The sequence below is a fragment of the Nesoenas mayeri genome (assembly GCF_963082525.1).
Source record: "Nesoenas mayeri genome assembly, chromosome: 7".
Taxonomy (NCBI): Eukaryota; Metazoa; Chordata; class Aves; order Columbiformes; family Columbidae; genus Nesoenas; species Nesoenas mayeri.
In genome coordinates, this window is record NC_137551.1 from 25,788,374 (window position 1) to 25,932,552 (window position 144,179).

General features: G+C 42.3%; 1 protein-coding gene across 11 annotated transcripts; it reads right to left on the reverse strand.

Annotated features, from left to right (window-relative positions):
* Positions 1-3,063: 3,063 nt before the first annotated feature.
* BTRC (beta-transducin repeat containing E3 ubiquitin protein ligase) lies at positions 3,064-117,911 on the reverse strand. 11 transcript variants are annotated; one of them, XM_080348189.1, is made up of 17 exons: positions 117,757-117,911; positions 101,239-101,307; positions 90,089-90,196; positions 69,136-69,213; positions 56,590-56,679; positions 27,522-27,753; positions 22,710-22,896; positions 18,216-18,312; positions 17,210-17,347; positions 16,616-16,734; positions 14,002-14,251; positions 13,671-13,721; positions 13,192-13,310; positions 8,875-8,985; positions 8,201-8,279; positions 4,397-4,590; positions 3,064-3,439 (listed from the first exon to the last, which is right to left on the reverse strand). In XM_080348189.1, the coding sequence occupies exons 1-16, from the start codon at positions 117,802-117,804 to the stop codon at positions 4,429-4,431; spliced, it is 1,938 nt and encodes a 645-aa protein (XP_080204315.1). In that variant the 5' UTR covers positions 117,805-117,911; the 3' UTR covers positions 3,064-3,439; positions 4,397-4,428. The 11 variants fall into 11 exon arrangements, with proteins under 11 accessions (XP_080204315.1, XP_080204319.1, XP_080204321.1 ...); XM_080348193.1 differs by lacking the exon at positions 101,239-101,307; XM_080348195.1 differs by lacking the exon at positions 90,089-90,196.
* Positions 117,912-144,179: the final 26,268 nt, after the last annotated feature.

The window sequence follows — 144,179 nt, forward strand, 5'->3', positions numbered from 1 at the left end:
AGTACCTTCCATCCAGTAGTCCAACGAGGAAGAGGAAGGCTAGTGTGAGCTTCCTACTCGTGGGAGGAGTGCTGATCCCTACGCAGCAGAGGTATTTAATTTCATTTCAAAGCGATGTGCAACACTTAAAACCCACAGACGCTTCCAGCCTCTTTTCATCTCCTTTCAGCAGGCACATTCTAATTCTTTGCATTATAAACTCTGCAGTTATTCCAACCTGGCTGAGGGATTATCCATCCAGTTGATGCTGAAAACTCTCTCTCACATGCACTCTTGCACACTCACACACACACACACATCCTAAGGGGGTGGGGAAGTTTGAAATTGCCACTTTTTCTGACACTGGGAGACCTACTTACCAGATTGCTCCTCCCTGGGTGTGCAATAAACACCATCAAATGTCGGGCTGTGACAGTTTCAAGTTCAAGTTAGATCAGTTAACTTCAGTTTCCGTCTTAGTTATCAGGAAATTTGTACAGCTCAGGGAGTGGGATAGGAATCCTCACCCTTCTACTGTTCTGTATGAAGTATCCAGCCACAGCCCCGGCTTGAGGGTAAGAAGCTGTTTTTACCATGTGCTGAAAATGGATTTCAGCTGTTGCTCACAAACTGTACCTTAAACAGCTCTATACAGCAGAGTTCAAACTATGGTACCACTTGAAGACCCAACAGTGCTTAGAAGTTACAGATCAGCAGCACAGAGCAGCAGGGCTATGACAACCAAGGACAATCTGCAATGGTCTTGTCTCTGTGTTTGACCAGCCAGTCTTCTGGTTCTCCCAGATTCTCCCAACTAGCAAAACAAAATGCGTCTTTGTAGATGCTGGCCACAAAGATGCTATTAAAATATTAAGAAGTTCTGCAGCCTTCAGTGGCTGGAGTAACAGATCATAGTTTTGGACAATAACCTAAATGTAAAAGACAGGGGATGATCAAACTGCGGAAAATAACTATTAAATCTGCAGCCAAGGTTATACAAAGGCCTGCTGATGTGCACCCATGCTGCAGACCTTGTGATAACTGAACTTAGAGGAACAGTGTTCAAATAACATCAAGAATAAGACTTAGAACTTCAACTCATCAAAGTCTGGGACGTAAACTTTGATTCTCTCTGCTCCCTTGCCACTTTGGCTTAGGGACTGCAGTATGCCTGATACACAGAGCTGCCTGAAATTCAGAACAGCCTTCTTAGACCTAGAATTGGTGCCAAAATTAGTTGTGGATGAACTTATCATTGTAACTCAGAACTTTTATGACTCTGCAGAGGTAAGCCACACTGTCAGGTGCTACCTGAACAGAGTCAAGCTGTTAACTTGTTTAACTCTTTCACAGTAGTAGTTCAAACAGAAAACAGGAGTGTCACCACACGCTCTGAGATGCTCTTCAGAAATCATGTAGTCTCTAGGCTCAATGGAAATACAGGGAGCTTAGTGCCCAACACTGCTGCCCCCAAGCTTCAGGAACTGCACCAGGTACTCCCCAAGCACCAGCTTTCCCTTCCTCCATAACTCCATTGCCTTCTTGTATGTCTTAGGTGTTATCAAAATGATTTAAGCCCTCTGGACTGCTCTTTGAAGACATTTGGCCCAGCTCCTTGCAAAATTTCATTGGTGGTAAAAGAGCATCCCAAGCAACTAGAATCCATTCAACTACTTCCTCAGCAAAGTGAAGTTGATGAGAACAGCTTAAAAAAATTTCTCATCTGCCAGGTTCCAGTTTAGAGGGTGTAACAAAGCCCGTTTAAAACCCCTCCAGCCCAGAGACAAAGGGCCTTGATTTCCTACTGTGGGACTGGTGAACTCCCCACTAAGGCAATGGGGATTATTCAAGAGCTACAGTGGAAGATTTGGGCCCAAAGCCGGAATGGCCAAGGACTGATTTGCATAATCTTTCCCGATCTAAATGCGTGTCTGCTGCAATTCCTTCCAGCTCTGTAAAAAGAGCTGTTTTCTCCTAGGCCTGTCTAGTTCAGAGACAAGCAGAATGGCTTCTCATGTCTCTTCTGCTTAGGGCTATTTTTATCTACTCAACAATGTTAATTTGCAAAAGCCTCAGCTAGAAAGCAAAGAACCAGCTCAGCTATCAGCGAAGGGACTAATGAGCCTGTGTCCCTAAACTGCAATGCAGCATGCACATAGGTTAGAGCAGCACACCAAAGGTTTTCCCTCCAAAGGCTTTCTCGCAAGGCCAGCCCCAGAAATGCTGCAGAACCAGCCTGGGGCCACTGCTGACCATGCTGCCTGTACTCATGGCCATACTCATTTTACTCTCTGCCATCACCAGGGGACTGTGCCCTGCTACTGTTCATGTGAGCAAAATCTTACCATAATGGCCTGAGTGTTTGTGTATTGTCAACACCCAAGGGTGACTTGATCTTGAGAGTTCCACAAGGTTTTTGGCAGCTCCCTCTTCCAGCACCCAGCTACAGCCTCTTTGAGGGAGAAGGAATGGAAAGAAAAGAGCAATGTCCAGCTTTCTTCCTTACTCTAGCCCCAAAATTTCTTCAATTCACAGAATGATTCATAAGCCTTCAGCAACACACTGTCTTCAGGGAGAACAGCAGGAGGACGATGGTACAGACAAACCCTTTGCTAGTGAAATATTGCCCTGGGCCAACGTTTCACCTGGGATGGGTGTGGACAGGATCTCAGCCCCAGTCCATCATGCTCGGGACTTTGGCAGAAGAGAGTTCAACTTTTCACGGACTAGCATTCCCCAGCCAAGCAGATGTTAAGGGATACTACAATACACATCCAGCTTCTAAAGGGTTAGCAGAGCAGGCAAGAGAGGAAAGAGATGGATTTGGCTCATAACAGTCAAATTTCAAGGGTCCTCTCTCCACAAAAAATAAGTCTGCTGTCAGAACAGCCAAAAGCCGCAGGGAAGTTGGCAGGGGGGCTGGTCTGGCTGTTATAAGTGTTTCTGTTGCTCTTCAGAGCTGAATGCTTTTTCAAAGGCCTAGCAATGGATATTGATTTCAGTCTGAGAGTAGCAGCCTCCTTCCCACCCACCCTCCCACCCACCCTGGAGTGATTTCTCTCAGCAGGATGCACTGTGGCTATAAGTCTTCTGCTTAACAGCAAAGCAACACATTCTGGCAACATCTTAAATATATTCATAGAACATCTGTGACTGGGTTTGGAAGGGAACCAAAGAGGGTAAAGGGAAGAGAAGTGAACAGGAAGAGGGGGATGAGGGAGGAAAGGGACGGGAAGGTTTAAAAATGTTAACTGTTCTTGAAAGATAAAAGTCATCTTCTGATATAGCAGCACTTTAGCAGTCAGCCGCGCTGAGTAGACCCTGTCCGAGATCAACCGCATGCCAACTTTGTTCCAGAAAAATGTCTGAGAGCCTCTCTCTTCAGCAAGTATTGGTTATGTGGATAGTTCTTTTGTCCTGGCATTGGCAGATAATTTAAATACTGCAGCTTAAACGAGTCCTGGGAACAAAAAACAGAACAAACCAAACAAACCCCATTCATACCAAACCTTTTAATGATTTAAAAGAACATCTGATTGACCAGAATGTTTGAGAAAATCAAGATGGCTGATCTAACAGCTCCAGAGCATCACTTCATATTTACCAGTCAAACAGGACACAAGATGTGCACCATGACAGAGCATTTTCATGGGCAAAATGTCACTGTGGACACTAACCCCTGCAGAAGTGTGCCAGCTCTTCTGCCATTTTTCTCAAGCTACTAACAGTAATGGTGCATGTACCCACCAAAGTGGGCAATCATGATATCCCACTTTACAACTAACCCAAATACACAAAACATTATGTCTTCCCCACATTGTGCTGGCCAAAACAAAAGGGCAAGGTGATGACCAAACCAGTCGGGCTTTGACATGAAAAATTTAACACCCATGCTGTGCTATAGAGAACAAGGGCCCTATCAGCAAGTGATTTTGCACACTGATGCATCTCAATTTAATTCACCTGGGCTTGTGCCTCAGTGTCTCCTCTCCTAGCCATACTGTTCTCTTGAATCAGCTTGCTGCAGACTGAGAAGAATGGTCGCCACTTCAGAGGGAGGGAATAAAGCTGACGCTTCTTGGCAAAGCCCTCCTGCCTGGTGACAACTGCCCAGGGTCAGGCCATCTGCATCCCCTTGTTAGGCAGCAGCTGCTCTGCTCGCCCTGCAGAAACCCTTCTTCCTTCTGGGCTGCACTGATAGCTGATTTAATTATTGATGGTGATGGACAGAGGAGGAGGAGTTCTTCAGGGGAACTTATAGACGTGACGCGCCACAAAGCCTAAAATAAAGTCCCTATTCTCAGTTATCAAACCTCTTACAGGACACTGTAATTACTGTCCAACCAAGATGAGAAATATTGATAGACCCAGCTCGTTATTCAAGCAGCATGCTTCCCTCTGAGCCTTCTTTTTTTACCTGTGCGAGTGTGAGGTACAGTGTAGTGTTATTTATCTTGAGATGTAGGTGTATGTTCTGGATGGGGAACGAGTGGATTCTGCTTGGGCAGCTGGGTCATTCAGAAAATCCCAGATGAGGATGGTGTCATCATGTGAGCTGCTGACAATCTGGAACTCGTCAAACTGAAGTCGAAAGACTCTTCCAGAATGCTCCTAAATGCAAGTGGGAGACACAGCACATTACTTCAGAAACCTGCTAGCACCTAGGATGGAGCAGGGATTATGAACTTGGGCTTGGATTCTAGCTTTACGTTCATTTCTCAGTAAAACCCACATGACACATCATATAATGTAAACTAAGAACTCTTGCAGTGAAAGGAGTTTGCTGCATATGAGTTCTTGGCTAAGAGGAAGTTTCTATTACAGCCATCCCCTTACTCTTCCATTCCCCATACACCAACTATGCAGAACAACCCAAGCTCCCTCCACAACACACTTCAGCCTGACAGAAGCACAGAGAAACTCCCAAAATCACAGCATTCCCAGATGCAGTAGGTTACAGGGGGAGAGATGAGAACTTTGCATTCAAGACCTGGCATCATTGCCACCACTAAAGAGGAAAGAGCTTAATACTGGAGAACACCAAGAAGCCTGTCGTAAAGTCCAGTGACACAGTAATAATTCCTCTCAAGAAGCTCTGAAAATATGAAGTAGAAAGCGCATTCTCTATAGTCACTTTGCATTCTGCTCTGAGGTTGAGAGGAAATGGCATGACCATTTGGCAAGAGTTCAGACTGTAATTAACAGGAGGTAATCGCAAGATCTGGGATAGCACAAAGCAAATCCACTATGCTTTCCTTTTGTGTTCCCTATTTTTTCTTGATGCTTGCACTGCTACAAGAGTGAGCAGCGGCCTCCTCCTTGGTCAGAAGGGAATAGAAACCATCCAAGCAGAGCAGCCCTTATCTGTTCTTTTAACACATGCTCCTCTTTAGTGCTCATTTGTTTTAAGAGGCTTAGGGTCAGGGAAAAAAGAGCACACTTTAAAATATTGTAGTACTGAAAATACAGGTTTCTCAAATATTTAGACAAAAGAAAATTGTTAGCTACTAAACAGGAAGCCTCTGTCTTCAGGCACAGGACTACAAAAATATAGCTTGGTTAGAAAAGCACAACAGCTGCTTTAAACTGAAACTCTGCATTTTAAAATTAAAATTAACTGAAAATACACACACACACAAACAAGATTCTATTTTTAAGATAAATTTTTAAAAAGTTTCAGTCTTTGGAACCTTTCTGACCATCCAACCACAAGTCAAATTTGTCTCGAAAATACCTTATGGGTTTCTATCTTCCCACCTATTCCAAAGAAAAATGTTCTTCCAGAGTCTGTGTTGTAGCAGTGAAGAAGTTCTTGCTAAAAATATCACTACAGCAGTCAGATCCACTGAGGAACTGCTCATAAAGACACCAAGAGAGAAAGAGGTACTTCCAAAAACTGTTTCCAAAACCCCCTTTTTGCTCCCAGTCACTACAGGCTAAGTAAGGCTACCCTAGAAGTTCCACACAGCACCTGCCCTTTGCTGTTGCAGCAGCAATAAGCAGAATGTGCACTCTCAGCTGAGGCCACAAGGACCTGGACTCTTAAGCTCATAAGGAAAACTGAACTGTGTGCTTATTCTGTGCCTGGAAAGCTTCTGTCAAATTCATGTGACTGTCGTTCCAGCTAACGGAAGACAAAACTGGAAGGGACCTGGCATGCAGCGAACATTTGTTATCTGTGCACTTTCCTCCTACTGTTTGAAAATTGAACACGAGCAGCAGGAGACTCACACTGTTCATTGTGCAGCCAGGTTTAATTTTGGAGTCCGAGGGAAGAGAAAAAAAACCCAACAAACCATGGGTAAGCACATATAAGGACACCCTGTTGTCATAAACATGAAAAGTCCTAAAAGCATCTCAACAGCTTCCTCTGCCCTGCCCCCTCCAATTTTTGCCCCCTCCATCACTATCAAACAGGGATTTATGAGTATCCATGTGTTGAGATTCCTACAGTGTTTCCTTCCCATCGCTTCTGATTTATAATATAATTAGCTGGGGCACTTTGGCTGTCCACTGCTGGAAAATGCAGAGGAAATCACACCAGTTAAATTAAGTCTACAGGTTCCTAGGCACAAATTTGTCTCAGGCTGGAGCAGGAACACTGCTAATACCAAGCTGAAGTCTTAGACTCTCAGGATATGTGTTCATGAGCACGGAGTTGTTCCATAGTTTGCAACTGGGTGGCCAATGACAAAGGGTTTTTTCTGGATTTTGGCCATGAAGCTATTTGCAGTTCTATTTGGCTAACAAAAAGGTTTTTTAACATAGCACCTGCAGGCATCCAAGGCTCTCACAGACTCTTACTCCGCAGCTTATGGTCCAAATACATGATTGGAAAAGAGCATGGCTTAATGATCTACTGCCTGTTGGCTGAGTCACCGTGACCCTCACAGCCTGTGCTAAATGTGAAGTAAAATACTTTAGTGGAATCTACGGCAACAATAGCAATTCAGGTGGTGGATGCATGTGCAGAAGGTCAGGTGGTGAAGGTAACCACACTTTTAGAGAATCAGACAGCCTCAGTGGGATCTTAGTGTAGAGCACAGACTGCAGTCACATGCCACAGCAGGAAAAGGTCTAACATACACCAACCCAAACACTTAGATAAAAACCATATATTTTTAGTACTTCTTTTTCAATGAGAATTTGGTACTGGATTGAAATTGCCCTTTTTCCCCAGCAACAGTGGAAGTTTGTTAGGGAGAATGTGATGGAAGAATGCTTCTAGGAACTCCATGGCCTTGGCTGTACTGGCATTTTTCTCACAACCTTCCCACATTATTGCAAGTCCAGTGCAGAGCCACTGCTAAGCACAACTATGAGTGTTATTAACACTCACACAATAGCATTTTAACCACACCATCATCGGACCTGCACTAAATACCAATGGATGGAATGAAAGTAGCAGTTGCTGTTTAAGGATGAGGTAATTTCACTGTCTGTTCCAGTCCCTATCTGCTTTTTCCTTAAACACCCAAAAGCCAGGTAAACACAATCCAAGGGGTGCTTTTGTTCTTGTTCCTCAAATTTGGAATGTACTACTTTGCTTTAAGAAATTTCATGTCAAAAATTAAGAAAACTTACTACTACAACATTAGGTACACACAGGCTAAAGTAAACCCATTGGGACATGGATTCCAAGTCTCAAAAATGGATTTAGTTATTAACTTCAAATCACAGAACAAAACTGTTAAAAAGTAAGTGAAAACTCACGGAATCACAGAACAGTTGGGGTTGGAAGGGACCTCTAGAAATCATCTAGTCCAACCCACCTGCTAAAGCAGGTTCACCTAAAATTCACAGGAATGTGTTCAGGTGTGTTTGAATGTCTCCAGAGAAGGAGACTCCACAGCCTCTCTGTGCAGCCTGTTCCAGTGCTCTGTCATCCTCCAAGTAAAGAAGTTTCTGCTCATATTCATATGGAACCTCCTATGTTTCAGTCTGTGCCCGTTGCTCCTCATCCTATTGCTCGGCACCACTGAAAAGAGTCTGGTCCCATCGTCTTGACACCCACCCTTGAACTCCACAGGTTATAACTTTCAATGCCTTACAGTTTGCAACATTAAGATAAAAGTTGAGCACCTAAAAAAGCCAGACCTCTAGAAATGATTTCTAGATCCCACAGGCTGGGGCTAACATGACTGGAGTTTTCATGGCTGAAGATAGCCCCAATCAAGCACACTTTTCTGTCCCCTCCACCACTCCCATCAAAAACTCTTACCACAAGAGTTCGCAAGCAGAGGGTCCCTGCTGGAGCACGGGGGTCCAAAGCAGCCACAAGATCCCATACTTTAATTTTCCTAGTAGTGAAAAAACAGACAAACATCACAGCTTTGTCAAAGAGAAAAGACTGACAGCTCACAGAAAAAAAAATTAACTGTTAGTACAGCTTAGCTAATACACCAGTTCAAGTAAAATTACAGCAATCTTTCTGGAGACCTGTTCTTGCATTTCCCCTTTGTAAAGCTTACAGAGCTTAATGGGAGGAAAAAAATATACTGCTAACAAAGTAAAACACATAAAAAGCAGGTGGTAATAACTAACAGAAACATGTGGGAGTGCAGACGCCTAAGTCTGTAATGGCAAATGGTCCAGAAGACATGGGAAAGATTGTTCTTACCAGTGTTTCACCTATACGAGGTTTCAGGTTGAATCAGTCAGATATTCTTACAAGCTAAAGAACTGGACCACACACATCAAATCACACTGACTTACTTCAAGAAAAGAAAAAAAGTTATACTTTATAGCATCGTCCTGATTTTCTGGCCATGATAAGGTCCACTTGGTATGACAGAAAAATAATTTACTATTTATAAGGAACATACAGCAAAGTGGGATGTGAAAAACTGAGACAGACAGGAAGATGCAAGGAATTGACTGCACTGACAGCCTCACCCATCGTATGCCCCGCTGACTATCCTCTTGTTATCAAAGCGTATGCATCTCACCAACTCTTCGTGGCCTTCCAGTACTCGTAAACATGCCCCACACTCGATGTCCCACAGTCTAGAAGAGAGTACAAAGAAGCACTAAGAAGTTTTGAGTATTTGGTCATTGCAACAAAATACGTGGTCTTTGCTTGCACTTAATGGAAACTTAGAAATAAAGATTATGACGAAATAACAAAGAAGAAACAAACTACCTTAATAATTCCTTTTCCTGCTGTCAAGCAGATGCATGCTTTTCAACATGACCCTGTTACAGTATCACACAGGAAATGAGCCAGAGATCCAAAATTTTTAGTACCAGTTGTCTCTAGTATCTACTGCTCTCGTAACACAGGATACCTCCCAGTTATCTTCACAGTGAGCCTCGTAACTTCATTTTACTGAAGTTGATTTTTCATAAAAGCATCCTGCCTTGATTTTAAGACATTAAGAGAGGGAGACTTACCAATCCCCTTGGCAGCTTGTTCCCATGGTAAGATCACCTTCACAGGGCACATGCCCCATTCTGTACCCCTACGTGCCTACTTCTGATTTGGAGACTACCATCAGACAAATTTAGACATTGATACAGTGGTGAAAGGTATAAGAATTAACAAGTCCTTTTTACTTGTCACGAAAGTATGCTTACTCTATAATCTAGACACCTTATGCATAAGCAAAAATTGGCACTCTATATTTATTATTTGTAATGCATTTTCTTCTTGCTCTCAAATAATTCCTGTGGCTCTCTGTTGTGTCTAATAATCCAACATTTTAAAAAAGTTCTGGCACCAAAACCAGTACACAGGATCCCAGTAGGGGATTCAGCAACACGTTATTCTCTCAGTTATAAGTATCTCAGAGTTTTGGGCTTTGTGAAAGGTTTTTAGCAAGGAGAATAAATTAAAGTAAATTAATTTTACACTTACACACTATCTTGAAAAATATTAAACAAATGCTTGAAACAGTTACGAAGTAAATCTATTTGCTTTCCGTACTTTTGTTAGCTCTTTGACATGACTCCCTATTACGATAGATAAAGAAAGACTGTTTGCCTACAACAACTGAAATTCTTTGACATATATTGTCTAGAGGAGTTCCACCTCCAGCTAAGACATGCTCTGCTCATACAGGAGTCTTTTAATACCAGTATCTTCTGTGGCTCCCTGACACACAGCTGAAAGACAGCAGTCACAAGTGTTTTTAAATGCTCAGTCATTTAGCATTCAGACTGACATGAACTTCACAGCATTGAGAAATATGGGTGGTTTGTGGAATTTCTCTGGTGACATATCTCGAAGCAGCACAGCTGCTGAGGGGTCAGTTCACTTCTTCTTGAGAGACAGACACAGAAGGAGATAAATTGTCCCTACATATTTCACTCTAGAGGTCCCCGAGGGAATAATCCAGACCCAGTGAATGTGTGCCCAAGGTTGGTGGATAATGATTGCAGCTGTCCTGCCATGGTCAAGCTGCTCTCAACTTCGGACAACAGAGGAGTGAACAGAACTCTTTCATCACTGCAGAACTGTGTAAGGATTTGTCTATGCCCATGTTTGAGGCCAACAAGGAGCACAAGGTGATTCTTCGATGCATGAAGTTTATCTGTGAAGATCTGAATAGTTTTCACATGAGTACCAGCACACCAGGCAAGGTCAGAGCAAGCAACTCCATGGCAAAGGTCAGCCAAAGGCACTCTGGCTGGTCAGAGAGCATCAAGTCTCCCAAGGACTGTAAACAGGATGGACAATGCCAGAAATGAACTGGTGCAGAAAGGTCTGAAGAGGAATTTTGTGCCAGGAACTTTCATGCCATGTGTTTCCATTCCTTGCCATCAATCCTGAGATTGTCAGTACCTCTAAGAGGCTGCATCACACAACTCAGGCGTGTATTTTCAGGTCCCACCTTGAGGTTTTACCTGAATCTGATTAGGAGAGATGATAGTGTCCCCAGCCATGTGGGGAATGGGCCTTCATGTACAAAAGGCATAACTGCTATATAAGAGCAGAATCTCCTAGCAGAATCAGCGCCAAGGATACCTCCTAGATTTGATAACCTTCTACTTCTTTAAATAGCCAAAGGGCGAAAAAAAAAACCCCAAAAAACAACCAAACAAAAAAATTCACTCCAAAGTGTACACAGTCAAAACCAGTACCACTCTTCCTTGCTATAGCTTTGGGAGAACTTCTGCAAGTAGAGGGAAGTCTGCAATTATCTCAGCTTTTAATTCACCAGAAGTCCTGGCAGAGCTGGAAGATGCACAGAAAGCAGGCGAGCCTGAATCCCCATCTCCTAGAGAGAACGCTGCTGTCTAAGCAGCCCAGTACCAGATCCCCATACATGCACACACTGGAGGCAAGATACACACATGCATATCAACCACTCATTTAACAATGAACCCCAGGTGATGTTGTCTGATTCTGTTTTCTTGCTCTAAATTATCTTTTTTTTTTTTTTTCCTTTCTTTCTATACCATGCTTGTCTGTGGCAATTATGAACTTTGGGCCTAGAGGCTAAGATACTGAAGTGATTGGATTTAACTCGATGGACCAGTTTCTACCAGATGGAAATCAGCACAATGATAGTGATGCCTATGTAGCTGTGTCCTTTTAAACAGGTGAAATTACTGGCCTAAAACAAAAACCAAATCACTTTTGTATGGGAGACTCTCTACAGAAGAAGGCTATTGATTTCTCAGCTTCAAAGGTCCTTATGTTTGCAGTTGCAAAACTAGAAAACATAGAGTCATCTTTTGGAAAAACGTTTCCCTGCAGCTAAGGAACAATGAACTTCAAATTCTGTGTCAGGAGGCGGTCTCTACTGAAAGGCCAACATGCAACATTTGGCATTTTACAATGAATTAAAATCAAACATATGAAGCAACAAGCCACCACCAAAGATGATTTAGAAACCTGCCCATTCTTTGTCACCCTTCCACTGACTTATGCCCTCTGCTAATGGCTGGGAGAAAATGATGTGTCCAGGTAAGCCTTGTGCCTTGGCCACACAGCTGCCAAAGTTGACTTCCATTAAGATTCACTGCCAGCATTCCTGAAATTCTAGCACAATTTATCTGTCAACAAGGGATTTTGTCAAATGTAAGCATTAAAGTAACTGTATTCCTCTTCACCACTATCACTATCTTGACATTTATTTTTATTAGCATTGCAAGTCATATTTTAGATCCTTCCCTAACTGCTGTAATATTTAACTATTTCTTGCTCTAATTCTGAGTCCACGTTTCACAGTACAATGGCAGAGGTTGTTGTTTTTTTCTGTTTGAAGTGTCGGAGTTCTCACCACGTGGTTCTACTCATACAAAGCTTGTAATACTTTTCCCCTGATTAAGAGACAAAAGTTCCAGCTCTCTTGGTCATGCTCTCAGACAGTCCAATACAAAGGTCTGGCACAATGATCTGGTGATGTCAACCAAGGGACCACCGTTTTCCTACAGAATGCAAAGCAGGTAGAGGCTGTGTGTTGCAAGTAAAGTCCACAGGGAAACAGTGGCATGAATCATTCCTGCTGAGGAGAAATTATTACTGACAGGCAAAATGAAGGGTTTCTGCTTACCCTGTCCAGATTTCAAGTTTTATCAGAAAGCAGACAACTAATTTAATGCAATGACAAAAGGAAGGTTGGTCTTACTCTTGTTTGCATGACAGGGCCATTTCCCTATGTCATGCACATTACTATTCCAGCTTGCTCTGTAGTGGGACATCCCTCTGCCAGCAGCTGCAGGAGGTTGGGAGAAATCCTGGCTCATGAGACCAGAAGGAGTTAAATCTCAGATTGCAACCAGGGCAGCTGGAGAAGTGCAAAAGGCAGCAAACTGAACTTCATGCTCTAAGCCAGCTGTTCCAAACTTAACCAGGTGCCAAGTACCACAAGAAGAGTTTGGCGAGAGCCCAGGAGGATTTCTGCAGAGGATTAAATGCCTCTTACTGCAAATCTGACCCCTTTAACTAGACACATAGGCCAATTAAAATATCACAAGAGGACATCACATAAAGTGGTGCCTGCCAGCTCCTTCATACACCAGAATTGTCAGAGCAATGCAACTTGTTGATTTGTATGGGACTCTTGGGATACAGAGGATGAAAGACAACACAGTAAACCAGGCTTCTAATATCTCTTTCCAGTAGTTCCCAATGTTCTCTAGAAGAAAACATATTTCAAAGATGACAAGAGTACAGAGCACTTCAGTTGCCTAACCCCTGCACATCCTAGGGAATCAGAGACAATATACTTGCACAGAACTCTGCAATGGGAGTGTGTCTCTCACCTGATAGTATTATCTGAAGAGCCGCTCACTACTAGCCTGTCTCTGTACTGCAGACATGCAATGCCTCGTTTGTGGCCATTTAAGGTGCGCACAAATTCGCAGGTACTAGTGTTCCATACCTGTGACAGGAAGGGGAGAGGGAATCACACAGAGACAAAATTACTAAGAAAAGACTAACAAAAGCTGGTATTTGTATGATAAGTGCATCCAGAATGCTCTTAATTGAAGATGCTATCATTAAGACTGGGAAAATTACCCCTCTGATGACTTATGACTATAGTCTGCAACTGTTAGCAGCTTGAGTCACTGGAGATTGAGTACACAGAAGATTTTTGCCACACCATATGAGAATTAGCTTCCAAAATCAGGCTTTAGCACTCCTGGGCTATGATTTAGTCTACACAGGGTCTTGATTTTCCTTATTTTTAATGCTGCAGATTGAGATCATTGTAACACTGAAGCGACTCCCATCCACTCACCTTCACTTTTGACCCCATGCTGCCCTCTGACAACTGTTTGAATGACCGATGCTGAAACAGATTATGGAAGTGGTCAAGTTGAAAAGGAACACAGAAAAAAAAGTTCTTTTTCAACTGCATCTGTACCTGAACCTGATTTGCTGTACAGCTCTATAAACAAGTTGTGCAAGCTCAACAGAGGAGGGATGAGTAGAAATGAGCATCAAGAGAACACTGCTTCTAAAGGATGATCTGTGTAATAACTGCTGGGGACCATCTATCCTGCCTGGTCACCGTTCTTGGTTATTAAATACCCCAGTGCTGCAACTAAAAAGCTCCTGAAACACCTCACCTTTATAGTTCTGTCACCGGATGCTGATACAATGTACTTGTCATCAAAGTCCACCACGTTGACGGCTGCTCGGTGCCCTACAAGCACCCTCCTCAGGGTGATGTCTGTTGGTGAAGCCATGTCCCACACAGCAATGGAGCGGTCTTTGGAACACGTCACCATCATGCCGTTATTGAAGCGTAGGTGCAGTACTGCTTCGCAGTGGTGAATCAGGGTATTCAGCATCTCGCCTGCGTTTACGTCCCACACCCTGCAGTTTCAAATTTCAAACCAGAGAGAAGAGAGTTAAAAAAACCCCATACAGTGAATTTTCTGTAGAGTGAGAGAGGGATAGGGAAAGTAATTGACTCTCCAGCAATATTAGAGAAGCAAACACCACATGTTATATCTACATCCATTAAAGAGTTCATTAAAAGATGTATTATATAAACCTGTTGACTATGCATACATTGAAACAGTCCAGCAGCCAAAAACCCTGCAAAGCAGTTAACGCCACAAAATAACCCAGTCACAAAAACCGTTCTTTAATTAAGGGAATTTAGGGCTGAAGAAAAACAGGAGATCATGGCCTTAAAGACTGATGTTTCCTGGTGTGTCAGTCTACCACACACTCCATTTCCAGTGCATGAGTACTTAATCATGACCTGTGGAGAAGGAAGTTCGATGACAGGTTTAATTTTTGACCTGTAATAATCTCTCAGGATTATCAACTCAAAGGATAATTTAAACAGAAGCAGAAGGCAAGATAATGCTTTCCAAACAAATATAAGTAATTGCCACAAGTTGCACCATGAATTGCATTTACCTTGCAGTGCATCTGGTACACAGCTACATTCCAGGAATGTGCTGAATACCCAAATTAAGACAGAGCATTTATGTCAATTTAATGTTACTGGAACCAACTGTTTCAGCTGAAAGATAATTTAAGATGAAAGTTAGATAAAGGCTTCATGTAGAACTTCTAGGACTTGAAATGAAGATTTTAAGCCTTAAAAATGTTTCTTTTGGGCTATTCTGTTGCCAAACTTCTTCTACCCTACATAAAGAGATTTCTTTTGGTACTATGACACCTGTATCCCAAATACACTAATGTGAGAGCAGAAAATGGCTGTATCATCAGGGACACCAGACATAGCAGAAGTTAAAACTTTCATCAGCCAATAAAGCGAGCAGTAACAAAAGGCAAGATGTGAGAAAGACTTCTAATGTCTTATTTTCTAACTTATGGAGACTGAAGTGCATCAAAATCTGGACTATAAATGAGAAAGAAATGTACATTCCAATTACAAAATGCAAAGAAAAAAAATCCCACAAACTAAAGACCTAACCCATTAGCTTACAAGCAGTTTGCAAGTAGGGTTGGCAAAATGAAAAGGAGCTGGAGAACCACTGACTTCTTTGGACAAGAGTATCCCTGAGATCTCAGAAGCACTAAGAACCCATCTGTACTGTCTATTGGATGAAGCCCCTCTTCCTGAGGAGACCCAAGGATAAAAACGATGCATCCTATATGCCCCTGGGGTCTGCATGAACATTTATAGATACAGTAGGAAACAAAGTATTTCTGGGCAAGCAGTCAGTCTGCAACTTGGCCTGCCTGGCCTGGCATGGAAGGTGACAGTGCTTGTTGCAGAAATCAGCCTCTCCTTCTGCGATCTGTTTAGCACAGTGCAGCTCCCACCACCATCTCCAGGCAGGCAATTTTGTCAAAATTCTGGATTACTACTAATGATAGGACCCCAAAATCTACCAGCACCGGAAGACTGCATGCAACACATGAACTAAATATAATGGTAATGAGCTTAACAGTGCTAGTTTACGTGCAAGCACGGTGATAACCATGAGCAGCTTGCAGCAACAGGAACATCTGCTAATAGCTTCAGAAAAGGCCACTGACACAGCTTTTTGTTGTCTGCAACTTCACTGCATGGGCATTGTTTGTACTTTAACAAGAAGAAAATATATAACAACATCAACTTGCTTCTTCACATCCAAGTTCATATGGCAATTCACTAACTCATATGTGCCTGTCTTTACACTGTAGGTCTTAGATTCTCTGGGATCGTGCAATATGTCTTGTGGACTTCACATCTACACAACATGAACCAAATGTGCTGACTTGAGGTCCCCAGCCTTCTACTGGAGACTGGAAGGGAAGCAAGGTTAGAAAGATTGAATGAAAAGAAACATCATGCTGAAATTTAATTGAAACTCACAGGAGATCTAGTCATACATCTTTTGTTAAAATTAAGTGACAATGGATGACTAAATCTTCAGACTTGCTTTCAAAACTTCAACCAACTTAAAAAGTTATTCTGAGGGAGAATGTAAAACATTTCCAAAGAATGTCAAAACATGCAAAACCTTGGTGAAGTGCCAGATGGCCTTCCTAAGTCATCTTGACCTTGACTGGCCTTTGCTTAGGTTCTCATTTCTCCTTGACAGCCATTTGCATGGACATCTGACAAACAAGGACAATACACTCCTGAACAAATATGCTGAAAAACTTCATGGAACTGACTGAATAGCACACATTTTAAAAAAGATCATTTCAGTGGCTTGCAAGGCTAAGATCTCAGAGGCAAACAGAAAGCTCCAAATCACAAGCACACACCTGACTGTTGAGTCTGAAGATCCAGTAATGATCACCCGTTCATCGTACTGGAGGCACAGGACAGAACCCGTGTGTCCAGTGAGAATTCGCTTGCATTCCAATGTATTCTTGTCCCAGATCTAAGACAGCAAACATTTAAAACCAGACAGCTCAGTAAGGTTTTCATCTTTAAGCACTTACTGGTTTGACTGGTCTGTTTTTTACTATAACACATCATCCACAGTGCTGTTAAAACATCTTTAGTGGCATTTGTAGAATCTTGTACAGGCTCTTTGATGCAATACACTAACATCTTTGATATTACTGCTTTACTATGAACATGGGTTTTACCCTTCTCATCAGGGTACAGGGCACAGTAATTACATAGCCTGTAATTACTGATGGACAAAGACTCTGCTAGTGAAGTCTTGTTTGTAAGAAAACAGAGTCTCTCTTTGCCAGATGAAAGGGGCACACATGCTGTGCAGGTGTGAGGTGGGGGAAGAAGGCTATGTTACTCACAAGAGATTGAATAGCTGTTACTGAAATGAGGACACTATTATTTATGGCATAGACACTGTGTGCCATTAGTATAACATTTTTGAGCATTCTCACCTTAATAGTATTGTCTCGTAGGCCACTTACTATCTTCTGATCATCATATTGTAAACAATAAACCCCTTTGCTTGTCTCGCTTCGGCAGTGGATCCTCTGTAAACTGTGTCTTCCACACCGCCAGTTTGACTCTATTGTCTTGAGAGACAGAAGACAAATGAGAAGTAAAAATAAAGCATGGAATTCTCCCCTTTTTTTGTTTGTTTGAGAGGACAGCAGATACTTTTCTTCATGCTTTTTCCTGCAGTCAGGCCCACACAATGACATAATTGCTTTCTAGAAGAAGCAGTACATGTTATAGAACCAATTAAATGGACAAAAGCCTGCAAAACATATCACGGCTAAACTTGTCAGTGTTACCTAGAATGGTGAAGAAGAAGTGGCCTAAAAGCTTTTTTCTATCTCCAACCTTTAACCCCCTGTGATTCAATGACTAAGCAACTGAAGAGAAAAATCTCAGCTAAGCTCTAGCCAAGGGCTTGGAGAAGCTTGTCACAACAGTGCGTGAGCACCACTTTTGCCATTAGGAAACTACCAGAACACAGCATTTTCCTTACACCAGATACAAAGCAACCACGCTCAGTTGCCTCCTGTTTCCCTGGGTCTTAGAACTGCAGTCTTTAGCGTTCTTTCTCCCTGGCTCAGTTCCCGATATCTCCTCCCTGTAGCATCTTAGTAGGTCTCATCTGCAGTGGGTGGAGCAAACTATTGTGGAACAGAGAAAGTCAAGATGGCACAATGCTGCTGTGACATCTGACGTGCAAGGTGTAGAGATTCCATCTGCAAACAGCTCACTGAAAAATCCAACTCATCTTCTAAGGAAGCGGTGAAGCCTGGGACCTCGTATAACTGTCCCAGATCTACAAACTCCAGGCAAACACAGATACATTTAATGAAGTATTTCATGAGAACGAAATATTCTCAGAATTACAGCATCCTGCATAAATCAGGAAAATGTATGAAGAAACAAACAAAAAACTCACCACATTTGGAAGCTGCTTCTTACCTCTATGTCCTGTATAATTTTGGGGTAAAGTGCTCTGTAGAAGGAGTTGGGTGGCGCAGTCCCATCAGGAGGTTTATTTTTAAATAGGTATTGTCCCCTGGAAGACAAAGAACACTCCCATTGAACACAAATCATGTTTCAGCATTTTGGAGAAAGGTTTTCCTGGCATTTCACAAATGGGTAAGCACTGTTGAAAAGCAAAGATAGATTCATATTCAAACTTAAATTACAGTAAGATGCGGTGGATCCTTGTTTGTTTGCCCTGCAATATGTCTGTGTTGCATTTAGACACTGAAATACTTAGGAAAAATCTGTGCCCAGTCACCCAGGGAAGGGAAATATATTATCTGTTATGGACATGAGCCACGACTCAACAGGAGGTAAGAATGGCTCACCCTCACAATACACATACCCATATTGGAGGTGCCCTTTAAAATAAACTGTACAAAGAAAATGAAAGAAGCCAAGGAACCCTCAAACTCACTATGCATTCGAGAGTAGCTTTTATACGCATTACCAGGAGCAACATCAGTTTTGGTACATGGACATTTTACTGCTACTACTACATTTTGGTAAGCAACACTTTATCTGCAGTGCCTCCCTCATTTCAACACTGATTTGGAATACTCATATCCCAAGCTAGATTTTTGCTACAAAAAAAATTTCTGCAAATGGCAATCACTACCTGCTGTGTAAAAAACTTTAATTCCTCATCCTGAAGTTAAGAAGCCACCAAACACGGTGTGGAAGCTTGTAAACCCCACCATGGGCGTACTAACTGCTGTTCTGCCTGGCAACATGCCTCACAAAACAGAGAGAGGCACAAATGCCTCTGAGTGTAATCCTGGCATCAGAGCACAGAGTTTACACTAGGCCAGCTCTCCACTTCTCCCTCTCTTGCTCCATTATGGCATAATTAATTGTTCAATACTTCATATGCATTTCTTTCTTGTCCTTTCCATACAATATACCTTGAAACTCATTTGAGAGACTTGTACATTAGCTGTCCTAATGTACTTGAACTCAGGAAATCACAACAGTGAACCAAAAATTTTAGATTATAAGGCAGTGGCAAACTATAGGACTGAAAAAACAAAGTAATAAATGCTCAAGAAAATAATTTTCGATAATTCTTTAAATAAAGTACTTCAAGTACAACTTGAGAGAAAGGTGGTTTCCATTTTGAACAGAGCAATCATCTGAGTCTTCAAATACAGTGACCAGCAGGCACTCATACAGGACAAATACATGTGAGGCAGGGACACACGGATGCAGGCTAACTGTAGCTAGATAGTTGCCTATTTACTGCGATCCAGTCTGGAAGACCACACAAGAAAATTAAAATTATTGGCCCAGGCAGACGAAAAATGCTTTGGGGATACACAGAACACTTAGGACACATCCTGGAAGACTTGGGGTAGGTCTACGAAATCTGTATACAAGTCTATGTGCCTGAAAAGCTGACTATTGTTTGCAGCTTTACTAGCTGACCTAATATAAAGTCTTGTTGTTACCTATAAGCCTTGCCTTGCTGCATGTAGAGTTAGTTGTTTACAGTTCAGCTAAAGAATTGCTTGGAATTTCCATGGCATCCCAGTGACTGCCGTGCTGCAGGTCTTATGTGATAAAAGGAAATATTGTTTGCAGGTTTTGATGACCGGCCAATTCAATCAAGTATTCAGATGGATACAGTCATGCCCAGATTTTAGGCTTCTGTTTTACATTTCTCTAAATCTGTGTAACCCTTACTGCTCCCTGACAAGCTGTCAGTGAAGGCTACTATGCTGTGGAACTGGGTGTTCCTGTTGTAAACCAGGAGCTGCAAATGCTGGAATCAGGCAGCCCATGTGCAAAGTGAGGAGCTTTAAGCAAATAACACCAGCCATCTATTGTTCCAAACTCCAGCCAGTCACCTCCTTCTGCCATGCACAGCATTAGCCTTGATTACAACCTATAGAGGTCTATATGGCAGAGATGCAATTACACAGTATATTTCTTGCCTGCCTTTCCCAATCAGCCCAATAGGCCTGCAGTTGTATCTTCTAGAGCTAATCAGAGGGCAATTTGAAAGGACATACCTTGCTCCTGTTGTGTGAAAGCAACCTCAAGGACGCTGTGTAAACCTGAAGAGGTGCTGTAACAGTGTGACTGTGCTTTCAGATGAGAAGCAGGATTTTGCAGCTGTTTTTTAGAAATGTCATGTGTTTGCATGACTAGTAATCAGTACTAATGTTACTTCTAAAACTGGAGGGAGCAACTTGAGAACTGTCAGCTATGATCTCTGCCAAGATGCAGAGAACAGGTAAAGTTCCACAGAACAGGAAAAAGAGAAATGTAGCTCTTACATTTTCAAAAGAAGGGGAGAAGGCATATCCAAATAAATGTTGGACCGATCAACTCAACTTTGACAGCTTGGTGGTTCTAGAGCACAGAGTCAGATGAGCATGTAGAAGATGACAAGGTGACAAACAATAGGCACCGCTGATGAATCCAGAAGATACCGTGTCAAACCAACCTAATTTATTTTCACAAGCTATTTGCATGACTTAGCTACAAAAGTATTATCTTTGAAGAGCTGAAGGATGGACACACAAATGGCTGGAAAGCATAGTTTAGTGATGGTGCGCTGTCAAACACGATAGCAACTGGGATCTTGCATGGAGTCTGTCCTAGCTGTGTCATTACTGAGCATTTTCCTTAATAACAAAGAATGGAATAGGCAATGCATTTATTACCTGGCCAATGATACCAAAGCTGGGAGAAGCTACAAGCACTTTGGAGGACAGGATTAATCTCATAATGCTTGTAACAAAATGGAGAAATACCAAACAAGAAATAGAATCTAATTCAATAAGGACAAGTGCCAAGTTCATGACTTGGTAACATTCTAGGTATGCAATATGAGAAATAACAGCTAAGTAGAACTTTCAAAGAAAGGGCAATTAAAAGTTTTAGAATAGTATTACACCACTGCTAAAAAAAAAGCACATGTTCACTGGAAAGCATAAAATGGAGTGTCCTCCATAATGCATGCAGGGCAATGCTTCCCACCAAACCCTGGTGATGCCTCAGCAGAAGTCAGAGACCCAGCTGATCACACCACCCTCCGAGAATGAAGTAGAGTAATCGGGGAGGGTCTGAACACGGAAAACTGAGAATGTCAAAAGGAAAACATAGGATTATGTTTGGCCAGTGCAGGCAATATGTAGGAAACATCATCACCTTCCAACATGCACAGATTACTGCAAAAAAGAGAATGAGAAACTGTCCTGTGCATCTGTGTAGGCTAAATCTAATCTGCTGAACTGGACCTAGGGAGACATCCTAGATTTTAGGAGTCTCTTTCTAACACTCTGGGGAATCTCCATCAGTGAAGGTTTTTAAGAAAAGTTAGACAAACATCTAAGATGAATTAAGAGAAAACTGTTTCTGCCTTTGGGAAACAGGAGGGACAAAACTCTCAGTGTCCTCTTCAGACTTATTATGACATCAAGAATACAGAGCAAAACCAGAAGTCCTGGAGAGAACAAGGCACTAAAAAGGACGTAGAAGTTACCATTGTCATGCTTGTGTTTATTTTACATTTTTTACAAACATCGCACTATTGGAAGCAGCTCAACATAGTATTTATTTTTAAAGGACATTTCATAATCCTGATTTATTAGCCTTTACTTCCTGAGACAGACAGTATAACAAAATTAACTGTAAAACAGGAGTCTTTGTTTGCAACTCTGTATCTTTTTCTTTTTAATAGCAACCAAAATGCCTGAGCTGTCACTTTTATCTTGTTTATGAAATATTCATACCCAGCTTCCTTTCTGCCAACATCCTAGGGACACCCTTGGAAAAGAAAATTATGTATTAAAGGACGTACCCCTGAGAGGTAAAGTTCTAATGAAATGTTAACAGAGCAGCTTCAAACTTGAGTGAGACCCACATTGTAGTAAGGCTATTCCAGCTGATTATTAACTAATCTATCTGCATTTCTAAAGTCCCCTATTCTCCGTGGTACCTACCCTCAGCTTCCAGCTTGAAAATTAAACAGATATCTAATAGTGAAAATCTGCTGAGGAAAACAAACAGACCTATCAGGAAACAACTAATTCATAGCACATGCTGCCCCACTGCCACCCCTAAAAAAGCTCTTCTCTTCTGAACTGCTGACTAGTTTAGTGTTCCCCTGGGGCGTACACAGCTTCTTAATTTGAACCGAATGACAGCTTGGCGCAAAAATCTCAGTCTGTATATCTCACTTGTCACAGTGGAATAAGAATGTGATCAGATGAGGAAGGTGAGGAAAAAGGCACCACGTTGCTTGGATAGCCAAATGATGCCCTAAACGCCCAACCCTGAATTTTGATTTAAGTAACTGCTGGTTTTGGAACCAAAGTGATGTTTCATGGTGCCAAATAACCCTCTTCAAACATGGTTTGAAACACATGGCACCTGCTGTCCTAAATGGAAGGAAAAGAGGTGAAGATGCAGTTTCCTCACCATCCTCTCCTCTCTGACAACCCCCTCCACAGGGAGTCTGTCCTGACCATTCTCTCGATGAGCTTCTTCCACAGCATGCCGTCCGATGTCACCCGGTACCACTCCTTGCACACCAGCTCAGCAGCACACAATGATTTGGCATCCAGGTATGACAGAATGTTCTCAGCAATGTGATCCAATCCCCGAGCTGGGAGAGGAAAAAAAAAAAAAAGGATTATTTGCTGGGGAGACACTGGAGTTTAAAACAACTCCCCTTGCTAGTACAAAGATACCCTCTCTTTCCAACTCTTCTTCTGCATGCAGAGCTGGACCAAATGCACACAAGAGCATTTGTAGCTAAGTTCAGGAGTGAACAGTGTTCTCCAACTTCCTTTGGATATAACACAACAAGTCATTAAAAATAATAAAGAATCCAAGAAGTCATTCCAATCTATTTCGATGGGTTTTAGCACTAGGGGGATATTCTATGGATGGCATTTCCAACTCAGCGACGCAGCCCCCAAAATCTCTCTATATTAGGACCATTTCTCATCTCACTGCTACAGCTGTTCTCATGTTCCAACGGCTCAAAAGCTGTTTTTGCTAAAGCAGTAGCTTTTAAACGTAATGAAGAAAAAAATATATATTCCCAATGTGTGCCCTGAAGGGTAGTGGTACCTTTAGATATGGGGGAGGGAAAGATATGCAGATGCACAGAGAAGTGGAGAGGGAAGGAAAGGCTGTGTAAGGAGAAAGTGAAGCAGGTTTGCTAGTTTCATTTGTTTTAGTGCGTGGAGAAAAAATATGCACCAAAATGATATGATTTGCAAATATTTTCCAGTGTGAATAAGAGGTCTGGCTTTGTTTCAACATGGCTGGAGTGTAATGTGAAGCAACTGCCTGGTTAGCACCAAGCAGCCTGATGTGATGTCTGCATAGCTGGGAGCCAGGGAAGGTTATGCTACATTTCTTAACTGGATGGATGTATCCAGTAAAAATGTGCCCTCACCCACTCTAATTTAATCATCAGCAAGACTTCAGTAAAATAAGATGCCTTTTAAATGAGATGTCACATAAATACAGCTTCTCTTGCAATGGCTTTTAATGCGCATGTGAGACATAGCATCAAGAGATCATCTCACTTCACTGGTCAAATTTCAGAGGCTTTGTGAAAGTTGTAGTTGAGACCCCATCAACCCTCAGGTATAATGTTCAGACCAACCAAAACGGAAGCGTAGTAGATTGGTATTACATGCATCTTCCCTCCGGTTCACATTTGGGACAGAATTAAATACATCTTTTCTTGCTTTGAAAACAAGAGCCTCAAAGACCAGGCCCTGCTTGTGACAGGGAAAGCAAAAGCAGCAAGTGCATTTTTACAGTCACATGTGCATGCTTCTGCAAACTTGAACTGGGTGCAATCAGCTGATTCTGATTAGAGTTCATGAGACACATAAAGCTCAACCTTTGTTTTCATTAACCAAAAGATCTCAAAATTATCTCCCAATGAACAAGAATGAGAAAACTCAGCGCGCCTCCACTCGCTCCTTTCAAACATCCTACATTTATCATACACTTTGGGTGAAACATTCTGTCCAGTATTTTTATGCCTCCATTCATACAGTAGAAAAAGCACCTGAATGATACCATGCACAACCAGAGAGTGCAAAAAGAGGCCTGACATTTCTTATCTTTATAGATGCAAAATTAGATGTCAACCTGCAAAATAAAAGCATCAGCAGTCTTTATTATGTATTTAATCTGAAAAGATATATACAGCCACTATATAAAATTCTTTAAAAAAAATACGAAAAAAGAGTGCTTGTAGATTTAGACTGACACAACAGCAATTCGTGGAAAGAAAGCTACGATGCTGTAGTGAGGGGAACTGGAATTTGCAGGAATTCCACAATTTGGCAGGGCAGACAGGGACATCATGTCCCCCTGCTTTCCCACCCTGACACCTGCAGCCCTGAGCTCTCTCCCCTGGCTGGAAATGGTATATTTGCTTTCCCAGTCCGTGCTGCTTCTGACATGACCAAAGACATTTACAGACCCACCAGGACATTTATGAATATCTGTCTAGAATACCAGGACATTTATGAATATCTGCCTGTGTAATATCCATACCAGTGAATTTATGTCAGCAGTGTCACAGCAAGAAATTATTTTATAGTGGGAACACTCGGTGGCTTTAGGAAGCAGGGCTACATTGCCTAAACTGGGCACAGCAATCTTCACCCACAAACCTGCCCCTGACCCACCTGCCCTTTCAGCGTCATCAGCTGTTGCACTTTAGATCTCGCTGCAATGAGGCGGTGTAACTGCTTCCGTGACTGTAAGTCACCCTTTGACATTGATTCAAGACCCTTCATAGAGAAGGAATACAAATGTTTCGGCCTCTCCTCCTCAGTTTTATAAGTTGAAGGGCAGAGCTATTTGGCCCGGCTGCAAACTCAATTTTATTATGTTTCTTAGGAACAGCACAACTCGCTGAGACCTACAGCTAGCAAAGCCTCGCTTCCTTAAGAAAGAGGAATCTCTGCTCACAAAAGTTTTTGCTAAACTGATGTGAAACACAATTAGCCCTTCATTTCTCCATATCAAAAAGAATGCTTCAGCTATTTCACACATGAAACCCGTGTAGAAATGACTTTCCTCATAAAAAATGTTAAACAGCTTGGAAATGCTAAGCAGAGACTTTATTTTTCAGAAACAGAACAAAGTTTGTTAAGTACACAGTTAAGCTGTATTTTTCAAACAACCTTAATTCTGTCCAAAGTACTGGGAAAATAATCGGAGCCAATTTTACTCTACATATCAGTAAAGTGCACTCATGACCTAAAACTGCCTTTCATTCTGGTCATTCTTTGGGACAGTGCTAGGAGGACAGAGATAAGATGCCTCATGATTCTGAAGTACCTTTATTGTTTTATTTACTCGAGTGGGAGAACAAAAGAGAGAATGAAGGAGTAAAAATGAAACTAGAATACTGAATACTTGAGAATTTCAAAAAGCTAAAAAATACTTAAAGAGTTTAGGGGGTTTCGACTATGTGACTTAATTTGAAGTTTTAGGTTCACCACTCTTTCCTAGGCAGTCTCTTACCTTCTCCTTTCCCATTCCCATCATTAGAAACCTGCCTATACTCAGGACATCCTGCATAGACTGCAGAGCCTGTGCCTGTCTAATTCCCTGCCATAAATTTTCTCCCTTAGAGCTACATTCACTAGGACATTAGCACTTTGCAAATATGCAAATTGATGCACATACATTATTTAAGCACATAGATCTCACAACTATTCAAAGACTCACATTTTAGTTGCCTGATTCCTATCTGTTCTGCATTCTGAGATAGTAAAATTAGCTGCTTCCTGGATAACAGTGAAAAGTTATGGTACTGCTAGGAAATTGTGAGTGCCTCTGAAAATATTTGTAACATTTGCCCAAAATTTTCAGGAAAAGGCCTGTAGGATGAAACTGAGCAAGTGCAAATGAGATGTGTTGGCTTGCTTTGATGGAGTTTTGTGGAGAAAGACCTGGAAAAATTCTGTATGTAACTATATGTGTACTTCCACTTTGGAAGTGGGGGAAACCAATGCACTTTCAAAATACTCTCTGTTTTTCTGAAACAGAACAGCTCCACAATTTATAATGCTGCTCTAAGTACACAAGATTATTGCCACTGGACTACTAAAAACCAGCATAAAGCAGGTACTTAGCATAACTAAGATTTTTTTTTTAATGCTACAAAACCCATTTGATTACTAGACACAATGAGCTTAAAAATTCAGTGAATCTACATATTTAGCTTCATAGTAGAACTCCTGTGGTATCTTTATGTTTTGTACAATTCACAGTTAAACATGCTTTTCTTCCATTTTTTAAGCCTAGAATTGAAATTTCATGTTGAGAAACCCCTTCTGAAGAATGATCAAATGACTGGAGTGAAAAAATTGTCAAAATTCATCATTTCTCCAAAAGTATTCACAGAACAAGCTTTTGGCAAGAACCTCTTCCCTTCAACTACCTAGTTAGAGACACCACCTGTAACACTTCTTTCTCAGGCTCACCTCAAACTAAGGACCTATACCATGGGAATACTAATCTATATCTATCTATCTGTCTACTGAGGTGCGATCTAATGGTCTGAAATAAAAGAACAAAGAGCCAGGAATTTGTCTGGTTCTGAAACTTTATTGCTCTACATATTTTATCTCACACTGCCCCAGTTTTCCCATCTATAATACAGGGCCAACACAAAACTGCATGTACGCTACTTTACGTGTGCTTTCCGTGAGATACACCTCATGTCACATCTGAGAACAGCTGGGATAATATTCTCAATGGAAAGTATTACAGATTATTAGAACATTTGCATCCTTTGATTGTATCTCCTCCATTCTCTATTAGCAATAAACACATAAAGTGATGACTTCAGGAAGGTATTTTACTAGGAAAGAGAGACAAAAAAATCAAAGAAAAAGAAAAAAAGAAAACATCAGCTGAGCAACCAAAAAGAGCAGTAGTTAATTTTAAAAATTTCTGTTATTCATGCATTGTTGTAGGCATTATGAGTACAACTGCTTGCCTTGTGGCTTTTGATGACTGTCCTTACAACACATATATGAACTATCATTTACTTCTAGCCAAACCATGGTGGTATTAGATCATGCTTTGAGAGATGTTAGCAATACAAAATAAAATATTGCTACATTTCATATGAGTATAGAGCTTTTTATTCAAAGCTACCATTTATTTTGCAAACTGACCCTGAAATAGTTTTCTGAAAGATAAGACGGAGGAACAAGTTCCCTCTGCCTGCAGAATTACCTGGCAGTGCAGTGATGAAGTCCCGCTGTAACATGGGTTTGAGGTATGAGTTTATATGTCCATGCTGGTAGTGACACATCTGGGAGATGAGGTGCTCCACAAATTCCACCTGATCAGACTCAGACCACTGTTCAAAATACTTGATGCAGAGCTCCTTCTCCTTCTCATAGCTTGCAGACAGTTTTCTTTGCTTGGGCACAATCATACTGGAAGTGCCATTGGCAAGTTTTGTCTGTGAAAGGGAAGGAGAGAAACAGCCCAAATCACACACATGAAAGGAAGCTCAGGTGGTTTCATGAGTTTTTCAGAGGAGGAAGAAAACAGCAGGAAGAAAGCACTCTGGTACATAGTCGGCCAAGGCCGTGTATCCCGTTCGGTGCTGTCAGCCGGAGCGCAGCCACCGCGAGCTGTAACCCCAGCAGGACAAGGTGCCAGCTCCAGCCAGAGGTGCACATGGGCGCTCTGGTTCAAGGAAACCTTGAGGGGCAATTTAACATAAACACAATTTTATTTACATCTTGCACACAAGAAAATGCATTTGGATTCCTAATCTACAGTTACTGGTTACTTCAATGCACCAACAGAAAACTGGATTTGTATTCTGGTTTTTGTTTGGTTGGTTTGGTTTGTGTGTGTGGTTATTTTTTCCCCTCTCTAAAGAATGGACTGCTGCTAAAATTCATAGGAAATGCATAAAATGGATGAGAAAAAACCCTGACAGTACTACTTTTGAGTATTAAATTATACCTTGAAAGCAAAGACAGCTAAAATACACCCTGATATTTGGTACATCTTTCAGTGAATAAAAGATTTTCAACTTTCTGAACACTGTTAATATCTTGTCACAAGGACTCAGCTCAAAGAAGAGTTTCAGGGACAAAATAAAACAGACATTTCAATTTACTACTTGATAGCAAGATATATTTTCTGCTTTCTAAACAACTTAACTGGAAGAAAAGTGCACATTTTGCATTGCAAGGATATCCTTTGTCCAAGTAAGATTAACTGTTTGCTGGGAAATTATTTTTTCCCTTACTGGTCAAATAGTTTGTATTAAATGCTGAAAACATGTGGCTTTCTTTCATTGCAATGGTTTAACACTGGACAGCATTATAGTAACAGTCAAATCATTACATCATTTTTATTTACAAAATACATTTACAGGTTCTCTACTGATTATCAAATAATTAAAAACAAATTACAGATACCAAAATATATAAAATACTGAAGTAGGGAGGCCACATTTATGTTCTACGATCATAATTCCAGGCAACAACCTCATCAGGAAACTTGTATTGACTTTAAAGGAAAAAACCTAGTACCTAAATCTCTCTGCAAAGGTATTTAATGATATAAAAGAAATGCACAGATCAACTGATTTTACAGGAAAAGAAAAACCAACAAAAGAACCTTTTTCAGCAAGTGCCAAAACAGCGGGTTATTTAGAGACCACAAAATCTAGTTACCAGAGCTGGGTTTGGAATGCAGGAATTCTTCATTTCTCAGGAGTAAATAATTCCTGTATTTCAATACCACCCCCAGCCCCGAGAGCAATCCTGACTCTGAAGCACCAAAACCCTCATAATTTGCAAATCTACTCAAGTAATCACATTTCATTTTCTGAGAAAATCCATCTAAATACTCTTGTCAGCATTTCCAGAAGAGCTGGACAGACTTTCCTCTGGTAGCAAAAGAGAGTAATTAGCTGTGATCTGAATTAGGGTTTGACTTAAGTTTCTTTGAGGACACAGACCATGGAGGTCACATCAGTGCTTGATACTGGGGCTCAATGTTTTCAATCTTACTTTTATTCCCACTCCTCCCCGTGAATTTCTGTGTTTGTTCAGTAAGATCATACCAGACAAGGGCTATGATTGAGCTCCACTATTTCATCTGGTCATCACATGGATAGCACTGGGTGCAGGCGAGTCATAGACCCAGTTACTGGGTAGAAGGAAAGAAATACTCTCTCGAGCCAACTTTCTATATGGAGGAATCTCTAAGGGGATGGTGGGCATGAAATCATAGGTGTGAAAGGCTGGAGTCCTAGCAAAGTCCACAGTAGACAACAGCCTGGCAAAAAATAGTTACCAATGGACTGCACTGAACATTGGTACTAAGGGATTCTGGTCATTTTTGCTGCAGTTAAGCTGCCAGCAAAATAGACATCCTTGTAAAAATGCTGGATTAAGACAGCAGAGAAATGTTGTATTCTACAAGTTTGATATAATTTCATTTTTCATTTTGTTTCCCGTGCAGCCAATCTCACAACAGGCTGTCTCTACAAAGCATTTCTAAAACTTCTGCCTTTGAATCTGAGAGACTGTGAAGTCTGACTAACGTGCTGAGCTGAAGCTGATGTGTGAAGACCACAAAATGGGCAACTCCTTTCACAGTTGCCACTATGTTCTGGCCCTTCCTTGCCTCCTGAGCACCCTTCTCCCAGCAGCCTTCAGCTCCCCAGTTACCTCTAAAACATCGGTTTTGGGTATCAAACAGAAGCTGCAGTATCTGCAAAAACAAGTAATGGCTTATGTGTGTACAAACAGATGGTTTAGAGGGACAAAACAACCCATTTTGCATGGATCCCAAGTGAATACAGGCCTCTTGGGCAGGAATAATGACTAAATTAAAGAGTCCATTGACCAACACTTGCTCTGGAAGTCAAACTCTCGATTTGCAGAGTGAATCTGCTGAGAAAAGGACCATACTTGTTGTAGTGTTTATGTCCAAATCAGTGGACAGGGGAACACTGTATTTTTTAGGTTCACATGCGTACTTTGGCCACATTCTGACAATGTCAGCTTGAGACCTGGTTTGTGCCCTTGTCTGCTCTGGTTTCCCATCAAAAGGAGCGAGGACAAGCCCTGGGGTGGCCAACGTGTGCCCAGCAGGCCCTGTGGTCTATACAAGCAGGGGACCAGGAGGACAGGGCAGACCATGAACACACCAGTTCTGCAGAGTAGAGATAGATGAATTCACAGTACTCACAAATCACTCAATCGCAATACATGCTCACATGCCTCCCTCACAGCATCTGTAGTTACAGTTTAGAACAAAATTCCAGAATTTCAATTGAAGATTCCCAAAAACCCACTGGGAATTCAGTGGAAAAAAGTCTGTTATTAAAAAAAGCCAACAACAACAACATCAGGCATTTGTATTATGAAAGCCTTGGGGGGTAGGGCATTTAGCACCAGTAGGAGAATCGATTTGCTTCCTGAAAAACCCTGATGACTCAACCATTCTGATCAACTGCCTCAAGTTCATGACAAACCACCTCAGAACAATATCAGCAACTATTCCCAGGCTCACACAGTCATCTACAACCTCTTCCCTTCCCTGGTGCAATAACCAGGCCTCACATGAAAAAGAATGAACTGTCTCATCCACACTTCTAGGGTAAATAACCATCTAAATGCACTGTATGCGGTCAAGTTTTTTATATGCTTCACTTTCAAAAGCGGCAAAGAGGAACAAGCACTAGTAGTCCATCACCTGGGAAGAAATTTAGGTATAAGGGAGCAAACTACTAACTTGGAACAGATGAAGATTTTCTGACTCCCCTTTCACAAGCCCATGTAAGTGAGGGCTGGGAGGTGTCCCAGCTGGCCACAGGCACAACAACTCAACTGCAGAACAGCAGAGGTGTCCTCCTACAACAGTGTGTCTGTGCTTGCCAGCTGTGCCAAGAAACCCAGGGGACTGAGCACCTCAGGTTGGTACTAGCTCAGGGATCTACGTATGATGCTTCATTGCAGCCCATAATTACAAGACCATTTCTCCAAATGGCTACATTTAACACAAAGCACATTTGGATGCCCAGTGAAGTAGAAGAGGACTAATATATGAAAGGACTTTAATCTAAATAATGGCTTGCAACTACAGGAAGGTGCGATATTTCAACACAGATAAATAAGGCCTGGATAAATCTACTGCTCTGCATATAAAACAAAACAGCCATGGTATATCACAGCTGTAACCTATACATGACAACCAAGGTTACTTCTCTTTTGTTAAGTGCAGGAGACCAAAGATCCTCCTAAAGCACTGAAAAAAAAACAAACACAAGCATGGTTCTCTGATTCTAATAAAGGTATAGTGTTTCCCCATCCATATGAGTGGTTACAACTTTTATACGTTTTTAAAAAAACACCATTGCAGAAGACTTTGTTAAGGCAATTTCCACAGGGTGGATGAATTCAGATTATTTGTTTCTTAACATAAAAGACACCTCTCAAAGTCAAAGAAAAAGAAGCTGTCTCCTAGAATATTGAAAATGGCTTAAATAATGCCAGCAAGGTTTGTGACCTTCTGAACCTTCAAGACGTCCTCGTTCTGGAGCTCTGGAAAGACTGAGAACTTAGAACACCACTGTAAATTTATCAGTTTCTTTCTAGACAAAAGGAAAGGACTTCTCTTCAACATTCCAGTACCGACAGGTCATGCTGGGCTTCTCCCCTCCTTCCTGGGCTCCCTGGGACTACAAGCTCTGACACAGACAGATGTCCTCTCCTGCTTAACTGCAACCGCAGCATTTCGCCTCCAACTGCTTGCACCGCCTGTTGTGTTTAAGTCACTGATCTAGACAGAGCCACCTTAACAGGAATTTTGGATAGGTCTTACTGAAGGGGAGGAAAAAAGAGGACATAATGTTTAATTATAAGAAATGATTGAAATAGGCACAGACATACCCCGGGTGCCTCTGCACTGCAGCAAGCTCTAAACTTGTTATCGTTAATGGTTTAAATTTCACTGTGCTAATCATTTCAGGACACAAGCCTTTCTTGATAATCTAATGAATTATTCCAACATCCTTCAGCAAAAAAAATCCTCCATGACAGCACTAATTACAAGACGTTTTCCCAGTGCTTATGTAAAATATGACAGAGCAGCAGCTTAGGGAATTGCAGAAAACTGCTTCTAATTTCCACGGAGGAACTGACAAACACCTCTCTTTCATCTCTCCCAGCTCTCAAGTAAGATTTAACTTTCTCATTTAGTTAATTACCGAGTGAGGATCATCATTTTCCCGGATCGGAGCGGCACAGAGCCTTTATCGTGTTAACTTGTGAACTTGATCGATGGCTGCTGCTAAAACTTAATAACTTCACCCCCTGGCAAATTGTAAGATAAATATAATAGGAGAAACTCTGACAGTAAAAACCTGCCAGAAATGAGCGCTGTGTTTATGTTTCTTTGCAGGCAGCAAAAAAACAACCGACAGCTTATTACTGGGTGCGTGTTACTTATATTTAAAAGACTCCAGGCAGTTAACTTTCTGCGTACTGTTCAAACTTTACTCACAAGATAAAAGGCACTGGGGAAAAAAAACAAGCAATGGGATGACTAAGAAAGGAACCAAGGAGCTGTGTGTCCAGAGGAGGGGTGGGGGGGGCAGACAGGAATTTCACAGTGATTGCAAAGCCACACTTGTCTCTATATCCTGAATATTCTTCAAGATTAACCACATTAAAAATACCCACAACAGTGAATCCAGAGATGAAACTGGTTACAGAAGCAGCACGAATACCAGGAAATTTGAAGCACGTTAGAAGCTGTGTGGGAAAAGCAGCAGGATTAAGAAGTACCAATGTGGCAGCGAGATGATTTGGCTTGATGCCTGCAAACCTGCTCTTAAGCCAGAGAACCACAGCACAGGTGGCTTTTCCAAAGCTACTTCTGTGGCCATGAAACTGCTCGCTAGTGCCCCTGATGAAGTACCACTCAATACCACTCCAATGTAGCAATGTAACAAAAATGGTGAAGCGCAGCTGAGAATGTATGCCAGGCCTGATTGCTAAAGGCAGAGCTCATATTTGAGAATCCTGTTGAAAGAGGGCTGTTTGCATGGCCTAAAGGCAACAACAGCATAATTAAGAGGGTACAGCTTCAATCTCTGTAGTTGGCTTCTTCCTTTTCAGGCTTGTAGTTACCAAACGCTGCAGAACTGATTCCCAGACTGCCAAGGCTAAGCGAGGAGGGAAGAAGTCCTTTGCAGCTTCTTATCAGCAACTTCCTATTAAAGAGCTCCTTTGATTTGAGAATTGGGGGGTACTGAGGGGGTGTCTCACCATAAAGAGCAGGATCTCCTGAGCCATAGCACCTGAAAGACATGAGAAGGGTAGCCAGCTCCTAATTTTTCTCCTTTGCAGGATTAACCTGTTTTTCCAGTGTGTGACTTGACAGCAAAGCTACAATGCTAGGTCATTAAACAACTCACTCCATTTACTTTTATTTTAAAAGCTCAGTTTAGAATCTAGCCATTTCTGTCCGCCTCCATCTCACATAACAGTCTCTGTGAGGTTAACCATGGGTTTAGCACATATATGGACTTACTCGCTCAGTACTGAATTAGTTTCCACGCTGCAAAGCTCACTGAAACATTCTGAAAAACGAACATAACCCAGAACTAGATGATCATCGATCACATCTGAGAGTCAAAAAGAAAGCACCACAAAAGAAACCACAGCATCTTTATTATTGATTTTCAAGAGAAAATTCAAAATACACCCTCACAGTGAAATTAATAGTCCTCTGGATACCCAAGGAATTAGCAACTTGCCTGTCTAGGGCTCTTAGCTGCTTGTTTGCATCTGGTTTCTAATCACGTTGCAGAAAAACATTGATAAAAAAGGATACATCCAGATGAAAGATCACTGGAATTATGCTGGGCACAGCAGCCCAACCTGCTGCACATTCTGAAATCCTGGGGTGGCAATAGTTTTCAGAGGTACCATCTATGTAGCTATGATCTGGTGTCAGCCTGGAGGTCACCTGGCTAAGGGTATTACTGCAGACACAAAAGAGAGAAGCCTGTTCTGGTTTAGGGCCAGAGAAAGCTGCAGACACCAGAGAAGTAACACACTGAGTCTCCCAAGGGACTGGTGAGGCAGGACTGAGCCATGGGCACCTGCACACCAGCTTTACAAAGAGCAGCAGTAATACCATGCTGGAGAAACTGCTCCGCTCCCACACAACTACACAGTAAACAGCAACAGGGAGAGGAGATTAAAAAACTATTCTTTTAAGCTAATACTTAATGTTTCAGACAGACTAATAAAGTTTAATTGTCTGGAATCTTGTAGCTCTTCCTGTAAACTTTCCTTTAATATAAACCCCCAATCTAGATTTTAAGTCTTGGCAAAAACCTCCAAAATAAAATTTCTCTGATGCCAACGGCAGTTGTGAACTGGGAGTCCCTCTTCTCCTCCTCCCTTATCTCCTAGTTGTCTTTGCAAATAAGCACTGATGAGGAATCTGCTTGCATCAGCACAGCACTGGCATATGTTACTTTCCCAAACTATGATCCCTGACCAAATGCATATCTAGACATATGGGGGGGAGGGCAGACACCATCACTCTTAAAGAGCTAGATTTCAAAGTGCACTTTTTATTAGTTGTAAAGTCATCACATGCACATTTCAAAGCAGATCCTCCAACAACAACAAATCACGTACAATGGAAGTCACCAGAGGAAATGCTTTCTTCCCCGGCATGGCTACCACAACCAGAGTTGAACTGCTGGGACCATTACATGTTATTACTGTTAATGGAGGGAAGAATATGCACACTATCAACTGGGAGAACCAGTCTACTAAAGTCATCAGGTAATGGCCAGTAGCAGCAAAAGGCTCATTTATGGCAGGGAAAGGCATCAGCTATGCTCTAAGCAGCAGTTTCATAGTTTTCTGGAACAGTTGTTTCTGTTTTTAAAACACCCAAGCATGATCTACTGCCTGCGTTAAGTTACTTTTTACGGGTGTTATTGTTGATTTTGTTTTTGCTCCAAGTACTCCCTTAACTCGGAGAGAGAAGCAGCCATGAACAGGTAGGTGGACTCCAGTGATTCACAACATGGCTGAACAGTGAAGAACATATCACCAGGAGCAACACACAAGTAGAGGGGGAGAATGACCCAGAAGACCTGTTATCTATGCTCAGTAACACTACTGATTTTCAAAACACTGTGGTTCTGTCTACAGACAGCTTTTATCATCAAGAAACATATGCCCTCCAAGATAGTTTCCCCAGTTATTTTCCATGAGTTTCCTCCTTGAAGATGCATTTTGCTACCAACAACAAAGAGGGCACAAGCGCACCAAACTACCTGGCCAAGGCAAAGCGAGTGATTCAGAACTGGAAGTATGAACATACATGCTTGATATCACGTACCATTTCCCAGCTACAGGAATATTACATATTTCCAGGGGTACTGGAGAGATGCAATGAACAAAAACACAGGAACATTCTGAAGAACCACAAGATTCACGTGTGTGCTTCGCTCCCACTGCAAACAGACTCCTTAGATCTGCTCGAAGAGTTGGCTACACAAGCACTCTCTAACCTATTTCAGTCAAAATAAGCTTGTTAGCAAAGACCTGCTACTTAAACTGTCTAAACTGAAACACCTCATCATAACTGAAAGCAGGTTTGCAGTTTTGCTGACAGATCCTGGAGGGCAGCAACCTGCAGCAGCCAGACGAAGGCTGAGTGGTATTCTTTCCCATCAACACGGCTACATCTAGAAGAGGACATCTCATCAGTTCACATTGACTGATAGCAATACTACTGCTGTTAGCAGTCATCACAGAGGCAGCTGTAAAAGGAAAAGTCCATGAAGTACTCTTGCATAGTGTCAGGTCAAAGCTGGTCAGTGGGGCTGTAGCCAATATCTTGACAGATTTGCCCTGTAGCCTCCCATAACCACTACAGAGAACCCCATAATTCTCACCCACTAATGCCCACTGTCTCCTTGAGATGAGCCGTTCTCCTGACCTTGCAGTCAAATGTTATCTTGCTGGCAAACTCAGGTGATTCCCATTAAAGACAACCAAGATTGCTAGGGGAGCTGGATGTGTTTGGCCTGGAGAAGCCTGGGGGCTATCTACTAGTCTTCCACTACCTCAAGGGAGGTTACAGAGGAAAGTGAACCAGAGTCTTTTCAGAAGTGCCTAACAACAGGAAGAAAGGCAACAGGCACAAGCTGTAGCAAGCAAAACTCTGGACATCGAGAGATTTTCAAAATATGAGTGGACAAGGCCTCAAGCAAAATGAGCTTACTCTGAAGGCAAGCCTTCTCTGAACAGGCAGGTGGACTAGAGGCCTCCAGAGGTTCATCTCAACTTAAAGTTTTCTATGAATTTATATCTTAAGATTGTGTTGGTCCATTGTTTCATTGGCACCTGGCAAGAGATTCAAGACTTGAGGAACAGACTCCAAAAATACAAGCTAAGGACATTCTCTAATGAATTCTGCATCTTCAGAAATTGCATTCAGTTTGGTTAGGCCAAATACCATTGATGAGTGAAAACACATAACAAAAGAAAGGCAAGAAACAGTACCCTCTGCAACAACAAGCAACCAGCTCTGACCACACCAGCGTGTCAGGAAGGTGAACGCCGTGTCACAGCTCACCAGACTTTTCCCCATCACCTGATACTCAAACTGCACAACCCAGAAGCCCAAGTCACAGACTATCACACCAGAGATTCCTCACTGGCTATGCTCAGCTGTCGATAATCTTGCTGAAAACCTCCTCACTCTAAAGGAGGGAGGGAGCCTTCCAGTATTCCACTCCCTATAGAAGACTCAGTGAAATTGTTTGAATGTAACATCTAAGCAATATAAAACGCCCAGCAAACTGAGGCAGAACAGGGTTGCTAGCCTCACTTGGTTCTTCAACATACTGTATTTTCCACATAATGTTCTTTCCCTCAAAGTCATGATTCCACTGCTCCTTTTAATGACATTAATAAACTGTGAAAATAGTATAAATCTACCTGCCTTTCCCCTTCTACAAATAGAGACTAAGTTTTCCTCTTTTCATCCCACTTCTGAGGGTTACTTTCCTGTCATATCAAGAATGTAATCTGTGTGGAACACAACATGTGAGAAATTTCTTCCATTCTCATGCACTGATGCATCTCATTGTAAATTTATCTAAAAACCACCAAGCCTTTCTTTAACTTCTACTATAATAATTGGCTAAACATCTAAGAACCAATTACATGCTGAGTAAAGTACCTTCTCCTTCCAACAGTTTTAGACATATTCTCTTTTAAATATCATTAGGTCTTCTACTGCAAGAATTATCCTCCTTTGTGAAAGGAAGGGAATATTAGACTTTACCATTGCATGCTATGTGTTAAATACCTCTGTGATACCTCTCACTTGTTTCCTGTATTTTCAGTCAGCTCCCAATAGCCTGTATTAAGTCTGGTATTAGTGTATTCTAAAACACACACTTGCATCTTCTCATCTAGGAACAGCAATTTGGGATCATGCTGTGAAAATATATATGCAACCTTGTGATACAAAATAAAATTAAACACTGAGAGAATTCAATGTTTCCTACCACAGACCAAACTACAGATGCACCATCCATAGCCTGTTCCTTTGATCGAGGGGTTAGAGCTCCCTCTAGCACTCTCGAAACAGAAGAGCTGTAGTTGCTAAGCTGTGAGTATCTGGCCTCATCCAAAGTGGTCTTGGGTAGGGTTGTCCATAATTTTTATTTGATTTACTTTTTGATGTCACATGAATAATTAAGAATACATCCACTAGTTTATCTGAAATTCAGGAGAAACAAGTGTCAGGAGAAATTCCCTCTACAAACAATTAAAAACGCAGATTGCTATAATTAACTGATCTCTGCTTTAAAATGTAATTTAGGACCAGCTGAAGGATTATCCCGTCAGCTGTGTGTACAATGTCAAATGTAGCAAGAAATTAAGTGAAAAAGTTGTTGAAATTTTTCAGTTTTCACGGCATTAAAAAGGTCTTGCTACCTCACCCTTCCTTGCAGCTGACAAACATCCCAATGCAGCTGACAGGCCGCCTGCAGTTGCGAATTATGTGTCTATTCCAGCATTAAATATTGAGTAATGCTGCTTAAGTAAAACTCAAAAGGTGTAACCCTGCTGAGTTCTGCGCAATGCTGAAGACAGAGAAGTATCTCATGACAGAAGGAGTGTCAGCCCTTTTTAATCATAGGTTATTACTTATTAATTCTTGATAAACTGAAAGCTGGCAGTACAATGTAAAAAAGAGAAAGGAAAATGTGAGCCAAGTCTTTTCAGTTTTACTCCTAACTCTCCCACTGCCTTCTTCTGCTGCCACAGGCAAGTCACTCCTCTTCATTTCACAAGTCTATCTGTTAAACAGATGTATCCTAACACCTTTCACACAGAGACAAAGCACAGCTTAATGCTGGGAATGTTTTCAGAGACCTCTGCACGAAAGGTACTTGGTGAAGGCAATGTCACCAGGTGACACCTCACCACACTCTACACAAGCACAAACTTCCCCTCAAATGCCAGCAAAACCATTTGTCACTTAAAATCTAAACAAAACACGCGTCAGAAAGGATATGGCTTCGACTTCACCAATTAGAAAAAATGCAGCTGTACTAATCGTCAGCAGCTTTCCAAAGCAAGATCAGAAGTTGAGTGCTTTACAAAAAAAAATTACCTTGAGTTTTCTCAAACTGAGCCACCGCATCCAGGCACCTCTCCTAAAAATCAATACAATCGTGGAAACAAGTACGCACCCCTGAAGTTAAGCACCCTCGGGAGGGTGCGCTTCAGTGAAGTCCCTTCAGTCATCACAGCAATTTCAATATGTAACCACCAGAGGACTTCTGAACATTTCTTGGGTTGAGGAAGTTTGCAGTTTCAATATTAGCATGTGACAGAGACGAAGAAATACAATAGGATGTGTTAGGCTACGTTTCCACTTCTCTGACAAGTCCAGTAAGAAAGACTAGAAGTAACTAGACCCAAGTAGATGACAGAAGCACCTGACAAAAACTTCCCAGCATCGCCCGCTGGTGTCCTACAGTCCCAGTCGACAGCTGTCATTGCCATTCTGGGCCCAAACTCTGTACACAGTCCTGCTGCTGCACCCAAACCCTGACACACAGAGCTTCCCTCCCACAGTACAGATGGCATCCAAGGCCGTTCCTTTCATCCCCTTAAGAGGACTTGGAGAAAAGTGCTGGCAATGACTTCTCTCTCCCCACACCTCTTGCATGTGGCAGGAGAGGATTACAGTCAGACATCTGACCTGTCCAGCGGGAGTGAAAGGACATCTGAAGCGAAAGCAAGACCTCTGCAGCTGCAGCGCTGTTAGAGATGCCAGCAACCCCTCAGTTGTGTGTCTCCTTGGGCTGACACTGCAGTCCACCTGTTCTCCCCTGTATCTCCACAGAGTTGTGGCTTGGAACCAAATCAGAGACAGGTAAGAGAGGCTGTGCTGACTGAACTGCAGTAAGACATGGCATCAGCAGCACGTCCCCACACATGCATGCCCAAGTACTGAAACTTTCCAGATCTCTGATCACTTCAGTGTATTAGAAGCAATATATCTCCCATCTTCATTTAGGAAGCAGTTTGCAGGTAATTTTTGTGCCTTTTTTACTTCCAGACTGTGTAATTTAAGGAGGTCGTTGATGCTATCTTGGGAGATAAAGGGCGGCAGCAGCTAGTGCCAAATGTAGCCCTTTTCATGCAAACATGCTGCCTACTCCAAGTGTTGGCTTTGTTTCTGGGTGCAGTCGGAGACTTTGAATTTTAAGTAGACATTCTGCATATGTAAAACTTGGGAGAAGCAGGTACCTATAGCAGGGGAGGTTAACTGGCACTAATGAATTCAATATTGCCCCTGCTCTGAGCAGAAGACTGGACCTCCTGAGGTCTGTTCCAGACTAAGAAACTCTGTGTTTCTAACCTCATAGTCAAAGCTCATCCACACTTCCCAGGCTCGAGGAGAGAAAAGCGATTTAGATTTTGACTGAAGTCAAATTATAGTTGTCTGATGTTGATGAATTTCATTTGTTGTAAGCAAAATTTGAAATTCTTTTTAAAAGACGCTGTATAGAGAATTATTTTTAAAGGCTTTTTTGGATGCTAGATGAAGATCTGGATGTTAGTAATGCAAGTGACCTCAGAGTTCCTGACATGGAGGCACTTTTGCTGAAGGAGTTATCTTCAAGTCACCACTGACTGGGAAGATCAGGCTGTGACCTGCTGGGCAGTCAGCTGTTCTAATGAGGAACTCTGCTGTCTCCAGGGACAATCATCTTATTGTGTCCATAATTAAAATAAAAGATACATGGCTGATGTTGACATTGTCACTGTCTTCTGCTAGCTTCTGCTTCTATGTGATCAGTTATCTGGGTATAGGTTGCAAAGGGTACCTGCCATTCTTGGGACCATAAAGAACAAAAGCTCAGACAGGGGCCATCTGGAGCCCAGTATGACACCAAATCAATTCTTATGACCAGTAGGATCAAAACTTGTCCTGCCAATCAATGGTGATCTATCTCAAGAGACAGAACGATGGAGGCAAGTGTCTGACCTCCAGAAAGACCATTTAAGTTGAGCCACTCGAGGCCCTACATAAGACGAAGGGTTCTTTAGCTCAATATCAGGAAACTGAACGTAAATGTGTCTCCACCTAAGGACAGGATTTAAAGCCTGTTGATCGGGTCTTTCACATTAGAAGGGGTTCTAAGTGTCAGCATTTGATCCAAAGAAGTTACTATGGTGACATATGGTCAAAAATTAAGGTAAAGACAGTTACGTATTTGGAAGTAAATTGAGGGCAAGACATCAAGTTCTCCAATGATAACTGGTTTCTTCTCTTAAACACTATTCACAGACTCACAGAATCACAAAACGTCAGGGATTGGAAGGGACCTCAAAAGATCATCCAGTCCAATCCCCCTGCCGGACCAGGAACACCCAGATGAGGTTACACAGGAAGGTGTCCAGGTGGGTTTTGAATGTCTCCAGAGAAGGAGACTCCACAACCCCCCTGGGCAGCCTGTTCCAGTGTCTGTCACCCTCACTGAGAAGAAGTTTCCTCTCATATTTAAGTGGAACCTCCTGTGTTCCAGTTTGTACCCATCGCCCCTTTTCTGATCATTGGTTGTCACCAAGAAGAGCCTGGCTCCATCCTTGTGACAGTCATCCTTTACATATTTATAAACATTAACGAGATCACCCCTCAGTCTCCTCCAAGCTGACCCAGCTCCCTCAGCCTTTCTCCTCATACAGATGTTCCACTCCATCATCTTTGCTGCCCTGCGCTGGTCTCTCTCCAGCAGTTCCCTGTCCTTCTGGAACTGGACACAATATTCCAGATGTGGTCTCACTGCAGACCCAACAGTGCAGCTCCCATTTCTCAGCTGATAACTTATCTATGCAATCCATAAATTCACATTTCTCTGACCTCACCTTCATGGAAACTACAAGATACATTTAAGGGACTAGAACTTTTATATATGCATTGATTTCATTAGTACAGCTAAGGATTTATAAACTCTCTAAAGACAAGTTCTATACTGTAATAGTTTATAAATGATTGTTTAGCTATTAAAAACTCAATAGGTAAACTTACAAAATTATGTCTTTAAATAAATGTTCTCCTTGTGTTTTTATATTATTCACAAAAATTTTAACGTACTTACATTTCATAGATCCAATACCATGTTGCATTACTTGAGAAACAAAGTTACCATGTATCACAAGTTGACTCATACTATGTATATGAAAAGAGGACAGTTAAGATCAAATAAAAACTTTGAATCTTCCCAACTTCAAAGTGTTTCACCTATAAAAAGATACTGCTGTAATTTTTAAGCGAGGAAGGATTTCTGGGGAATAGTAATATTGATTATACAGCTAGAAAAACCATACAAAACCTTTAGATATATGAGACTTGCTATTACTTTTTCAAACACACACAAAAATCTTCTAAGTTAAACTGAGTCTGAAAATCATGACCCGGTGTAACGTGGTTTTGTGTTTATTTGGGCTTTTTTGTTTGTACTGTTGGTTTTGTTTGGTTGGGCTTTTTTGTTTGTTTTGGTTTTGCTGGTTGTTTTTGTTTAGTTGGTTTGTTTTGTTGTGTTGTTGATCGGTTGTTTGGTTTTTTTAAGAAGAGAGAGAAATTTTAAAGAAAATGTTGCTCGTGTTCTGTCAACAGCTCGTAAACAGTTTGTTAGCCCTCACAGGGCAAAGAAAGAAATGGATAATTGGAGTGAGTAAAATATAGTTTACCTAGAGGTAGGAAAATTCTAACATATAATACAAATAGGCTTTCCATGTGCTGGACACAGCATATATATTCTAGGAAGTGCACAGCTATAGGGTCTACAGTCCAGCATTGAGCTTGAGGCCATTTCAGGGGAAATGCTCTGGGAACTTTTGCCACTTAAACACAGTCTGGTGTGTGCTTGGTTGCCTGAGCATTAGTTTCTATCAATGTGTTTATTTCGTTTGCAAGAGTTCTTTGAAAGTTACAGGGCAGGGTGAGAGAGAAGGAAGGGTTCTGGGGAAATTTCTTTCTGTATAGGCTCTAATGAGTTAATGATTTTCTTTATTGGATCCAAACTAGGCTGGCTTATCCATACGACTTGCCTTGCAGCAGTTTGTATATGGATTCAGGGTATCTTACTCAAAGATGAAAGCTGCCTCTCCACAGAGGACTCCTGGCTGGGTGAGGATGTCTTTAGGTTGCAGAAGCCACTACAAGCCGTATCCTCCTCAGAGCACACGCATTGTCTGAGAACCTGGCTGTACATCAAAGCCTTTGTGGTGGCCTCAGGCCACCGCTAGCTTTACAGAAGTCAGTATCTAGCTCTGTGGGGTTCCCTTTTACGTCAGTCTTAACGTTCAGAAAGTTACATTCTACAAGGAGTATTTTAGAGAGAGTTTGATAAAGAGGTGATGGTTATAGAACTCATGATGAAAATTGGTGGGAGTCCTGAAAGTGAACACACACATCTGTGAAAAGAAAGACGAACCTGCAGTTAAAGCAGACGACTAGACTGTCAGTAGAGCTAGAGGACAACTTTTACTCCTGGTTCTCCTCAGGTTTTGGTCTGAGCCTGGCTAAGATGCCCCTTTTCTCCTTTGTTACTTTGCAGGGTGTTGGCAGATTTATGTTATTGCTCCCTAAGCCGACAGAGCCTCAGGGAGAAAACACTAAGTAGTAACACAGCTCTGATCCTGAAAGATGGCAGAGAAAAACTTCAGAGTGATCAGGTAAAAAAGGTGAAGCAAAACATCCCAGAGAATGAATTCTCCCCCAGCGTGTTGGGGAGTGAATGTCCCCCAGTCTCAAAGCAGCTCTCAAGAGGCCACAACAGAGAGACCTGCATGTGGGAGTGGGAAGACAGAGGCAGGAAAACTGCAGACAGGAAATGCAGAATATGGACAACTGAATACGAAAAATATGTGAAATGCTTTAAATTAAATTAACAGAAAATAGGATCCAAAAACCAACCAAGAACTTCTAACATCAGTAATACCATCCACTTGCAAAACCCAACCAGAAGCTAGAACAAAAATAACCTCATTAGGTTAAAAATCTTAAGATTAGTTGTATGTTCATTTTAACATGTATGTAAACATTAACAATCCTTAGGCTGCCTATTAATTCACATGTGGCATATTTACACTATTTATGATATTATGCCCCATGCTGGGACCATCCCATTACAGAGTCACGGTAGTGGCTCCATACTTAAGGTGAATTCTGCAGCACGTCACCTCTTCCCCATTGTTCTCTTGCAGTAAGATTACTTTTGGGCAAGAATTTACCATTTGGTTTCAGCCCACGAGGGAATTTCCTTGGGAACTGGCAAACTGATTTAAACAGCTGTGGAATAATTTACTGGGCTTTGTGTTTTACTAAAAAAGAACAAAAGGCTTTGAGAGCTTTTGGTGGTTTATGCAACAACAAGAAGAATGTCTGGTTTGTAAGTGTCCACTATTTCTTAGACTTTCCCCTTGACTCCCATAGGGATCATATTTGGCTGCAAATCTGACTACAACCATTGGCAAGTGCAGCTTTCCCAAGCCGCATGTCTAACACAACCTTTTAGAAAAGCAGACGGACCTGGAGAGAGAGAAGGTGCCAGAGGAATGGAGCCCAAATCAACATCACGTATATATAAACAAAAATGATGCTGAAGTACAAAACATGCTTCAACAGACACCATGTTTCCAGATCCCCAAATGTCTAATAAGGAAATGTTAAACAGCATTATCCCCTTTTACAGATGGAAGAACTGAGATGGAAAAGCAGAATATGACAAAGACAAAAGATGTCAAAAAATCTGGAGCCATAATTCCTAATCTAATATTCCTCCTGTGAAGCCTCATTGCTTACTATAAATACATTATTTCTTCCCTACATGTCAGTTGTAAAAGTAACTTTTGAACTTCTTGACAGAAAAAAAAAGAAGCTGTGACTCCAGCACTGACCCCAAGAAACACGGGGAGGATTAAATTAGGTTTGTGAAACACTCAAACTACAGGGGAAACCCCCAGAAGGAAGTTTGTATTTCCATATTCTGACCAGAGCTTGAAAGGCACACAAGAAATACAGCCCTGGGCACCCAGCAAACAACACAAATAGAATAAAATAAAATATTGAACAGCTGTTTGTTAAATTAATACTGTTCATCCCACACACTAAACTTTATTTCTGCCTCAGGCTGCTGGGAATGGGGAGAATCATACTGAGGCCAAAATAAAATTTTACTTCAAAGGGTTAAATAGTAGGAATGTTACAAAAAATTGAAACCATTTCTTCTAAAGTAAAATATTAGGCAACCTTAACAGGCAGAACTGCAAGCCCCACTAATGATTATATGAGAAATACAACTGGTTTAAATAGTACAAAAGGTCTGTGACTTACCAGGTTAACTTTTTTGCTTACAAGCCATAAACTATGTGGATATCACAACTATTCGTTTTTTCAAAATACCACAGTAAGTAAAGATGGTGAGATCTGCCTAGAACTAAAACCAAACAAAACCTCACCCACACAACCCTTGCTTTCCAGCTCATCTCTTCACCGCTCCCCACCTAAAGGTAAGCGATGCAAAGCTGAGCGAGGGGTGAACTCAGAGCGGGGCCACACGAGCAGCCTGGACATCTGTGGGTGCAGTGCGCTGGTTTTTGGCTGCTCTTACAAACTGGTAAGATTTTACTTGCTTTTCAGTAACAGAAAGCCTGTGTCTTGATGAGAAACATGAAAGTAGCACAGACACCGTTTGCAGAATGACAGAGCCTTCCTCTTCAACCACTACAACTTCTTTGGGACTTATGGAGAAGGAGAAAAGTAATGCCTGAAAAACACTGTGCCGAGAGCAAGGAAGGGAGAACATGAACTGTGTTAATCAGAAGTAGCTGGACTGCCCTGCACTGCAAACACTAATATTTTGTAATATTTCTTATTTTCCTTCCCAGAAATCACCCCCTTGTATCACTCTTTTTTGCACATTATGTTTTTCCTTTACAAAAATACCAGTTTTCCTAAGAATGGCACTGAGATCTAACAGTCATTAATTCCCCTGTCTATTTTTAGAATATACTTGAGAAAACTGCAATTTTATCAAACCTCTAGGAAAAAAAAAAACAAACCACATCAATATTCTTAGCAATTACAGTTGCCAAATCTTTCAAATTCTAATTTGTTGTTGATGTGTGAATAAACTGACAAATATCGGGGAAAAAAAACTATTGACAAAAAAGACAAAAAACACCCCCAAAACAACAAAACACAACAAAAAGGAGCATTAGGAAATCGACACGGTATTTGATCTCTCTTTTTTTGCTGCTGAAGCCACATGGCATGCATAGTATTTTTAACTGAGGAGTCTCATTTCAAATATATGCCGAGGAATCTTATTTCAAACATATACTAAATAAGGAGGGGAGTAATAAAACAGGCAGTCCCTTACTCTAATTTTATCCGTCTCCCTCCTCTTCTTTCCTTGATGCAGTGAAACTTTAAATCCAACACCAAACCCTGTCTCTCTTTTTATTTTTTTTAAACAGTGATCAACATTTTCCTAAATGACCCCCGAAAGGACCTACTTCGAAACTACTCATTAGTAACAGCCACGTTTGCAATATTAACCTGGATGTCGCTGTTTATTAAGATCTTTTAAGGGGTTTAGAATGAAGACACACTGCCGGTGTACAGGGAGCACAGAAGGGGTAATTTAAAACCCATGTTTTTCCTCCCCCTTACCGAAAACATGCCCAGCATTGTGCAGCTGTGCTGCCAGCTTCATCACTCCCTCCATCTCCACTCTTGCTAATTAAAAGGTTGATCACAGAACAATGCTCTTCTCATTAATTTCAGCTTTCTGATTGGGCAGGATTCCCGCTCGCTCCGCCTGATCTTTTCCACACTGCTGAAGTTAATGTGACAGGAGCCCGAAGATGGATTACCCGCTGCCATATTGCCCATCACCTCCAATCAGCAGCTATCTGGGTAAACTGATTGTTCTAATTTGCTCTCATTATTTTTACAATATCAGGAGAAAATAACGCACACAGCTCACTGTCAAAGCCGTGAAAATCAGCCATTAGTTAAACTCAGACACTGAGTGGCTTTATTAGAAGCACTGCAGTTTATTGATGCACCTTCGGTAAACTAAGATAATATCTGCCCTCTCGAAAATACACTCAAAAAAGTGTGTTATGTTGAAAGGAAATATTTATTAGGATATTTTTGGAAATGCTTGCTGTCTCAGCCTGTTATTTTGATGCACTGGCAGACAACGAAGATTAAGAACAATGGAAGCTTGACTTCCACATGAAGAAGGGCAAAATATGCAGCATTATCCGCAAGGCAGCCTGCTTGCATATCTCAGCTACTATTTTACAGTTTAAGTAAAAATCATCTCAGTACGAATATGACACATGAATATGTAAATACACCCCAAAACAGCATGAAATACAATACTACCATAAAGACAAACATAGTATGGGCATAATTGTGTGAGCTGTATATACAAGGTTAACAATTTAGTTTTGGGTTTGGGTGTTCTTGGTTTGTTTTTTTTGCTAATCAAAGGAGCCTGCATAGCCCAGCATCAAAACACAGGGACTGAGAACAGGAGCTCCAAACGATCAGGGAAACTGTTTTGTACATCTGGGAACATTTTTTCCCCCCTATGAAAAAGCATTGTGTTGCCACAACTTGGGAATGAGTCAGAGCAGAAATGTCACTCCACACCAAAGCCTCACAGGATCCCACATTTAAGAAATGAATAAAGTATTGTTAGTGGTACTAAATCAGGCATTTTTACACCGCAGTGGCGGTAAGAACTACATTGAAAATCCTGGACCTCTGACAGTCTCTAAGCTGTATGTAAAGGGACCTACCTTATTTTGCCTGCTGCCTATCTATGTCTTAGCAAAGGGAAATGCTAAATAGAGGGATTAACAGAAATACAATATCTTAAATCTTGCTAAACATAAACTTTAAACTGGTGTCTACGATGCTGTAACTCACCATGTGCCCTAAGAGTGACAGGCAGAGCGCAGCAAACTGATTTTACTTTTAAATAATATCTAAATTGGATTAGCTCTTTGTGTAGATCTGCATGAACCAGAGGGGACATTCATCATTGTGCCAAAAAAGTTAAATTCACTGGGGAACACTCAAAGTGAACGGTTCTAGACCTACGTTTTATCTCTCAGACACATCGTCAAGATGCCGTGCCAACATGCATGAAGCCAGCTAGGACCTGCACGAAAGACAATGGGAGAGTAACAGGATACCAGAAAAGGTTTAATTTTTCCCTCTGTAGATTATGAACTGCTTGGGACAGGATCTGTGGCTTCTCTGTCTCGGAAGCACAGAGCATCCCTTTCAGTACTTGAGCTTCTTTTTAAATATTTAAACAGCTTAAATATAAGGAAGGGTACCCTCCTCCCTCCCCCTCCAAAACAGATGTCATTCTAGTTCCTCCTCCTCCTCCGCTGTAATTTAAACCGCTACAATTTTCATTGCTGCTTTTGAAAATTTTTAAATCCTCACCATCTAGAGCCTTGCACTTGGGGGTTGATTTTTTCTCGCTCCTAGAAAAGCCACCTCCCAGCTTTGTTTGGTATCTCTTTTGACCCTTGCTAATGGTTTTCTCTTGGAGGGGCGTGCCATGCTTTTCTCCTTAAAATTCCTGCACTGAAAGACTGCACCACACCACACTCCACAAAACGTGCTGATGGCACAAATTACAAGCCCCCAGCCGAACACTCCAGCCCCCACCATTCGGGCAGATTTATGTGGGCTCTTGCCGACGTTATTACAAGTCAGAGTTTATTGGGAAATTGTTACATTATGCGGAGTGTCTAACAAATTGCTTATGCTGCTATAATTGGATTACAACAGCCGCTTGCTCCCACCGGTAAGATTAGGCAAGTAGGACTCCTGCCGATCTCTGAGCGTTAGCAGTAATTTTATTTGCCTTGCCTCTCTCTTTCCTAACAACATGCCTCTTTCCCTGCCAGCTGTCTGCTGAAAAGGCACAGGCTTGTTCCTTGGCCCTAACAATGCAATTACAGCCCTGCAGATCGCACTGTTTGTGCATTAAGTACAGAGCCAAAACGAGGCGAATTGATCGTTTGACTTTTGGAGGAGCCATGTGATCTCTGCGTGCGGGTGATCCGGCACGCATGGCTGGGCAGTGCTGCAGCACACGCCGCAGGATGAACCCGCTCCGCGCGATTTCCCCTCCCCTGGCCGCTCCAAAGAGCAAAGGCGTTGGGGTCCACCCTGCACTAACCCCCATCGGTCTACAAAAACAGGCTCATTTTTAGCAGCTCTCTTGCTAGGCTAAACTCAGAACTCGCTCTGCCTTCTCAAATGTGACACTTGCCCAGGCCCACGGCTTCCCTGCAGTGGGCTAACCTATGAAACTACTAATCCAGCACTTCATCACACAAGCTTTAGCGCAAGAACTGGACATATTTTTCAAGCAACTTTTTCAGTTCTTGCATTTGAAAAATACCGAAGACGTATCTAGTTAACGTCACAATGATGGTATTTGTATTCTCTACCATCAGAGGGTGCTGCCAGTGCAGATGACTACTTAAGAAGCAATGCTTCTCTTGGTGCTTGCAATCGTTTGCCACTGAAGCCATCGATGATTTGGATTCCAAACTGTTTCACATTTCCAGCACAAAAGATCCCAAAGTACTTTTTAAAGCACAAGTTCAGTTTGTTTGATAACTCTTACCCTGGTGAACACTCCTTATAGGCTTAATGTGACAGGACCTGAATGAAGACCCCAAGACTGTAATTCTCTATGCAGAGTATCAATCACCAAACCAGCAAACACCCAGAGTGGAACGACAGCGTGTGACACTACACACAATACAGTGCAGGGGAATTTTAATTAAGGATGCCAGATCAAGTTCTAAATTTTAAAAGATTTCTCTTTCAACTTCACTGCCTGTATATTCAGAGAATCCCAGGAGGATTCAGTTTAAAAGGGACCTCAGGAGTTCTCCAGCCCAACCACAAGGCAGGCTGAGGTCAGACCAGGAAGCTCTGGGCTACATCTCAACTGGCCTTGAAAAGCTCTCAGGACAGAGGCTGCAGAGCCTCCATAAGCAATCTGTTCCAGTTGACTGTTGTCACCATGAAAAAGTTTTTCCTTATAACCAGTCAAACCTGAGAAGGAATTTCTAAGATTTGTGTGGGAGCCTTTCCAATATTTATTTCACAGGTAATGCAATTTGCTTTGAGATTTCCAATCCAGGGTTCCAAAAATTAAAAACTTCTCCATTGAATTGACCGAACTTTTGGAAATGATTCTTCATACCAAGATTCTGCATATCACCTGCCTGACCACCCTTACTGCAGAGCTTGGAGAACTGATCTCCAGAATACACTCAGAGACCCTCAGCTATAAATCAATTAATGAATTAACTATTCATATTTCTTCAAAGTCTCTTTTGTATAAAAAAGAGAGTGTAATTATTTCTTAATTCCTGGCTTCATTGACACAAAAAGTCATTTTTGGTGGTTAGAGAGGCAGAAATGACAAGCACTCCAATGTCTTTGCATAACTGAAGACTAAAGAAGCCTGTTTACATGTAGTTTAACACTCAAAAGAAACTCTGAACAGCTGAAATGCCTTATAAATAGCTCAGACCCAGAGGAAGTGCAAACGTCTGCATTGTGAATTGTAGATCTTAATTACAGACAATGGCTGGTACAGCAAGTAGCACAGAAAAAAAAGTGAAACAGTTGCACTGTTCATGGTTGGCAATAATTCTTCAGGAAAATATTTACTATCAATCAGTTATGAGAAAAGGGACTCTGCGCTCATAAAACAGCACGTTGCTTCTCATACCAGGACCATTTTGCTTCAGCATAATCTGAATTTAAACAGCTTGTTTCCTGCGGATATAATTTTGGAAATAAATAAAACAAGTCTATCAAAATCTGGAGAATGTGCATGGTGTGGTGGGGGGGAGCAGGAATATCACATTTCTTTCTCAGTCATTTGCCAATAGGTTATCAGACCGAGGGGAAGCTAAGGCATAAAGATTGTCTTGACCTAAAAAAATAGATATAAGAAATGAGAAACTCACAATTAAGATCAAAGTAGAGATATTACTAAGGAATGAAGATCGTCATTAGGTCAAACCTTATAGAGAAATGCCTGATGCTATGTTTTTGCTTATGCTGTCTAAATACTGAAAAATCAGAGTTTCAAAGCATCTTTTGAACATTAAGCAATTCCAGCAATGTCCCTGCAATACCTGCCATTTCACAAAACCTTCCTTTTACAGAAGTAACACCTACAACAAAAGGATAAAATTACATGCTCAAATCTCTATTAACCAGTGGCTGAGGCAGCGTTCATCCAGTTTGCAACAGCCCCCAAAACTGTTGTCCCAGAGACAGGTACATCCAAACCACAGAAGGGGACACTGCCAGCAAGGGGTTTGGAACTGGAAGCATGTCCCTTGACAGCCCCTCTGCACCATTACATAGAAGCTTAATACTAAAAATTAAGGTATGAAGGAATATACTTTCTCATTAAAATAGTGGAAGGAGTATCAGGAAACTGAATGTAACTAGTCAATTAATATTTGTTTATGATTAAATTGCTCTAATTTCAATCTCAAGGACTGGAAGGGCTTCAAAGGCACAGGAAAACTACACATTATCTGAAGATATACTGACGTAGTGGTATCTCACAGCAGAACTCTGAGTTGATTATGTTGTTCAGGCAAAGTAAATGCAGGGACACTCTCAGGAAAGAGGAGACATCAATCTGTGACATAAAGGGACTTGAGAGTACAAGAGGGACACTCTTCGGATCCATTTGTCCTACTGCCAACTGAAACATTCAGCCTGGAATCCTAAGTGTTTGCTTATTAAAGAGTACTTGTGGTTTCTCCTTTGAATTCATATAAAAATCCTGAACTCAATGTTATTATTGTGCAGACTATTTTTATTCTAAAAATTCAGAAGTAGCAATACAGAACGAAGTGACAAAGGCAGATTTCAATTACCAACTACTTCCACCACTCCTTGCTTTAGCTGAATCATCCTTGAACGTAAAATGTGCAGCTATAGCTAAATAATACTATAACTCTTTGAAAGAAAATTTCACATAGCATACTTGTGCCAAGCCCTGTTCTGTGTTTCCAAAATTGTGCAGAACATAGCTGTGTCCCCCATACATTACAAACAGCTGGCCAAGCGGGCAAAACATCACTACCTGCTTAAGCAGGACTTTTTATCCACGTGTCTAAAAACCATAACAGCTAAATTTCACAACATTTCTGCAAGGAGAGTACTATTCATTTCCTTTTTTGAAGAGGAGCAAGAAAAGCTATCCTGGTCACAGAGAATAAAATCACAGCGCTAAAAACAAAGTCCCTTGGTTTGCCGGGACCTGAAAAAGCAGGACCAGTTATCACAAGTGGGTAGCAAGGAGTGGCCTGACACAGAACTCTAATTTTCCATGGGTGGTGTGCTTGCCTGTATTTTTCTTCCTCCTGTTTCACTTAGATAGAGGCAGAGAACCTCTATCAGCTGCTGCTGAGTTCAGAACTAAGCAGAGCCTGGGGATGCTGTACGGCATTGCGAAGGTGTCTTTGTGCTGTCTGTGGCAGGTGTACAATAGGGTGCCCATCTCTGGCACATGTGTGAAAGAATTCAATGTGCAAAATGAAACTGAGAACACTTCTTTATATAGCAGATACAGACAAACTGGAACTGACTGCAGGAGTTAATAAACAGTAAAAACCTATCTGATGAATATAGGGACTGGGTATTGACTGTGGAACTCTGTGAGATCAGCTGGACACCAGTCTCTTGCTGGGAATGGAAAGAGCACTTTGAATCAGACGGATACGTACATGATCCAGAAAAGTGCAAAATCTAATGGACTCCAAGTGAACAGCAAGACTCAGACCTAATACAGCCCACATTATGAAAGGCTGAAAATGTAAGACCTCTGTTTGAAAACAGAAATATATATAATCCATTCAAGCAAAGACTCAGCCAAGGAGGCTGGAGACAGAGCATCCCCCACTGCACAGCAAATAGAAAGTGTGAAGGTCACCACAGAAAGTACGTGGTCCCGGATGCAGAATAGAAGAGAAACTTGTTTGCACACCCAGGAGCATCACAAGAATCCTAGTGACATACCAGCTGCCAGGGGATTTTTAATGGTGCCCCTCTCTAATTGAGGATGAAGCACACACCACCACCATTATCTGGCCTGAAGATACTGGCTTACAAAATATGGAACAAACAATAGGAACAGATGCTCATTTGGCCAGATTTCAATAAGCCTCATTAAAACCAAACACCCTGTCCTTGGAGCTCAGGTTCATGCTACATTTCTACCTTATTTAAGCATCTAACACAAATTCCTGAGAAAGAAGTCCACTTGTGGTTGCACACCAGTAGTATCATAAAAAGAAATCCTCTCAGACATTTTTTGGTATCTACTGAGACAAACAGGAGTATTATATATGTGTGTGTACACAAATATAAAAACACAACTGGAGATTGCATTTCCTTTTTAAAGACATTAAGTTAAATATACATCAGACCTGTTGATCACTAAAATGCAACAGGCAAAAAGGTACCAAAAGATTAACAGAGAAACTCGTGAAGATGGAAGAGAATCAATGCTACAGAACACAAAGGTGACATCTCTGCATCACAATATACAAGTTTTAATTCAAGATCCAACCTCTTTAGTCAAAACATAAGCACACTTGAAACAATTTCAACCAATCCTTATTTGCTTTTACCCAAATAAACCCAAGTCCCATCCATGGAGTTTCAGAGGATAAATACCAGAAAAGCACAGCTAAGAACAAAATACAAAATTTCATCAGAATGCAATATTCTAGTTTTATTTTTAAATGCCTGAATACAACTAGGTAATCCACAGGTTTGCAAAAGCCACTGAACACCTGGCTTCACAGTCAGCATAAGACTGTCTAGAAGACTGGGCAGGAAAGGTTTCCTAACAAACACAGACTTGAGTGGTCAAAAAGACAGTAGCCCTATGCTACTCTCCATACGCAAAAATGCACACATTTATTATAAACTCCTTTTCCCTCCATTTTAGGAAGAACGCCAGTTTTTAGGTTGGTGAGTTACCCCTGAGTGTCCTGTACAGAAGCATTCCTTCACAAGAGACCTTGATAGATGGACAGCGCTTCAGTCTGAAAAAAACATCCCAACACTGATGCGTGTGGCATTAAGGGAACTTCACATCATTCTTTGAACAAACTTTAGAAACGTCAAGTACATGATCAGCACATGGCATTAATGTAGTCTTAACAGAGCATAATCTTTCTTGCAAGTAGGTGCAGAATCAGAAATCCTGTTTTTGGAAAAGACATCGTCCCTTGCAGATAGACTGAAACTTTTGACAAGCATGTCACAATGCTGACTGTGGCTCCCAGTCAGGGCTGATACTGCACTGCAGAATCAGAAAAGGTACATAATGATTTCCAAACTAATCCTTTTTGTCTTTCAATGCCACTTTAAAACAAACAAACCAACCAGTCAACCCTCTTTTTCCAATAGTACTACAGATAAAGAAACCCACAATTATACTTTACAGTGTTCACCCTTTTCATGAAACATTTTGAAGTCCAAGGCTGTAAGACACATCGATCACGGAGGATAAAACTCACCATGTGCATAAGGCCAGGAGAAGGCCTCTGAACTCCCTAAATCCCATTTAAGTTCTTCAGCTAGGGAATGTTTAACAGTTGTGCCATTTGCCTATGCCATCACCGAGCCATCTGCATTTAGCTAACTGGATTTATAAATGCTTCAACACTTTTGGAATTTGAAAGACAAGCTTTCTTAGAACCTATTTTATTTTGGTTTGTAGTTGGGAAGGCAAAGGAAAGGAGTACAATAACCAGGCAATCTAGTATTAGGGGAAATATATCCCCAGAAAAGTCCTTAGGTTTTTTTTATCTATATATAAAATATATGTATGTGTATGCGTGTATATACAGATGCATGTAGAGAGGTATACATATATGTCTTTTCATCTATATATATGTGATTGGCTTATAGCATATATACACATACACTGTCCTACAGCATATAAAGACACAATACTTCAAAACATTCTTTTTCATCTCCAGAGCGATGGTTCAAATTCATCCTCAATAACATGAAACAAGTCTGGCTGTTCCTGCCTTGTGCCCTCCCCATACCTCTTACCATGATCCCACTGAAACGTAGTTTTGGGAGAGTTTATAACTCGGGGCATTAGCATGTTAAAGATACGTTATTTGAGTTAAAAGAGGCATCATGTAAATTAGCTGTAGTTCTTGCACCTCCTTGCTCCTCAGTAAGACGATCAGGTCAAACGAGATGCTACACAGCAGATGGGGTTGAATGGGTTTACTCTAGCTAGCTCGCTGTGAGCTGCTTCGTGGCATCAGAATGATGCTTCCACTGATATAATTCAGGCAGAGCTGCTCTGGTTGCTCTAAGAGTTTCACCTACTTTGTATCATAAAGCACCTTAGGAAGCAGTGTGCAACACCAGCCATCTCAAGCTAAGAATGGAGATGTCAGTATTAAATATTACCACTTTGTTCCAAGACTGGTAGCTTCTCTTAGAAGCACTTCAGGTAACGTGACATATGAAGCAGAGTTTAAGTGCACTAAGCCACCTGCAAGCACCATGACAAACTTTTATGATGGCCAGTTCCCTGACAGGAAACAAAAGTAATGGGACATCTGAATTTCACCAGCAAAATCCCAGCAAATATTTAGCTGGGAAATTATGCTAAAGGTCAATAAAAAAGTGGGCCCTGAAGGGAAAAGGTACCTTTAACAACCATTCAAAGTATGAAAAAAGGCACTTCAAGAAGATCAAGGTGTAAATAACTGAAAGAGAAAACAGGCTTTTGAGTGGTCAGGTTTGTGGTGCCAGAGGAGCAACAAAATGCCAGCTGGTTTCAGGAACAGATGGCTGCGTGCACTGATCTGTCCTGCATGCCCATTCCAAACTTCCTTTCACTGGAAATACGAAGCTTACGCAAGGATAAATGCATCCTTCACGCAGCCTTTCTATACATCTTGCATCACAGTTCAAATGTTTTCCATTCACAAACAGCCCTACACGTATGTTATTATACACCAGTTATGCTGAATTTTAGGAAAAGAGAACAACTAATGGCACCTCATCTTTTCCAATCACATCTACTACAGTTCTCAATGAATAACTTTTCTCTGATGGGCTAATATATCCATTTTCTTACCATTCTTACTGCCATACCTCGCCTACTCCCTTTCCCTTAAACACAGCATTCACTGTATCTTAATTGAAAAGTCTTTCTTTTTTGCACCTCCCCTAGCTAAGAAAAGGAACCATGATACAAAGAGCTCTCATGCAGTATTTTCAGCATATGTCTGGACATTTATCACTTGAAGTTGCCAGAGCTAATTACATGGCAGGCATAGGTCATCCCAATGGAAAAGCCTCTTACTCGTATAGCAAAATGAACCCTTCAATCCTAGATAGCTCAGGACTCAAGAAATCATTTCCAACAAAGAAAAGCAGCAAATCTGAAAAGTCTACACTGAAGGACAGAAAAGCCTACCCCAAATACTTGCTTTCTGTATAGTTTTTGGGTTTTTTTTTTTGTAACTGTAATTTTTAACAAGAACTTTTCCTTGATTAACAATGAACAATCTCCTAAAAAAAACCTCAAACCCAAAGTTGTTCTCTTACTTACTTTGGCCACACAGTTTTCAGTCTTCATAGCAGTGCTTCCTAGACATACTGTTTCCTGGTTTAAGCACAGTCTGGCACAGCTGTTGTAGGTCTGCAGAAATATTAAAATGGTTATGAATAGAAGAGCACGATTTTCTTTCAGGCACTGCATTTTTGGCACAGGAACCCACAACAACTCTACTACATTTCCTTTTTCCTAAGGTGTAAATGTTTAGAACCAAATTAAACTAGTTTACAGCATGAGCCTATGTTGAGGGTACATGTCCTCTGAGAAGCTACGTATAACTTTACAGCTTTGAGATACAAAGAAAAAACAATATTTTTATCTTCTTTTACTTTGGAAAAGTAAAAAATTATCTGGTCTCAGTTGTTTGGTCTTTCACAAAACACTACATAACTGAGCAACTAAAGCAAGGTGATTTCTACATGCCAGGTCACAGTGTATGCCAAACGTTAACAAACATCCCCTGTCTTTGTCAGGTAAAAACACATGGGGACAGTACAAAGGTCATAATCAGAAAGGAGTAAGTGCAGACCACATCTTGCTTGTATTTAATCCTACCAATTTTGGAAAGCTTTTTCTTTCAAAGTAGAATGTCTTTTTTCTTTAATTCATACACTGTCCTGCCCAGAGGACCCTCAGCTGAGGCTGCAGATTTTGGAGTCTTTACAGAACACATTACTCATAGTCTTTCCCTTTTTTAAGGGCAGCATATGAATGGTACTTATGAAGTGTGCTTCCAATTACACTTTGGTTGGTCTAGCTATATAAGCTGAGATGCCTGAAGAACTCAGAAGAGGCTCTGCGCCTTCACTTTCAATACCTTTTTAATTACTACTTGATTAAGCTCACATTTTCGAGGAATATTAGGAGTAGTAACTAAGAGCTCCAGTATTGGATTAAAACCCCAGCGCCTGTCACCAGCTACAGAAAACTGCTCTCAAGCAAAAGTGGCAGCCCAAAAGCAAACATAAAGTTGCTTTGTTTCAAAAGAACTAAGTGGACCACAGAGAAGATGTTGCTACCTCAAATAGTTGTGTGGGGAAAACCCAAGAAGCATGTTGGAAGTTAACAAAATTAAACTTGCTACAAAGACATTTCCAAGAGCACTAAGTAAAACATAGTAACATTCATGATGTTTTTGAGATTGCCATAAGGGGAAGACACACAAAAATTTGTAGTGAACTGCCTGTCAGTTCTCTCCCTGTAATATTTGCTTGCAATCTCTGAAGATCCTCCTTTCAGGGCTTGCTACACATTCTATTTGTTCTATTTGAAACTAATTCAACCCAAACCTGCCGCAGGTTACAAAACCTGCAGGCGACACTGGCATTCTCAGGGCTCCTAAACCTCTTCCTCTGCTCCAAAGCTACGTCATCAGAGCCAGATTCCTCCAGTGCTAAGCACCAAACAAATGATCTCCCCTTTCTGCCCCTCTGCCACAGGGCTGCCTCTGCACAAGATGCAGTCAGCAGCAAGCCACAAGCAGAGAACACAGAGCAAAGGACGGCAGACACAACAATGCAAAGAGATTAGAAGGGGGCTATGCTGAGTGATAGGAGATAGACCCACAAAGCCAGTGTTCCTAATGGTTTCCAGCTCTGGAGGTCGGTAAGCACCAACTGATGGGAACTGAGTGTTTGCAATCAGTTTATAACATTATTCACCTAAATTCTTACGACCCTCATTAAACACTCCCTACTGGCCATCATGGGAAATCAGTATACTGGCTCAGCTGATCTGTATCAGTCCAGCACAGGACAGATACTCTTGTGGAAAATCAGGAAATTGCAGTCCTTTCCACCTTACTTCTTCATAGATCCTTTTAAACTTCATCCTGAAACAGAAACAAAAAGCAGTACAGAAGCCCCATCTTCCCTATTGCTTTAGCAGTTTGTGTTTTATTTGTCAGTGAGCTCTGTAACCAGAAAACAACCAGTGACAGTCAGGAATGCAGAATATCCTGGCTCCAGCAGATCTCCTTACAAGTTAGAACATCGATATCTGCTGCGACTAGCAGCCAGCTAGCAATTTCTGACTCTGGATCCAGACGGAGAAACCAAAAAATTCAAACACACGAATCCTTTCGAAGTGCCATGCAGACGAACAGTGTGCATCTTTCAGCAGGGGAGGTTCAGACTCAAACTGGGATTAGGTCGCAAGCAAACAGAAGCCTGATGGACTTAACTTAGCCTCTTGCAGATACTTGCCAACATCATAAACCCATCACTCTGGTATGCGCAGCACTTTCTCCTCAGAAGAAAGAGCAGAATGGCATAAACTACTATAAATCGTGGCTTAGATGCAGGAGCCCAACTGGTGGACAGAAAGTTGACACCATCTGCTTTGCACTGACGTTCAGATGATACCATGCAAACTTCATTTTCAAGCATCACGTTAGTTAAATTCAGCCAGATTCTGAAGGTGAAAAGCCATGAAGAGTTGATAGGATTCTTTGTTCATTATTTACATTTGTGTAATTTAACCCATTTAGCATAAATCTGTGCTTTCTTTCATTTGCAGTTTAATTCCTGAAATTCCAGTAGCAGTATTTCTACACACCTTATCCTCTACATACTGTAAATTTTTTGAGAAGCCCTGACTCAAAGAAACTGCTACTGCTAACTCCACTTTGCAGATGAAAAGCTCAGCCACAAAAACATGTACTGAAAGCAACAGGGAGCCTGTAGCTCTATGAACTGAACAAACTGAATTCAGATCTTGTCAGTCTTTTTCCTCCCAAGACAGGGATGAACAAACCTTGGTAGCAAGCCAGCTTTTTAAAAGCCAGGCTTACAACAGGCTTTCTCTCACATTTACAAATGGGAAAGTGACAATCCAAAACCACAATGTGAAATACTAAATGATAACTCTAAAAACCCTATAACTTTCTAAGAAGCAAGCAAGCTCACCACACCACTGTTCAAAAGTTGTGTAGATGACAGAATGCAGATACAAATAATTACTCCAATATGTTGCTTAATTTTTATTATTTTCATGCACACATTACATCTCAGTGTGAACAGCACCAACTGAACTTCTAGCATACTTGTTCATCAAATCCCACAATACCAGGACTAGCGACACTTGATGGAACTAGCGTAGTACAAATTAAAAGCAGATAAAATGAAACACTTCTTCACACAGCAGGCAGTGAACTCCTGGAGCTTGCTGCCCTAGGACACCGTGGAGAGAACATCAGAAAGTGGGAAAAGGGATTAAACAAACTCGTGGACAGCACATCCATAGAGTACTCGGCAGAGACACCCTCTAGACACCCCTAGCGCACCAGCAGTAGATGCTGCAGCAGCAGAAGGGGGATGGAGCACAGAGCAGCCAGACCTGCTCGTTCTCATTCACCAGCATCTTCCACTGACAGTGCTGGTGTCGGCACTGGAGGAGCAGACTCTGGGTCCGACTGACCTGGGCATTCCTGCACTCTCAATACCTCTCTGCCCTCAGACAACATGCCAAGGATACTTAAATCCCTCCTTCCCAACCTTTGCAGTGACAGAAAGGAGACCAGAACATGCTTTTATTGTGAGAATCAATTTTTGTACAGTAATTTTATTATGTAAAGATCTCTATACGTGCCAAATCACCAAATGACCATTTAGTCCTCCAGCAGCTCTTTCTTTCTCAGTAAAAGTAGTGGGAGAAAGAAAAAAATTAAAAGAGTATGTATAATGGATTCAACCCAACAGGATGCAGATTTGAGAAAAAAACATAGAGTGATCTTCAGTTCAGTGTCCATTACTATGTTTGCAAAGTTACAAAGTTCTTCTGTTCTTATTTTCACATTTTCAGAGAAGAATGCCTAATTAGCCTTGTGGGAGGGAGGAATAAATAGGATAAAGAAGATTCATGTGCATGTTCTACAATATGCTTTAAAAGGTTTAAAGCAAAACCACAGAAAAAAGCCTAGTTCTCCCTTAAAGTCTAGGGTAGGGGGGGGAAGAGGTAATGTCACTCTACTTAACAGCTCTCAATGGAAACGTATTGATAACGTTGCAGAGAAGCTGCATCTGGCTCATGAAGTTAAGTCATGAGAAGCTGAGAGAACGTATTATGAAGGCAGTACTATATGGCTGCCCTCTTCTAATGTTTCTCTGCGGGCAGCAGTTACTGGTTATTGTGAGACACAAGATTACTGCTGGACATGGAGATTTGATTTCATCTGGTATTGTTATATTTGTGTTCGTAGGCTAAGGGTTACTAGTGAACAGACCTAACTGAAAGCAGAATGAATGTCATACCATCAAATAATGCAGACCCATACATTTCCGATGAAACATTTGATGGTGTCTTGCACTACACTGCAACATCAGAGAAACTCCTTTCATTCATTCCAATGCCTATGGAAACACAGACCAACCTGGGAGAAAACCAAAACCAAACCCCAGAGAAGCAAAGCTCAACCTTTTTACGGATCTTACCTAATATGCACCAAAACTGTTTAAGTTTCTCTTCACCTTTCATCAAGATAAGAGGTTTCTTTGCCTTCTCCTTAAGTGGTAGCCTGGTTTAATGCCACAGGCAGATAGCTTTGTGTTGGAGTGCTTTAATATGTTTTTATATCGCATATAAAGCATGCAAACATAAACCAGTTTGTTGAAAACTACCCTCTTTGTGGAAGCTGGCTGTAATTCTAAGCAAGTTTTCAATTTTCACACTGCTGCTAGGGTAAAACATTTTAAAGAGTTTAATTTTTACAGTGGCTTCAATGACACGAGATTATCTAACAAAGTAATGGCTAATCAATAGAGGGTTTAGTTGTCAGGTGAAACATATAACACACTAAAAGGGATTGATTGCAAGGCTCCTCCTTATTTACTGGGAGGTATATATTTAAAATGACACAAACTTGTTACCAAGCTGCATTCTTTTAACCTTGCAAAAGCTGTTTGAGAACAGTGTTAAGCAGCCCTATAGCAAAACAAGATCTAATGAAAAAAAAACCCTACAAATATATGGCAGCACCAAATCATGTCAGAAGCAGGGGAACCACAAAGCTGTATTCACTCTCAGCCAAAGGCTTAAAATGCCTCAGAGACACTAGACTATGGTTCACTAAAGATAGAGCTGTATCTGATATCGTTCTGTGTCTTTGGTTACATTTTTCTTTTTAAAGAAAGTATGATCCTGCGCTTTGACATAAACACATAAACATTTCTACTCTTGTCGGCGTAACTCTGGACAAACACCAAATGCCAACCTGAAGCCTCGAACCCCAGGCAGAACCATGTGTGAGTATGCACGGCTTTTCCACCCACTGAAATCCAACTGAAATCTTTGGTCATTTATTCCGAGAATCCCCAGTCCCTGAGCAAAACTCCACATTTTAATAGAAGCTGCAACCCAGGAGTTCAATAAGATTTCCCCCCCAATAGTTAATAATTACATGATTTATCAGAGAAAGATAACACTAATAAAAACACAGCAAAAAGACAAACCTCATACACTCCCTTCAAGTCATTTTCAGGGAAAAGATTATTAAACTGTTCTTTTTGAACAAGGGCTTTTGTAGCTAAGCACAAATTGCCAAGCGGTTAGAAAAAAGTTATTAGACTCCGAAGAATTCAGCAGAAGTAGGAAGTTATATAAACAAATCACTCCAGTAGATTTGGAAGGATCGCTTTCATCTCACTTACAGTCTTAGGAGACTTGCATTAATTACCCTTTCAAGGTCTTTCACATGGACTATTTAAAATAAATGCAATTTATTTATTTATTTCAAATGAGGTGCTTCTTCTGAAAGAATTAAGTAATCTCAACGAATTTAAAAACGTTTTTATAAACAGGTAATTAAAAAGACTAGAATTAAGTCAAGCTGTAAGACATTCCCCAGGATTCACTGTGATTATATTCTTAAGATAAAATTTTTGTTATTCCTAGACCAGCCTTGGGAAGGGTAGTCTCCACGGAAAGTTATAAGACAAAGTAAAGACTAGCCAAACAAAAACTGTATCATTTACAGGATTTTCCCTAAAGCACAGTTTGTCATATTGCAATTACACCTTGCTGACTGTGAAATCCAGAGTCCTTAATATTGCCACTAGAGGGAAGACGTGTCTCAACACATGGCAATGGTAGTTGGGGAGTGGGTTTTCTTGAGCAATTACCATAACAAAGCTCCCTTGGCTGTGTGTACCTTCTAATTACTCAGTACAATTAAAATGACTTACCTAAAAAAAATGGGGGGAAAAAAAGGTTCCTAAAACAAAAAAACCTCAAGACAATGCAAACAAAAAGCCTGACTCCAATTTGCCTCTTATCTCAAATGACATTAAAGCTGAAGATCTTTTTTCCTCATCCATCAATGCACGGGGAAGGAACAAAAAAAAGAGTATGCCACAATGCCCAAACACCGCAGGGTTGTTTAGAAAAGTAAAAGCATTAAAACAAACAAAAACAAAGAGCAAGGAGAACTACATCTCTTGTTAAGGAAAAGAAGCTAAAAAAAAAAAAAAAGAAAAAGGAAATGTCGTGGTATTTAGCCATCTGGTAGCTGCTTGAAAACAAATTGTCCTCAAAAGAGCAGAAATACAGTATGTCTTCTCTCAGTTCACTGGCTTATGAATCAGACTTTTTTTTTCCTTTTTTTTTTAAATACAGGCACAGTAACGTTAGACTTCTGTGCTGCTGCTGCTTTCACTTCCTTCTTGTCCCACTGTGCAAAGATAACCATGGTCATTCCAATCAGATCCGGTTATTCCAACTTTGATGCATTATCCGCAAGTCTTTCAGGACACATCTCGTTGGGTTCATTGTTCAAAATCTCTCAGCATCTTTTTTTTTTTTCCTGACAGAGCTACTTGCTGATTTTTAAACCCTTAAATCTTTCATTTTATAAGGCCCGTCATTAAGGGAAGATGGCAGCCAAGTGATTTTTCTTTCCATTGACAATTTGTGACATTTTTCCAGCAGCGTGCAAGGTGTTGAAAACCTGGCAGCTGTTACCTCCCGGGATGAAGCTCCTTTTTTATCCTCCCTTGACAGTTTAACTCAGTGGGTCAGCACCTTTAAAGACTGCAAAGTACCACTGAAGTGGATGGAGGCTTGAATTACTGCTCCCTCCCTAATCAATGTAAACCCTCACTGCAGGTGAAACTCTTCATCTATAGAGGTGCATGGGGGAGGAAAATGTAATGCCCTGAGCCAGATGGTTTTCATCTTGTTTTTTTAAAGAAGAAAGGAACAAGCTAACAAGGGGACAGCTACTTTGTTAGCTTCTTGGCCTCTCTCATGGCTTTGGATCCCCAGGGTTCCAGCCACACAAGAGAAAGAATACAGAAAAACATAAACACTTAAAGAAATATAACTAGGGGGCTGGCAACATGCTGCTTTCAAAGAGTTGAGAGCTCTGTTCAGCACTTTATTTATCACTGCCCACGTTCTTCGGATGGTAAGTGGACATGGACACAAAGGGCAGGGGGGAGCAGACAACACTTGCAATTTACTCAATTACAGAGGAATGCAGAAATGTGGTGGAGTGACAGATTCCTATTAGTACTAATGCTGAAAGAGCCCAGTGGCCCTTCTGTGACAAGGCAGCATTCCCATTGTAACTTAGACTCTGGTACAACCCACCTTGACTAGTTTTTTAACACGCATTAAGTGTTGCAGAGGCATAGAAATTATTTTTGTTTCATTGTTTGAGAATAAAAAATAATCAGAAAGAATAATCTCAAAAGTATGAATAAGGATGTACTTCTAGCGATTTCAGGAGACTTTTCAAGAGCATAAAAGATGAGGTAACCAGGATAACTTTACAGACCAGGTATGTCCTGCCTTGGCCAGCCCTCCGACAGAAAGTGATTTTGAACTGTGGTGTCTTCCCCAGGCAGAGGGAGAGAGGGGGAGCTGAGGGACCCTCACTGCCTCTCCACCACTCAAAAAGACAGTTTCAACTTTGCACCACAGAAATACTTTGGAGAAAAGAAATACGCCTGGAGAGGAGCCCTAAACAGCGGGATGAGGCTACCAGCTGGAATTAAAACAGTTGACGCTTGCTACTTTTTGTCTTCCCTTTGCCCTACCTTCTCTAACCGCTTTCTGTTTTTTACAGTTTACTTGTGTATTTGTTGTAAACTCTTAAGATCAGACTGTGCCTATTTTAACTTTGCAGTAGCGCCTCAAGCATGTTTTAGGTGCTACATGTAATTTTACAAAATGATCTCAAATCTGTAAGAGTGAATTGAGGTAATATTCTATGCCAAAATGGTAAGAGGGAAAATTCTTGAAAATGCTAAGGGGCCTGTTTGAATGGGGTAACAGACAGGGCTTTTTTTCCCCCGGACTTCCATCTGGAAGCTTACAGAAAGACAGCAGAGTCCAATGTGAGGTTTGCAGGAGGCACGGTGGGGCAGCCTCGCCGCTGCCAGCATTTCCCCACAAGGCACCTTCGCCCACAGACAAACCACAGCGGCAAAAGGCACTTCATTATTGTTCCACCAAAGAGAAGGGAGGGAAAGGTTTTAAACAACCTGCATTGTGGCCATCTTCTTTAAAAACCAGCAGGGTAATCAAGTTCAGGGCAGCTCCGGACAGCTGCCCTGTGACCTATTCATGTTGACCCCCGCTATTCATCACTTTCCCTAGGACTATGAGGGCAAGCTCCTGGGGAGTGACCACCACAATAGACAGATACGAGCCAACAATAATACGGTTCCTGCAAAAAAAACAGATGGCACTGCAATAAATTTACAAATCTGCATTCATGACTCTGTTAAAAACACCCAGAAGCTAAAAGGCTGGAGGGGCCCCCAGAGAGCTTCCCCTTCCCAGTTTCTAAAGGCCAGCTCTCTACCCAAGACTATTGAGCTTGTGTTCTTCATAAATGAAGAATGGAGACATAGCCCTTAAAATAACAAATGCCTGACCTAATCAATCTAGTGTTTGGGTCTAACGCTAAATGATAGACACTGAAAACTAATTATGTTTTTTGGCAAGGAAGTTGAATTAAAATGGAAACACACAGGTTAAAAAGGCACTGAAGCATTTGTGAGTCCCTTTGAAAGGGCGGCACACACACGCTCACACGCGGGGCTTGAAACAGCAACCTGATTCAATAACTCATGTATTTATTTTTAAAATGAATCAGATTAGTCCCATGTGTGACCTGCCGGTCCATCTGTATAAGCTGGACTTAATGGGCACTCTTCTCGCACTTACTTCAGTTTGAAGTATGAGAGAGATAAATTTAGTTTAATTTTCAACAGATCAAGCTATCCATTTTCCAAATGGACCATCTGGATCAGCCTATTAAAATTAATTTATAACTTTGCAGTGTGAAAATTCGTTTGTTAGCTTAAATAAAGTTGCCAAAAACTTTTGCCACTTGTCATTGTTTTTTCTGAAGTCTGTTTTCATACTACGATTTTTCAGTTTACCCCTTCAAAATTTAATTTTGTCAGATCAAGCACTTCTCAAGAACCAAACATTTGCATCCTTACTTCAAAGTCTGTCACAGCTTACATCTTTTCACTGTTCCAGCTAACACTGTCAAGTTCATTGCCCCTTCTGTTTTCTTTCCCAGTGCTGATCTCCACTCTCTCCTGCCTTGCTGCCCCTCAGGCACTGAAGAGTGGCTGTGCCTTCACTTCCAGCACACCAAGGATACAGCTTCACTTGCAGAGATTTCTGAAGACATGCTTTTCCAAGAACCATTTTAATCAACACAAGAATTCTATTTCTCCTAGTAAGAGCTCCACAGCACTGAACAATGGGGGTCCTTCAGCCCCTGCTTACAACTTACAATGGATACTTAAGCATCCATTACATCTTCTTATTATCTCCACCTTCTGATATGTCTGTTCCAAAATCCCACCTGAGAAAAACACAGATGGCTGAGGCTGCATACCAGCACAGCAAACAAGGCAAGAAAAGGTAATGCACCTTTACTTAAACTTGTCAGCAGTTGAACATGCCAAGACATCATCCTTCCCCTGAAGTGGTCTGATGCAACTCATTAATTTCCTAAAACTAACCAAGAAGTACTAAATATGTGGACACTTTCACTAGAAAGACCATTTAGGCAAACAGACTTCCCCTTCTCCCCACATACACATATTAAATTCTTCTGTGCATGTAGGTCCATGTTCCCCAATAACGAAATTTTAACATCAGTGTCTTACAGGAGGGAAAGAAAATATGAAATTATACACTCAATATTTACCAAGTTAGCAAAGTTAGCATCTTTCTATTAAGGTACTACTACTGAACTCAGCACTTTCTGTGTAGTACTGCTTTGCCAGCATTTGCAGCTCAGATCTTTTAGGTTTCACGAAGTACGGATAGATGTAAGACAGGGTAGCCACCCTGCTTATTTCCCTTTGGAGATGTAGATCTTTCCAGTAAGTATCACTCTGCTCATTGATTTTGAGTATATAGGCACATGGCTGCATATGCATCTGATTTCTGCACCTGGAGCTGGAAATCTCTCTAATGCTTCTCATCTGTCACTAATAGAGAAGAGGAGCAATCTGAGCTTCTGAAATGCTCTGACAACTTCTGTTTATGCCTATGTAAAGAACCAAAATTCCTTCTATGACAGGCACAAAATCGTGGTCCGCCATCTCCTATGATCTAGACAAGAAGGCACTTGCTTTAAGACTACAGCTTGAACTTGGCTACAAACACTGTTTTCAACACAAAAGGCTCCAGATAGCAATCAGATGAGCCACGGATTTTGTCCTGCATCTGTCACTGTAAAGACTGAACACAAAGATAGAGACTGATACAATATCTGAACAATATAAAGAAACAGAGATAACCATCTTTGTCATAAACAATGTCCATGTGAATTACTTCCAATATGAAATATCTGGACAGTACAATTGTTTTTTCAGGTGTATTCTTGATATCTAGGCACCTTGGTTACAATGAATTGTGGGCCTGTGGGAAAGACAGCTTTTCCTGCACACTAAGAATACCTCTGCAGATTGAAAGATAACAGAAGGGAAACTCAGGAAACTTTACCTTCTTGAACTGTATAATATTGTTTCTCAATATTTGTGTTCTTAACCAATAATCATGAGGAAGGACTCAGTGCACTGAGAAGGCATACAAGACAGGCAACTTGTGTTCCTTTTGACTTAACATCTCTTACAATGAACTTTTTCTTGGAGAAGAGGCATAAGCCTTTTCTTGTTGAACCTGAAGGCTTACCATCAATAAGGTAACTCTAAGATGAAAAAAAAACAAAAACCAGTTTTCTGGTGTGCTGGGCACCTTGCTGGCTATCTTGGGGATACACAGTAGGAACGAGGTAGCTTTGCCCTCTTGTTCTAGCTCTTGTTGCTTATTGCTGAATGCCAGAAACGTTTTAACTTTGGTGTAACATATCTAACGAATTCTACAAGCAATATCTGGGACCCCATTCATGATCCTACCATACTGCCTCCTGTCTAAAAGACTTACACGGACTACATCTGTTAGATGGACCTTAGCCACAGGCAGTCCTTCATATGACATCTACTCCCACAAAATCAAGCACTCTCAATACATTATTAAAAAAACCCAAACAAACAAACAAAACAAACAAACAAAAAACCCCACCACTCCTCAAAAAACCAACTTTGAGCACAAACATGCAGTATGAAAAAGATATTCCATTCTTTACCATGGTTTTGAACCACAATTCTCTTGGAAATAACAGCTGTGGGGAAGTATATTACCATCCTATTCCTCTGCCTGAGACTGCTGCTCCTGTAGCTGAGATGCAGCAGGAAATGTGCTGACTCCTCAGCAGCTGCAACGTGTGGCCTGGGGTGTTCAGTTAAGTCACCTTCATCAGTGCTTTTAGTCTGATGCACCAGGCAGCAAACTTGGGCAGCTGAGGCACAGACACATTTTTGTTTCTGCTGCTTGAAGGTTGCAATGGGAAGAAAGAGCAAGGTGCTATGTAAAGCAGGATCTGGAATTACTATCTCCAACTTAAGTCCCCCAGAAATCACAATCTAAGCCCCCTTTGTTGACCATGGGGATTAAAAAAGTGATTCTTTTGAAGTTTGCTTTACTATATGTAAAAGGCAAAGGGATTATATTTTATTAGCCCATCCCTTCTCCTTTCTCCCCATTGGTAATGTATACAAGTGGAGAAGAAACAAAAGCAGGTAATTATTCAGGTTATTAACCTCAACACCACCTTCAGAGGTGATGAAAAGCTTAGTTGTTCTAGAACACTTTGAGGTTCTTGAACACATGATCTGACACAAGGCAAAATATACTACAAAGACGACAGGAAAGATTATGGAAGAAAAGGCTGAAGAGGTCTTGATGAAACCCACATGGGGAAAGGTAAAACTAGAGAGTCACAGCTGACTTCACTATGCAGAAGTCTAGATTTCTTTAGAAAGAGTTATCAGACTCTCCTGAAAGCTAAATCTATGTGACTGATTTTCCTGGGTACAATGTGACTTGTTCAGACTTCAAAGTAGAAAAGAAAATGCCAGGAGCACAAGTAAGACTTCAGCTTCCAGAAGCATTTAAGGATTCAAATAGCTAGAAAGTTTTATTGCATTTTTAAAGAGACTGATCACATACCTGTCTAAGTGAATTCTTCTCGGGAATGATCTTCCTAGGGGGCTCATCATTATTACAGTCTTCTCTCTCAGAGGAGTTCTGTGAAAGAAAGTAAGCTTTAATTCAGTTCTTATCCCTAATATCACTCTGTGAGGAGAAAAGACACAGAATATTTGTACTACACAGCCTGTAGTATTTTACACATGCATATACCGGAAGGTAACTTGTACTTTCAAGCCAAACAGCTTGTTATAGCAGAGAAAGAATTTCTCCTCCTCAACACAGCAATGCAGTACTGTGCAGGTATATATTGAAGAAGCCTGTACTTTGGGGATTTATTCTGAAACTAGCAATAACAGCCACTTTGAAAAGCTGAAATGGTGTCTGGATCAGCTTGGCAACACCAGTGCTCCTGAACGCCCCAGAATAACTATTTAAAACAGCGGAACCTGTTGAAAACAAAAGGTTGTTAAGGGGTGCAAATGTTGTTTTCTGTGCCCCCTATGCTTTTAATCTGCCTAAAAATTACTAATTGCACTGAGCCTGCTTGGCTGTCAAAAATCATAGACAAGTGATGACACAGCTGAATTCTGGCAAAATAGGTTGTCAGGTAATCCTTAAAATTTTTCTTTTCTTGTGTAGGTACCATATGATATTATGGGTATGTTTTTCACTCCCGCACCCTGACTCTACATACATGTACAATTTCTAGAAAGACTGATGCTCCAAAACTTAAGCCGCCACTTCCAAAAGAAAGAGCATCAGTAAGACAAAAGAAGGCGAACAAGAAGAAATAAGGGGGCTTCTCCAGCATAAGTAAGAAGTCTCCACCAGGAGATTTTCATCCTGTTAACCTCATGATTAAAACCAATTATGACTTGCTTTACAGAATGGTTCAGGTATGAAGGGACCTCTGGAGATCATCTAATCCAACCCACCTGCTAAAACAGGTTCACCTAGAGTAGATTGCATGGGAATGTCTCCAAGCAGGTCTTGAGTGTCTCCAGAGGAGACTTTAGGGTAAAGATGAGCTATAGTTTATCTCACGACATGCACAGTCTGTAGCAAACAAGTGGTTAAAAACTGCTGGGTACGTGGGGGGAATCCTGTCCTCACTGCCAAAGTCAGCGACTCTGGGAGCCAGTGTTCCTTCGCACAGGTTCAGCCACTGTGCTGACAGAGTAATGACAACAAGCTCTGGGGGAATCCCACACACACATCTAAAATCAGTTTGATCACCACAGTATTCATAGCCTTAGGCCACATTCCCAGGCATTCAGTAGTGAGCAACTAAACAGGTTTTAAAGAGATACAGAAAAACTGCTTAGGGAGAGCTCTGCCAGGAAAAGGGTGGTTTTCCAGTTACTTGCAGAAAAGCTCAGGAGTGTGTATTTTAAGGCAGAAGTTTGCATTCTGGACCTCTCCCCCTTATCCCCCAAATAACCTGTCCTTCACTGAGCACAGCTCTGCTGGGTTTCTTGCAGAGCCAGCTTCCAGCACAACACCTCAGGAGGCAGAAGTGGCATCTGTTGGCGAAAGGGGAGCCGGGCTCTGGGAAGAGCCTGCGCGGCAGAGCCGGTGTCAGAGGAGCCGTGTGCCGGCCGCAGCGCTGCCTGAGCCGGCACCATCCTGGCAGCTTGGTGATGGGGAAGAAAAGGTACAGGCAGGAGGCAGGGCAAGGGGAGAAGCTGTCAGCTGAGAAATGGCAGAGAAGGGGGAAAAAACAAAACAAAACAATACCCCACACACAAAAAAAACCACCACACCCCCACACCACCCCCAACAACAACAAACGAACAAAAAACAAACAAAACACAAAACCAAACTGAAAAACAAACCAAAACAAACAAACAAAAAAAAGAACAAAAACCAAAACCCAACAAACAATGTCAACAAAAAAGCAAACAAAAAACCCCAAACAACAACAACAACAAAATACCCTACCTGAGATGTAAAAAATTTGTAGGGAAGACTCTGTACAAATCAAGACTTGCAGATCAACTACCGATTTTTGAGGTTTTGTTTTTATTTTTTTAAACAAGATACAGAACCTGCAAGGCACCATGACATCTGGGATGCTGTAACCAGGGTTTTATAATGGAAATCAATCCTAAACAGGCCTGATGAATTGCTGTAAGAGGTCAGTTTCTAAAAGTTTTCATACGAAGTCCCAGCCAGGATCAAGTTATTTCATTAAATCCAGCTTAGAAGGAACTGTGATCGTAAAAACATACAAGCAGATCTCCAAAAAGGAAGGCCAAGCATTAAAGCTGTTCTTTTCTGGTCATGAAATACAGTTCAGTAAGTGGTTAATTCAAGTAAGGATTTTAACTTTTGTGCAAGAAGCATAAGAACCCAAGGTCACTCACTACACGTTTCCAGGAACTGCATTTTGCTGCAGGGGGTGGGGGGGAGGGGGTTGTTGACTATTTCCGGATGCTTTTTCAACATCCACCCCCTTCTCTACAAAAACTGCCAAAATTATTTCCCCTTCCAAATAATCTTTCTACAACAGCGAAATCTTGCATTCTTCTCGCCTTTCAAAGTCATTCAGGATCCTCCCTCAAAACAACATCAAAAAGCAGGAAAATCAGTGGTGCTGGCAAACTGTCAGCCCTTATTTTGAAATTCCTAGTTATCACAAAGCATCAAGTTATCTACTTTTTCTTTAAGCTGAGTATCTAATTTTAAGAGCAAGCAGAGGACCATTTTGCATTCATTATCTTTATAGGTGGCAAGGCTAAGAGGTTGGCTGAACAAAGACCAGACAAAGACTGCCAAGTGCATATGGTGGTTCACAGCTTGGCGTCTCACCATTCTCCAGCACCAACACAGCAGCTCCGATAGCAGACTATTAAAGAGGAGCGCTGCTCATGCACTTTTGTCGGCAAGTAAGTTACGCTTGGTGAAGACAGAATGACTGGAAAGCATTACACTTAAGAAAAAGCACAGATGTTTATAACTCCTGCTCATTTCTCAGGAATAGGAAACCCATCAATCCAGGTGCAGGTACAAGACCCTGCATATTTCAGGACTAACTGTAGCTGCGTGGAAGTGAATTTCACTTGATAGGGCAACACTTAGCCATGGCCATGGGAAGACCATAGTGTAATCAACTGAAACGGTACATCTATATATTTCTCCTTGCTGAACAAGGTGGGAGGAGGGATAAACATGTGCGAGGTCAGAATAAGGTTTGCTTAGGCAGGACTTCAGCGATGTCTGCCTCTCTTGCGGCTGAGAGCAAAGGGAGGAACCGCTCTGAGCACCCTCTCGTGGTTACTGAAACGCACGTCTCGGGCACAGACCTGGAAAGAAGCATTTGGTATCCAGACGGTAAGTTGCGTGTACTCACTGGGAATATTAAAGATTTGCAGTGACTGTGCTTGATACATAGTAGAAGAGAGATGGAATTTGTTAGGGTGAAAGAAGTGAAGAAAACCAGTGCATACAGAAAGCTGAACAACCATACAAACTCCCTTACATCAGGGAAAATGTTTAAATCCCGCAGGCAAGCTTTTCTTCATAGACTAAAGCCAGACTGGCCAAAAGTGCCTGTGCTTGCATGCAGGGGTCTCTCCTTTTGAACAACTAAAAGCAAGATAAGATGAGAAGTGCTGAAGTCTCCGAAGCACAAATTGATCAGTCTTGGTGAGATAAATACTACCCCCGCTTTCCACAGACAGGTAAAATGTTTTGTTGTTGTGGGGTTGTCTGTCTGTTTTACGTGCACAAGGTCACACAATGACAGTGGGAACCTTGGGAAGAGAAGCCAGGAAACCCAATCTCACAATTCTTGTCACCTTCACAATTTCTCTCTAGCAGGAGGTTCCTGCGAAGCAGCTCTGTCCTCCATAGCTCATTTTTCCTAAAATGGCTACTGGCTTTTAAACCTGATTTGCATGTAAAACTTCAGCCTGTAATTAACAGAATATAAGTCCATGGCAGGTTGTCTTAAAGACTACTACAAAATTATTACCATTTAACTCTTCCCATGAAGCCTCTTCCGCCACTAAACACAACATGCTACAATGCATACGAAATCCCTAGACTGAGGTGTCTGACAGGAGATGACATGCGGCATTTTGTGTACACAGCCCAGCAAAACACTGCTGGGAACGAGATACAATACAGGGAGAAATGCACTCCCAGGGACTACCAATTGGGCAGAGCTACCTTTAGTACCGCCTCGCTCGTCGTGCTGGAAATCGAGCCCCTGCCAACTGGGGGAGGATTTCTTTGGTGCGGTTCTGCCCTGCGCTAATTATACAAGAGTACAGACGCAGCCTTTTTCCAAGCATGGGGAGGTGGGGGTGCGGGAGAAGCGTGTGTCTATGCGGAGAGCACAACTATTTTTTATGCTTTCAAATTCTTAATCCTGTTTGGAGCTGTCAGTGGGGGTTAATGGAAGCCTTGGATAGGAGAATTCCAATCTGGTTGGCAGATGGATAGGTTGGTTATAGCTGCATAACTATGTCTTGCCTGCAGGCACAATTCAGAACACTGTTAAAGCAATATAAAGTCTCTGTCAAGCTGAACCATTTGGATCAGTAGCAAGGAGAAATAATAATAAAAAAAAGGAGTTCATTTCTGGGCCTTGCGCGTTTATGCTAGTATGCAGAAACTGATTAATTGTCATCGTGTGCTGGTCTGCTATACGTCAGATTTCTACTTCTGGAGTAGATTTTGCATGCTAATATAATCATTCTCCCTCTTGAGACATTAGCAAATAATCAAATGAAAAACAGGATCATAATTTACTGAGATTCGGGCAATTCTCTATGCAAATTTGACTTGTTATTGCTGCTGCCTCGTTAATCTGAATGCCTTTGACAAACTCCTTTGATTTATGAACTCATGACAACTCCAATGTGTATATATTTTGCTAGATTGACATTATCATTAAGAGTGGGTGGACTGAGCTCACATGAATGGCTGATTTTATTCGCTGGTGTCTGCTGCTCAACAGCTGAGCATCTCCTTCTCACAAAGCCCCTGAGCACCAGGCTCTTCCCATCTACCCATCCATTCATCATCTCGATGTTAATTGGCCCAGGCTTTAAGCAAATTTTCAACACAATTTAAAGGCACGATGACACTGATTACTGACCCTCTGCCATACGGTGCCTATTGATTAACCTGACAGAGATGATGAGCTTGAGGGAAACTAGGTGTGTGCGGACCTCAGGGAGGGGAAGTATATATATATATATATATATATATGTTGTTTATGTAGTCAAAACACTTGTCATTATCCCAAAGGCCAGAATTTGTGCTGCACTGGCCCTTAAAACACACTATTGCTTTAAACACCTGCATCCAATACAGAAAATGCTTGCTTGCTGTGGAAAAATGATTACAAATTGATGTCATGTGCAGTCTGTATTTTAATCGAGTTCCCTGATAAATAGACCCCCTCAAGCCAATCAAGTTCTGCTCTAGCCATTGCGTGCATGTACACCAGGTTGAACAGAAGCCGGGGCAGGGTGTGTTTTTAGTGGTATCAGCAGATCCAACCACATGTAGGAAATCTACTTGGGTATTTCAGGTCTCTAAGCAAATAATACAGTGGGAACACAGTGTCCAAACAGTTACAGTAAATGTTTCAAGGGCAAACTGGATGCCACATGTAGCTCAGTATTTCTGTTGCCACACTAAAACAGATGCTTTAGCACACACTGGTGGAAATTACGCATTTCCGCTTTTCCAGTGCAAACTGTTGATATGACCTGACCCTCAAGCTCCTAAGTGCACTGAGTGAATGCAGCATTTTATCAGAGCTTGAAAATAACCTACATCCTCTCTCATGTTTCTTTAAGCGTCCCTGTGCTGCACTTGGTCCTCCTCACCAAGGACAGAGGGGCACTGTCTCAGCCAAGGGAGAGCCACTGAATAAAGTAGGTACATCAGCATTCTGCTGGCAAACTGGCGCCATATGAAAGGAAGAGGAAGCAGAAGGCCTGTCTAACCCCCACCCAGCCCCAGGTTAAGTCTGTCACTCAACGCACACTGCTCTTCCCTCCCAGTTCAAACCAGCAGTCAGGATGCTTCTCTTGTTTAGGAGGGCTTGGGGAAGTCAGGGGGATGGGGGTTGCCCCAAGATGCTACGAAGTCAGCTGTCTTCTAATCTGCATCAACTGCTTGCAGGAAACAGGACTAAGAATCATTGGGTAAAAGAATAGAGAAATTAGCTGTGATTGCCGTGTCAGCCAGAGTGGACTGAAAAAGGGAGAGGGATGGAGAGAGGAGAGAAAATGAGAGAGATGTGTGGAAATAAGTGCCAGTCTAAGACTAGAGGCACATATAAGCCTTATGTTCCCTTTCCAATAACCTTTGTAAGTGATAGATGAGTCCAAGTCCATTGTTATCGTTAAGGGACTGTCAGCATCCTGATTTTATAAATGCTGTCTGTCAGTTTATAAATATCTCAGCCATTTCAAACAGTGCTAGGATGAATCTTGGCATAGCCAATGTCAGCCTGAAAACAGTATTACCGTTAAAAAAAAAACACGTCCAACATCCACTAAAAGCATTTAAGGATAGCTTCTCCTTTTTCTCCTATCATGAGAACTGAAACATTCAAATTCGTGCTTATTTGGCTAGTCACTACGACACATAAAAGCGACCCTTAACATTGGTAATGTTCTTTGAGAAAAACAGCTATGAAAGCTGCAAGTTTGAAGGCAATTCTCTGCCTGTTTGGTAGATAAAACAAAAATGACAGCTGTAACACACAGGGAGATCCACAGCAATGAAAATGCAGAGATAAGTATCAGACCCCATTCCTCCTTGGCATTTGCTGCTCTGAACATTCACTGAGATTAGTTCCTTTCAGAGAACACCATAAATTGCAATGTGTAGGCACAAGGGGGTGACTTCAGCCCAGAATGAAGGCACAGACAAGTTTCCAAGCTCTTACAAGTTTAAAGTTAAATGGTACTTTCGCAAGGGGTTTATGGCTTAGCACCAGAATGATGGAAGAAGAGGGCAGAGAAACTCAAGCCTGCCTTGCAGTGACCAGTATCAGAAAAGGAAAGAGAATAAGCTAAACTGGCCTTCTAGCTCAATGCCTGCTCTGCAGGCTGGTATGGACATGTGTTACCATGATTATATATCTATTATCTTGGTTGCTGCACAAAATCCTGGCTTTTTTTTTTCCTCCAATACATCTATAAACTCCCCATGACAAGGACTTCTCCACTCCCACCCCAAACATTCATGTAACACCTAAAGAAATGAAGTTCAAATTTATGCCCAAGCAGCTCCTATAAACTAAATAGCTACTATAAACAAAATTCTTAAAATTGAAGCTCTGACAGCAGCAAAAATGGAAAAGTACAACACCGCCCCTCCAACAGGACACATACATGTGTGTTCACAGTTTGGTCTGCATCTGTGTTAATGCCACTCATGATAACAAAAGTTTCAAGAACCCTTTCTGCAGTGGAAAACCAGGAGAAGATTCTAGTTTTCACGTGTTGAATGGACCCTTGGTATTTTCCTTATTTTTCATTCAAATCAATCATTAGAAAAATGCACATTTTCAAAGTAATGAGACTTGACAATGGAGCTTCATGACATCAAGAAGAGTTTCAAGTTATTTAACTTATCAATTACAAGCTGGTTATAAGGGCAAGTTAAGGGTGTTTGGGAGTCTTAGCATTACCAGAACAGTAAATTTAGTTTAATGTTAACATACCAAAAGCCAGCATAAATACAAAAGACTTGATGAGCAGATACATTTTGAAGAGCACGAATCCAGTTGCAGTTAAAAAATAAACAGAAATGCAGGTGCTGGGAACAAGCCATTTAGGGCAGTTTTAGAAAGCTAGCTTCACTTCATACACATTTCTCAAGTGGGAGTGAGAGCAACGGAGAAAGATAGAAAGAGAAAATATGGCTAATGAGAACAGCCTTTCCACGTTCCCTAGGAAGCAGCCCTGCTTAACATCTCTGTTCTGTGAATTTAAGAGAGTCAGCAGTGGTAAATTTGTTTTTAATATTCAAGCTTTCAAGCCTTGCAAGCTAGTTGGCCAATGGCCCTTTCTATTCCAATGTTTTTTGGCGCCTTATTTACACAAGCATTACATCCGGAGAGCCTTTGAATATAATTTCACATGGATTAAGGGAAGAACATTTGCTTCTGCTAATCAGGACATCTGGTTATTTTTGTAACTCACAGACATCTGCATTAGGCAGTTTGACTGCCCCATTCCTCATAACAAGGTTAGAGCTTAAGAAGCCTCAAGGACCTCTAGTTGCATTTTATTATCTGCATTTTTTTCACAGGCAAGTCTGTTTCAGAATTTCTTTTCCTAAATAGCACAAATCGATCAGCACCCTCACAGGTATACATATGCTTTTACAAATAGTGCTTTCTATGCCTGATTTTATAGCGTACATCTTGTACTCCGAGATTTTATAGTAGTTCAAAGCTATCTACATCTTTTTAAGGAACAGAAAGCACATATTCCCAAAAAGCGTGGATGAAAGCATCCAATTAACCTTATGATACACATAATATAGATACACTTCTAAACATTCAACTAGGCCACTTATATAAGACTGGTGTGAGGACTTGTTCCGAATCTTATTATCACTGCGCTTTGGTTTGGCTGTTACTAGTGACTTATCCTGCATATCTGCTCCCCACACTGAACAAAGCAGTCTTCTTCCCTTTCTGTACCTCAGAAAAACCTTAAAGATTTCTCCGATCTTTTAAATTCTCACTCAAATTCTTCTTTAGACAGTTTCAGCTGAGGTTAATTTCTCTGCTAGACTGCAGAATTGTGCCACACATACCTCAGGAAGAGGGATTTCACATGCAACAGCAGCTTTATGAAGACAAACAGAATCAATCAGGGCTCGGCTTTCCTTTCTTTGTTGCTTTCATTTTGCTACATTCCTTTCACAAAAAATCATTTTCAACACTCATCCCAGGGTGTTAAAAGTACTAAAGTTAGAAATTATACACTCTCATTCTCAGTTGACAAGATTCTTCCCTACACCAAATCATAGCTTTTATCAGTGCTTTTGTATGCTGGAATATTATGGGTTTTCTTACTTTTTCCCCCTACATGTGAGAAAAAAGCAAAGAGTCAGCTTTTACAGACTCTGAACATAAGCCAACATCCAAAAAATATGTCAAAAACATATTTCTAGTACTAACAAGAGTTAGCAAGAGCCAACAGATCTAGGGAGAGGTTTTTTTAAACTTTTTATTTATTAAAATTCTCTAGATACAGATTAACTTTCTTTGTACAATATTTATTATGGCTTCATCTGCATAGGAGCTGCAAGTGCTCTCAGAACTGGGTTGTAAAATTGGCTACTTTGGCCGTCGATTTCACATCCTTCTTGAAGCATTATTTTCTAACTTTTTATAACTAATTCCACCAAATGACCCATGCCGCCTCACTGCTCTCACCAACCCCTTCCCCTCCTGTCCCTGCTCATCACCTACACTTATTTTGGTGTTTTTTTCAAAACCTCTCATTCTGAGCTTTCCTGTTAAGTAGACAAAAAGATCTCTACTTCTCATCACACCCCTTCCATGGCTTTTTCGCTCCCTAACATCTGATTCAACCACACCACCATAATCCTGTTTTACTGTTTTATGCTTTTTTATGCTTTTCTTGTTGTTTTTTCCTTCCTATTTTTCATTGCAGGAAAGGGGAAAATGAGGTACAAAACAAAGGTATGAAGCAGAAGTTAAGCTGTCTGCCCAAAGTCAAAATGACAGCATGGGGGAACAAACCCTAAATTCTGTATCCCACACTGCGTTAACTTTTCAGCCCCAGTTCCTCCCCAAAATAGTGAATGAAAGCAGCTCACTCGTTTAAAGAAATGGCTACTCAGTGATCTCACTGCAGCGCTAGACTGACATGAATTCACAGCATATTGTCCACAGCACAGTATGCAGAGGCAGTTGTATCTTTGTATTAGACAATGTGGGCCAAGTGTCCCCACAGCCAAAGCGACTTGGTTTTCAATCCAGAACAGGCTCAAAGTACCTACAGAGTCACAATGGACCAGTTCAGGCGACACAGCTCCACCTCGCCAACATGTCTCACAGTAGTCACTTGCCCATGTGGTCAGACCTTGGTGCTTCTTCCAGCTTCCAAAGCTACATTAATCATGGGAAATATCATCCACCACTGGACTACAGGGCAAATTTATTAACTTACAATACACAGTGTGTTTACTTCCATACAGTGCTGCTGAAAAACCTGATCACTGATATAAAAAGAAAGGGTGTGAGTCTAAACATGTCCCAACCTTCCATCACATCAAGCAAAAAAAAATTATAATCTTCTAATAAAATAATAGAAAAATCCAGATTAAGTACCACACATTATAACATTGAACTAGCAACCATTGTGGCCTTGTAACAGCAGCTGCCACCCAAGAAACAAACCCCTGGGTTGTCCTGATTTGGCCACACCAAATTTGAACATGGTAACACAGCAGCCTCTCCTGTAACATTTACATTTAAAAGCTCACTAATAAATTCTGCTATTACAAAATAATCCCAAATCTGAATCCCAAACTAGAGCAAGGAGTTACAAAATGTTCTTGCAAATCTCACTCTGCTTGGTAAGCAGGAAGAGTTGGACCTGCTATGGAGATCACCAAATGAGGTGGGTAATCAAGCAATTAAAGAAGGAAAGAGAGGTGTATATAGTATCTCGCCTTCAGATACCTTGGGGCTAGCAAACCTTTTTTCCCATAGGAAATTATACAGCTCTAGATCACTGTCTATTGAGATCCACTATTCACAGCTTTTTACTACAACATGAATGGCTTATTAAACCTACAACATATTTGTTTTAGTTAACTTCTTGGTGGAGAGGGGCCAGGAAAACAAAATGTACTTAAATGCTGATTTTTTTTTTTTCCAGGCTGAATGCCTTTCATCCAATAAGACATTCAAAGCAGTGACCCAGCAAATGGATTGAAAAAGCAATCTTCCGTCTCAGTGCCACATTATCATTCCTATTCAGTATTCTCGGTGAGATATCTCAATCAGCTGGATGTGTGTGTAAGTGACAGCGCAGCCCATTGCTGGGTTAATTAAACATTTGACTTTAACACCCTCCCCGTCATTAAGCAAATAAAAACAGATAATTCAAACTGCACTTCATCCACGGGGTACACAACATACATGTCAAAATTAAGAGAGTCCAAGGCCCTCGGGGAGTTCTGCTCGGGGAGGTAATCAGTTTAAATCTTATCTGGTTTATCAATTATTCTATTGATTAAAGCAGGGTGATTATACAAAACTCCCTCTTGCCACATGGGATACATGTCAGCAGAGCAGGACAACACAGGGAGGCTCAAAAACGATTTAAAGAAAATACAGACAGATGAATAACAGTCTGTTAGTACATGCCAGTAATCCATAAATGGAAAGCCTGATTCTTCTTTTTAAGCAAGTGAAATAAAGTCCTTCCAAATTAGAGTGCCAATGTTGTTACCTCATCTACTTTAAAATCAGATCTATATGTTGAAAGGGCAACATTCCTTCATTTTAAGCAGATTATTTCTTGCCCAGGATTTGAAACATGTTTTATTGATACTGGTCTTAGAGCACAACAGAGACACCAAACACAAGAAATTTCAGACTTTTACAAGGCATTATACTTATCCATCAATGACTTGCAAAGAGTGGATGGAAAGGGCTTTCTCAGTGCTTGAACTCTCCCACATACATACATGACACAGCCGTCAGTACAATGTTGGATTTTAACGATTAAACTGTGACAGTTCATCTCAGACATTACAAGATTGTGCTTTGGAGTTTTGGAGATTTTTTTTTTGTTTCGTTTTGCAGCCCTCCAAAATGAGACACTAGCAGCTGTGGAAGCTGCCACTGCCACATTCTCCCGATTTTCAACAAGCCCTCACACACAATCCCCCCCGAGTAGTCCTTAATGCAGCTTCTCTTGCACACAGCCACAGTACACAAAGCAATTCCAGTTACTTCTCATTTTTTATTTCCAAGTAAAGAAAGGTTCAAATGACCTCTGTCTCTTCCAAGGTCTGTTTGTGTCCCGAATTAGAGAGCACAGTCCCACCTCCACTATCTTCCTAGTAACATTTTGTTTCAAGTTCTATTGTCATATCCTTAACTGGCCTGTGCAAGACCTTGCCTTATACATACAAATGGGGACCCTTTAAAAATGAAACACTGCAACCTAAGAAAAAAAAAATAATAATTTCTTAAAGCTCCCTCAAAGCAAAAAATTAGCAGCAGAAGAAAGATTCACTTTAAACCAGGGACTTTTTTTTCCATAACATCTCCTACAATGCATTTCATAATGGTGAGGCTGGTAATGCAAACTATTCATTACTCATCACATCTCAATTTTTAACCAGGACATAGGGTTTGAACCCCAGCGGTCAAATGCCGACAAGCCAGAGCGCTCCAGTGCCCCACTGGCCAGTGCTGTTAGAGCTGCAGTCACAGAAATTTTAAGGAGGACAGCTGAAAAGCAGGGCCGAGGTATTTTCTTGCCCTTCACCTTCAGAAGGGGATTATACACCACTCCATATTGGCACTGCGTGTGCATCCAACCATACTTCAGCCTCTTCTTCATAGATCTCTTTTCTTCTTTGGAAGCAAGCTAGAAGCCTGTATTAGCATGCTGTATTTTACTCTCACCACTAGAAATACTGAGGGTGCTATTTGTAATTGTATTCTTTTAAGAGGTTTGTTCTCTGCAGCTGTTTTCTGCTTGCAGTGTATTTTGTGTAATCAGCACATCATCATAAATACATTGGCTGTTCCCCTGAGGGAAGCTGTCACTGTTTAATTTACAGAACAACCTGGCCAATGTGAATTCTAACACTACAGCACTATGGCAAGAAGTTACCACACTCGGAAAAACAGGTTTCTATGAATTTTTATTTCAAGAGCTGGTCCCAGGACAATTTAGGTTCTAGAAATAGATTGTTTTTAAAAGCACTGTATACACTGGATGGAATAGATTCTTTCCCACTCACAGCTTCTTAAGGTAGCACCAAACTCACTCCCACATTATTTTAAAGGTGACAACCCCAATCTCCCCAACATGACCACCTTCACTTCTGACTGTACCAAAAGGCAGCACTGTACATACATGTCTTATGCTACACATAATTATTAAAAAAAAAATAAAATAAAAAAGAACAACCCAAAACATTGTGTTAGTTGTCTTCATTTCAACAAGGGAACGTACTCTGTTGCAAGGTCAAATGTTATTACCTACATCAAAAGGTTGCTGCACAGTTTATTACTCTGAAGATGTGACAGAAGAGCAAGGCATATTCCTGAAAGAGTAAAAACATATGCAGCTTTATTGGCTGAATGAAGAGTTACTTCCTTTGTTTGCTGGATATATGGTTCTATTTTGAGAGAATAAATCACAAGGATTTTTGTAGAAGGTAGGCAAAAGGTGGATGGTTGATCTTACTATATAGAGACACAATTTAGAAAATTTTGTAATGGTACCAAATCATACTGGCAATCATTTAAGAACTAAACGTGAACCCCAAATTAACATTTGGGCATGACCAATGACTTACTTGGATATTTCATTAGCAATGGCTACTAGAAGCAGTCCACCTGACTACATGGAAAGGGAGCTGATAAGGTCAGCAACCTGATTTCATTTTTTTAATATTTATATATGTATGTGTATATACTTAAATGCTGAAGAGAAACAACTACAAATGTAAATAAAATAAAAAACAATTTAATGGATAAATTTGTTTTGGAATTCTCCTCCAGAGCAATACAAAACTATTTCATACATATTTTTTTTAAATCTGCTTTTCATTTGGGGGGACAGTAGGTTGTTAAACAAATTTCAATGAAACTGAAAAATCCCAAGTTCTGTGTATAGCAGCACTTTGCTAATTCTCAGTGGTAATTAGAAGCCCTGTTTAACATCACCAGACACGGGGCAAGTATACAAACATAACAAAAAAAGAATCATGCACATCACAGAGTATTGGTTATGTATTTTGACAAGCATAGTTTAATTTTATGTAGTTTGCAGAGCATTCCAGTAAATTATTTTAATCTACTTGAAAATTAACCAAATTTAAGCAACAACAATTAAAGCAAAATAAATACCATCTTATCTCTGATATGGTTTATGAGAATGATCTACCAAACATACAGAAAGCTGAGTGGAAATGGATGAAACGTTACGGAAAACTGAGTCAGCTGAGTCTGTAGAATAAAGAATACAGGAAAGAGAACATCTGACTATTTATATGCACCATGGAAGTAGCCAACAGAAAGCAGAAGAAATAAAAAGAAACCCACTCGACACAGTGTAGCAATGTAAGTATCTCTTCAAGATATGAATTTTAAGATGTAGCAAGTGTATTTCTATTCTGAGCCTTTGGGTTTGTCCTCCTGAAATTCGCATGTGGTCACATAAATACCTGATCCCAAAGAAGAAATAATTCATTTTGTTCTCCCTATACACACATGCATTTAAATAGAAATACCTCTGCACGTTACATTTCCCAAGAGTCCTGACTAACATTGGCTTAAGTGCTGATAAAGTACTTCATGACTTCTCCAAATTTGTGGCAAAATTCTCTATTTTACTTTTTGAATTAATTTTTTTATTTAATGTGGTATTAGCTCCTTGCCAGTTCTCCAGAAACAGGTACATTTGACCTTGCGCAATTGGCTCCCTCTGCAGCACTGTCCCTGGAGCCATCAGATTCAAACCCATAACCAAACCAGGTGATTTACAGCAGCCTGCGCTGGTGCTGAACACACACAAACACCGACAATCGCTGGGAGGGGACTGCAGAGGCGTGTGCTCAATGCCTTCTTCAAGTAAAGAAACAAAGATTAAGATTAGACAACAGTGAGACTACTTGGAAAAGCGTGGAAAAGTCACTAAAATGTTATTTTTTTAAAAAAACAACATATGAAGGCACCCGAAGCAGCAGTTTCGCTGCAGATCTGGACCCCCCGCCCTGCAGTACCGGCCGGGGCCGTGAGAGCGCAGCACAGCACGCGGGATGCCGCGCGCCCGGACATGTGCGCGGCGCCGCGCGCGCGCACCCGCGCCGCCTCTGATTCTAATTCAATTAGTGCAGCCTGCAACTCCAGAAAAGAGTAATTCAATTAGTGCATTGTGGAGCTCGACAATACCTCCAAGCAGATGTTCGCAGTCCTGAGGAACCGGAGCTCGCTTTAAAAATACCTGTACGCCTTCAGCGCGCGCTGCACACGCCATTTGTCACTACGGCTTTACACACCTTCCTGACTTCTAACAAGGGAAGACAGAAAACTTGGATGAGTTTTGTTTCATTTTTTAAACTAATCAGCCAAACTAATGCACGTGTGCTAAAGACCTTGCCCTCTCCATACCAGGAAAGAGTGCATCACATAGTGACAAGATCATTAATGCAGAGGCTGAAGGAGAGGAAGCTTTTTAGCTACAATGCACTTTAAATTAACCATCATGCTGGGCAAACTGGGGTGGTATTTCTCAATGATGATACTGTCACACTGCTTGATACTCAGACTGAAGAATAAAAGCATGTGCAACTTTTGACAATCAATACACGTGGAGAATAAATGCCTATTTCTAACTACTAAATTGTAACGTACTGCCAAAAAAAAATGTCTCCAGTGATCCACGCAAGAGGACTTCTTTGCCACATGAAAGGAAGGAAGCACCTCTTGTTGCTGCTACTACCTGAGAGTTGGGATCCTGCAGCACAGCCCAGGGACTGTCAGCGTTTGGTAGGCTTCCCAGCATCACCATGTATCAGCACGGCTTATGCCACCCACCAGACAAGGCTGCTAGATACAAGCAGGGATAAACCCCAAATATGTTTGTTTACCAAAACTGTTCTATAGCCATTGGGCATTTATTAAAAAAAAAAAAAAAATCCCTGGCTGGGATGACCCTCTTGGTCCTCCCACAGTGAAGCTCCCAAAAGTCTGAGCCACTGGGGGCTGGATTCGAGTGCAAAAATTACACCATTAATCTGGCTTAATTTCTGCTACTTCTCATATCCCCCTCATGCTTGTGTAATTGCTCCTGCCAGGTGGTAAGACAAAACAGGAGAAACTGATGCTGAACACCTCCAACAAGAAACTTTGCTTAAAAAAAACAGGTGTCACATTGTGGCAGTTCAATATTTCATAGCCAATACAAGGAATGTGCAACAGCACTGCAACTTTAAATCTTTGCCTGCCGTGTCAGTCTCTCTTCTCTCATTGTAATGCCAAAGGGAACAGCAATCAGAGTGGAGATGTTCAACGTGATAGAGGTCAGGACACCGGTGGATCAACGTACCAGAAACACGACCTTGTTTATTTTTTTCCCCAGTGTTATTGTTTACAGGGTGCTTTGCTCATGTACCTTGTGGTTCTTAGCTAAAAGATGAAATTACAGCCCAGGATGAAGCGCCCAGGCACACATCCAATTTGTGTTTCCATCTCAGAAAACAAAAAGCTTCTGAGGCCCTCGGGCTGCCATTCAAACTTGGAGAGGCTGACATTTTTAACAGCATGAACCAGAGACTGGCAGAGGGAATGATCTAATGCATTTCTGACTTGTCAATCAAAGATCTCACCTCTGCTGTCTTGTAAACAGTTGGGGGCCACCTAACTACATTCATAACCAGGGGAGAGCCTGCCGCCAGCCAGGGGGTGCTGGGACCACAAGCTCCGGCTATATTAGTCACCAAAATTGTGATTCCATTTTAGAGGAGCACTATAAACCCTCCATGGGCAGACGCCACACGGCCACTGGGAGAGTGCAAGGGGGATACAGACCAGGCTGGGCTGGGGGCAGCCACGTCTCCACACCGAGGGGGTCTGACTGGACAACCCATCTCTCTCCCAGTTAGAGACAGAACTATGCACACAACTGAACATTGGCTCCAAAGCCAATTTCCTTCAAATGGATTTTTCACTAACGCATTTCTGAACATGCACAGTTTGCCCACCACTCAGTTTTAGCACCTGTAAGGCCATAAATAATGCAACATTGCTTCTCACATTTACATTGTATTTCCCAGCAATAAAACAACAGCTCTTAAGGTAAAACACGTGAACATGCTGAAGGAAATTTAAGAAAATGTGTGTTTCTATTTCCCAACAATGCTTCTTTAACAAATATTCCACTTCCTAACATGAAAATGTAAACATTAGAAAAAAACATATGTAAAAATCCCTTGAGAAATTAGTTCATCTCTTCCTCATGGGTGCAACAGGCTTCCATTACTACAGACCATTTACATCTTTCACACTCTCCCCTTTCTCCAGAAGCTATCTCAGTTCAAAGAAAGGAGCAGTGTACATGACATTCCTGCTGCACAGCCTCAGGTGTGCAACTTCAATTTGCCCACCACAGTCCACCCATGCTTTCCTCAACCAGGACACAGCTTTCTGCCCAGACCAAGGAAGACACACTTCGCTTCTGCAAAACCAAGCAGAAAGTATTTTCCTTCAACTGACAAACCCTCATGTGCAGTTCTTTATGATCAAGACCCTCACTTCAGGTAAGCAAAATGTGAATTTCTGGCATTTCAGAGAGCCATTTCTGTATTGAACAAGATGCTGCTACCTCCACCACAGAAGTTAATCCTCCTCTTTGACTACCAGAGCCTGTTACAGAAATAAGAGTTTTGTATCTGGCAAAATAAAGCTGACCAGACTACTCTTTGTTTTTCCATTGGTGCCTAGGAACCACACAAAGAAGTATCACTCTTGTCCCAAAACATTTACAATTTAAACTGGAGCTGATATTCGTGATGGGCGTCAATTAGATAAAAAGGAAGAACTGGACTGTTCTCTGTGGTTACCCCGATCCATAACCTTGGCAAGACTTTTAAATTGCTCCTTATGTCTTCTCATTTATAAAACAGCTTACAGAAATAATTCAAGGAAATATTATGGTCTTCTGCAAACCTGGAAGGATTAATAGAATAATTTCCTTGGCATATTTGATAGATATAACTGTTAAGTCACAATCTTCAAAGAACTGCAACTATTGAAAGCAACACAAACTGAGCCTTGTGAGCATGCACAGAAAATATTTAAAAGGGGAAAGTAATTATCTTCAAACAAAAAATGTCATGAAAAGAGACACCTGTTGGCACATCTGGAAACTTCCAAAGCATGGATTTCTATGAAAAAGAATATACTCTGTATAAGTCTATTTTTTTATTAAAAGAATCTACACTCAGCTTCGTTTTCAGTTGCTTTACAGAAGAACAATACAGTACCGTACTTGGAATGGCTGGTCTTTTCCTCTTGTTAAAATATCCTTTGAGCTCTTCCCACAGCCCCTTATAAGGAGTTCATGTCCCAATTTGCTACCATCTTCCACCATGATCTCTATGAAATCCAGTTACATAATAGACTACCCGTTGCAAAGCCCTTTGAGATAAGAGATGTTTAAAAACTGTTTCTAGCTCCTTATTCCACCATTCCTAGGATTAGCCTTAAAACCTTTCCCACTGTGGGAAGATTGCCAAACGGAGCTGAGGAACCAGAAGATCCTGTTTTTACACAAGTGTCTCCAATAATAAAAACACATAAAGAGAAATGAAGATATCTGACACATTAACAGAATAATCTCTAAACCAACTATCTGCCAATGTTTCCTGTGAGGAGTAAGCAGGGCTTTAACTGAGCTATTCTAAAAGACCCTCTTTCCACGTTTCTGTCTGAGCGTCTGAAGGTAAGCATGTAAACAACTAGACAAATTCAGCAGTGACTAAGTAGCCTTCCAGATGGCATCTTCTCTTTTGCCACAAGCAAAGCACATTGATATGCTTCTCCAGTTACTTCAAGCTTGCTACGGAAAAAAGAAAATAATATGAAAAAATTCGCTGGGCTACACAAAAGTCTTTAATGCTTTCCTGAAGATTCGATACCAAAAAAAGCATTAAAGAATTGCAACGTCACAGCTTCAAGCAGGCTCCAAATGACTCCCATGTAGACTTGTGCACTGGAAAATACAGAATCCATGCCTCATAAAGGGCAGTTTTCTTCAAACCATGCAAGTTAATGGGGATCAAAGCCCGTTGAAAAAAAATTGACTGACTCATTGCTGAAGAAGCTGCTGCTGGCAATTTAGTTTCTCTCTTAACTGACACTAAATACGTTCTTCAACCTAAGAGTCAAAGTGCTGTGAAGAGTACCAGTACACCATTTTAGATGGCAAGTGGTGCAGACTTCCTGAGTTCCCATAGTCACTAAATACACATGGAAATGTCTTTCAAACTCTGCAGGAATGCAAATGTCAAAGTCACAGCACTCTCCCAGGAAACTGTACATGGTGAACGGTTGCGCAGCTGACTCATTTGACCCCAAATATGTATGTGCTGTATTAATAGAAAAGTTATTGTTCATATCCATCATTCGCAAGAACATCTTGAGCTAAGAGAGGCTAATCTCCCTTCCCCTTTGTAATATATGCTTATTCTGAGTAATCAAAAATAATTCAAATAGAAAGAAAGAAGTCTCAATTTGAGTTTATAAATTGCTTTCTATATACTTCTAAGTTTCTCTAAAACCTGATCTCAAAGAGAGCTGAGATTTATTCAACAGCAGAAAACCCAAAAATGAGGCCTATCTGATTTAGTCAAATTGTGTAAATTAGGATTAAAAGTAGGAGGCTAAATTCTGCCTGTTGTCTCCGGAGGCCTCTTAGACTAATAAAAAGTCATCTTCCCCCTCCCCCACAGAAAGCTCTGCTAAAAGCTTGCTTCAGCAAAGGAGGCCTGGCAGGACACCTTCTCGAGTCCATCAGTGCTACTGCTGGGTCAGCAAAAAGAGTTGAAGCAAAATGATGCAAGACACTTAAGCCTCTCCTGAGACTGCGAGGATTATTTCCACAGTACTCTGGGAGCATGAAGACAAATACCAAATAACCATGCTGTCCTTTAAGGGCAGGTAATGAATCTTCACCAAATGACTGAAAATTTCAGAAGGATTCTAGCTTATTCATCATGTCTGGTTTTGCAAGATTCTGGTGAATAAAACTACCTGCCACAGGTTAGGTCAGCAACAGCATAATCCAGCAGCATGCACCTTGAAGAAAACATTCATGATGCCATGAGCTCCAACGAACGTGCAGCCTACAGAGAAACTCCTAAGGTCACTGCAGTTCACAGAACATCTCAGAGGATCCAACACGAACATAACATCTCTGCACTCCAGTCTCTGCTGCTCTCCTGGTTATAACCACGTCATCGTAAAATACTGGCAATGATCTTGAGCCTTGTCTAAGTCTCTAGATGCTCACCCAACAGCTGCCTTGCTCTCCAACCACCGGAGAGTAGCTGCATTTTATAATATTCACTGGTAACCCAAAGCGTCTGAACAAACCTGTTTGGCAGAAAGCTGCGTCACGACAGGAGGAAAAAAAGAAAAAAAAAAAGCCTGAATCTAATAAATTCAGAGACCAAAGAAAGAACAGATTTCCTTTATTTGTGTTTCGATTGACAGCTTACTAGTACAATAATTTTCTGTAGTCAAAATGTCCAGACTACTGCTAACAAACCTGAAGCAAACAACTGCTGGCATCAATTATCACTGTGGCAATGAACCCACCCTCTCAGTCCTTTAAGTGGCAAACAGAAAATTTAGATAGGAGGGGAAACACTGCATGAATAGCCAGATTGGAGACTGTGTGATGGATACTGTTTGCCAAATATAATTAAGGGGTATATTTTTGACACAGTCGAAAGCCAACGGAAAAGATGATGGTACCAATCCAATTTAGACAAAATAGTTACATTATATCACGGTAATGGAAATGTCCCAGCACTGAGCTGCCCTGAATCTACACAAGATGGGTTTAAATACCAGAGATCTGAATGACATAGGAGAGGCATAAAGTATGAAGCAGAATAAGGAGAGGTAAAGCAAGCAAGTAAAGGATGCACACGTACACAGGTGAAGAGAAAAGAAAGAGTGGGGAGAGACAGAAAGTACCTGGAAAGCTGGGAGTGCGCCAGTCCCTGGGTTATACAGGCATCGCAGCGAGGGCATGCTGTCCGCCAGGCTGGAGCAGCCCAGCCACAGAGATCTGGGCATAGAGCACTGCAGAGAAAGGACAACTATGAGATGGGACTGTGTGAGACAGGATGGCACAGATTACAGGAATTTTCAAGGCTTAGCCAAATGGCATCAACACCTAGCTTTAAAGACTGAGAAATCTTTAAGAGAACACAAACTGCTGATGAGTCTTTTCCCTGGGAGAAGCTTTACCGATGTCACAGTAGCAAGAAAAAGGCACTACGGATCAAGAAAGCAAAACTTTGATCACTTTTCTATGCCAACATTGTGAGTTTTTCCAATAATAAAAAGTTTCTTTCCAATTAATCAGACCTCTTCTCCATGAACAACCACGCTCCAGGCACAACACAAAGCAAGTAGTTTTGCAAGGAAAGCAGAAATGGAAATGACAACTTTAAGTGTAACACTGGCAGGGAAAGAAAAGGGTTTGTATGTTTGGGTTTTGTCTGTAAAGGGATCAAAAGGAAAAACCTGCAATCCAAGGTGAATAGGAACTTGGTGATACTTTATAGGAGTTTCATGTTTCTGCTTGCCTTGTTATTTGTTAAAATAAAATACAATTATTATAATAAATTGATTCTATTCTTTGAAATACAAATACAAACCAGGAGCCAAAGCAGCCAATCAAGGAAAATGCTAGTCATTTTGATAGTTAAAGTCATTACTCCCTGAAATATAGAGAGCTGCTTGTTCATTTTACACCACTACTATTAAATTTAGGGATGCATTATGATAGCAATTGCTTTTACCAGCCACAGAGTTTTTGATGCCATAAGCACTGCTGCATTTGTCTAATTACTGGCAAGGCAGGAAAAAACAAGTATATTTTAAATTGGCATATAGCTATGAAAACTGTAGGACGTGATAGATCAGATGCTAGAGGTTTCAAACCCTCATACACTTCTTTTTTGCAATCCTCCCCCCCCCCCTTTTTTTAAGGGGGGGATGGGCGGAAATCTGAGTGGAAAGGGCAGCTGGAATGGGTATGAAATGACAGCTGCCTTTTGAGCCACCATTTCTTGCTGCTCTTAAGAGGACTAAAAAACCTTGCACAATCTTGCACTAAATTAGTATGTAGGAGCAACATAACCCATCCTTGAATAAGCAGGAAGGTGATCACCAACATTCATAATCTGGTACTGTGCAGACAGCCAGAGAGAGATTAACCCTGTCTATCACCACAGTCTTTGCTGTACTTTGTTGCAATTTACACTGCTGTTCCAGAAATAGTATTGAAAGACTGCTGGGGAACATAACCTATACAAATGGACTTATTAGAAGTTTATGATACCTTAAAATAAATTCCTCCCCTCGATCTCAAAAAGTCTTCACTTTACAAAGATACTGAAACTCAAGAACTTGACTACTTCATAATATTACACATTACATGAATTTGTAGATAATGCTCAACCTGAAGACAACGAAATTACAGCCATAGTGTTATAACAAGCAACAAAAACCCAAGCCATACTTCCTTGCCTGCGATGCTAACCTCCCAGAAAGCAAACACTCCCACAAACCAAAACCTTTCAAATGCCAGTAATCTTTTCTTTGTAATGTAATATGTATCGCTTCAGCTACTAAAAGCTGTTGTGACAGTCAGCCTTAAAAATATATATGTGTATATATATATATATATGAAGTGAACAGCTATGGTCAAGCATTTCACTGATTTAATAATACATTTACTTAAATCAAAGTTGTTTATTACTCTCATCACAGTAACAAGGGTGATTAACTACAATATGGTACCTCTGATGATAAAGATCAAATTCACTGAGTAAGCATCAGCTGCTTACCATTACCCATCCTAGCATTCATAAAGTAATACGAACTAAATATAGAGTGATTTGATGTTTTGTTTGTTTGGTTTTTTTGCATACAGACTTATCAGTAACGCCCCAACTACTTATTCCCTCTTCTCAGGTTTACCTATCCCTTGTGGTGATTCAGGTTTTCATGCTGTCATAATGAACTCAAAGAAATGTTTGCCACTAAAATTAGAGTGACAAGATAAAAGAGGTTACTTTAAATATTTGTGCTGACTGAATCACAGAAAGATAGAGAGGCAGGAAAAATGAGAACCACTCTGTCAGTGGAAAGGCAAGCTTATATTACCTAAAGTTTATGTGAGATTATGGCTCAAGTCAGAGCCACTACAAGCTGCACATATGGGAATTCATCATGCCAGGGCACTTAAAAAGTAACGAAAAGACTTCCTCCCAAATTGCCACGATAACAAAGGAAAACATTGGAGATCCATTCTGGAGAACTCCCCGTACCTACAGAGGATACCATTACTCACCCATGCACTCTTGCTGTTAAGTATTATTCCAGAATTAGGAAGTATGCAGTAAAAAATTAACATCACCTTCAATGACTTATGAATCTGCTCCAGTACCTAACAAAATTGATATCACTGATACAGTTGTGTTACCTATCTTTAAAAAAAAAAAGTGTGTGAAGTTGCACTCAGTGTGGGAGAAAATGTCATTCCTGTACCTGCCTTTTACCTATTGAAGGAAGCAGAGACGCTAAATTACTGTTGGTGACTGAAAGAGGCTTATTCACAAGCATGAACAAAAGGCCCCAGGTGCTTCAATAGAAACAGCTTGTGTGTAAATCAGATGAGTGACCCAACAGAACAACTTCATTTACAGCCTGATCTCTGAAAAATCTCAACAGCCTCTATCCCCATGCACTGAGCAAGCTGCGTGTCAAACACTCACTTTTGTACTGTCAGCTCCACAAACAAGGGACTGGCCTCAACATTCACTACTTGAAAGCTGACTGACCAAATCCTCTCCCGAACTCAAGTCAACTGACACTGATTCTTCAAAACAAAGATACAGAGGCACAGCGGCTGGACTGCAGCCAAATGGGAATGCTGATATTGCTTGCTAAGTACTGGGCCAGGCTGCAGCAGCCTCTATACCTTCCTGACTCCTGACTGCACTAATACTTCGGTTGTCTGCACAACTTTTGGACTCAGGGACACAAAACTTGAAATTTATAAAAGCTAAGCATCTTTAATATATATTGAATGGCCTAAAATAGGGAATTATTTGACAAAAACCCAAAATATCTTTTTCCAACTTATTTTCAAGTCTCTTTCCCCGAACCATGAAATACATTTTCTCACTAAAGAAATACAGGGAATAGTTTCAAACAAGACCAGCATCCTCCTTCTGACAGAAGCTGGTACCAGCTGCTGCACTGGTGATTAAAATGGGCTTGTCTTACTTTGAATTAAAATAGGCTGGATGCATCCACAGTCACTGGCTGAGCAGAGTGGGCAGTAACTGTGAACTGAAGGGAAGTCACAGTTTAACTTGTTCAACTGTTCTTGTAACCATACTGCAAGAACATTTTTTACTGAATCAGATGTTCCGCCACTAATAGCCAACTCTCAGTTCCAATTATTTGATGTCCTAAAGACAAATCTCAGCACACACTCAATGGCTAATTTTTTTGCCAGTGCTAAAAATTGGTTATTTACTTTATTTGCTATTGCATTACAAGATTATACATTACCATTTCAGACTGGTTTCTTTATCAAATTTGTTCTCTTCTAGTCCTTCAGCAAATACAATATACCAGGGGTAACTAACAAAGTTTTAGTAAATTGTGTTACGGGTCAGAAATATATCACCTTGTCCTGTAAAACTAAGTGGCTATACATGGGGAAAAAAACAAAAGTTCTTGGACTACTACCATTTACAACTATAGTGCACAGGTGTGAAAATACAAACTTGCTGTAAAACAAGAACAAAAAAAAAAAAAAAAATCAAACAATAGTTTAAGGATATTTTCTTCACACATTGGAGAAATTAATTAGACAGTAGTAGAGAATGACTGTCTCTAATTGTGGGGCATTTTAGCATAATGAAAGTGTAATAACCTATTATCCCTGCCTGAACCCTACACTCAATCATATGATAATCTGCATGCCTAAAATGCCTTTGATTTACAGGTAATCTAATATATTTTTGTACATCTTCACAAGTTAGTGGCAAAGCCTAAAAGGAAACCCATTCTTTTTTTCCAAGGGCTGCTTTCTGGTCAACTGTACATAACACTAATTTCAGCTGCTAACCACATTGATTTTAATCATTGGCTCGTACAGAATTATTTCCCTTTAACTCCAAAGATAAACCAATAACGATTTCCACTCCTCTCAGAAGATGCGAATTAAGATCCTGTTCACTCAGTATTTTCATTAAGGAGCATAAACAGAATAGGACATATGTTGACAAACATAAGAGATACTCTGAGGAGTAGCAAAACTACAAGCACCACACCTGATCTTGATATGAGGAGACAAATTTTCCCCACTCCTTGTTTTCATCAGTTTAGTAAGTAAATACAGGATGGCTGGCAAGTACAATTGTCCCTGAAAGTCTCTTCTGCAGTAGTTTTCTGCACGCTCTCTAAAATCTAATTCTCAGGAAATGTGCCTAAGGAACTTTGATCCCTTACGATACTTTATCAAACACACATTCAGATATTATTAGGGCTCCTAATATTCACAATTATTTTTATAATATAGCACAACAAATGGGAGAACAAATTCCACTACTTTTCAGTCCCACTCAGTTCCTGTTATACTTTTTTGGCCACATATTTAACTAAGCCAATGATAGAAATATAACACACTTCGCTTTCACATTGTGTCCAATGTGCACTATTCCTGTCACCACAGAATGAAATACATTGTATGAAATCTATCAGACAAGACAGCTGCTATTTACATTATATATGTTGGTCTCATGAAACTTAGTAACAATTCCAGAAATTTACTTCTGGCTAAAAAGGGATTTTGGTTCCTTTCTTTGGTCAACATTTCATCTTCTCAACCTCTCACATATACATAAAAATGAAAAGGTATCTCATTTTTCCCTCCACTGTTCAGAGAGGTGTTCTCTTCGATTAAATACATATGATACAGGTATAAAAAGAGTATCAATTCCCAGTGCATCTTGTGTATTTTCACAATTAAAAAACCTGCCATACACATTTCATTTTTTAGCTTGGGTAGCACTTGATCATACAGGTTTCTCATCTGAGAAAAAACTATACAATACAACTTAAAAAAAATCCTTGCAAAATTAGGAGAAAATTCTTTTTTCATTATTATTTTAGTAGTTTTTTGTGGGGCTTTGTTTTTTCTTTTCCCCCTATCCCAACAGTGGATATAAGACATACTAAATAAGTAATTACATGAGAGAGCCACCCAGCTTTCAAAGGAGCCATTCCAGTGAATTGTGTAAATAATATGCCTTTAAAAACCCTAACATATGAATACAGATTTACCAGTTATGGAGCAGTTATATACCTGAGAGACAAGAATAACCACTTAAAAAAAAATCCTGCCTAATTATGAACCTACCAAAGAGACTAGCACGGCTCAGAGCAAATTAATACTTTCATAACTTTCTCTGAAAGTTTTTTGTCTTTTTTCCTCTGAAAATAAGAAAAATGTTAAAAGCTGCAAGTCTTAATTAAGCCAAAAACAATGGCCAAAACCCGTACAGTTAGAATTCACACCTCCTTACACCCAGACCACTGTTCCCTGCACATAAGATAATTCTGACTTTCTTTGGCAATGGCAGTTTTTCTTGAAAGTCTTTCCACGGCAAGAAGATGAATTTATAAAATGAAGAGGCAACTACAGTACTCCTTGGAGTCTGACCATGAGAAGGATCTCCCAGGGTTCATCTAGCCCACAAAGTGTCAGTTCTTCTGGCTGGCATGTATTGCACCAGAATCATGAAGGGCAACAGGCAGTTGCTGGTAAACCCAGAGCATTTCACAACTTCTCAGCTTCCACTGTGTTCAGACATTTTGTTCACATTTCCAGGAGCATGTATGGGGACAATTAAAAGTGGTTTATGCTCCTATTTTGCTATAGTGAATGTAATTGAGCTATCTTATTAAAGACCCTTGAAGCATTTTCACAAGCTGCAAATCAAGCAACTCAATATCTCACTTAGGTGATACTGTGAATATGTTCCTAGGACAACCATAGGATCTGTCTTCAAAACAACCAGGTCTCACAAATAGGAGGCTGAAACATACTACCAGGGTTCAATTATAACACTTTTCCTAGATTCCAAACATAGGAAATACTGGACTTTTTACTGATCATGGACTTCAGTGCAGTGGTTCTCCCCCTCACGCTGTGGCTCAGGGGTTCGTACATTCTGCAAGCTTTCCTGTGCACACACAGCTCACACCACTGCAAATGATTCCTTTTCCTTCAGTTTCCCACTTTTCATGTAATTGCTCGGTAAATTTTCCTTAACGTACATGTTACACAAACTCTTCTCTAAACTTTTGCTACTTCTCTAGCTTACAGTAACTCTTTACAAGATATTCCAGTTCACTAATTACTAAGGGACATACAAAAGGGTCTACATACTCGGATTATCCAAATAATTTCTTACCTGGGTGGGATCCAGGAGAATTAAATCACAGCTTTTAGGTAAATGTTTGTGAAGAAAAGTTTTCCCCAAAGAGTGGTTACTGAAGTTCAATCTGCAGGATTCCAGATCAACAGAAATTACACGCCCCAGAAAGGGGCCAACTTCTAGTCTTTAAGGTGTACGAGATCATAAATTGCCAAGTGCTTGGGGGAACTTGTGTAGATCATATTTGAACTAGACAATACGAATGTTTTCATAATTACAGCTCTTTAATCCATGAAGCTGATAAATCTAAACCAGTGCACCTGCAGAGCTGTAAGGTTCAGATGCCAGACCCTTCTTTAAGGAGTAGAACATGCAGAGACTTGTGCTTCTTTGAGCAACACCACAGACGGTGTTGTTAACAATAAGCCCTACCCAAACTTAATAAAAGCAATCGCAACAAGGTATAAAGCATGAAACTACCTGAAGGATTAAAATTGAGATCTTACAAGACCAAGAGCATTAGGCTCTTTCATAAGCAAGAAAACATAGTTGCTATTAAGATCCATCATGTCCAAAGTCTGATTTTGCAACAATTCCAAACAATTAAAAAAATCTTATTATGCCATAAGAGATAAATCTAATTCTTTGACACAGACATTCTCCATGAGTTTGGGCAGAGTAACACCGCATCTCCGTTCTGCATCCACACAGCACGGACAACAGAACTACCCTGTCTGAGAGAGGTGCCAGAGACTGAGTGTATCCTCCGTTATGAAGCTCTGACAGATAACACCAAAAACTGAAACCAGAAAGCCAAGAAGAAGAGAACAGTGAATGATCATCCTTACAATAAAAAGCAAAAAGAGCAATATACCAACTGCCTAACCATCAGTGGACCTGAACAACTATGAGGCTTTAAAAAAATACCAAATCCTACTCTAAGAAATGGGCTGAAACCTCTTCAGCTTAAGACACTTCTACAACTTTGGTCTAAATTTCCAGCACACAAACTGCAGAGAACAAACCTACATTGGCGGACAGATGAAATGGAGGCTTCATTTGATTTTCCCTCATCTCTATCTGTATTTAATTCCATACAATTTCTCAGGATTATTGTTATGTTACATACCAACCACACAAAGGTGTTTCAAGAATAACTGATATGTCTGCATAGCACTTTGCATTCTCGAAGTACTATATGAGTGTCAAATATTAATGATGAATTGCAGAAAGAAATCTTATTTCTACTTTCCACCCAAGCAATTAGTATGTGAATTTTAAAACATATGTGGACCCACTGAAAATAGAATATACGTTTTAGAAGTTAAGGAGGAGATCCTAATGACAAAATCAAAATGTTTCCATAATCATTGCATTCTTCTCCTAGGAAAGTACAATTCTAGTGGAAGAATCCTGTTTTCACCACATTCCTGTTTTTTATGCTCTCTTTGCCAGCTGACTTGACTGAAGTGCAGACTATTAATATCTAAAGTACCTTGTTTTGATTATACTGGCCTTTGCTGGTACCAATCTAGTTAAGGTATCACCAAGAATTTCCAGCATAAAACACATTTACAGGTTTATAACTTGGCTCTAAAAATTCTACTCCAAAAAGACAGTGGGAGGCAGAAAGGCTCAGATGAGCGCGTTATATTACATATTCTATGTGATGCATACTTGCTCATAATGGTATATGAAGGGGAGGCATTAGTTTTAACCCTGAATTACCATGTTTCACATGCTAACTAAAATGATTGCTTTTAACTTCCCTGTATACCTAATCAAAATAATGTTTTGTAAGTGTTTCGGCTAATTAAAAGCTTAATTTGCCCAATTTCACAGTTTGGCTTAAATCATAGAAAGTGTCAATATAATACAGGAATTGGAATGTCATTTCTATTGATCATATTTAAACACACTCTCCCTTCCTCCCCTCGGAAGTCAATTGCAGCTTGTCCTCAAAGGGTGAGCATCCAGGTGATTGGCCATTGCGGCCTGCACACAGCACAAGGCTGCTCTTCAAATAAAGGCTTAAATGAAGATCAAGGCTGAATAAATTAACTGTAGATGTTTGCCTTGTTGTAAAAGATAAGCTCACAGGAAACAGCTACAGTAAAGAGAGCTTTGCAGGTTACTTAAAACGCTGTTTTTAAAGCAACATGTATTTCTGGCCATTGGTATTGTATTTCTTCTAGCCTACCTAGAAACACAATAGAGCTCTCCACTGCCGCACAGCAACATTAAATATAAAAACCTGCCGTTAAAGGGCAGAGGGTAATGGCATCAGTGTGGGCGATTCGTGCTCAGGTAGTGTTCAACTATTATCTCCAGTTTAAGTAGGCTGAAAATACACAAATCCAGCCAGCACCGTTTTTAGATAAAATTGTCAGTTTTATGGATATTTATAGTATGTGCCCAGCCTTGCAGAACTCCATCTTCTCCACCTCATCCGTAATATAAACTGCTTTTAGTCCGTGTTAATACAATGTGTTACTGAGATACTTCTCACATTCTGTATAAGCCAGGCAGATCAATACTCAACTATACCAAGGGAAAAAAAAAAAAAATCATTATATTAGAATCCTATTAAAAAACACAGACACTAGGAGGATAAACCTGATGCACAGACATCATTCTGTCTGTATGCATATGTAGATTACTACTTTTAAATACATTGAAAGTGGGTTTCTTTCCAATATACAGTTTTAAAGTATCCTACAGGTAGGACCTTTGGTATATATTCTATACCAAATCAGTTTTGCCTCAAAAAAATTTAACCTCTCTGCTTCTCATTAGAGCTCTTTCTTTTAATCAAAAGTTTCCACCCTTTGTATCAACTCCCTTACTCATATACTTCCTGTGGTGCATTCACAGCACTGAAATAGGAACAGCAAAGCTATTTCTGTGACAACATTTGCTGATGACACAAGCTCAGGTTTATAACTTCTGCTTAGATCAAGGAGGAGTAAGAAGATTTAAGATAAAGACTTTTGAACTAATAACAGTAAACTAAAAGTCAAAAGGAAAGTAGTCACACGGAAAATTATTTTTTAAAAAGTCTAAGTTCTATTATTTGAGGTTGCGTAACATGAAATTCTCCTTGGAAAATTCACTAACTGAGCATTTTTGGATTTTTTCCCTTCAGTATTTTTCAGAGTCAAAAAGCATATATCCTACCTGCATCAGGTCATTGGTAATATAACACAGCAAGAACAGATGCAGGTCTGTTTGCCTCAGAAGTAAAACAGAACAGCCACACAATCCTATTGTTCTCCCAACCTACCACATAAGAAACAGAATCTGATGCCATGCCCTGCAGGTCAACAAACGAGCTCCATGAGACGATAAGTGCAGAGTTGAGATTCCTCTGAGACATCTTGCCACCAGCTCAGCAAAGTTTAAATCAAGAAAACATCAGCTTCAATGTCACCACTGACCTTCACTAGCGTGGACTTGGGGAAAGAGAGAGATGGTCTCCTGGAGAGAGGCTCCAAAGCACACTTCACCTTTGCAGCACATCATCACAAAGAAACAGTTTGCAAATATAATAGAGGACTCAATATCCATCCTCTTATAGGTGTTTAAGCTTTTCTCAGTTTCGTGGAAGACAATCTAAGTTGACAGCAGTAAGCAACTGGCACAAACAAGTCACTACTGACTACTTGTAAGATACTGAGACAAGACTGGAGAGCACTTGCAATGAAACTTGTGTTTTTAAGGGGTTTTGCTGCTGTAGTTTTTAACTCTCTCCCACTCCACTCAAGTGACTTGGCTCTTTGTTTCTGTTGGGCTCATGGTACTACAGATCCCTTCACCACCATGTTTCATCATTTCACAACTCCAGTTGCCACGACAACAGGATGCAGCTTATCTGCTGTTTTCATATTTCCAGTTTTTGTTGCCATAACAACACAATCATTCTTGCTTTCTACAAAACCAGCAACTTTAAGCCATGTATTCTCAAGGACGCAGGATTCATCATACATGTATCTTCATGAAAGAAGAGATTTGTACAGGCAATTTGTAAATTAAGCTATATTTTCTGAAGGGGGATTTTTCACTCACAAGTGAAAAGCTGACAGCAATTGCTAGAGGCAGACTGCTGAGACATCTAAAGCCTGGCCTTTAATAATAGCCAGAGTAATATAGCACTAGGCCACTTCCAAGTGGGGAGTCCCTACAGTGTCAGATCGTGTCAAACCGCACAATTGTTATGTGATGTGAGTAAGTGTCCATACTTGTTTCACCCAGGCAGATCTGAATTAGACGCTAGATGCAATTCTCTTGGGTTTTAACCCAGTGGCCTCCCCATTATTACCAGCACCACCACCATGCAGCTTTGTGTTTGAAGGCCCATTTTAATTCTGTAATTCAAGCTGTTGTTGCAGATTAGTTTTCAGACTCTGACCCTTTTCACTTTCAGGTGACTGCATTTTGAACTTTCATTTACAGGAAGTGCACATTCATAAGACTGGTGAGAAAATGTTATACAAACACAGCATGCAAAAACACAAAATAGTGATGGCTATGAGGGGTATCAGCTAACATGGCACCATAACTTCATTACACCCTCATTTATGTATTTCACTAATGAGACAAGCACAGGTGTCCAACACGGTCCCTCACATGAGATGAATAACAATAATACAGTCCAACCTGCTTTAGCCATGCTTGGTATCCAGAAGATATAAGTTGGAATCCATCTTTTGGCATGTATATTCGGGGCTAGGAGAGAATAGACATAAAGAGAGACCTCCTTTTACACTGGGACCTAGCTAACCTAAATCTAAATTCTGGAATATTTTAAACAATGCAGATTTTTTTAAGCCACATATGAAGGTTTAGTCCCCAGATTAATTCTTGTTTACTCCTCTGATATCAGGTGCTTTGAGAACACTTTTCTAATACAGCCAAAACAATTTTTACAATTTCCACCATTTTACATGTCAACTCAGTACATATAGGTATTTCTTTAAAATTTCCACACAAATGCACTTGGATAAGCACAGCCTCTGTGGTGGGTGCAGTAGCACAGATTAATGGTCATGAATGCTTTTGCTACTACATAAAGCTAAAGGTTGTCAAAACAGCAGCAGTCAAGCTATGAGAGTGTTTTTACAGTCACCATCCTCAACACAGTCAGACCAGACACCAGACAACAAAAAAAGATTAAAGAAAATCTCTGAAGAGGTGCAACCTTAGTATCAGGGTAACAGGAAACTATATTCATACACAGCCATAAATTATGCTTCAAACTGCCAGAGAAATGCTACCTGGCATGACATTCATCTGCAGTTTGAAGATATTCTCACAATCTAGTGGATTCAACGCACTTCCACCCTCCCACCCTCCCCCAAAAAGGGGATGCTTAGAAATTAAAATCACATCTAAGCAACAAAACCAGACAAGACATCTGATGACATCAAGTCCAGAGACCTCCTGGAAACTATTTCACAACTCCTTCTTTTGTTCACCATAGATCCCCTCCAAACCAGTAGATGTGTGCCCCCACCAATCCTTCTGGAAAGCTGGAAACATCTTTCTCATTTTCAGGACATGCTGTTCAAGGTGGCTTATCCCCATCTGTGCCTGTGTCAGCACAATATTTAGTTTGTAGGAACTGTGTCCATCTTGGTACTTGTAACACCAAAAAATACAATTGGTTGGAGAGGAAAAACATGTCACCACTGAATGACCAATCTTCACAGCTATGGGGGGGAGGCAGTCCAGCCCTGGAATTTGAAATTAAAACAAGAACTACAACAGGCTAAAATCTTGTCTCTAAAGAGAAGTATACATACAGGATTTTAAAATATGCTTTGAATGTTAGTTATTTTTACTCCTCTCCTGTTTGAATTGAAATCCTCCTAAATCTTCCAAAGCAGTAGTAAGATTATGCCCTGGTGTCCTACTCAGTAATCTCAGTCAAACATGAATTTTAATAACCACCATTGTGCTGTTAAATTAAAGTCAAGTATATCTGGTTACTGCATTCACCTGCTGAGCTTGGACTTGCAATGCTTAACACATTAACAAACTATGTTTTAGGGGACTTCTCACACAGCCAGAAGCATCACGCTCCAAGACCTAATCCTTACTTCAGCACTAACTTCATGGGTGGTTACTCTCTCTACTACTGTAAAATGAGGACAACACTCATTTAACCCACCTCACAGGTTTGCTGAAAGGAACTGCTGACATTTCTACGTGCTTTGAAAATAGAAGAAACCATGTGAGGTGCTACGTATCTAGCAAGAACACTACAGAAATCCACATTTTACTTCTGACTCAAGTGTTTCAGTTGCTTTTTCAAAGTAGCACAGCTCAGTATACCTACCAAAGAAAAAAAAAAGCCTTCATAAACAAGCAGAAATAACGACCTTTTTGAAATCATAGCGTCAGGAGTGAAGAGACCTGAATATCAGTCTTGGATCTGCCTGTGTTCACTCAACAAATCTCTGAAAAATTACTTAATTTCTTTCTGTTTCTGACACCTAACCTACACATTAAAGGATATCAGTGAAGCTCCTAGAACCAGCAGGCTGCTTAACATTTATAAAGCCCACCAGTCCAGAGTAGTTTGAGTAATTGATTTAAAACATTGCTTTAACCATTTAATTTGAAGACCGTCGTCCTGCAAATATGCAAGTGTATTAATAGATCTGTTTGCCATCAATAGGATTACTGTCATGCAGAAGTGTCTCCAATATCAAAGATAACAATGTATTTCTATTTAGACAACTCTTACCAATGCAAGCTCTTTGACTTCAAAATAAAGTTCCTTGAGTATCAGCAATAAAAGTAAACAGGACCTTCAGCAGATTAGCAGCTACTGTAAAAATTTATTTTCAATGCTGACAAGTTACATATACAAATAGGAGAAACTAAGACCCATCACCCATCCCTCAGCACCATACTTGCAAAATCCCCTCACTGAAATATGTCTTCTCTGTATTTGATATGCCCACCCTCATCTAAGAGGAAAATAAACTATGCAGAAGAGAAACTAACTTCACGAGTACAGGGTATGTCATTACCTTCATACTGCTACTTATGTCATTAAAGTAGAATATTTGCACAATATTTGCACATATTCATTTCAAATACAAGCACTGACAGAAAAGCGTAATTTACTTAAAATCTCTGGAGCTCTCACTCACAAGCATTTAATGCACACAGACTCATCAGTGGCTAAACATCTACAACCAATCTCCTAAATTTTAAACTTTGGTGGCTCTCCTAGGCACACGGTGAATGACCCTAGGAATGTCTCCTTCAGCAACAACATGTAATTAAGTTAAGTACATCTGGTTAAAACTTCGCAAATTTCAGTGTCCGAATCACAGCAGACATGCAACTACAAAATTACACAAGGGGAACTCATACATGCTTGATAACTTTAAAAAGATAAAATTAAATTGCCCCTCTTCCCTCAGCCTTTAGAAGATCTGGGACACGGGCAAATGCCTTGTTTGAAAGCTGTACTATGTTATCAATCATCACTAAAATCTTCCATGGTTATGATCCACTCAAGGCAATTCTATCAGCAATACAATTAATTGCCCAGCAAGATCTACTCAGTTTTGTATTTTCAAGAGTACACACCATTTATGCTCACGGCTCAATATCATTCACAAGCATCGTATTTTCTCTTAGCATCTGTTCCAGCACTTTCCATGGCTAGGAGTCAGAGTGCTAGGATCATTTTCCTCTTTCAATAGCCACCTCAAAAAGTAACTCTGGAAGCACTCTAACCACTAATTCATATAATGCTATTATGTGAATATTTCACATTTTTATCTAGGTGAGTAACTAATCTGCAGTACAACTCCAACAACTTCCTCTTCTAAGACATTCACATTTCTTATTGAGGACTTGCTTTAAAAATGAGCCTTCCATCACCACAAATGGCCTATTCCATAACCATCAGTGACTTATTCACAGTCCTGAAATGCAATTTTACCCTGTATGAAATGCCTACCTTCTCTTAAGTTCTGTGGCCACTGAAAAGACTAATCATCTATATATTACCCATGTATTAAATTATATTATTATAAATATTGCAATTGTCTACAAAGCCATAAGCCAGAATAGCTCATTTTGCTCATCTTTTTTTCTGCAGCCTGACTTTCTTCCTTCAGTAATCTACTCTTCCATTTTTAATCCATTTGATTTCTGCAGTTCCTAGCAAGGCCAAAAACAACAGAATGATTTTTTGAGAACAAGTCAGTAATTTAAAATTCAGTGGTATCCTCTTCACTTCCCTACAAAGGCTGATTTTTAGAGGACATTTAATTACAGGCCTGAGTTCCTATTTTCTAAGCCTAAACACAACCCCTGAAGGCTTACAATATTTGAGTCACAGCTGGAGCTGTGGTTACTATACAGTTTAAATATCAGCCTCTTTACTGTGCAATTTGTTTTGAAAATCAAATCAGATGCCGTGTCATAAACAAGTGCTAATTAAGTACTGAGCGGAAATTGAGCTTTTTTTTGTGCAAGAAGGGTTCTTAAATATCTGCATCTTCACTTCCATAAGAAAGAATAAATATGTCAAGAGTGATAACTCTAAAAGCAAACCTACTATGGTACTTGCAAGGCAGTACTGCTGCTTCTCTGTTTCATCTGCTTCCATGTAAGATGAAATGGGAGGGAAAATATAGTTGAGATCTGTATTAAATATATATGTACTAAGGACCTTATGAATCTGATCATATAACCCACGCTTCTTTTTTCCTCAGAGAGGAAATTTCACTCTGTGTTTCCATCACATATGATTTAACCAGGCAAGCTAAACCCATCTCTCTCTGTAACTGCAAAGGAACACTGAAGCTACTTACATTTTCATTCCTTTTAAGTTGTGATTTACACACAGTATTTGACAATAACATTGCATCATTAGATATAACACCTCATTTGATAAATATCAAGAACAACGCATTTTGATACTCTGAAGGTTGCCTCTGAGTAACAATATTCATGACTCCATTAACTAACAGGCTCTCGACTCCCAGAATGAGATCTGTCAGTCACTGACATGGGAGGGCATGGCCAGCTGCACTGAAGGCTGCCCAGTTTAAAATGACTTCCACAGCAAAGGAAAATATCCCTTGTGGCCTAGAACTTGTTAATGAGTTTGTATGCATTACAGCAATTAACTGAATTCCTACTACATGGCGCAAGCAGATAACTTACTCCACTGCATAAAGCAGTACTCAAAATAAAGCAGTTAGATCTGTGGAGTCTAATTCAACAAAACCAAAGACAGGATTTCTAAATTTTTAATTATTATTAGGAGAGAAAACCATAAGCTGACAATATTTAAGCATGCTCTTTGTGAGATTTTGTAGAAGGAATGAGTAAACACTGAGCTGGTTGACTGTCAGATCTCACAGTTTGATACCAGCTCCTTCAGAAGGATGGGGCGCTCCCAAACAGCAGGCTCTGACTCTGCAAACGGAACAAATTCACCACAAGTGGTGAACACGACTGCTCTAGTTCTTTAGCAAATTTGTTTAGAGTACGCTGGCCAGGATCTGCTCAAAACCAACTCCCACTGGAGAACGTCTATTTATATTCCTTGACAGATAAAAAGACAAGTTTTTCCATCCTGTAAGTGCAGCAGCTACCTGGAGAACTGCTTTGGTAACATGAAACACTGGGACACCTTCTTAAAGGCTCACAAGAATACTAAGCTGCAGTCCTCAAAACCAAATGGTGATCTGTGATAGCACTCCATTCATCTTTGGACAAAGTAACAGCAAGCTCTGCAAAGGTGCTTGCTATAGCAGAAAGATTCTCTTCGTGCCCATAAGCAAAAACATGGCTGATTTCACAACCACTTGACATTTTAAGTCTGAAATTCAAGTCCTATATTCAACCTCCTTCAGGACTGCAAGAACTGTGGTAAAGAAAAGAGAAGCTACATTTCTCATGCTACTGTCTGACCTAGTGCCAGGTAAACATCCAACAAGAACAGTGGCATTCACAGTGAAAGCATTATGTATAAAACAGAAGCTTGTCTAAAGATCAATAAAACAAAGCTTATGCCTTTTAAGTATCTTGTATATTTTTCTTCAGTCCTTAGAAAAGTCAGAAAGCTCAGCTGGATTCTAATTTTTCACTGAGACTCAGAGCATCAAGAATAAAATATTCTGTACTTGAGAAAAAAATATTGCCAAGGTGAACAAAATTAAGAATCTGGAAAACTACAACCTCCATAATGAGAAAAAGAACCTACAGTGGTAACTTTCACCTTCCTGATCTGCCAAATTTTAGGTAGCAGATAAAAAAGCATGCAGAAGAGATGGATTAGAGGTCTGCGCCAACTATCCCAGAAGGAAATCTGCAGTTCACAAATTAAGCAGACAAATTTGTAAGAGGAACACTATTTTTTTCTAAAGAAATGCAAATGCATTCAAGAGCAGACTCCAGCACTCAAGCTGAACATTTTCCTGTTCAATAAAACGACCAAATAAAAAAATAAAATAACCAAACAACTTATTTTTTGCAGGAATGGCCATTCTACCCCTATACACTTAGTTTATAAAGCACTGTGCTACAATTACAACGTGGAACCTATTCACCCATCATAAGTAACTTGGAATCCATAACTAATTGCCCTGAGTACTTACCAAGACATATTAAATTTCCTTTCCTGATCTAAGTGCCCTGTACTGAGTTCAGCCCTATGACAGATCTCAACATCTTGAGACTGGCACAGACGTAAATGCTCCTTTGCTTGGTTTGACTAGAGGAAATTCCTCCTTAGAACAAGAAGTACCAAAGAAGTCTGCTGTCTCGGAGGACTATGATGCAAGAATCAAGCAGAGGCAACAGAAGCAGCTGAAGATACCTAACAGGCAGCCTCTGGCAGCATTCCCATGCAGAGCAAGTAGCTGTAAGACAACTAACCACAACAAGTCTAAAGCGTTGCAGAATTGACTGGCCAACCTTTAATAAATAAATAAATAAATAATCAAAACAACAAACAACTACAAAACAACAAACCACAACCACAGCACACAGACAGTATGTCCTGTCTCCCAAGAAAGGAAATCTACTGAGGCTTGAGTACTGATAACTATCGCCAAAATGAAGCAGTCACCATGGGAGGCCTAAGTAAATCTACTCCCAATTTAGAACAAATTAGAATTAGTGCTAGACTAACCCAATCTTCTTCTTTAAGAAGATCACTGAAGTCCAGACAAATTAGGAGTAGTTAAGCATTTGATAGACGACACATAGGAAGCTACTAGTTAAAATGGAGAGGATTAGGACTAATACCAGAGTTGTAAGGAGGATAAGAAACTAAAAAGGGTAGACAACCAAGAGTTAGTTTGAAAAGGGAGCCCTCAAGCTGTACAGAGATTGATCTTTGTTGAAATCCATTATTAATATTGAAATGAATGTTAAAATAGTCTCACTAATGGCTAAAGAACCACAAGAATTATCAATATACTAATGAAATTGGCTAAAGACAAAGTTAAGAGACATCATAAATACACAGGATACAGCATCTTGAAGACCTGGGTAACGGAATGTACATAAATTAAAAAGTAACAATATTTCTACATAAACTAGGGACCCAGGAACTGAGAAGCGGGGAAGACATCCTGGGATACATTCCTCATTAGATAATGATGGTTCACCAATAAGATGCAGCCATGAAGATGGCAAATGCTACTATAAGATATTGTATAAATTGAAAAATTCCCAGAAGAGAGAAATTAGGATTACTGCTTTTGCCCAAGGAACAGATAAAACTTCCTGGAATATTCTGTATAGTTCTGGTCACTCATGTTCCAGTGAGGTTAATCAAACTCCACAGCTGTATAAAAAGGTCTGCTATGATGATCATGAGTTATAGGACGCATCATATGATGGAAAGAAAAAGAAGAGGGGGAGTAAAAAAAGCTTGTTTTAGTCTGACCAGATTGAGATCAGAGGAAAATACAATTGCTCTCCACAAATACATGGAGATGAACACAGGGGAGTAAGAAGAGCTGTTTAAGCTCAAGGACAACATTGGCACAAGAACAAATGAGAATGAATTAGCCATGAATTAAGTCAAGCTGGAAAATAAGAATGAGCATTCTAGCTTTCAATGTAGTTAAATTTGGAATAGCTCTACAATGGTGTACTAAAGAAAATTCCACTCACTTAAGAACTGCTTTGAGTAGCTCGCAAAAGGGACTAGAGCGCACACTGTCTGCCAATATCAGACTTGAGCCCACACTCCACAGGACCTGTTCCAATCCCAAGTGGAGATTCTTCCTCTCACTGATGGGTTCTGTACTATTCTGACTCTACATAAAGTACTATTTTAAGATCAGTGAGATATGGATTTATAGGAATATCTTGTCGGTAAAACAACTTTGAGGACACTTAGCTTGTTTATAAACAACAGCTGTGACAAAGTACAAGAGCAACACACTTCACTGGAGTCATCCCAGTCAAAAGCAGGAAAAAAAAAAAAAAGGGAAAAAGTTACAAAACGAAAGTGAAGAGAGAATGAACATTTTCAAACGTATTAGCAATAGCAAACACCTTCTGTCATATCTGAAGATAGTGTTAACATTGTCTGGATTTCTACAGAAAACTTGAGATGCTTCCAAGACCCATCTTCTAAAACGAGATTGATCCATTGTTTCTTGAGACTACACCTACTTCTCATTGCTCTAATTTGCAGGAGATGAATGATAGCTGGCTTAATTTCTAAATCCTGTTGAGAGCTTTGGCATTTAAGCAGGAAAGGCACTGAGCAGACCCAATGAACCACCCCCCTGGAGAATCACAGCATCTTCCTAACAGACAGAATTCAAGGCCAAGTATCCCTAAACTAAAAGCAGCTCCCACATAAACTTCCCCATTCTCCATCTCTCTGACAATAAATTACAAAAGATGTGCATTGAGAAGGAGAGCAACTATATTATATGACAGACGTCCATGCTAGACCATTTTTCTCTGAAACAATGATACTGTTTTGGTTACTGTATGAGCAAGCCTGGAAAGATTTTCTTTTCCAGCCAGAATGCAGTCTAGCCCTGCTTTGTATCCAAGCAAAGACAACCATCACCTCTCTTCGAGTATTTAATCCATACTCCTCTATTTGAAAAATAAATAAATAAATAAATAATAACCTGTAAGAATAATTATGTCCTTAGCTGGAAACATCAAGACAGAGGACTCCTACAAACTGAGAGAATCCACATGTAGGCACAAAGGAAAAACCACACTGGAGTTCTGCCTGGGCTGGTATCTTTCCAACTCCCTTTCTTTAGATCTGTTTTGCTCCAGGTGCTTCCGAAGAAGATGGGCTACCTAGACTCCAGGTAGAAGTACACTTACTACTGTTCTGATGACATACAACTGCATTTAAGAACAACTTCTTAATTCCTTCATAGTTACACCCCTGCACCTTCTCCCTTCTTAATGTGGCATGAAGGAAGTTAAGCCAGCACTCAGGCTCTTTGCTTCTGCTAATCCAAACTGGATACTCCAGTGGAGCCTGCCAAGAGGTTCCATGGCTCCTGCTCACAGACTGTAAACACTTCTGTCCTTCCTTCAAGAAAAATGGAAAGACCCCTTGCTGAGCTTTCCCATTGTTCCTCATTCTCTCCTTCCTGCTGCTCTCATCAAGATGAATGCACGTACCCTGTTCCAGCAGTGGGGGGAAGGAAAATTAAATCAGATGTTTCTCAGTTCTTTGTACAGAAGGGTACTAGAAGCAGCTAGAGAAAGCAGAATTATGATCAATCTTTTGTTTTCAAGCAAAACCACTGTGGAAAAGTGAAATAATTTTAAACTGGAAGTCTTCATTGCCACTTGCAAAACGTCATGCCACCACTGCTAACAAATTTGGCTGTGCACATCCAGCTGCAAGCAGGCTGAGCACCCATTGATTAATGGAAGCACAGAACTTGCAGATGAAAGAGAAAAGATGAATTTTAATGCAGTTTTTAGAAATACTTGTCATTGTTTCAGCATTGCCATTTAGTAAATGGGACCGATTTCTCTCTCAGCGGGGGATGATATTTTAATGATGTCCCATGTACTTCCCAGAAGAAAGACAAGCCTCATGAGGCAGATTAAAACTAAGACTATTCAGATCCCATTAAAAACAGGCAGTTTCAAGCCATTTTTTTAAATTAATTTTGTTTAATGATAAAATGTACTATCTTAACAGGTGGCTAGCCAATTGTAAAATTAACCAAAACATAGTCAGAAGCACAAGGTTAGCTATTAGAGGAACTGGTTTCTTTTTGTTCTGTTTTCTATTATCAGTGTACTATATGACCCTTCACAAACTCCTCTGGCCCACGGCCTCAGGCGAATTTCTGAGCTTCGCCTTTCTACTTCTGCAAAGCAGGGGTAGTATTTGTCCACCGCCAGTTCCTCAAGTCCTCAGATAAAGAGACATTAGGAAGTATTGCTGTTTAATAAGCAGGGACATATTTCATGCAACTCCCAGGATGTTTATTTTCAACAGTTTCTGTGGATCAAGAAGTTTTCCTCAGCACTAATCAGCATCCTGTCAAGAAAATTGCTTAATGTTTGATTGCTTATTAACTTGAGCACTTAATGGTAAGATGCAGCCACTGGACTCTGCTCTGCTACAACTCATTTTCAGCTTCCACAGCTAAGCACAGTTTGCATTCAGCCCTTTGTGCAACATCACTTTAAATATATTAATAATACATCTTGTTGAGCATCTCCTGAATTGTAGGAAGGAGGAAATGAGGAAGACTGAAAAAATATTGAAAATTATAAACACTAATCAAGTTTGCCACTGAGAATGGTTAAATATTACACAAATCTCATCAGCACACATGGAGGTTAGAGATGACACAACATAAGCAGACAAGGAAGTAAGAAAACAGTTTATTCCAACTGCATTGATGAATTTAGCATGAGAACTTTTATACAGCAAAATCAAGTTCCTCAGTTTGTTGGTTTTGCTTCTCTTAATGTGATCTGGTCATTTATAACCCTAAATACTGTTGCAGCAGTCACTGAGAAAATGACACAAAAGGTATCTCTACAGATTAAGAGTCAGCAGAATCCCTTCACTCAATTCTTAATGAAAGTTCATAATTTCCAGGTATAAATTACTCTCCTTGTAATAGAAAGTAAGTACTTTTCATTACCAAGTTTTATGATACAAACAACCAGCACTGTAAAATTCAAAGAAAACAAAAGAGTAGATGAACACATTTACTTGACAAGCATACCTAGTCAACATTTGTACATCAGGAAACACTTTCTGATCCCCACTTTAAATGTTTTTAGAGCGTGAAGTGAGTTTTAAATGAGACCAGACCATGAAGTTTCCTCTGTCATTTGACTTCTAGTCTCAAGCCATTATTTCTCCTACCTCAGTAGCTCCTAACACTGAAAATAAACAACAAAACAATGTAGTTACATCTTCATCTCATTTATGGCCCGAAGATCAGAGCTTGGCTGGCCACTGGAAATGCTCCAAAGATCCCCATTTCATTTTTTCTTCACTAGGCACCTCTTAAGAGGTGATCTCTGAACACAGTACATTCCTACCTTACGTCTAGAGATAATACACAGAATAATAAAGAGATAATACACAGAATAATTTTACCTTATTCCTCTGAAACCTTCGTTGTCTATTTCTAGATCACAAACCACCACAGAATGTTGAGGCCACTGCACATCTTGCATCTTTCACAGATTATTTAGGAAACCCTTTGCCTAACCAAACTTTGTGGTTAGAGGAGTCTGCTTTATCTTACTAATGAGAATGATAATTTAGTACCAAATACTCGTGAGGAATTATAGCTCTGCTGACTGGCAAATAATTTGCCAAGGCAGATTAGTTTAGCTGCATAAAATAAACATCCACCTGCACATACTAGCACTAATCAGGGCGTGAAATTAAACTTTTTATTCAGTGGGAAATAACTGCTGCAAGGCGGCGATTTAGTCTTGGAAGCAAATATTAAGGTCAGCCTATTCTCTCTGATGTTTATAGTATATATTACAGTGCGGAGAGCAAGACGTAACAAATTCTGCTTTTTCAGTCTATGGAAACAAATATTTCAGTGATACGATAGCAAATTTGCCATTTGCTTTTCTAATTGCATACGTTTAATGGAGCAAAGTGGCTGAAATGAAATATGACCAGAGAAGCGAGGGTTAAGTTTCTGAAGTGCCAAAGGCCTGCACCAAGTGCAGAAAAACCTATGGCACAAAGTTTAGAGTAGAAGAAAATAAATCAGCATTTTATTTACAATACAGTAGCCCCAACAAAAAGACCCTCAAACTAAGAGGATCTTATTTCAGTTCTATTGACAAAATTACTAAGCATATGTTTAATATTCAGGCAGGATTTGCAACTCTGCATTCAGGACGCAACTGTGCTATCCCAGCTGTTTTACGAATATATTTTCACTGCTTTCATGTCATCCTTGCTTTGGATACCCAGGATTCTCTGCTACCACCACACAAATGTGTTACTAGGAAGACTATAAAGTTCTCAATGCAGAGTTTTATAACAATAGCTAACAAGTCCTAGGTCTTAAAAATCCCAGTCCTACTGACATTAAATCACACAGGTTTAGTGCAAAACGAACCTCTTTTAAAGTACCAGCTTTTGTCCATCTGTTCCATATACACAAACACACAAATAAATGAAAAAAAAAAAGTATATATATATATATGTATATGTATATATGTATGTATATATATGTATATGTGTATGTATATATATATATATATATTCCAAGTCTATTACTCCTCAGCCTCTGTTTACACTGACTATATTATCTTTCAGTTATGTTAAAGGTCCTGTATACAGGAGAACAGAAAAATTGAGGAACTACAAGGTTTGCTCTCATTAGGAAAACAACAAACAAACAAAAAACACCACACACGGATGCATCTTAAAATACAAGCAAAAGTTTTTGTTCTCCTGTGAAACTGGAAGGCTACCAGCATCTCCTAGAATCATGTCACCCAAAAAGAAACAGAAAACAGTAATTTGCCAGTGAAATGGAAAAAAGACATTCATGAAGAATGCTAGTATCAACATCTTCCTATTCACAAGCCAGGAAATTAAATGAAGTACTGCAAATTGATTCATTCAGAAAAACTGAGAAAATGAAACTTCATTAAATTTCAAGCTATTGCCTCCCAAACCATCCCAGACAGGATCCCAAACTGGTCAGGTACAGCTCCAAGCACTGCTAATTAAACACAACTGAAGTTGTCACTAGTCCATTCAAGAAAACAGATGTTGCTTCATAGAGCTTTGATATTTTTCTTAAATACCTTTCAAAATGAGGAACAAAAAATATGAACTCTTATAAAAAGGGCTTTATTGTATTTTTATAGCATATTACATACCTTGTAACAATCATTCTGTTAAGTGTGAATGTCAGTTTTATTTTCTGTCCCTTTTTTCCTGGCTATTTACAAGCTTTGTAAGAATCGTTCCTTAATTAAGTCTAAACATAGTCTTATATAAATGGATTCCTGGAATTAAAAACGTTCAGACTTAAGAAATGATTGTTACAGAGACTGTAACAGGCCGTAAAAAAGAATGCCACTTTAAACAAAGATTTCTCATTTTAATTAAAAAGATAATCATCAGAACATTCGTACACTTAACAGAACCATTTGAAGCTACTTTGAAAAAATATCTACTATTCTATGCAGGCATATGTAGTTTACTTTATATGACATTTAATCAAAGTCTCAGATGAGCTTATTGCACTCATACTTTAAATACTGTATCTACAGTTTTAAACACTTTATTCAAATATGAAAGTTACTTATTGAGCACCTCATTTCTAGTACTTTTCAAAATGGTTATTACAACAGATATCACATATTCTTGAAGGCGCAAAAACAGCTGTGTAAAGCAAGGGCTTTTGGAAGGGGTTTTTGTGTTTGTTTTTTTTTAACTAATGGGGACATTCGCCTCTCATTTTAGCTTGTGCATCAGTCTCTTATACATTTACTTTCTGAAGAGTGTTATTTTATCTGTGGTATTGTAGAAACATGGAAAAGGGCTGAGGTGAACTGAGACAAGTTCCACTCTAGTAAATCCTTGCTGTAGCTGCAGAACACTGGACTATATAATTTACAAGATCATACTTTAAATCTGTGAACTGGCTTTCATAAAAAAAAAAAAAAAAAGAAAAAAGAAAAAAAGCTTTGAAAGATGACCTGTAGAATACACGGTAGAAAATACTCATTCACCAGCAAAACCAGTCTTCCCTGGTCAGCAGCTGCTTTGTACTGCATAATGCTAATACACAGCAATTTAATACCAGAAATTAGGCCTTCTTAAAATGTAGAGGTAAATTGAGCAGGCAAATCAAGTTAAATAAATTACTTAAACCTTAAAGTATTAGATTATACTTATTGTAACTGACCATGGACAACTAGGAAACCTGCAGCAGATATTAGCTAAATGTAATATTGTTTCATCGGCAAGTAGTCAAGCCAACACCAGACAGTAAGAAGGCAGCCACCTTCTACTTCCATCAAGAAGTTGCATAGATATGAGCATGCAGGGGAAAGAAAAAAAAAAAAAGAGTCTAGTTTGTCTTTCAAAGCATCAAATATAGGTACTTTAAAGCCAGACAATTTCATTCATAATATTAGCATTGGATGAAGTCTCCTTAAGACATTTTATTAGAGTTAGGCATCAAAATCAGAAACAAATCGCCAGGTTTGTCTTGCCTGGTAGTTTGTGACTCAAGAGAGCTGCTCAAAGTCAATGCCAAAAATTAGATACCAATATTTTAAAGTGGAAAAAGTATTATTTTCTAGAGAAGCACAAAAATTCTAACACCTACAGGGCTGCTCTTCAACATTAAATGAAACCGACCACAAATCCCTACCAAAAGCCAAACTACCAAAAGACGAAGAGGTAACAGATCTCATGGTATTTATCTACAATGGCTCTTGGGAAACTCTTAGGGAAGATCAATAATTAATAGCAAAGCCTACCTCAACCCAAACTGTGAGCCATCTAGTAAAGAAGATGTACATGAAGCGTATCACACACTTGGATGAACAAGACAATAGGCTGTGAATGATTCAGCATTAGTTGAGAGGATGCACGAGCTGATCTGCTACCTCTGTGTAGATAATTGTACCAATACCATTCCTGCAGTACCCAGGCACTTTCTGACTTCTAAAAGGCAGAAACAAGATGCTTCCTAGGAGGGCCAAGCTGCTATTTGCAACTGCTACCTCAGGTATCAAAGCAACCGACCCGTGCTACACCTCCACGAACACCAAAAGACCCCACCACACCCAATGAAAACCTTACTTCATCAGCATAATTAAAGCAAGAGTTGTGTTCTAGATAGATGTGCACTAAAGCAAAAGCCTGAGGTGTGTTAAACAAAAGCTTTCCCCACTCTCCGCTCAACCTGTAAGCAAACATAGCCTGAAAAGTTCACAGGGGACAAAGGGAAGCCACATCTTTCACTCTACTTTTTACAAGCATTTTGCACGCAAGAGGCATTTTAATAAAACATTGAGGAACCTGGTTTAGCCTTTAGTTCTCAGCACAGTCTGATCTTAATAACTCCCCCCTTTATCTGATGCATCTCAGATGCATCTCCTGCAAGAGCAGTGCTCTCTCATGCTCAGGTCTCTCCCTGCTGCCAGGGAACTTTATTGTTCCAGTGGAACACTGCCAGCTCTGAGAGGGACAGGGATTCCCTCCAGTCCCAGGCCCAATCCTATTCAAGACCTCAAATGCCTGGACTAAGCCCTTGGATGGGAATCTTAGTAAAACGGGTGAAAAAAAGCAGCAAATGAGAAACCAGTGTAGCATGTTCACAGTGTTGTTTGGCAGAAGACAAAGACGTTTCAGTAGCAACTTTTCAGGACATTAAATCCACGATCTAGAAACAGGTTGTAATTACCTAGTTTGGGCAAACACAAGTGCAACAGGATCTGGGACACTCCTTTGGCCAATCACACAGCAAAAAGGGTAGTTTATTATGACTAATTGCTACCTTGGCTATTTAGGTATCTACAGCATTCTCCCACTCCACTGAGCTGAGACTCTATAAATCTGACAAACTTGGAGACTACTAGCAAAAGGGTCAAAAAGTCTCAAGAGAAACAAGTTCTACAAAACTGAAAAACAGAAGCCAAATAGGTGTTTTGAAGCTCAGTTAAAAATTAAAATTTGCAACCAGCATTTCTTCAGTTTCAATTTGGGCCTATGTTCTGAAGGTTTAATAGAATTGCTTCTTGATGAGCTTAGACTTAATTCTGTACCACTTGAAGCACTAATCCAAAACAAACTTTTAGCCAGTGTTGCCAGTCATTTCAATTATATCCTTAGAGAAAGAACAGCTTTGGACACCCAAAATTTACATTCAATGCAGTTGGCACCAGTTTGCTTTCATTTCTAAATCTTACATTTCTGGCCAAAACACTTGGAAATATCAACAAACGAAGCAAGAGTAAACTACAGTTTAAGTGTATCGTGCCTCAAATCTAAGTAAACTAGCCACATTTGAAGAGTATCTTGGATGCAAGTACCCCCACAAGGCTGCTTTCCATACCAAAGGCCAACTCACAAACCTAAACAATGTAAGTGCTCTGCACACTCACTATCATTGAGATGATGCTGCTGCAGCAGCAACTGAAAGATTTAAGTGTCAGTATTTACAGGTCTCACGGCCGAATGAAAGGAAAAAAAAAAAAAAAATATGGAGAGAAGGTGTACAGTTACAGAAGAATAGTCTAAGGTGTACAAATAAAGAGAAATACACAAAAATTACATGTGCAAGCCCTCCTGGTGCCTGTGGGCCCCTCTGCCAGTTTCTGCCTCACTCGAGTTTAACTTCTCCCGCTCTCAGGTGGCATCTGCAGCCCCCTACACCTCCTCCACTTCTCCATAGATCCAGGGGCCCCACTCCCGCCCGGCAGCCCCCGCCCCGCACCCTACGGCGCCTCTGGGGCCCCGCTCACCGCCTCCCCCCCCGCAGGACGAACTGCCCCCACCAGCCCAGCACGCCCGAGCGGCCTGGCCTCCCACCCGGGGTCCCCCTCCCCACTGCCCCCAGCTCCCCCGCAGCCCCTCCTCGTCCCTCGCCCCTCCCCCCGGCTGCCCTCCACACACACGGGTACCCATCCCCGCCACCGCCAACCGCTGCGGCCCCTCACCATGAACTTGAGGGCCTTCTCCTGCAGCACGGCCTCGGCCGGGTCCATAGTGCTGCGCCGGCGCCGAGGCCGCTCCCCCTCTCAGCGCCAGGCCGCAGCCAGCGCAGACAGGAACCTGCGCTGCCCCGCGTCCCCCCTCCACCTCGCCCCGCTGCCCGCACGGCGCATGCGCCGCCCGCAGGCCCACGGGAAATGGAGTCCCCGGCCGCGCCACCGGCAAGGGCTTGGCCCGCGGGTCGGAACTACAAAGCCCAAAAGGCCTCGGGGCCCGGGGCACGCTGGGAGCCGGCGGGCGCATGCGCTCTCCGTGGGCGAGGGGGCCGGCGGGAGTTGTAGTAGCGCGGAGCTGTGACGGTGTAAGCTGAGGGCAGGGGGCTGTTCCTGCTCGGGCCGGCAGGGAGGGACTCCCCACTCCGCAGGGGCCATGTGGGCCGTCTCCAGCCCCAGGCCTTCCCTGGCGAAGCACAAGGCTGCCTCCCAAGTCACAGCCCAGCGCTTTTGCCATTAGCACCTCGCATGTGGCTAATGGCAGGGTCCCTGTCCCCAGGGCAGCAGGCTGCGTTCACTGGGCTCTTCTCCCAGAGCACCTGCAAGAGCTCCGCTGCGCCCTTGTTTTGCACCGGGTGCACTTCCACACTTGTGCACTGTCAATTTTCATTACAATTGTTGCTGGTTTAAATGTAGCCCCAAACACTGTCTAAAAAAAATCCCACACGCTGGCATACCCCTGCATGTGCAGAAAATGTACACTTGGTGACTTTCTTCCAGAATAAAATCAGTGTGAAGGGGCCATTGCTGCTCCTTGGCAGGAGATATGAAATGGGGAAACTTGCATCGCTGTAATGGGTCAAGTAGACTTACACAATTCCTGAGCAATGTTTGTTCAAATCAGTCCCTTAAAGAAAACTCCCCGCATAAACAGCTTCCTGTGGCACTTTGGTACCCTTATGCTTAACATTTTATTCTAACAATGATGCTAAATGAATTTACCCTGAAAATTGGCCCAAATTGTCCTTGCTATACCAAGCAGCAAACAAAAAAACCAATTGATCAACATCCCTTTAATAGCACCTACACATAGACTGGAGGCTATTTACCATATTCCACTCTTTAATCTTCTCTGTTGCACACCAAACAAGACAAGTTCATTTTTTTGCAGCCACCACTTCTAATCTTCTCTGTTTTGTTAATTTTGTCTAATCTCTTCCCAAGTTCCCTACATTTTTTACAGTATACCCAACAGCTGAAACTACCTTGCATAGAGCAGCAGCAAGAAATTAGCTCCTGTGTCTTTAGTAGTAATTGTGAGAGTCTGATAAGTTTTTCCTTCCTCCATAGCAAACATGACACTTATTCCTACACAGTTTGTCATCCAGTAAAACATTCAGATTCTTCTCATAGCTGCCTTTATATACTTGACTCTGCATCTTAAGTGAGTTACCCTGAATTTCTTCCTATTTAGATGCAAAGGAGCCAGCCACAAACATCAGCATTTGCTTGCTGACATGCAGCTTAAACCCATTCTTTTTGTTCATGTTTGACCTATAAAGCAAAGCTTCAAGTTGCAGGTACAAAACCAGTGTCTCCTGTGCACCAGCGCCTCCCACATTTTCTCTAAACAGCCAATCTCCTCTGGATTTTTAAACAAGATAATCAGAGATAAAACTGTGCAGAGAATATGTGCATTAGTGGATTCCCTGCAGGGACATATTACCTGGGTGGTGCCTCATCACCCAATGCCAGGATCGTGTCCTCCAGCCAATGACCCAGCAGAGGTGAGGGGGAATGTCAGCCCATGATGGGTTGAGCTGTTCTCCCAGAGCAGTGGCTTGAGAGGAGGAGGCAGGAATAACCTTATGGCCTCCCTCTACAATCCTATGGCATAGAAATCTTCAAAAGAAAGCTTTCAGGTCACCAGGACATGGGATGCTATTCTTGGACTGGCCCTGCCACGCTCATGGTCATCATACCTTAAGCCCAGACTCTTAGCTGTGAAACACCTGCAATGCTTGGCTGTAATGGGGCTGGGCATTTTCCAGACTGCTGACAGCACTGAAAACACTTGCCACAATTATATAAATAACAGTAATTATAATGAGAGAGTCCTATAATTACAAAGGGATGGCTCCTGTAACAGTACTTCAGGCAACAAGGGGCCGCCAACGTCTGGGGCACAGGTCTCCTGTGTATCCTCCCTCCAGGCATCCTGCAGTTGGCCAGGATGTAAACGGATCCTCTTTGTAACAGCGTGATGGGCTCAAAGCTTTGATTGCACGCTTTATTTGTCAATAATATCTGATGCTGACCTAATTGAAGGAAAATTGAAAAGTGTAATGCTTCAGCACTAGACACCACTGTCCCAAAGTCCTCTAGGCTCATTGATCTGTCTGGACTGTAACTTATAGGGGATTAACATCTCTGCATCATAAAAAGCATGAACAAAGTGGAGCCAAAACTAATGTGTGCTTAGGTACTGGACTTAACCTTGGTGGAAGAAGAAAGTATTCTGCTATACTGTGATCAGGACCCCACAATGCAGGATGACTGCAGAAAGACAGGGCAAGAGTCTCCACCACAGCACAGAGAGACTGAGGAAGGACTCAAAGAGCTGGTACTTGACCCCACAGCACTGAGCATGGAGGTAACACAAACTTCACCTCGATTCTTGTATCTGCAGCCCAGCCTTGTGGCCTCTTCCCACCGCAGGATGCTCACTGCAGCTGGATGGCCAGCTCTGCACCCACCAGCTTGCTGTGTCTGATGCAGCCCAGAGCAGGACAATGGCCACCACACTAAGCTGTGACACCCACCAGATCCCCCCTACAGCCCTATGCCACTGGGGTGTCACCTCGTACAGCAGGAGGAGCTGGAGAGGTCTGTGGTGTATAAGGCAGAGTGAAGGCACACTTCAAGTTCAGCAGATTTACAACCAATTAAATAATAATTTGTTTAGATTAAGGAACTATGAGCTGGATCTGTGTGGTCAGTCCTGCCTCTGCCACAGTGGATCTGGCCTGACCAGCTCCTCTTACTTTCCCCTTGAAACAGGAACCATATACCCTCCCTCTCTGCCCTCTACACCCTCACTGCAAAGCATGTTGCATGAAACAAACCATATAGCGCTCAGGGAGCTCACCATCCTTCCAGATGAAGGATGCTACCTAACAGTAAAGATATTACTGTGATTATTTTTGCAATAGCATATTGCTCTGTGCATTCTGGACTCTGTGGACCACATCCACGCCTGGTGTAACGCCATGTTAATTTGCTGTGGCAATCATTAATTGGGTAAAGAACAGCTGGTGCTTTGCTTTAAGTGAAGCTGATTGGGTCAGTAAGTAACTGTTTGGTTAAACGAGCTACAGCAGGTACAGCCCTACCTCTTTCTGCACTCCAGAGGGATTTCACTTCTTGTCCCAGTGACCCTTGGAGGAAGCAGCAAGATTTGGTGATGAAACATTAGGGAGCTTTAATCAGTGTCGTTCCTTTGGGCATTATTGCCTGAATTTTAATATTTTGAATAATAAAGGATGATTTTAAATTAAATTTGTGGGCTTACCATCTGTGTGTGTTTGGCCTTGTTTTCCTCTGCTTTGGCAGTCCCTTGACTTCATTTTTTCTAAGTTGCAGCAAAAAGGAATGGGAGAGAAAAGAAGGGAGAGCATCAGTGGAGGAACCTTTTGTTATTCCCCTTGTCCTGCAAGATCTTGGCAGCAGCAGCCTTTATTGCAGGTGTGTTTCCCAGTGCTGAGCATACAGACACCATTTGATAGGATAAGAGCTCCTGAGAGAGAGACAGGTACCCCTGCACCCAGAAATGTCCCTGTGGTTCAGCTCAGCCTCTGCATCCCAGCTCATCTGTGATGACTGCGTTTTTCACACAGGACACTGGCATCTCAAATAAAGGGTCTTGGTGTGCAGTGGCCTGGGGCATCTGGGGGCAGGATGGCTCCCTGCAGCCTGTGGGCAAAGGGTTTTTTTAAGACAATGGGACATTGCCATGCAAGAGCAAAAGAAGAAAGGCCAAGACCACTTCGTATGCATTATGTCCACTGTACTGCTGGAGCAGGATGTTACACAGTACCTGGTGCTAAGGATATATGTGAGGGGATGATCAGAGAGAGAGGCTTGTCTGCAGAGAAACCAGAACAGTCAGGCTTGGTATTACAGGTTGAGCTGAATTTATCCCTTGTACTGCTGGAAAGGGGAACTGCATCTCCTCTCCTGCCTTTGCCAGCCACATGCTACCTCCTCTCACCATGTGCCAGCTCTGACTCTTGTTTGCTAGCACAGTGAACTGTTTTAATCCACTGTAGTGGCAGAAAAATTATAATCAGGAAATACAAATTAAACTCTTCTTTGTTGGCGAGTCAAACTGGCTTTTCTTGTGATCAGGCAAATGGCAGAGCTACTGCGAGGGCGAGTGAGAATTACACTCCAGGGCAGGGGAGGGTAGGATGAGACAGGTCTGTCAGTGATGGGGAGCTGCTAATTCAGCAGATACCAGGTGAAAAACCTTTTGTCTTCACACTGTCAGGGGCTCTTGACCCTCCTGGGTGCACAGAATCATTGCTGCCATTGAAGGCTCTGGATGGCCCAGAGAGTTGGGGGTGATGTCTCAGGAAGGCCAGATCCTAGGACTGTGGAATCCTCACAGGGATCTTGAATAGGGAATCCTGAGTTCATTTCTCATCCTACCGCTGGGGCTACATGGACTGGAGCTGGCGGCCCCTGCATTTGCTTGGCCATCAGGAAGCAGGAGATGCTGAAGCCCTGGGTCCCAGTCCTCACCATAGACTCTGTGGGTACTTTGTTTAAAATACAAATTTTTAAAAATCAGGGTGACAGCAATGTTCTTGAACAGGACTATAGTCATTGTCAGCAGCCTTCCCAGTTTCCCCCACAACCTTGCCAGTGGCCCCAGTCTTGAGCACTGAGCACAGACAGACACACCCCCCCCACCAGCCAGGTCCTGCCTGCACCAATCTGAAAGCACTTCCTCACCCCCAAAAGCAGCTCCTTCACTCACAGAAGCCTACCTCCCCACACTCCCCCCACTTCTGGGATGTGTCCTCTGGTATTTGCAGCACCTGCCATCAGCCCGTCCTTGAGACGGCAGCAATGACAAATTCATTGGTCTTTCAGCAAACGGAAGAGCCCCAGAGGAGCATCACTGGGGGCTCAGCATCGCTGCCTGGAGGGTGGTAAAGGGGGAAGAAAGATCTCCTCTTATGAGGATGAAAAACAAACCCAAACCAGCAAACCTGACCCGACAGAACAAAAACAACCCCAACAAGTACCTCGTAGTCAGAAAAGCCTTTTAAAGCCTCATGAATATTTAGCTTGTCCTCATGTAAAATATATGACTTTGTGTAAGGATCAGGCAAAGGAGGTGCATGATTTTTTTCTGATTTATGGGCCCAGCAACGGATTATTCATAGCAGAGCAGCTGTGTGGAAAGATTCATCCACTGCAAAATGTGATTGTACATCAGGCAGTGTGAGGGAACAGAGCTATGACTAATGGCTACTTTACATATAAATGAGAAGGTTTGCGCTAGGAACTGTAAAAAAATACAATCGTTCAGCTGACGCGCCCGGCCTCTCTATCGCAAGCACTGCACAGGGGCCTGAGAAAGACAGGAACAAGCCTGCCTGAAGGCGCTGCCTTCCCTCACATCCTCCAACATGCAATAAATAAGGCAACAGCAGTCAAGGCTTCCAAGGTCCAAATTTGTTGCTGGTGTCAGTCTGCAGGCTGCAATGGGGGAAAGCAGATGTGGCTCCTCCTGACTCTGATGCCCCTGGAAGTCCTTCCTGACCAGGCTGTGCTTAGAGCATCATACTTGGAGGCAGAGGGGCTCAGAGTGAGGAGCAGCGTGAGCCAGGGTGCTCAGCACATCCCCGGCATAAGCCCTTCACTTCCCCTCCCCACTGCGATCACAGCCTCCCCCGCACTCATTCTCCTAGCCGAGACGGGTTGTCTAGACGTTGCAGATGTGGACAGATGTTGGGGCTGTAATTTATAACAATGGCCTCCAGAAGGCAATTCCAATTTGTTTCGCTGAAGCTTTAAGTTACAGGCAGCAAGATCTCCTGTAAATACTCTTGACTTACATAGTAAGTACGTAAGAGAGTTTGCCTGGCAAAAGCCCACTTACTGCAGCAACTATAGCTTTCCTCATGCCTCAGCAGGACATCACAATTCGTAGGTGCAAAAGCAATTGCCCTCTGCCATAGACTCAACGAGTCCAGGAGTGACCCGAGTTTCAGGTGCTGACAGGGTTCAATTCTCCAGCATCATTCACCTGCTCAGGTAGGAAGTTGGGATCCTGCCTGCAAAGCAAACGCATGTACCCTGTGTGCTGCCTTCCTCCTGGAGCATGTCCCTACCATTCAGTGCCTGAAGGACAATTAAGAAAAGGAAATTTCTTCAGCCCTTTAAAAGGTTCCCTAGAGGGAAACCTCTCCTGAAAGCAAAAAGGTGCTTCCACTTCTGAAGGACACAGGGCACTAAGGTGCTCTGCAGTGACTATATTGGTACGTAGGTGCATGTTTACCTAAGGAAGCATATGTTGAACTGGAAGACACTCCAGCAGTCCCTGATAAATTACAAAATCTGATACTAACACGCAGCAGCCAGATAGGCCCCGAGATCCCACCCTGTAGCAGATTCAATCATGCTAGGTGTAGCACAAACAAAGAAGATCAGAGAACTAGCCCAGAGAACTAGCAAACTCATTCATTTCTGTCAACCTATTTCCATCTGTGCAAGGCTGGCTATACCACTGAACCCTGTGGCTTAGCCATCATGCTAATGAGAACCTGTAGAAAAGCTCTACATGGATAAGACCATAAGAAAACAGAGACATGAGGTTACATCTCATCTGATTTGAAGGTCACATCATTCTATGGCTGAAATCCCACCTTCCAGAGTCCTAGCACATAGCTTCAATCAAAAAGTTTAAAAATATACATGAGCCCCAAAGAGCACATGGTGTGTTATACACAAAGTACAACAAGGCTGGGAAGAGTTGTGCTGTGGAAACTCCCAGTTTTCACCTCAGAGGTGAAAGCTGGAGCACAGCCAGCCACTACGGCAATTTTGCCCATGAAGTGAGGTTGTAGAGAAACGAGACTTTACAATGCCAAAGAGCCACAAAATGCATCAATTAAAGCATGTTGCTGTGAGGTTTGGATTAGACACATGCTACCTTTGGATTTGTAGCTGAAAGTCTGCAGCCATGTGCCACCCTGAGAGATTCTGAAAGAGAAACCCACTGGTTTCTCAGAAGGGTGGGAGTGGAGACCAAACAGGCACAACTGCACTTTGTAAAACTTCTGTCACTTTTGTTCCAGAGTTTGTAATTACAGCAATGGGAAAAGGCAGTTTTCAGGTTTTCAGCCAAATTAAAGTGTCTTCCTTTGCCTAGCCCCCAAAAGTTTAATCTCAGATTTAATGAAACACTTAATTTGAAGCAATATATCTTAATTTGGAGGGAAGCAATTTTTTGAATTGAAGTAAATAAAGTAATTAATTATTTATTGTTCTTTAATTTTGAATTTTTCAGCAAAGCAATCAGCTGAATTCTAGATGAAACAAATGTCTGAGACCCAATTTACCTTCATCGGCAAATATTTGATATCTTTTTCAGCTCAGTGTGGGACACAAGAGGGTCTTGCAGGAGAGGCTTTTTTAGGAAGAGATCAGGCTTTTGGCACTCTGCTCATTCTGCAGCCACAAATTCACATTTCCATATTGCTTTGCATTCCTGCAAGTATCAGTGCTGTGGAGGCACAAAGGTGCTGCAGCTCATTCTACGGGCAGCATCCAGCCCAGGGTGAGTGGATGATTTCATCCACGGGACTCTGACAGAGAATTTTTGTGCCCTGAAGGACAACGTGGGGATTGAAATCCAAAAGTGGATCCACTCCATGTTTACTTTAAAATGGGAAAGCAGAGCAGGCCTCTCAAGTTTAGGTTACTCTCCCAAAACATATCCCAGTTGCAAATTGCATACCTGATACCTGTACCCAATCCAGCTGCTGTTGAGCCTCAGACCAGAGTTGTGCTTTCCCTGCCCAAGGAGAAAAAACAGAAGGTTTTCATGAGAGGGGACTGGGTCAGCACAGGAGGGAGAGGACCTATGTCTCACTTGCACACTGTGCTCTGAATCAGCTTTCAAAGTAAAATGCAGACCCAAATACTGCCTTTACCCAGCCACTTTGGAGCTGCATCCCTCCTGACCCAGCATTTCCAAAGCTCACATGGGATGCTACCTACTCATGGAACAGGAAGGACCCCAAGGACGCAAACCAACCAGAGCCTGCAGCATCCCTAGCAGAGAAGGGGATGGGGTGGTCTTGGGACCAGCCAGCCCCATGGCCACAGAGCCTGGGGACAGTGCTGCTGCTTCCAGGGGGCTGGACCGGACGGCTCCCTCCCCTGCTTGCTCAAGCACTTCCAATTAAACCCAGTGGAATTAAATCTCTTACTCTTAATAAACTTCTCTGTTTCCTTGCCAACTCCCCTCCGGACACCAAGACGCTATTACTCCAAACACAACAGGAAAGGGCTATTTTTTTCTGCAAACTTTCTGACTGAAGAGGCAAGCACAATCCCCCCTAGCAGGATCTAAGCCATTAGAATCCATGAAAATTAACTGCAAATAAACATTTGGGGAGGGGAGGGGGTGGAAATGGGGCTGCCGAGCTACAGCAGAAGGCATGTGCACACATGCACACACTTCCCAAGACAGACAAACACCCATGGTTGCTGACCGGTATGTGCCTGTACATGGGACCCAACATGATAATTGGGAACTTGTGTTCTGCTGCAAGCACATGGATCTCCAGGGATGCTGCCCCTTAACTCCACATCACCACAGGTTCTTTCTCATGCATCCCAGGCACTCAGTTCTAGAGGTGGGGAAGAGCTATCGGCCCCTTCCCTGTCACTGGCAGCACTTAGTACAGCATGCACACCACGCAAGGGAGCTGTACAGCTCCCCTCCTCCAGCCTGGAGTCCTCATCCCCACACACTGCATCTCCATCACACAGACCCAGAAGATTAATGCAGCCATCTCTCCTTTCCCAAAGCCCTGGTCGCAGCTTTGCAAGGCAGGAGCCTCCTTCTCTGCTCTCCTCTCCCTGACAGATGCCTCAGAGCCTGGGGCCGCAGTTAAGGTGACAAGATTCAGCAATTCTTTATGAACATTTCATTCTCGCTCACTACACGACGTAAATTAGATGGTGTGTTACATTCGGGCAAGAAGCACGATATGTCACTGAGGCGCCGGCCCATTGGATGGAGAGGCTAATCCTGCCGTGAATTTCATTACTGCTTTTATGCCATCGGAATTAGCTCAGTGACAGCGAGCCTGATTGCCTTTCACTAGGGGTTTGCTGGTGTGCGGGAAGGCTCCATCCCTGATGGGAGCACCATGGAGTGACCCCGCTCTGCGGCCGCACATCACGCCTTTGCTGAGGCAGGGAGGGAGCAGTGTCTAGCTCGTGGGGAGCTCTGATATTACTTCTCCCTGGTGCTGGAACAAATAAGATTGAAGGAATCCCTTGCATGGGGGGGTGGCCAGAATGGTGGTAACTCCCCTTCCCATAACAGGGGGGTGTTGTGTCACCCCTCTCACCTTTACATCCACATAGGCAGCTACTCTGGGGATGCTCTTCTTGCTACAGTGGATTCTTCCTTTCTCCCAGCACACACCACACCAGGCACCACCATTCAAAAACCTGGAGCATGGGAGCCAGGCAGGCAGGCTGTGATCCATGCTGCAGCTGGGCCAAATTCACCCCTCATGTCAGTCTCTGCACTTGGTGATTTCATGCCCTTGGCCAATGTAAGAGGAGATGAAGGAGATGCACTGAACCATGTTTCCATCACTGTCCAAAGGCTCCTTATGGACTGATGCTTAGGCTCAGTATAGCTGAGCTGTCTCTTGAAGCTTCCTCATAAGTGACTCAGAGCAGGTGTTGACTTCAGTGAGTGAAGCTGGATGAGTTGAACCTATCCTATACCTATCCCTACACCTCTTCTGCTGTAGAGCTACTGCTAATAAGGAAGCAAAGCCAGGAACACACCCAAACTTACCAAACAGCCAGCACTTACCTAAGGTGGGATTGCTGAGAGGCCAAACACCAAAAGGGTGGCTCTAAGCAAGAAGTGGCAGAGGGAAATCTGGGAACATCTGGAGAGTTCAGGTGAAACACAAATGTGAGACTGGCTACATGCACATGCTGAGTCCACTTAGCAAGTTGCTCCATCCCTTGTAAAAATAGAAGTCTGAGAAACATGCCATAAGCTGTCCCCTGATGCCACCCCCAGATCCAGCCATCAGGAGCCCCCTGAACCTAGCCACCATGTTTGATAGACTCCATGACTTCACTTCTCCAAACCTAGCTTCTGCAAAGCCTTTCTCTCTTAGGTTGTGTGCTGCAGCCATGAAAGCCTCAGTTCACTCCTCTCCATTTTTATTTTCTCTCCCATCTCTCCTGACCAACTCCAGTTTGTACCAACACTGAGCTCCCTTCGCTACCTCACTCCTAAGTTTAGATGTCCCCATCCACTTAACCAGCAAACACACATGTGCAAACCCATGCCTGCTCATGTCTCACTGAAGCACTTGACTTTTCTCCTGGTGCCTCCCAGCACTGCTGCCATTTACAGTGTTTAAAATGTCAGTGTGATGCCATCCAGGGGTCCAGAGGCTTGAACTGCAAAACACTTGAAGGTTGCAGATGACGTTGGTGATGGCTGCCAGGTTGATCCAATCGGCTCTGCACCCTAGCACAGGTTCAGAAACAAAACTGAAGGTGCAGGGATAGAGAGACAAATTGATCATCACTGCCTATCATCCCAGCATGTCCCCAAAGTTCAGGTTGTGTGGTTCTGCATGGCTTCAGCTTCCAAACCCCCAGTGCTGGGTGCAGCCTCTGGAAAATGCGCAGGAGGCCTTAAAACCAAAGCACCAACAGGAAAAAAAACCTCTCGTGACATTCCTGGGAGGAAGACTTAGGTATATTACAGCTCCTGAAGTGCTCTGTACCACCAGACAGACCCCTCTGCCCTCCTTCTTGCTGTCCCAGTGTCTTGGCCCAAGGTAGCTTTGGGGTATTCAATGCTCAAAGCGGCAATGCAGGGTCTTAATTTCAGAACATCCCTCAGGGGACTAAAGGAGCCCCCTGCACTATGTGCTATACAAACACAAAATGGGAAAAAAAACCTCTCCTTCCCCCAAGCAGGAAAGGTCCTATCTATAGCTGGCCAAGGATCACATTGCATCTACTGGGAGACAAATCCACCAAAGGGCAAATTAGATTTTAAACCCACCCCTCAGGGTGCATCTGAGAGCAGTAATGGTCCAACTAACAGCACAGTCTGGAAACCCAGAGAGAGATGGTGATACCAATATCCAGAGCTCTGCTCTGGGCTCTTAGCCCCCTCCTCCCCCTCTCAGGACCATGAGGATACACAGCCTTAATGTGCCTCTATTAGTCAAAGTGTTCTCCCCTTAGGTAAGCGTTTTGGGAAGCTTGCCTAGTCCCTCAAAGTAATACTCCATTAGTCCTTCACTCTAAATCTAATTAAGGGGAGGAGGAGTGGGAGGGAATGAGGAAGAGGGAGAGGAAGTTAGCAAACCAATTTGGGATGATGAACTACATGAGAGGTGTGTCAAAGACAAGAAAAAGAATAAAAGCAGTCACATCTCAAATGTTTACAGGATAAGTGCCTGAAAGGTACACAGGAACAAGGTGTAGGAGAAAAGGGCTCCTGATCTCTCTCCCCCAAGGAGGTGGCAGGATGCAGCCTTTCCCCTGGCCTTTGGGGCAGGGAGGCAGGCAGCACCTGAGCCTTGGATGGGGGTGGGCACCCATTGCCAGCAGTTCAGGGGGTCTGCATTGTTGGTTTAAACTGTGATGAAAAGAAAGCAAAATAAGTTGAAATGAGGCTAGAAACTGATATTGTATCCATAGCCTTCTTGCCAGACATCTCCTCTCCTCTGCTACAGAGTCAAATATAAACATGCCCAGAAAGAGAAGGGGAGCCTGGTGCCCAGAGGAAACCGGAATGGCTTCACGGCATGTTATGAGAGGTGATACTTGAAACCCAGAGGGCAGAAGTGGGCCTTTTTTGGGGATCGCTGGGGTCCAGGCATCACTGTCAAACTGATGTCAGTCACTGTTTTTCCCAACTTGCGAGTCTTCCCCAAACTTGGAAGGGACTCACCTGTGATAGACAACAGGCTCTAGGCAGGTGCAGCAGGAATGAGCCACTCGAGAAAGCAACTGTGTGGACACCCACAGCTCATGAACCTCCCTCAGCCCAGCTCCCTTACCCTCCTCCCAAAGTACCACAGTGACAGTAGCGAGGGCAGGAGAGCTGCATCACACCCAGCCCAAGACCTGGGCCAGTCCCAGGAGCATTCCGAGCATTGCTCCCCTCCAAACCTTACCTTTTCTACTGTGCTGGTTCCTTTGACCAGCCCAGTCCCTCCCTGGTAGAGCCTGTTTCTCAGAGGCAGGTCTCCCGGCAGCTGAGAGCAGTCTCAGCTGGATTTGCCCTCAGATGCAAGGAAGCCTTGGACAGACCATTCATCGTGCAGCCCAGTGCAGCTGAGACAAGGCCAGGAGCTGTGCAGAGCAAAAATAAAAAAGTCACCAGGACTCCCCATATCATATATATATCAGCCAGCAACGGCTCCATCGGGAACAAAGGTATTCAAGCATTGGAAAGAGAGTGCTTAGCAGTAAAATAGGTCCTGGAAGCCCCCGGGCACTATTTACTGGGGAATGAATCTACCTTGGTGACTGATTGCAGCCTTTTAACCTGGATAAATCAGATGACAGATAAGAGCGTCTCCCAGGTAGCCCCACAGCAGGTGCCTCCACTACAGCCCCATCCATTTCAGCCAGCTCTGTCACCCACCAGGGGACATGTCCCCTGCTGTGTGGAGTGAACTGAGTGGGAGAATCAGGGGCAGAGGTGCCTGACAGTTTTTGGAGCACCTCTGCTCTTTAAAGCAGGGAAGGCAGCTCGAGAGGAGGCGGAGGCAGCTGTGATGCTGATGACTCAGCCCTGCCTGGCTCTGAAACCCCAAAGCATCCCACATCCCAGGATTGGAGCACTGCTAGGGAGTGGGGAAAGGACAAGTGATGGACCCCAGCATGTGTTTCTGGGGTATATCAGGCCAGCACACTGTTCTCATCTGCATAAGAGCATTTTCCAGTCTGCTTGCAGCAGTGCTCATTGCAGTCTTCGGATCAGCCCATCTCACACCTGAGAGACGACAGAGACAGCCCCAAAGCCACCCAGACTACAGAGACAGCCACCATCTGGGGAAGAAGCTTGATTTATATGAGGACACTTACAAGTCGCAAGCACTCATAGGCAGCAGCGAGCAGGCAGCCTGTTCCAGTCTTTCATTTTGAGCGATGCCCTGTCTGCCACCACACGGTACACTAAACAGGAGGGTCCAGTGCCAGCTTCTGCTGCATCTTCATGAAATGTAGCTTCCCTACTCATCCTGTCCCAGAGACAGGTTCCAGGGACAGAGCCTCCCATCTCCCTGTGTGGCTTTACTGCTGAGCAATGCTGCACAGCAGCTTTTTGAACATGGCAACCACTGGCTATATGCTTGCAGGCTGAGGGTGCTCAGGTCAGAGCTGGCTTTGCATGCATCCATGCTGCCAGGTGAGCTGTTGCCCACCTCACAGCAGTAAAACTTTAACACAGGTTAACAGCAGCAGAGCCTGCCGCATGCGGTCTGTCACCCCTCACGCACAGCAAGAGACCTGTAGCACAAATTAGGGTGTCACTGCGTCTTTCTGTTTTCCTGAGTGCTTTTCCCCTTTAGGCACTCAAAACTTACAAGTGAGCAACTAAACTCACTTGATTTCCACAATTTTAGCCACAACATCCACATCCACCCTCCGCAAAGTCTAAGCACCATCCTGCCCTATTTCTGATCTAGTTCCTTTTGTTGCTGCTTCAGATACCCTTTGGAGGACCCCAGTAACTCAACACTCACCCCACAGTTCTCCTAACAAGTAAGGAACATTAATCAGGAACACAGGAACATGATTATTTCAACAGCCACTTGAGCAATTAGTGCTTGATGCATCCCTTTACCTTGCAAAAAGGAGAACTGTCCTCTCCATGCCACAACTTACCCACAAGCACCTTTCTGGAGCAGAGTAGGCAGTGATACTGCTTCCTTCCCTCTCCCACTTTATAGATTTTAGGGAGAAAACAATTGGCACAAACAGGTGTTCTTGCATTTTATAATCCAATCCTGTGCTCTGCCACTCTCCCTAGCACAACTCTCACCCAGATCCAGCTGCTGATGTTCAAGAGCATTAATTACCTACCTTGAGATAGTAACCCTAACCAAAGCACTGGGTAGGGAGGAATTAAAGGAGCAGTGCTTGGTTCTGGTGTGGAGCCTGGGATTAGAGAGCCTCACAGTGCTCCAAGCCACCACTGTTCCCAAACAAGAGACTTCTGCTGAAAACTTTGGTGGCAGAGAACAAATCAGGGGAGGATGCAAGTGAGTTGAGCTTTGGCGTTGTACATTGGATCAGCATGGCCTGGAAAGGGGCAAAACTGCTCCTGGTTTTCTGTGCCTTGGCATGGCGGTTTCTGGAGGGAAAATGGGCAACAAAATCAAACCGACACATCTTGTTTGAGCTCATGCATATGGGAGTGCTCCCCTCCATGCCATCTCCATGCCAGCTGGGTGCCAGCTGCAGCCAGTGATGTGCGAAGCAGGCATGGGACATTTGCTGGGGCTGGATGCACAGTAAGGCATGTAGTGCTGGGGACAGTGGTGCCCCAGTTACACCAGAGCATACACAGTGACGGAAATCACCAAAATCACTCAAGAGCCCTTTCTGGCTAATCAGACTGCAGGTCTGGAGGTGCTGAAATGAGCAGGAAGCCCTGGTCAGGGTTATTCCCTAGAAGGCTGAAAAAGGGGGTTTCTCCTCTGGAGTAGCTCTTAATGGCACTGGCAGTACCAGCATCCAGAAGAGGATGGGTCTGATACAGCAAGTTGCTTTGCAGAGGGAAAATCCAGGCAATTGCCTGGGACAGCCCTGCTCCCTGTAGTGGTTTGATCTGGTGGTTAAGCACCCAGACCTGATCGCCCTGGGAATTAATATTTTTTTCCTTTTTTTTTTTTAATGATAGGGTTGTTTTTATCTGGATTGCTTCCCTGATCTGGCCTCCATGCATCCTCAGGGACAGCAGACCTGAACGGGGTTAGATAAACAGCTTGGCTGAGCAGCAGGGGTGAGCTGCCGAGGGTGCCCCAGGGCAGGATTAATCCCAGCTTGACACATTTCCCACACACCAGAACCTCACAGCAGAGATGGAGATGCTCCAGGGACCTGAGAAGGGGCTGGTGGGCTTTGGGGACCAGGACACCCTCTTCACCCAGCCACACAAGCCACAGCGGGTCCCTGCCTCACTCCAGGTGCATGACACAGATGGGGCAAGAAGCCAGCAACTGCCTGTCTGTCCAGCCAGGTTCCACATATGCAGGAGAGTAAAAGAGAGACGAAGGCATGTGTGCAAAGACCAGAGAGCACTGGGGATCCACTTAGAGCCTGATCCCCCCCTCCATCAGAGATCGCACCCTGGAAGCCATATTCAGCCATCATTAGTATGCAAAGACTGTGATCTGAGGCGGGGTGGGGGGGGAGAGAAAGAAAGAGGGAGGGAAGGAGGGGGTAGAAAGGGAGAGAGAGAGAAAAAGCCAGTTGTTTTATTCATGGCTGGTGATATTATAGACTGAGTGAAAATCACATTATCGTAATGGGAAAGTTAGAGTTGCCGTGATGATGCCCTGAAGCTTGTGTGCTGATTGGGGTGTGATTGCTATCTGTATTTATATGTAGAAAGCAAAGTTCACTGCCAGTTCAAGATGGTGGAGCCTGCTTTTTCCCTGCTTCTTCATGCTACATAATTCTTCAGTAGGGAGAAACTAAGAGCACCCGTGGTGGCTGAGCAGGTGTGGGGGGCTCCTGGAGCGTGGGCCCACAGGCAGGGATGGTGTGTGCTGCAGGCACAGGGCTGCCTGCATGCTGTGAGTGCAGTGGGGACAGTGGGTGTGAGTGGGGTGAGAAACAGTGAGTATGAGCACTCAGGTGTGTTTGCGTGTGATTCAGTCTCACAGCCCTGGTTGTTGGTGAAACCAGGGGAAACTGAGGCACAGTTCCAGTTGTGGGGGTACAAGATGATGCTGGGTGTGGAGCAGTGAGAGGAAGGGAGCGAAGAGAGTGTCACAGTGCTGTTTGCAGGTTGCCGTGGGCTGCACAGGGCTTTGAAGATTTGAGTTGATGATGTCTGCTGGTATCTTCTGTGAGATGGAGAGTCAGTGTGACAACCTGCCAACCCTGCATGTTCTGTTCATCAACCAACTTTCCCTCTAGGTCTCCAAAGATTTCTTGAGGGGAAGGGCAGCCTTCCACCTTCCTGCTCCAAACTCCAGCCTCTGCCACTGAACCTGGTATGGCGCTGGGTTTCTGTGAAGCAGCAGGTAGAGGGGATGCAGGATGTTTATTTCTTATGTCATAAATCCACCCACAGAAAAGGATGATGCTCAAGGAGCTCTTAAACCTCCAAGCTCAGTCCTCCTCTGCCAGCCCTGGCACTCATGTCTGGCTCCTGCAGGCCTTGTTCTCAACCCTGCCGCAGGTGCCCTGGAAAGAGAAGAGATCTAGGGATGTAAAGCTGCTGCTCTGCTTGAGACTTAAGCAAGTGCCTTGATGCTGCAGCACAAGAGGACTTTCATTCACCAGTTTGGGTTTTCAGATCCCAAAGTGATCCCACGTTTAAAACCCAGACCATTAACTGTGGATCTGTCAGCAGTAATGCTGAGGTTGTACCAGCATCCCTGACACCTCCTCCCAAAGACACACCTTCCAGCAGGCTCCTGCATCTGCAGAGAGGTGTTGGTGTATAAGGGGAGCGTTGACCTCCTCTTTCTGGTGTCTATTTGAGAGAACAACGAAATCCAAGTTCAAAGGAAGCAGAGGTCCATTTATTAAGTCACAGAAGAGGGAAATAAAAATAGCCCATGTTGCAGAAGGAAAGTGGGACAAGTCATTGGAGAAGTGGGAAAGAACAGAGGAATAGGCTAAATCCTGTCCTTTCTTCGCTCAGTTTCAAGAGAGTTTATACCACTAAACATGCTCCCCTCCCACTGGAGAGCCTTCTCTGTAGTCAGCTCAACTACATGCCTTCTTTCTTGCTGTTGCATTTCCCTTTCAACACCCCATCAGGCTCCGCAGTGCCGTGGTGGGAATTTCTTGTGCATCCCCAGGCTCTTTGCCCTTTAGTGTGATGTACAGTCTTTTGCAAACACACCTGGGCTGCATGAAGTGCTCCTCCAAGGTGATGCTGCCGCATCCGTGTTTTACATTGATGCAAGTAATGGCATAAGGTGCATGGCCCACAGCAGCATCCCCCAGATCTACTCCCACAGTCAGAGGCAAGACACAGACTGGGAAGAGACAGGTAGAAGCCAGACCGTGCCCAGCCTGTGCGGAGAGCTGCAGGAGAGCAGAGGGACTGAGGGATGCAGTGTGCTCCACAGGGACTCTGCTCAGCCCCAAGGTCAGAGGGAAGGACAAGTTTCTCTTTCCAGGCAGAGCTCAGCCTTGACCCTTCCAAGTTGACATGGTGGCAGAGCCAGCTCCTGGGTGCCAAACCCCCTGTGTCCTCAGCACACCAGATGGATGCTCATGTTCCCAAAAGAGCAACTGTTACCTTGCCTGCCTCCCTCCCGCTGAGAGAGTCAAATGTGGCTGCAAACTGTGCCATGCTGCAGAGCAGAGACTGCCTCCAATCCCACCTGTCCCCTCCACCAGCCGGCACAGCGCGGTGCCAGCCAGGACGCTCCGTGTATCGGACACGGGATAGGCTGGGATGGAAGGACAAGGATGGGATGGGCAGGAGGCAGCAAGGGACTGCCTGAATACACTCACAAGTGGGAGAGAGTGAAAGCTGCTGGCTGGGCTTGAAGGGAGGAGAAGAGATGGCAGTGGGGCATCGTGGAGCTGGGGACAGGCACAGCAGAGGCAGAGTGAAGGTCAGGCTGTGGGCACAACCAGCTGGGGAGCATCCCCAGGGGGAAACACAGCCCAGGGACCCTGTGCCCATGCTAACAGCTAGTGGAACTGCTAAATGGCTGCTCACGAGCTGCAGCATCAGGGCCCCCTGCCCTGGCTCTTCAGCCCTGGGCATGACAGTGCTGCCGGCCATGAGAGCCCACTCTCCCCTTCCCAGACACAGGGGAGGCTGGGCCAGGGGCACAAGGGGAGAGGGGCTGCTCTGAGCCACCTTTGTGCCATGCAGGCTCTGCCATGGTAAACAGCCAGAGGGCACAGCCCAATGCCTCCTTCCCCAGGAAATTGCATGCAGGCATTTGGCTAAGTGCATGTATGGATGTGGGATACACACACTCCCTGAACACAAGCGCCTGTCAGTGGGGTGAACAAGCATCCACACACGTATGGAAGAGGAAGAATCCCAAGATCCAAAAACCTCATTCCCCAGCCCTGACTTCCACCAGCTTTTAAGATGAGGCATCCCTGCTTATCTCTATTACTGGTGCATGCAAATAAATAAAGAAAACAACATCCTGCAGACACAGACCTCAGTGAACACCTACATGAAACTCAAGGTTTCCTCCTGCCAAACATCCGCATAGGGCTCTGCCACACACAGGAACACACTATTGTCCCAACACACCCATGCAAGATCATTGCACCCTGCACCGATTACCACACAAACATCTCAGCCCAAACCTACACGGGGTTTGCTCTGTGTACAGAGACATCACCGACGCACCCAGGTCCTGCCAACTCACGTGTGAAATGGGTAGTGGGAGCACGGCAGACCCAGGCTTCGCATGCTACAGTGATCGAAGAAATGTAAAGGTCTGGGCATTCCCATATGCACGTGGGTCTATGCACACACATACACAGACATTTTGTTGCCACTGATGCTGAGGCCGGGATACCCATGGCTTGCCTCTTCCTATGACACTACCTCTCTCCTCTCCCTACCTTATCCGTTTTTCACACTTTAACCAGAATCAGCAACTTCTGTCACCTGCTGCTACCTGGCATGTCCCTTCCCTCACTGGCTAAATCTGTTTGAACCCACAGATGTGTGATTAAACATGGTGAGCGTTAGTGGCGAAGCACTGCTGTGTGCTCCCCGTCTGGCTGATGAGCGTGCAGCTGGAGCAGAGCTCCCTGGGGTACCCTGCTGCTCACTCAACACGCGCCAGGTCGGGGGGAGGAAGGTGTCGATATGGTGGGGAGGGTATTTAAGCATTAAACCATTTCTTTTCCCTACAAGGATCCTGAAACTACCTCTTTTTCTGCCTGGGTGTATCTGGCTGAGCCTCTGACAGGGAGACTGGAAAAATTTTTCCTTGTAGGAGAACAGGAGAGGACAGAGAAGTGGCAAATGTGAAGGGAGAGCAGAAAGCTGTGAACAAAATAGCAGAGGGAGGTGTCGTGTCTTCTCCCAGCCTTGCAACACAGGATTCAAGGGGCTTCCAGAGGAACCAAACAGCAGAGCACATGGGGGTGACACCAGGATCTTGACTCTGCACCTCATTGCCATGTGGTGATGCCGATACCAGATAAGAACATGCCAGCCTGTACGCTGGTATCCAAAGGGGATAAAAACCTCACAGTCTCCAACATGTAGACCACCCTCTAGCTCCTCTCAGCATATGTTACCTGGATCCTGGGGGCTTTGGGATCCAGAAGACTCCTCTGGCTTACGTAGCCTATTTATTGCCCAGGAGCAGCCAGGCTGGATATAATGTGACTTCTGCTGCAGGGGAAAGAGGGAAAGGTGCCTTGATCCAAAACATTTTTAAAAAATCTGTTAGTGACTTACCTAAATGGAGCAAATCATGAGCTCAGAGCAGGGCATCTGAGTCCCTTTCCAAAGCCTATCAGTGTGAAACATTTTGGGTCAGATTTAAGAGGCATCAAGAGGCATCTGAGGGTAGATCCCAGCAAAGGGGCAGAGATGTTTCACATTTTCCTAAAACTCTCAGTTTTCTTGCAAGGCTGGTCCACGGAGCAGAAGCACAGGAACACACTTGGGTAGTGCTATAAAAACTTCCTCTTGCAGCACAGAACTTATCTGCTGTCTCCTTGCCAGGCCCTGCCACTGGACCCCACCCAGCTTCTCCACTGCCCTCCCAAACCAGACGTGGCATCAGAGCAGCCTCACAGTGCTGCAGGAACAGGACAGCCACCTGGACCAGGATGCTGTCTACATCATTCCTGATAAGAGTGATGCGTGGCTTGCCTTCAGCATGCCAGCAGCGGTTCCAAGGGCATGATGGGTGATTACTGCAAACACACCGCTTTGGAGCATGTTCTCTTGCAATTTTCCTGCTGAAACCCCAGGGTTTGCCCTGGAGAGGGGAGACAGCTGGAAAAATGCTGACAGGGCTGAGGAGCAGCGTGGGACAGAGCAGCCTCCCAGGCTGGGGAGCCAGCAGCACCACTCACCTCAAAGGGACATGGAGTCCAGGTCCTGCTGCCTCTCCTGTTACCTTTCCCAGCTCCTCTTTGAAGGGGAACCCCTTCAAGACACCCATGCAAAGCACGAACCCATCTGCTCCCCACACTGCAGCTGCCAACTCTTTGCCCCTCTCCTTTTTACTAATTTCCCTGCAAACACACCCTATTTCTCCTGTCCTCACCTCTCCCCACCAGGTATCTCCTATCAGCCTGCATCCAATGCCTGCCTCTCTGCTTCCCTCTCTGCTATGTTTGCTCTAGGTCTTGCCGACCTCACCACCACCATCCTTGATTCCCTGTAATGGGGGCAGATTGGGTGCAATGCTCCCCTCTGAGCAGGCCCCACGCTGTGGAAATGCTGAGGTAGCTGTTCTGCTACATGAAAATGGTTAATGCGTAAAGGGTAACTAGAAAGCCTGTAAGACCACGAAGCATCATTCCCCGGGAATTAGTACCGATACAAATTGACATTGTGCTCTGCAGCTGGTTTCCTCTGTGCAATGCCTTGTGCCAACAATTACTGCAGGCAGGAAGAGGAAGATAAACGGATGAATGTGTGGTTCATGGAAGATCCATGGATGGAAGGATGGATGAAGGGCAGCCCAGATGGATGGTGGGTCCAGTCAAGGTTCCGGTGTAAGTTCCCAAATTCGTCATATTAATTTACTTTCCCATCTGCTGGAGTGAAACCAAACACCCCAAACTTTTCCTTATTCCACAGTTTTCCCACTTTCTGACAACAGTTTGATGCCATTCTCTTGGTGCCTTGCTTGCCAATCCCTTTCTGTGTGGCATGAAGTGCTGTAGCAAAGCAGCCGGGATTAACATCCTTCCCACAAGTGCATTGTCCCATTAGGGCCAGATACAGGATACTCCTGAGTCTGTATTTGACCCTGTCCCATCTGTGACACTGTGTCGGCTGATCAGTCACTAAGACCTTTGCACTGATCTTCTGCACCCTGAAAGAGACATGAATATAGAAGGACTTGAGGAAACAGAGCAGGTCAGTAGTCCTTGTCTCCCTCAAACACTGCGTGATTTGTGCACTGTCAAAAAAGTCTGTAGAGCTCTGGGGCGTGAAGCTGATTTTCCTTCGCTGGTCTGCAGCATGGCTGGAGTTACCCAGGGACACAGATCATGGGCACAAGGCAGCAGCAATCCCATACTTTACAAGATTTCAACCCCTTGGCTTTCCACATCTTGCATCTGCTGTCTGCAGTGGGAGCCAAGCTGGTCAGAGGACATGCAGAGATCCCGGAAAGGCAATGCTTTGCATGCCACTAGTGGTTTTGCAGCAAGCACCAAGGTGTTATTTGGATGGAGTCAGTGGAGTCATAGCCTTATTGTCCTCAGGAGATGAGAGACAACAGAGCTGGTGATGCTGATGACTTAGCAGGGAAGGGCAAAGGATAACCCTGCACCTTTGCAGCAAATGCTGATGGAACTGGGTGACATTTTGGACAAAACATTTCTTAAAGGAAACCAAGCCCTTTGAGGAAACTTTTCACTTCAATAGAAACCCCATTGTTATTCATTTATAATTCTGCAAAACCCTCATGTACAATTTGGGTCTCAGAAAAGCAAAATAAACAAAAAATGACAACCAGGGGTTTGTTCTGATTTTTTGAAAGCCCAGTACATTTAACAAAATCTGTCTTTGAAAGCTGATTTTGTGAGAGAGGGAAGACTGGTTGCTTCCAGCCGCTCATCCATAGGAAAAAAAAGGAGAAATAGTGAAACCATTGGCAGTTGCACACAAACTCAGAGAAGCAGAAGGAAAATGTCAATGCCATGTCACAGCTCTAGCTGGTACAAGACAGCTCTTAGACAGAGATGTGAAAGGGCTGTTTGGGATCATGTACCCTCTGTTCCATAAATTACGAGTGAGTTGAAGGGGGAGTAGAGCAAAGTTGGGCTGGTTGGCAGTTTTGGGAGAAGGTCCCAGCCGGTTCCTATTTCATCCAAAGTAGATCACCTGTCCCAGCTCCTGTTCCCTCTCACTTTCAACTTTGGCCCCCTCTAGCAAAAGTCTTTGGGCGGTGGTGGGCACCTTGCCACGGTGCTTTGGTTCTGCTCAAAGCCAGTTTTGATCTCGACCTCTTGCCTTCCTGAGCCCTTCCTTCCCAGGAGCCATTTGCAGGGTGGGCAGAGCCAGAGGGATGGAGCCAGCCACCCCCCTCACCCCGCACCACTCAGGGTCCCACGGTACTGAAGCCTCATGAGCCAAACAAGCGCTGGCATGGTGTGGCTGGGCAGCCTGTCCTGTGGGCTGTAAATCATGCCTGCACATTCCTCCAGTGGCATCTCACTTGGGACACATTCCCCCCCAAAAAGTATAGCAAGCCTGCACCCCCTCACCACCTCCCCATTCCTCCCCAGCCAAGCACCAGCAGTCCCCACACCGGGGACCAACACTCAGCCCCTTCTTGTAATTTTTGAGCATGAAGAAGCATTAAATTGTAATCCACCTCCTTGGCACTCTTTCTCCTTCCCTCCTTCTCCTTTCCATCCTCAGTTTCCTCATCCTTCTGGGCCCATAAATCTTAATTGTGTCTGTGACTTGGGTTTTCTTTTCCTCTCTCTCTGGCTCTCTTTTTATCCTTTTTTTTTTTTTTTTTTTTTTTCCCCAATGTTAATTAATCATGTTTAGGGCTGGTTCCAGCTGTTACTACAAGGAGAGCCCCTTGCCAGCCCTCTCTCCCCACCCCCAACCCAGATGCAGGTCACTTTTGGATAAATCCAACCAGTTGGAGGAATTATTTGACTGTCCAGCAGTAGAGACACTGGGCGATTCATCATGCTTCCCCTGCCACTTCTGTGACGCTCTTTGCCACCCTGCTTCCTTGGGCTGTGCCCAGACATTCCCACCTTGGAGGTGTTACTGAGATGGCAAGGCTGGAAGGGTCTCTTCCAACAGAGAGATGCTTGGGAGCCTTTTGCGAGGAGGACCTGCCCGCTCAGCTGCATGTGGATGGGAGCAAGATGTGTTGAGGGGCTCCTGCCTCCGGGGCCTCATCCATGCCCAGGAGGGATGCAGAGGGAAGAGCCAGTCTCTCTCCTTGGGAAACCATATGGTGGGCAACCTTGGCAAAGGTTCTAGAGGGTCCAAATGTAAGGTCAAGCCTTGCAATCAGCCTTCCTCTCCTCTCCCATCCCCTCCCTTCTCTGCAGTCAGCTGCATCCTTGTCTGGCTCAGCTCCCTGGAAGCAGGAGTGGTGTTTGCATCAGCTGACAGAGCTGGCACATCTCTGTACCACGTGCCACCTCTCCGGAGGTGACCTTGTATCTGGCACTGCTAGGATGTAGGGGGACACGTGGAGAGGTGGCCAGAGTGTGCTCACTCTCCTCAGAGCCTGCTGCCAGTGGATATTTAGTATCACAAAAAATGGAAAGATGCCTATGGGTGCTACTTAGGATGGTTGGGTATCTTTGTCTTGGAAAGACAGAGGCCTGGAATAGCAGAGGTGGGAAAGGTCAGCCCCACCATGGTATGGAGGATGTGCAGAGCTCCCCTAGCAGGGACAGGGACAATGATGGAGTGCAGGGAGATCCCAGGGATACAGCGAGATCAAAAGCTGCTTGAGCCTGATGCCTGAGCAGTAATGGCGGAACTGTCACTGGGCAGCTCTGGGTGAGATGCAGAAGATATGGAGGGCACCAGCAAAGGGGATAGGGTTGGATATCAAAGACCTGGACTGTGCACCCGGACTGGCATACAAATGCAGCTAATGCACAGATTTATCTGGCTTTCAGCCATGCCCGGCTGGTGCAGGCCCCCAGAACTTGTTGCTCCCCAGCAGCATGCCAGCCTGTTACACCAGGAATCACATGGGCCAGCAATGTGAAAAGCCCGTGAGTTCACTCCAGTCTGGCCCCTCAGGTCAGATGTGCTCCCCAGCACCCATCTCAGCTCCTTGTTTGCGGGTCCTGGGCTACATTCCACCATTGCCTGGATGAGTGCATCCCGTTTCCTAATGCTCGTGGTTCTCTGGAAGCTTTCTTGAAGCTCCTTCCCTATTTTGCCTCCCTTCCCTGCTGCCTATCCCTTGAAATTATATGCTTTCAACCCCCCAGGACTGGCTCATGGTGCTAATACCCCTCAGATATTTGCAAGGTATCATCATGTCCTCAGTGAGTCATCATTAGGCTAAGCTCTTGCAGTTAGCTCCTTTAATCTTTCCTTGTAAATCTTTCCCTTTACACCTCTTCTTGTTTTCATTGCTTTTCCTGAATGTCTTCCAATCATGCCAGTGTCTTGTGGGTCACAGTCCTGGAAATGACCCTTGTAAATCTACTTGGACCATAGGCAGAACTGCTCAGGGTGTTTCCAGGCCACTCCTTCCCTCTGCGCGTCTGTCTTCGGTCCCAAATTATATCAACATCTTTCCCATGGCAGTCTCCTCTCTAGTGGCTACTCATGGCTGTGCGTGAGGGTAACATTCCCCCACTGCAACACCAGTTGAACCAATGTGAGCTGAAAAGAACATGATACAATTTCAGTCTATTTACTGCTTTTGAAAAAAGCCAGACTGTTTTCCTTTAAGCTCACAAGAGATGTGGTGACTCACATGAAAAGTGAAGCAGGTTAAAATGGATCAGGATTCTTTCCCCCATGACAATCCAAGCTGCCACTGGGTTGGGAGCTGGAATGAAGCTGATGGGGCCCATCTGTTACTTTCCCCTTTGCAGATCAGCTGTGTTTTCCCAAGCTGACCTTCATCTGCTATTTCAAACCCCAGGTCAGCGTTCCCATGGGCTCCGTCCAGCTCCCACTGGGAATGAAACCGGGTGCTAAATATTTTGGTGTCATTTCACTATCTGTTCCTGCCTTTACTACCACCTACAGGCTTCAGGAATGAAGCAGCCTCTTCCCAGATCATTAACAGGGAGCTTAATTAAGAGCTGTTGTAACACTAGGCATGATTGCTGGAAAATGGTAGACCACATTGCAGCTGGGTGAGAGGGTCAGGCTGTTATTATTTCCCTGTCAAGAACATGCTTTCTTTAATGCTGACTCTAGGACTCACAGTGGCTCCAACTTTTTGTTTTTAACAGCTTGCCCCTCCTGTAACCTTTTTTGTCCCTTCTTAAAATTCTGGCCATTTTTTTAAAATGGAAAATGCCACTTTGAAATGAAGAATGCATGATTGGCAAAATAAATTGTTTCAGGTTGTTTCTGTCCCATCCTCATCTCCTCTGGAGAATTTACCATGGTGAGACATTTTAGGGCTTTAAAGAAATAAGCCAATTAGAGGGTTTGGGGAAGTGGTTTCCCAATATCCACAAAAAAAATTCCTTAGAATTAGATGGCAGGCAGCCAGCAATGGCAGGCACAGCCAGGCCAGAAAGCTCCATATGTTTTGTAAAGAAAGGACTCAAAGCATGCTTTCTTCTTGCATCCCGGGCTATTTGGGTACCAAAAGCCCCATCTCACACCAACCCTACATCCGGAAAACTCCCCACACAAAAGGCAGATGAGCATAACAAATGGTTACTCTTGGTTTTGCTTCATTTTCACTCATTAGGAACAAAAGCTGTTGGTAGGGTGCTGCGCAAGACGTTTTGGGTTTTACCTGGTTGCTGTACTTTCCCTGCACTGTGCTAGCCCTGCTTCTTCAGGTTTTCACACCCCATTTCTCTGTGATTTTGCTGTCTGTGAGCATCACCATGAGCCTGCCCTACACCCGCATGAGGAGATGAGCCTCTGTCCAACTGTACTCTAGTCCTACTGAATCCCCTGCACCCTGTCAGTGGGTAAAAGTCTTCACAGAGATCGGGTTCTGTCTTGCCCCTCACTGTTTTGAAAGCTAAGCTCCACTGGGACACCAATTCATGAACATGTTGAA

What these genes read in the sequence shown, in the direction of transcription:
- BTRC (XM_080348189.1), bottom strand. Translation starts at nt 117,804, where the DNA reads ATGGACCCGGCCGAGGCCGTGCTGCAGGAGAAGGCCCTCAAGTTCATG. An exon ending in GCGCACTCCCAGCTTTCCAG is followed by an intron (nt 69,214 to 90,088) that starts GTACTTTCTGTC and finishes TTTCTTTCACAG; the next exon opens with AACTCCTCTGAGAGAGAAGA. An exon ending in TCTTCAGACTCAACAGTCAG is followed by an intron (nt 14,252 to 16,615) that starts GTGTGTGCTTGT and finishes TTGAAACTGCAG; the next exon opens with GGTGTGGGACGTAAACGCAG.